Genomic DNA, 117,929 nt, shown 5'->3' with positions numbered 1-117,929 from the left:
CATTATATCCGACATTCACAATGGATCATGAATGTTTAAAAATGCTTTTTTAAAATTAATAATCAAAGACCGATATTAGATAACTTGAAGTTTATATTTTTATCTGCAATCCGTATCCTTCACGTAACTACAGCTATTCTATATTCTCTTTTAAAACTGTTATGTCCAGAGGTTAAGAACTTCGAGTTCAAGTACTCCGCGATCAATCCCACAAATCAGCACTACCATAATATAAATGAATCATGCGAGAAGTATTTGATAAAACTAGACTGAACTTGGAATCGAACTTAGGTTCAGAATATCAAATTGCTATACGCCAAATATGCTTATCAATCAGCAAAAAACATGATTAGTGCTTTGAAATAAGTAATAAATTGTTAAGAATTTCTATAAACTAAACTAAATGAGAAAAGTTGGGCATTAAAAGTGTTATTATATGCAGAAAAAACAATGATTTGATGAAAGATGTCGTTCATAGTAAAATAATGAACTATTCTTTTATAAACGCCATCTTTCATCACATTTTTTCAATGAATAATGAATAATTATACTATGAGTATCTTCTATTCTATTATGAATGTATTTCCACTTTCTGAGGCTGGGATGATAAGTTGGAGTTGGATCACAGCAACCAAAAAGAAAACTTGACCTCCCCCCCCCCCTGAATTATGTCAATGCTTGGGCTAGAAAAGGAAATTTTCACTAGCATTACAAATCTGTTATACTGGTTCAGTTTGAGTTTTTTTTAAAAATAACCATTTAATTGTTGCTCAATATTTGACATTTAATAATTAACTGGACAACTTCTCTACATATATGCATAATCTAATTGAACATAGGACAGATATAAATTTCATAAACGAAATAATAAAATTCTAGTGAGTGCTGTTTTGGTATTTGCCGTTGCCCCATTTTATGTAGATACGCTTCTGTGCACTGTAAACCAAAACATAATCACATTTTTTCAAAGATAAAGAATAATACCAACAACATTGAAAAAGTATTAAAAATTAGACCTAGAATTTGTATACTTTTGAGGAGACTAGCAGTTTTGAATGACGTCAACTGTCTCCCATCTCTGACGGATCAACGAGTCAATTTTGGAATAACTTCATCATCACCAACCAAGATCTCTTGGAAATGAAGACACACAATATCAATTTTTTCCTGAATGAAAAAACTTCGTCTGAAAAGAAATAGAATAGACAACCCAAACTCTGAAACTTCATCCCACTTTGTAAAAAGAAATTGGAAGCCCCTGCTATGTTGATGCAGGGGCTTCCTTCCTAACTTCGTGTTTGAAAATTGTATCTCTACCATTCATACGGCATGGAAAGGAAACATTAGAGAAAACAAGGACCTTTTAAAAAATATCTGAAATTTTTTATACCTTTTATGCATTAAAAAACTTAAAAAGTGCCAACTTATGGCAATCGTAAAAAAGGTTATAAGAAATTGCAATCTTCGTCTGAATTTGGATTTTTTTTTTTTTTTGCACTTAAATGTTTCTTCTCTGTAATTACTGTCTTCCGGTCTCTTTATTCTTGATTTCGGTAAAATGACATAAAGAAAAATGCAAATCAAACATTGTCAAAGGCATCGAAACCCCAAAGAGAGCGAGCGTTCTTGAATTACTCTTCACCCCCTATATTCCAAATATGCGACTGAATCAGGGCTTTATCGAACGGAGTGATTTGGGGCGAGTCTGGTTTCATAGGGTCTACAACATCACCAGCATGAGCAATAAAAAGGCCTTTGGACAGATGGAATAGTAGTAGACGTCGTTAGGCACGCTGATGCTCGTAATATCCAATTCTTCAATAAATTTTCCAATGGTTGTCTTAACTCTGGATACTTCCACAAATGCTGAAAGAAAGCACAAATTGTGCTTTTCAGCAAACCCAAATTGATGACACTGACCAAGCCTATCTTCTTGTTGGACACATTTAGTAAATTCCTATATAAGTTTGTCTCCCAAAGGATTTTTTTCTACATCCTTAGTAACAAACACTCCACTGTCACTAGTACGGCTTCATTATACAGCCGATAAATGCTCCTAAGAAATCATTGAAATTGATAACTAGATCGCAAAAGATAGCGCCAATTCCAAAAACAGTGTTGTCGTATCGCTTACGTCAAAAGCGTTTTCATCCAGATATGTAACTAAAAGAATACCTTTAAATGTCTTCAGAATATTTTTGAACTTGATGACCAAGAAGTTTATTTCTCCAATGGAAACCAAAGCTTCACCTGAACTACGGCTACTTATAAGGCTCCAATCCTATTCCATTCTTTTGGCTCCTCATTGCCAATGATGCCCTCAGCACTGACTTACAGGAAGACATCAAACGGCTTACGCTGATCTGTTAGATGTTTGATCTAAATTTTACCTGTGTGAATATTATACGTGAGCATAAGCAAGTTAAAAGAGTTCTCAAGCAGCTAGCTCAATTATAACAAATTATTGACATGTAAATGATGCCTATTTATAAGCATTTAAAAACTTGAAATGAATTTTCTGAAGAGCGGGTTTTTTCATTATTCTACTTTACGAGTATCCTAATATTTCAAAAAAAAAAAAAAATATTTCTTAATGAAATTTATAATTAGCGCTCTTTATGTATGAACTATGGATTTGATGCTGAATGCTCTAGAAATGGATTTACGACGGTTTAATGTAAATATTGTTTAAAAAATTGCAAGATTTCATAGATAATGTAGGGCAAAGGTCACATATGCACACGAGAAAACTAATCTCATTCTACTAAAAACAAAAAATTTAACTCTACCATTGAGCTCTTTTGGCACGAAAGGTCAAGCATTTTCCATAACGACTTATGCTAGAAACCTGATCAAGTTGGAAAGAAATCTCAAAATGCAATGGCTCATCTAAATGATTATCTTAATGAGGCGTTTCTCAACCTTTCAGTATTCGTGGCCCAGTTTTAAATCATAATTTTCATCGCGCCCCCCGCTTACAATAAAATGTATACAACAATAATGTATATTGAGTATTTTCGATTCTGTTTTTAAACTATTTTTAACTAAATGCCAAAACAAGAGTAAAAGCGAGCCAACGTTGGCGAGAAACCACATCTTGCATTTTGGATAAGAGTGCGGTGAACAGATAAAGTGAACGAAAGTGGAGAAAATTTAAATATTATATTCGAAATGAAAGCCAAACAAGGTGATAACGTTAAAAGAATATGAAAGTAGAAAAATTCATCAATGAAAGTTAACCTATACGGGGTGAGCTAAATTTAGAAATTGTGAATATATTTTTTCGAATAATAAAAGAAATGAAACAGAAGCATTAAAAAAAAGTGAAAAGCAAAATAAAAGTGAAAAAAAATAGCAATGTTTGTGGAAGGGAATACACACGACCGATGCCGTCTCGAGCATGTGTGGAGCAAATATTTTCTCATAGGAAGAAGGAAAATGTTCGATAACGCAAATTTCAAATCCAGCCAGTCTCATTCGAGTCGATCCTTTAATCGCTATCGAATCTATCGTGAATTTATATGTTATATATGTTTTCATGTTAACTGCAATTCACCATATTAAATATTCACGGCAGCAGATTTATGCAGGCTCATGAATACATTTTTAAGCGGAAGTAAGCAAGCATTACATGATAGTCAAGCATCAACAAGTACACAGACGAGCGTGGTTCCGAAAATAAAATGCAGGAAATATTCTCAAGAATACTTAAATTTTGGGTTTACCAGTACTGAAGTAAATGAAGAAGAAAGGCCCCTGTGTATCATTTGCTCAAAAATGTTGGCCGAAGACAGCATGAAACCTAATATACTTAAACGACATTCGGAAACGCTTCATAGTGAGTGCGTCAAAAAACCCAGCGAATTCTTCAAATTAAAATTAAAATCATATAAAAAGCAAAACTCATTTTATAAAGAAACTTTGTCTGTAAATAAAAAAAAGCTTTAATTGTATCTTACAAAGTTGATATAATTGTAGAAATCCTCTAACCATTGGTGAAAAGCGCATTTTGCCAGCAGCAATTGAGATTGTAGAAACTATGTAGATAATTTTTTGAGATAATTTTTGAAAAAAATTGCAGTCCATACCTCTTTCAAATGATACTATTGCCCGTCGAATTGGCGATATAGCTGAAGATGTACAGCGTCAACTTTTTTCGAAGTTTCGTGACGAATTGTTTTCGATGCAGCTTGACGAAGCAATTGATTGTAATAAAGATGCTCATTTAATTGCCTATGTTCGAATTTGTGATAATATGTCAGTAGTAGAACTACTTTTCTGCAGACAAATAGAACTCAAAACATCAGCGCTCGCATTATTTGTTATTTTAAATGATTTTATGAACGAGGCAAACATAGAATGGAAAAATTGCATCGGAATATGCGCCGATGGTGCTCGTTCAATGACCGGTAGATTCCAAGGTATACAAGCACTTGTAAAACAAAAATCGCCTCAGTGCAACATTGCATGATTCACAGAGAAACTTTTTCTTCGAAAGAAGTGAGTCCTGGTTTGAATATTGTGTTAACTATGGTTGTAACCGTAGTAAATTATATAAAAATGAGATCCCTGAAATCGAGAATTTTTTCCGCACTTTGTAAAGACATGGGTTCAGTACACTCAGCGTTACTATTTTATTGCGAGGCAAGATGGTCATCACTTGGGAAATTTTTGCAACGTGTTTATGAATTAAGAGAAGAAATCGCCATTTTCCTAGAAGAAGAAAACAGACAGGAGGCCGAGAATTTTCGCGATAGTTTATTTGTGATGAAATTGAGGTACTTGGTAGACATATTCGAGAAATTAAATAACTTGAATCTTCAACTCCAAGGAGCAAATACACATATGTTGGATACGAGTGATAAAGTTAATGCTTTTTGTAGAAAATTGAAAATGTGGAGCAAAAATTTAAAGCAAAAAAACGTAATAATGTTTGTAGATGCGGATGATTGTACTAAAAATTGCAAGGCTGAAGAAGAACATGTAAAAGTTGTTTTTGTAACCATTGAAAATCCTTTAGCCATGCAAAGAATTTTAAAAAAGTATTTTATGCTGACGACAAACTGATAGCAATTTACGAGTGGATTAGGGATCCTTTTCATAAGACTCCCGAAGGACTCTCAATTGATGAGGGGGGAAAAATCACGAGTGGATTTGAATTTTGGGCAGGAGTAAAGTTGATTTTTCTGAACTAAAAACAAGGGCATTTCACATTCTATTACCATTCAACACCCTACCTTTGTGAAACTGGATTTTCTGCTGTGGCTTCTTTGAAGACAAAATATAGAAACAGAACTGAGAGTGGCTATTTCTAATATTAAGCGTTCCTTCAAAAAACTTTGCTCTGCAAGACAGGCCCAAGGAAGTCACTAATAATTATTAAATTTGTTTTTAATTTAGTATGTTTCGATTAAGTAAGTTGTTTTACTTTAATAAGTTATTAAATATGTCGAAATGTATTTTGTTTTCTATGTGTATGTGTGCTTTCCTTTCAGTCAGTTAATCATTTTTTTAAAATAATATTTACTCTTGGATATTCTTGCGCCCCCCCCCCTCTAGTGTGCTCACGCCCCCCTAGGGGGGACGCGCCCCACAGGTTGAGAATCGCTGTCTTAATGGAATGTTCACCCAAATTCTGTAAGGTATAAAATGCTATTAATTCTTAACAGGTTCAGCTCGCCAAGTATCACAAGGACCTCACTGGTAGGGTTGACAAGATCCTTTACAAAAAAATCCCTAGAGAGAATCATCGTGTGTTCGAAGTTCCAGATTACTGGTTGGATTCGACCAGACAAATCTAGACAATCAACAGCTTTAAATGCCAGGCTTTTCTCTCAATTATGGGGATCTTTCAAACCACATCCAATAAGCCTATCTATTTTGAGAGACCGAAACTGTTTGGTATTATATCAAGCATCAAAGGAAAATGTTGGAATTGTGAGTACGACTATATAACACTCCAGAGGCGGCGGTATCAGGGGGGCAATTGCCCCCTGTCTACAGCCTCTTGCCCCCCCCCTCCTCGTCGGCGAGAGATTGCGAGTTTTGTCGGGAAAAGTTTTCACCACTTCAGCATGATTGTAGAGTGTTGCGCATCATCGAACATGATTATTCAAAAACCACCGTAATGTTAATATATTGTAAACTTTCAAAATATCCAAGTAATGGTTAAAGCGGTTTGACTATATTTGGCAAAATAATCGACAGGGTGCCAGGTCAATAAGAGGACGTATTTTGCAAACAATTTTTGATAAACCGACTAAGAACTGAATGCAATTGAGACCTTAAGTTCGCAGATTTTCAGGCATCTGATTCAAATATCGTTCATTCAGCTTTTAATTTGCACTACTTTTGGAAATACAACCGACAAGGTAACAAATGAATAAGATTTCGACAAGGTTATAGGCGCTTTTTGCGGACAATTTTTGTTCGCTCGACTATAAACTCCATGCGGTGATGTTGATATAAGTGTGAGACTTTCAAATATTTGATTAAAATGTCATTCAACAAGTTTGTAATTTGTCCGACAAAGTGAAAAAGATATTTGCATTCCGCTGACAATTTTTGGACTTCAGACTATGAATTGAATGCAGTGAATGTTGAGCATTATATCCACAGATTTTCAGACACCCGATTCAAATGCCTTTCATCAAACTTTTAATTTGCACTACTTTTGGCAATGTAACCGACAAGGCGACATGTGAACAATATATCACATTTTACCAAATATTTTTAATAGGTCGACTAAGGGATGTCGACGATGTTAAGTCCGCAAATTTTCAGTCATCTGATTTAAATGCCGTTCATTTAATTTATAATTTATACTATATTTAGTAGAATAATCAATAAACTGGCAAGTGAATAAGTTATCGCATTTTTTTTTTCAACTAATTTTTATTTTTCGGCTAAGATGTTATCATAGGTTATAGAGAAAAAAATTGTTTTCATCGAGTAGTCCGATTACCTGCCAGTGGAATTATAAGGGAAATTGAAGCTTTTGTATTAAACATGAATACGGCGATAGAGTTGGTTTTCCTGACTCATCATTCAAATTCAAGTTCTAAAATAAATCGTCATCTTTTTCATCTAATTGTTACTTTCTCGGCCACGAACTAGTGATTTTTTTTTAAATCTATTTCACTATGAGAATTGCCTGACAAAAATCTAGTTAATGGTTAAATTAAATTTCATAAATCACTCTTTTTTTTAGACACTCTTGTGCATATTCTTGTTAAGAAGAGTTACTTAATTGTAGCCAAATTATGTGAATTCAATATAAATTCCTGGAATAAGTAAATTGCTTAAGTATAAATTAAGTTATTTTAACAGTAAAATATCTGTTTAATGCAGTCTAATTTATCAGGCTGCAATTATTACACTAAAGAAATAAAAGCGACCGCAATTGACGTCAAAAATAAATATATGTGGTATGATAGTTTTTTAGCTACACTAAAAAAATTTATTCAATTGTGCATTAAATTTGTTAAATAAATTACGACCTAAATTCTTCAGAATTTGCATTCAGTATTATAACGATGTAATTGGGGAGCATATCTTAAAATCTTTTTCCCAATTTTTTGTCTTCGTGGCAAAGACTGTATAATTACAGGTTCTTCTAAATTTTTAATAGACTTTGGATAAGGATGTCTTGATAAAAAGATGATTAAAATAGTCATTCATAGAATATTTATATATAACATATTAACTCCTTGATATATGAATTTACTTAATTTCTTAATTAAATGGCACATCGTTTTGGGGGCAATTATTATTATTTCAATCCCTAAAATAATATAAAGGTATTTGAGGTAATTTTGGATTTTCAAGTGATTTGTGCATTTTAAATTACTCAATACTTTTATTTAATTGCTGATTTAAAATTAAAAATTTAGCAATTCTATGCGCGAGTCAGACTTGTCATTGTATATGAAGGGATTAAGAAAAATCAACACATATAACTGTGGGGGTAAAACTTACTTTTTGAGAGGCTTATGGGCTCACTTGCAAAACTTAGGGGGGGGGGGAAAGTACTTAACCGTAAGAACGCATGACTAAAAATGAAGATAGGGGAGTTCTATTCAAGATATAATCGTTTCCTAATAAAATGCATTGGTTTGTTAAGCCTAAATATACACTGAAGAATAAATAGATGAAAAATCCAATGTTTAAGTAGTCAATTTTTCACAAGAACCTTTTTCATTTCTTATTTAAAATATTTCGTTCATATATTTGAAAAACATTTTTTCCAACCTTCATAAGAAACAACATCATTGTATCTTTTCCGCATTCTAAATTGTTCATATCTGAATTAGAGTAAATTTTTGCTGAGCCCACGCACTAATTCTAAATACATCGTACGGATTCGAAATGTATCTGAATTCCTGCTCGTTGTTCCATTCCTTTTTTTAAAAAATTTAGGTAGAGGACTACGTTAAAAAAAAAAATACGAAAACATCGAATATTTTTTAATTATTATTCTGGATTTCTAAAAAAAATTTCTTTTATAAAGCTTTTTGAATTTAGTTTCAATAATCATTTCATGTTGCTTCTGTTATAAAATAAGAGTATGCATTTGTTCATTAATCGTGACATGTCATTCTGGCACAATTTGTATTTCTATATACAAAATCTAGAATGAAATAAATTAGATCTCAGAGAAATTAAATCTTAAGAGTCTCATAAAAAATACTCAAATATTGACATTTTTGATGGTCAGGGGGAAAAAAATTGAGAATATTTTTTGCAAATATCCTTATAAATTTTTAGAGTGAAAGCAAGGGTCAGCATCTGAATAAAAAAAATGTTAATAATTATTTTATTACATTTAATATTAATTAATTACATTTAATTAATTTTACATTAATTAAATGTAAAATTAATGTAATTAATTAATTATGTGTTATTTTGAAGCCAAATAAGAAAAATTGCGCTTGCCCCCCTGTCGGAGTTGCCTTGCCCAATCGTCGGCAAATCTCTGCCACTGCCTCTGTAACACTCCAGGATCTACTTGCCTAAAGATTCTCTAACTCAATTAAGTCAATACTCTGCGTTGCATTAGGATAAAATGCACTCCACAGCTAATCTTTCCTTCTTTACAGAAGGCTCCAAAATGAACTGTCAAATTATAGCAGTGATATGTATATCATTGATCACAACTTCATGAAAAAGTTTCAGACTGAGCAACCATTGCTCAATAGTCCTCCCCATCTACAAGACCCTCTTTGAAAAAAGCAAAACAAACCAGAAGTATTAGGAACATCGCAATTTTTCATTGACAGCAAGGCTATACTCAAGGCTCTCCAAACATTTCAAAGTATAAATGATATGGTAAAAGATGGTAAGATGAATATATTTCACAGCACTGAGTGAAGGGCCATATCGGAATTGTGAGGAAAGTAGCGGATGACAGAGCTGCTAGGTTTACTGTAGCTAAAAGCTAAAATAGGAGGTGGGTATACACCTTTAAACAACCATGAGCCCGTGGTTTACCCAAGTTATGAATAAAACTTGTAGAAAACTTGGGCAGGGCAGAGATCCATTACAGCACACCAAGTATTCAAAAGTCTCAGCATGGCCTTGGACAGATTTATTGGTAATAACGGAAACAATACATACATTACTTTAAAATGGATAGTATTTATCAATATAGTTCGTCCTATTGCATGGAGGGACATAATTTTATTCTTGGTACACATTTGTTTGATCCATATACTGTGGGGCGGGATGTACATATAACTGATTACCCCAGCATGGGTTAAAATGATTAAAATACTTATTTTGTAATACAAACCTATTAGGTTGGCCTAAAGGCTTCATTGGAACGATGCCAGAGGAAAATATCTCTAGTATGATTTTCATTTTTTATTGACTTCTTGGTCATTCCTGAAGCCCATGACTTCACCTCATTATTCTCATCCAATATCAATCTCCCCTGAGATGAAATTGTTCCATTTATCCAATTATTTTCTATTTTCCCTAGTTTAACCTGAAGTCCTACGGGAAGAAGCAATGAGAGGGACAGCCTCCGACAAAAAGTTTTCTTTTGTTTTAATAGAAATTAATAAACAAATAACTCCAATAAATAAATAAAATTTCCTGCCAAGACAGACCAGTGGTAGTCATGCCAAGGGAACAGAGCTTTTTAAAGAAAATTTTATTGCCATGAGTTCCAAAAAAATTCAAATTCTCACTTTTGAAAAAAAATTAATTAAAATAAGAAGTTCCACCATGATTTAAAGATACAAATTCCTTAGTGAAAAGCTTAAAGAATTCCGAGTGAATAATTACTCTCTAGGCTAAAATTTAGCATTAATTTAAATATAAATCACTAGATCCCCCCCCAATCGAGTGAAAAATACCAATATGTATCCAATAAATAATCTCACGGAAATCACAATTAACCATGGAATGTTCCCTAATACATGCGAAGGTTCAATCGCCGCAACTGCTGATGTGGCGATTATGATAATGACATTTTGCAATACGTGTTCAAGTGCCCTCTAACCGATCATCTCAGGAAGAGGATCTTCAGCCAAATGGGCATCTTCTCCTACAACTTAATTATCTTCGAAACTTTTTACTGTATTTTATATTTTACTAAGAAAACAACATTTTTCATTGGGGTTAATAAGTTCCAACCTTCCTTCCATGAAGGTCTTTCTGCCCTTCCACTTTTTCGCAAACTATGCCTCGATCAGGGACCTTCCTCCGTTAATAAGAACTTTGGAGTTAAATTGCCTCAAATTCCTCCTATTATTTTTGTTATATTTTTATATTTCGTTTTTCATTCTGTTTTGTATTTTGTATTGTGTTATGCGAGTACTATATTGTCGAGTTTTTTCTTTCTACAAAATGCAAAGTATTCTCCTTTTATGCTTCAGATGACATCATACGCCTTCTTCAAATCTTGTATATGCATTATTGTTGTTTAGCATTTTTTCTAAACTCAATAAAATGTTGTCTGAAGATGTGAGCACAGACGGCTAAGGTAAGAATGTTTAGATCTTCTAGTGGTGCCAGCACTTCTGCTATGTCATTCAGACATTTTCACTTCGTTTTTTGAGTTATACTTTGATATTTTTTTAACTGTTGATTTTTGGCAACAAAATTCCACTTCTCACCCAGTACATGTAATCCAAGGGTATCTCTGGGTTGTTTTTTTTGTAAGGTTGATTCAATTAACCTGTAAAATTAAACAAATCAATATTAACTCTTACTGAGTTTTTTATTAGCATAACGCCAGCTGTCGGTTCACAGTTCTCCAACATCAATTTTATGGCACTTGAGACCAGACTCATTTTCAATCCTTCTTCTAACGCAAATCATACGACAAAACGGATAAACAGTTGAAACACTGATCCAAAAACTTTTCAAACTTGGTGAACTATCTTGAAACTAACACCAAGTCACTTACTAGAAAAATCGTTATGAAAACTCTTGTGCAAACTTCTAATTCACCGATGCCTTTTAGATGCAGAAGAGCATCAATGCTCTTCTGCATCTAAATGCATGGGAATGCATCTTTGGCTCTTAACGAGTTTTTTTTTTTTTTTTTTTCCCTCACAAATTCGTAGTATTTTTGTTTTTAAATGCAGATTGCTTATGCTTTCGCGTGGATTTTTCTCTCTTATTGCCTTTTTTTTAATCGTATGGTTGCATTTTTTTAACTTTTGTTTTTGAAACTATAGAAGTTTACAAAATAAGAGTATTTAGCTTCAACTTCTAACTTTTTTCAAATACCTTTTTACCTTCTTCTTTTTTCATACACCTTTCATCTACCTTTGGATTTTGCAAGAAATATTTTTTACCCAATAATCCTCTTCGCGATTTCAATATGAACATTATTTTATTCTCACAGAAAAGGCCAGTCAGGAAATCTTCTAACTAGCATACCTAAGACTGTCTTTGAAAGAATCCTTTCAATCCAGATTTCTAGAAGAAGGACTCCTTTCCAGACTGTCTAACTAATCTCGAAAAGTTAGCTATTGAAATTCACTTTAATAACAACAAAATCATTATTGTTAAACTATACGCTTCCCCGGGTTTTGATATTGAACATGCAAAAACTTTGATTCTCTTCCAACTTCAGTCACTATTTTTGGAGATTTTAATTTTTATTATCCATTGTGAGATTCATCGTATAGCAATAACATCGCTAATTAGCTCCAAATTTCTTATTTTATTCTATTCAATGCTTCCAATCCAACCCATATTTTGTACAAATTCTCGTACAACTAATTCCTTACTTGACCTTACATCGCGTTCTACTTCATTTTATCATCAGATTGATTATTTCGTTCCCGATTCCATTTTATATATATATATATATTATCACAATCTGCTCCCTCTTGAGACAGACCGCAAAAATCATTAAAACGATTAACTAGAACTCCATCATAAAATACCAACAGATTCCCCCCCCCCGCCCAACAATCTGTAAGCAACATATTTCAAAGCGAAAAATCTTTGAAGAGTTGAAACAAAACACAATTATTTGCCAGATAACAGCTACACACCTGGTAAAACATCGCCTGCTACAATTTCCAGATGTTGAAGAAAAAATTTAGAATCAAGGCATTTCGAAGAATTTCTGCTTGAGATTGGATAAAGTATTAAAAATGTACAACAATACTCTGTTTTAACATAAAAAAGCCCAAATTACCGGAAGGAAATGGGTAATATTATTTGGAGACATAATAATCTATATGTTTCGAATATTATTTACATAATAACCATTGCGTTTCGAATCCTCAGCAACTGAATTATCACTTTGTGATTTTTTTTCTCCTGTATTACAATTCACGACTCCATTCCTTTGCGTTTTAATGACGACAGAAGTACTTATCTAAATATTCCGATCCATCTCAGGAAGTACCAAAAGGGAGCCAGAAAACGAAAAATACTTTCCAGGTGTGGATTGTATCCTTGTGAACTGGCTCAAAAGAATTAAGCGCCTATAGTTTTTTAAGTTATCTGATAATTTCCAAGAAATGCTTTCGACAACTAATATCCCTGTGCAAAGGAAACTTTCCGTTATAAATCTGATCCCTAGACCAAATAAAGACAAATCCAAGATTAACTCATGTGAGCTGACTGCCCTCAATTCTATCTGCTCTGTTTGTATCTATAAAACATTTACTCTAATATATAGTTTCATACTCATCAACTTGTAATTAATGGAATACATGTCGCTATAACAGATGCTCATTAATAGAAAAGTTTTTTTATTGGAACCAATGTAAGTACTAAAAGTGCTTACGATTCTGTATACATTGATGGCGTTATTTTGATACCACAAGGAATCTTTCCAAATTCATACATCAATTTTTATTAAACAGGTTTTTACAAGTTCTTTAGTGAAACAATTTTTCGAAGCAAAAGTCATTCAGAAAGAGTTATTCCATGGAAATTCTTTATCGTTTATTATATTTGCTATCTTTATATTTGATTTCTATGAGATTTGAACGACAGAAAAAAATATATCATTTTCGCAGACAACATTCTTATTTATTATTCTCATAACTCAACATACAATGAAAAAAAAAAAAAAATTGCAGATTACAGTTGAGAATGTTTGCGAATGGCGAACCTATGGAAAGCTATCTATCTTACCTGAGAAATGTTCTATAGCCAACTTGCACAAAAGAAGACTGCTTTCATGTTTCTTAAATTGGCGACCCCTTTCCTTAGAAGGATTCTTTTCTAAAACCAGGATGATGTCATCATCAAGAATGTTTTAACAAAAGACATTTCGAAAAAATTAATGCCCTGAAAAAGGAGCCTATAAAACGTAAGGCTTAGAATAAAAGACCTGTTTAGCATCACTAACAACAGAAGGTGAAAGATAACCGAGTTTTGCTTCCGAAAATCCTCACTTTTCACTAACATTGTTTGGTTATTAGGGGTAAAGCCGATGTACAAACTAGAAAATAGTATCAAGTGACAAAATAACTGCAACTGCTATAAATATCAAGTCGTTTGTCATAAAACTTATAAAACCCATTCTGCTGATAAACTGTTTAAATTATATGAAAATAAAAGCTTTTAAATTCATGAATAGTCGACAAAGCAGGTAAATTATCAACTTGCTTTGGTTTTATTATAAGTGGTTCAAAGTTACATCTTGTATTAATTATTCAATGACTTATACCTAGTAATAAAATTAAAAATCTGCCTATTTTTTTATTCTGAGTTTTTTTCAAAATCCTAGTAACAGTTATGCAAATATATCATTTTAAAACTGAATTCAATTGAATTCTTTAGCATAAAGACAAAAAAATCATTGCTTTGAAGTCAATTGTAAACATGAAAGTCAATAAATATTATTTCAAAGCCAAATTCGATTTAAGTTTTTAACATAAGTAAATAAAAATCATTACCGAACTTCTCATAATAGTAAACGTGAAACATTCTCTTACTGCTTGATGAAAGGAATTTTTATAAAACCTATATGATTTGTAAACCTGTATGGCTATAATAAATATGTTACCTCAAATATCTCCTTAGCAGAATAAACATATTAAAGGTTATATTTTCAAAAAGTATAGAACAGTTTTCAAAAGTGACATTTTTAGCTGAAAAATCGGGATGAATAAAAATGTCTCCAAACTGTTCTCATATTCTGTTTATGTCAAATCTTTTAATTATTCTACTGTGTACTTTTCTCTTTAGCTGTTTTCTTATTACTATCTATGGTCATTTTAAATGGTCTTATAATTTCTTATCAAATATTAAACTTTTAAAATAATGATTCTTTCTGAGGTTATTTCCCAAAATTTTCACAAAGAACCTGAATTTGGCATTGTACACTCAATGAAGGGCAAATATAATACTATTAAAACCTATGATTATTGGTTCTCCAGAGTAACTATTAAATATATTCCATTCAGATGAAAAAGTTTACTCCTCATAAAACACTCAGCCACTTCATCATTGTTAGCTACTCCTTTTGTAGATTAATTATTCCCCATAGCATGAAAGCATACAGTACAATTATAAAATTAATCATTTCAAAATTGCTACTCATTTTTCCTAAAGATATCCTTCAATAACCAGTATATGTAAGAAATAGCTGTTGCACTTGCAAGTTCCTTATTTGACAGTTAATCAAATTTAACATTGGTTAGCCATATATCCACTTTCATGATCTTTTCACTTTAAAATTTGATATTTAAACATGCAGTTTCTCACTTATTCTTTGAATTACTTGATTTTTGTTTAAAACACATTTTTTTTCACATATTGATTTTGATTAATAGCTGTTTATTAAATCTTATCAGATTTGTCTCGTAATTATTACTTGGCAAATGAGGTAAGATTAGCTTGCGATTTCACTCCAAGCATGATAAAATTGGGCCATCCATCCAAAAATATCAGAAAAATCTACTATTTCTTGGTACAAGAAATAGTAACAAATGACTCTTGAAGTTGCAATATAGAATTGACAAGGTTAAAATTCTTTTTAAAAAAACAACAACAAAAAACTTTGGTGAACAGTTATTGTTCTTAAATCAAGTCATAAATTAAATGAAGATTTGAATTGCATTTACTCTGAAGTTGAAACAAAACAAAAATCAATTATTTGAGAATCAATATTCAAAAGTTGTTAGTAACTGAAATAAGTTACAAGACAAATAACTGTAGTTAGTCATATCATCTACATAAATTAGAATTATAAAAATAAATTACTTACATTTTATGAATCAACTTGGAAATAGATATTTAGAAAAATTAAATTATTGAATTTGAGGAAACAATGAAAAATTTAAAATAATAAGAATATTAATTTAAGACGAAAAGAACATGAATTTATATTTTATTATAAGGTCCATAATTACTGTTTTTTTCACTCATAGCATGTTGTTAATATAATGGTAAAAGAAAATGAATCAAAAATACTTCAACCTCTTTATTCCAAAGCACAAATTCTTACTGTAAGTTCAGTGCAAAGGTCTAATTTGAAATTTTCCAGAAAAAAAATGTAAAAAATGAATATAAAGGACATCTTGGTTCATTTAATGAAGAAATTTGTATGGATGTTTTCTATTTTAATGTTTTGAAGTCCAAAGATTTTCTGATTTTTGCCATGTGAAAGTACAGGAATTATTGTAAAATTAATTCTTGTATTTTCAATAGCAATGCAGCTACAGAAATTGAATTTAGTTTAACAAGGATATAATTGTTGAAATTCTGAAAGAAGATTCTTTAATCAATCTAATTATTGCCATAAATGCTGCTATAGCCATATGATGTCATTATGTTTTATAGAGATATCTTAAATATTTCAATCTCAAGAGATTTGCTACTGTAGGAAATTTAATGCACTTAAGGAATTATGAAGCTTCAAAAAAGCAGAAAGAAATACAGAAAAAAGAAAAGAACCTAAAAATTCAAAACAGCTTTGCAAATTAAATTGTTGCAAAAGAGAAAAAAGAAACTGATGACTGAAAAATCTGCAGAACTTACAGGTTGATGTTCAGATACATAAATTGATTTTTTTTTAAATTAATGCTTTCATTAAGCAATCATTAAATGGTTTGTATCATGATAGCAAGAATGGTATTTTATATTTGTTATCACCTAGTTCTTAATGTTGTGCGTCTTTAAATAAGAGAGCTTGAGGAAGTAATTAATGTCTTTTTTCCTTTAACATGTGAATTTCTCTTGCTAAATTCTAGGCAATGATTAAACATATGAAGGTGTGTTCTCCGGCACATGCTCCAGAATTGTTGTTCTTAGCTTTTGTCGGGTTAACAATAATCAAAATTCACGAATGCCACAAAAAATTAAAGATATTTTTTTTCTATATATAAATATAAACATCATTCAATATACTATTATTTTATGTTGAGTTTTTGCTTACTTCCCTTTGTTTTTTTTAACTGATAAAACTTAGAAGAGTAATGTTATTCTGCCACAACTAGTGCATGAGTGTTATTCACATGTTTCCTCTTACTCTACATGCACATACAGGGAATTTAACTTTCCTGATTTGAATGGCAACCTGGCTTGATCAAGTCCCATGATATCATCACTTACTAACCATTTTATCTATTTTCTAGTTTTCCTGCTCTGTAATTTCACTTTCTTTTTCATAATATAAATTATTCAGATATTAAATAATGTTATTCATTAATATTTTGTTATTCATTAATCATCATAAATCATATAATAGCAATAAAATGCTATTTATATGATTATTTCCTACAAATTATGTGCTGCCATTCTCATTCAGTGGAGGGGGGAAAAAAAGATATTTATGAGTGTGAAACTTAATTATGGAATCAAAGCAAAATTGTGCAAAAATAAAACTTATGCCATTAAATATATAATTTTATAAGTATGTTTTAGGTTTAAAATTGTTTTCGTTTCATAAGTTGTCCATCCTAAACTTTTTTGTGTTAATTTTTTTAATGAAAAGTGAAGAGTATGTCTTGTTTTTAATTTAAATAAAAAAGCATCATGAATGATAATTTAAATTAATAATCATCATAAATGTTCATTTAAACTAATGATCATCATGAAAAAAATTGTACATAATTATTTAAATTGTACTACAATTACATTTTCTTTACTAGATGGCTTCCTAAGATGACTAGATACAATGAAAAGAAATCTCTTTCTTCAGTCGAAGCAAACTTTTATCCAGATCCTGTATAAATATCTTTGCCATGGCTACTGCTCACTTTTTGAGAAAGTGTATGCAAAACCTAAATAATGGACATAATCATGGGACTAAAGAAAGTCATTAGCAATCAATATGTGGAAGCAGTTAGTACTGGTACAAAAATCAAAAGCACAACTTTTGTGAGTAAGAAACCTTTTATGTACAATAACTGCAACAGCTAACATTTTCATATGGATATGAAAGAAACCTTGCATACTTGTAATATTTGCAGTAAGGAGTTTTCTGAAATGTGTATTTTAAATGAACATCTCTGTTCTCATACAAATGAAAAACCACATTCTTGTAATGTATGTGGTGAAGAATTTCCTTCCAAAAATACTCTGCAGACACATCTTCTGACTCATAAAAATGAAAGACCTCATTTTTGTGATGTGTGTGGTAAAGACTTTTCACGAAAAATTGATTTAAATGTTCATTACCGTTCACATACAAATGAAAAGCCTTATTCGTGTGATTTATGCAATAAAAAATTTGCTTTGAAAAATATTTTAAAGCAACATTATCGAACTCATACAAATGAAAAACCATATTCTTGTGATGTATGTGGTAAAGTATTTTCTGCCAAAAATAATCTTAATACCCATTATTTAACTCATTCAAATGTTAAGCCCTATTCTTGTGAAATGTGCAGTAAACAATTTTCTAGGAAAAGTTATTTAAAAGAGCATTATGGAACTCATACAAATGAAAAACCTTATTCGTGTGATATATGTAATAAAAACTTTTTACGCAAATATGAGTTAAAAAGACATTACTTTGTTCATGAAACTGAGAAGAATTATTCCTGCGATGTATGCAGTAAAAAATTTTCTGGGAAAATTAGCTTAAGACAACATTATCGAACTCATGCAAATGAAAATCTTTATTCATGTGATGTCTGTGGTCAAGGATTTTATCACAAAGGTAATTTCAAGAAACATCTTCTGTCTCATTCATATTCATATGAAAAACCCTTTTCTTGTGAAATATGCAATAAAAAGTTTTCTCAGAAAAGTCGTTTAAATGAACATTTTCTAATTCATTCAAATGAAAAACCTTATTATTGTGATGTATGCAATAAAGGTTTTTTGGACAAAGGTAATTTAAAAAAACATCAGCGTACTCATACAAATGAAAAGCCATATTCTTGTGCTGTTTGCAATAAACAATTTTCTCAGAAAAGTCACTTAAGGCAGCATTGCCGAATTCATACTAAGGAAAAACCTTATTCTTGTGATATATGTAGTAAGGAATATGCACAGAAAGCTAATTTAACTATACATTATCGCTCTCATACTAATGAAAGGCCTTTTACTTGTGATGAATGTGGAAAAGGATTTTCTTCGAAACGTTATTTAAATAAACATCTTCGTACACACTCAAAGGGAAAAGATGAATCTAGTGATATATGTGAAAACAATTTTTCTATAAAGGTGACTTAAATGGACATTTTAATGTTCATATGAAGAAAAAAGATCCTTTGGGGGAAATATGAAGCAATAATTTTTTCATCTAAAAATATTAAAATTGCAATCTGTAAGCCAAGCAGCTAATGCTCCTATTATCTCCAGGCTGAGGAAAAGGCTGAGTTGTGTAAAATACTATTTATTATTTCTCTTTAAGATAGCTAACATGCATTATTTCATCCCTATGCTCATGCTGATAGTCCTTAAAGTTTAAGTAATAGCAATGACATCATATTAAAATTCCTGATTAGATAAAGTTGTTATAGATTTAAAATTTATTAATTCACTAGTGAAGGATAATTTTAATGTATTTTATGTTGAATTGTTGATCAGTTTAAATTTCTTTGATTCTACAAGTAACTACTTCAATTCTCCTACTCCAAATTATGATGTGGAGATGTTAAGGTTAAGATCATGTTAAGATTGCTCTTCATAAATCACACATTTTTGAAAGTGGCTTTATTAAGTTTACAATCATGAAGTTTTCAATTCAACTTCTTGATAATATCAAATTAGTGATGCAATTGATTCAGAAAGACAAAAATAATTGCTTTATTCTTTGAAATTATTTGAGAATGAAAAATATTGTAGTATCCATTGCTCTTTTATCTGTTACTGTTCATGAAAAAGGTTTCTTTTGGTTAAGATTTAGGTTTCTTTTGTATGTTTATTTGCTTTATTGGTTGGTTTCATTTATGTTTTAAATCTTATGACATTTGAAGGAAAAAAGAAAGACAAGAAAAAATTGAATTCTGAGCTACGGAAGTATTTTTGTTATACAGTTATTATTTTTGTTCTTGTACTAAATATAAATTATTTGTTAGCTTTCCAATCTGCAATATTTCTTTTATCATATTTTTTTAGTACATCAGTTCTGGAATTGAATTTTATGCATCTTACTATATTCAGAATAACCTAAAGCAGCAATAATTTACAAAAGCAATATTTTGTTGAATTTTTAATATGCTATTGTGAAAGCTGAGTGTATTTTCTATAGTTGTGTTCTTATATATGAATATTATGTAATTGCCTTAAAAATTGAATTTTGTACCCCAGTTTCTTACTAAATTGTAAAATTTCAATCTGCTTTTCATCTAAAACTGTAATCTACTTTATAGACTTTTAAGTAGTAGTCATATAATTTACAAGAAAGTGAAAAAAGTGAATTACACATTTAATTTTTTTAAAAACTTTAAAATAACAGCAAATTTATTTTTTATCATTTTTTTTATAACATTAAGTTTTTAAGATTTTAAATTCTGCTTTTGTAGAAAATTTCATATTAAGAGTATGAAAGAAATTACTGTTTATAAAGAATCATATAGTTTAAAATTTAGTAAATCAGTGATACTATCTGAATCTGAAATTTAAATAAAAAAACATATTTGATTATATGAAAAAGCAATTGTATTATTTGAATTCTAAGATGGATTGTTATGAATGTAATAACAAGTGAAATATTGCTTATTTGTATCGAAAATAGAATGAGGTTTTTTTATTAACTGGTAGCAAAAGTGTAGAACATTTTACTGCACCAGATTCAAAATTAATAAATAAATCTTCAAGACTGCTTTTTTCTGAATTAGTTTTGAACAGTCAGTTATGCAGTAATAAATTATGCATTAAAAATATCATTTTATCTTTTCTGATATCTTCATGAAATGAAAATATATCTTCTTTTTTTTTATCAATAAAACAATATTTTATGCCAATTATGTACAATTCTAAATGATGAATTGTCATTGAAAAGACCACTGCTGATATGTTAAGAAATTGCACATGCAGACTTAAAACAATAAAGTGGTAGTTTGAAATGAGTGACATGCATTTGGTTAGTAATCAATGTATGAAAGAAAAATCTCATGTGATATTCATAAACGTATCGAAAATACAACTCTCATAAAATCAAACGTTTCATATGCGATATCTGTGACATGGAATTTCCTCACAGATGCTTTCTAAAATAGTGTGAAAATGTCATTTCATATGTGTCATGTATTTCAGGATATGAAAGAAAAACCTCATATTTGTGTTAAAGAATTTTCTGAAATAAGTATTTTAAATCAGCACTATCACTCTCATAACAGATATATATACAATAAGTATGCATATTTGTATGAAATATGTATATTGTAAGGAATAAAAAAAATATCTAGAAAATTGGAATTTTTTGTTTTCAAATTGAATTTTTTGAATATTTTAGTTTTTATGAAATAAAAAATTGGATTTTTGTGATGCAAATAATGAAGAATTTCCATGCAATGATACTTTAAAAATGCATTTTTTAATTTATACAAATGAAAGATCATATTCTTGCTATGTATGTAGTAAAGAGTTATCATACAAGTGTGTTTTAAATAAATATTGCTGTTCTCATGCAAATGAAATGCACTATTTCTGTGCTATGATAAATATATATTCAGAAATCACGGCTTCATAAGCATTATCGGACTCATAATACAGAAGACTAATTTATGGTAAAAAATTTTTCAACATTGTTATTTAAAGAGATGCTTTCCTGCTCATGCAAATGACAAAATTAAATCTAGTAATGAATGCTAAAAATAAAAAAATAAAAAAAAAATTATCACAAAATTCACTTTTTTATGCTCATTTAAAAGTTCCACTGTTTCTTTTGTAAAAGAAATATAAAAATCGTTTGCAAACAATTTCTGGCAAGATTAGTAAATAATGATCTTGAATTTTGTTTGAATATCGGCAAGATTTGAAATTGATGTATCAACTTTGGTCCTGATATATCGCATAATGCATTTAACAAATCAGTGCATAGATGATCAGCTGTTTAAGATTGCAAGAGGAACAATTGAGTGTTTTTATCAGCAGCTAATGGTCATTTTGGAAGGGAAACTCTTTGTTGTTTTCTTAATGTAGTGACTCTACAAGTTAGAACAGAATTCTTGTCGAAAAATAACATGCCCATTTTTTTTTTTTTTTTTTTTAATATTTAAACTTTTGTTGTGTTTTAAAAGTATAATCTAGAATGTGAGAAGATATTTTTCAAAGTGGATAAAAGATTTGAACTATTGTTGGAAAAGGTGAATCACAATTTTTTTTTTTTTTTACTTTCATAAAAACAAAACAATGTTATTTTAAAAACATTTTATAGCCTAAAGCGAAAGTTTTATTTATTGTATCATTTTACTGTTGCATTTTATAATAATATTTCAACTATAATTTTCCTGATGACTATGTGAGTTGCAATAAAAGAGAATGGGACCCTTTAAATTTCATAAGGTTGTCATATATTGAAGTTCTGAAGAAATTTCAACACTTTATTAAATAAAATGTAATATTGCAATGCAGTTCCTGCTATTTAATTTTAAAATGGCATTTTTAAATTGTAAAAAAAATGTTTAAATTCATTATATTTATTATTCAGAATAAAGAATATATTTTTTTAACCAGTGTTCTATGTTTATTATGCTTTGGTTATGATATTTGATTATTAAATAATTTTAAAGGTTTTAATCATTAAAAGTAAATTTATTAGAAATCAAATTTATGAATCATACTTTTACTACAGCGTTCTTAAAAGTATTAGGATGTCCCATAAGTTTCTTTCCCTTTTTGATATGATTTAAATGCTCAATATTTGTTGTTTAAGATGGATTTATTGCATTATGAATGAACGCTTCTGCATTATTACTGATGTTGATCCTTCAGGAAGCTTCATTATTCCCTCTTTCCAAAATTATTGAGACTTGTAAAATATTCCCTGAAATGCGATTTTGTTTCTCTTATTTTAATCCTTTGAGGCATAGCGGCTTCCTTTGAATCCACCTAGCCTTTTATTTTTTCTAACTCGAGCATGTCGCTACAATTTGCCTCAAATGAAGCCACACCCTAACTTGTATACAAATGTTCGAAAAAAAAATAATAAATTGCCTTTTTCATTTCCTATTGTGTATTTGATTTAATTTCATCGTTTTCCACCTGAAATTTTGTAGTTTTATGCCTCGAATGATTAACCGCTTATCAAGGAGAGTTTTTAAATGACAGAACTAGTAATATTCAAATGAACCAAGAGCTGAAAGGTTGGAGAAATGCGCTAAAACATCCCAATGAAAATGTTAAGCAGCGTTCTAACAATGCCAACTAGGGATGACGAATATTTTACGAGCGGTTATTACGTAACCAATATCATAAAGTCACAAATACCAGTGATCAATCACGACCTTCGTAAGTCGTCATCGACCTTTTACGAAGGTCGTAGATCAATGCTTTTAAAAGAGGGGTGTGATTCAAATCCTTGATACTGTGGTGGTAACATTATAAGCCAGTTAACAATTTCCGGAGAAGAGTGTACACTTTTGTCTAGTGGCTTTGTTACTCGGCTATGAACCCTAATGTTGCGAGTTCGAACCTCAACCTGCACAATACGATCTTACTGGTTATATTTCGATTACAGATTTTGGATCATGATAGAAAGTAACAATCGATACGATCTGTTCAATGGAAGCTCTCGAACAAAACAAATCTGTGAATGGGTTGAAAAGTGAACGGACCGGTTATTCTAGGAATTATCGTATCATTGAATTGCATATCACTGAAATTTATCGGAATGGTGACTTTACTGGAAAGTGTGAAGTCGCCGCTCCACTTCATGAGAGTGATCTTGACTTTCCGATATTCGCATTTGATGATGCACTATTCCATACAAATCATTTTTAATTGCTTGTGATATGACTTTGCATATACTCTGTTTACTGCTGGCGCCATCCATTGGTAGAATATAGAACTAAAGTAAACCTTTTAAAGAAATGACATATATATTTAATTCAAATTTTTCAGAAAATTGTTTACTCCAATAAAGAAATTAAATAAATAGTTTTGAAAAAAATCAAATTTAAGAAGTCAGCTGAAATAGATAAATTAATTCAATCACCCGTTACTTAAATTAGTAAATTAAATATTAATTACAGTTAATAAATTTTATATTTAATACTAAGTAATAATTTTGAACTAATAATATGATTGAAATAACAGATATTTGGAACAAATGTTTAAAAATAACAATAGCAAAATTATTTGTTATTCAAAAAATCATGGATTATGCATCTCTAATGCCAACTATTGCGTAAAATGGAAGGTCACACTTTGCTCAGAAACATCACGTGATCCCAATGGGACAAGGCAAATGGTAGTCTCGATGAGACAACTATTTGCCATTGTCCCACTGTTATACACCCTAACGTACATTTTTCGCTTTTAGTGAACATTTGTGAAAATATTTCGGATATATCAATGAATGCATTAAAGGACATCTGTTTATTTTCGGAATTTCGATTTGACATATCATCTTTTTCTGTATTCTTTTTAGGTACAAAGTTTTTCAACATCAATGATGCCTCTTTTGAACTTGCAGGCAGTCATGTATGTTTTCCTCTTTTTTTATGACTAAATGCCTCTTTTACCATATTACTTAGGCTTATTTTTAAAAAGCGAGCAGTATGCAATAAATGGATTTTGCGGAACTCCTCCAACCCATTCAGCAAAATCATGTTTGATTTTTTTTATCCGACCGATTCAAATTAAATAACGATTTTGAGCAGTTCATTGTTTTAAAATTTTTTAATCTACTTTGAATAAGCTTGCAGTTTCACAAATATTAAACAAACTCTTCAATAAATTTAAGTACGGTAGACTAAACGCCACCGCGCTGCTTCAGCGATTGAATGTTCCCGCCAGAAAAATGTGTTTTGTGCTTTCACGCAGTTACAGAAGTCTCGCGCATGCTCATTGGCTGCAATACGGGAAACTTATGGAAAAAAAGCTGTCTCGCAAATCGAAACTGGGCTGATCTATAAAGGAAAAAAGAGGAGAGAGTAGAAATGGGGCGAGGTTCCTCATTACAGGATCACGAATAGTATTGTTTCGTTTTTGGAAGCCTATGTCTGTAAAATTTTATTTTTGCAATCTTTAGAGATCGACATCTTTTAGATGGGAAAAAAATAATTAACTTAAAATTCCTTGTATTTTTTTCGAGTTTTATGAAATTTTTCAAAATTCCCTGTTTTTTCTGTCGATTTTCCCTGTGTTTTCTCAGTGGGGTGGCAACCCTGTAAATTAAATTATCTAAGAATTTTTCATTTACGATGCAATAGATGTATTAAAAACTAAAGATACCTCCCCCCATCCATTCTCTTTGAAATCTCTAATAATCCGAGTTTTCAGCTGGTACATAAACTGTTTGATGTTTTATTTTTAAAAAACAGAGTGGTACACATAAAATCACTCCAACTTTACCCACAGGAACCAATAATTTTTTAAAATCATAATCACCAGAATTTTCTCAAAGAATTACTTTCTTGTCTTTACAACATTGATTATAATAATCATAATGATTCTCTAGTACAGAATTTGCTAATCGTTTTCATTTGAAAAAAGAATTTGAATCAAAATTCTAAAGAGAAAACGAATTTAAATTTTGTAATTTTTTTTCCCAAGAAGTCTATTTGTTTCTGCTTTCATAATTTTGCCATTTCACTAAGTCTATGAATCGGCTTGAAATATATCATCACCGAACAAATTATATCGGAAACATTTTGCTACTTTAGTTCGACCTCTTATCCTGTCTCATAGATTAGTTTAAAATCAAAGTTAGTTCAATACTTAATCAAGTATTTTCACAGAAAATTCTTGTGTAAAAATATACATGTAAACATGTATTTTATCATAGTATCTAAACTATTAGCAGAGTTATTCACTACTTAAATCAGTGATTAAGAACTACTAAGTAAACATGTTCCTGCATTTAAAAATTGAAAATTATTTCCGAGCATATATGCCATTTCCTTTCATGTTCCTGACGTTTTCTATTTTTGAGCCTGGAGATACTATGTGGTTTTAGTTTTTGAAGTGAAAAAATAGAGAATAAAAATTTTTATTGAAGAACATATTTCTAAATTCGATTTCCTACGAATTTATTTCAATTTAAATAAAAATTATTCTTTTCTATAAAAATAATTCTATTGCATGGAAACAATTTTATTATAGAGTATCAAAATCACAGCAAAGAAGAAGGAAACATAGTACACAGTTTAAAATGCATATTTCTTATTCAAATAATAAATGTTATGAACTTATGAGATTTATTTTTTTATCAATTAACAGAAACAGCATTAAAAAGCTGTGATTTATATAATAAAGCAATAAAAGTCGTTCGAAATCTTAATCGAATTATTGCGAAATCTAAATACTTTCATTCTCTATTTGAAACTGTTATAATTTTCAACATTTTCATATTTAAATTATTAGTATATTACGCAATAGCAAAATGATACATTAAATAAAACGTACATTTTCGATTATAAAATCTTTTCAAAGTGACTTAAATCTCTTTTAACAAAAGCACCAAAAACGTTCTTTTTGTCGAGAAATGATGGTTTGGGTTTATTTATTTTTTCGCACATTTTAATCGCATAAAGTGTGTAATTTTATTTCCGATTCTCAGAATGTTATTTTTATAACTAAGAATTCTGAAGAGCTAAATTCGTTTTCGGTACACGCAAATTTAATCACAGTTATTTGCTATATCAAAATTAGGCATCTGCTTTTCTTTTATAAAGTGTGTATACATACTAGCAGAACTAACAACTGAAAAATTTTGAACTTAATTTTTGTCTTCGTGTGTTGCTTTCATCTAAGTAAAATATAAATGCTAAAAAATTTTTGTACTTAAATATCTTTTTTTTTTCCCCATTGATGAAAATATATATTTATCACCTACTTGATTTTTTTTTTTTTTTTGCATTCTTTAAAAAAAAAATAAATAAATAAATAAATAAAAAGAACGAAGATTTAAATAATCTGTGTGTGTGTATTCAAAAGAGAGAATAGGTGTGTAACTCATCCTTGTTATTCAAGTTTTCTTGTTTAACTTCATATTTCATTTCAGTAATTGCGGATAAAAATGGCTTTCCTATCTAAGGGAAGAAAAATATCCAAAATCACACCACCTCGCTGAGACGGTCTTCGGTGGTGTAAAGGGGAGAATGTAGCAGTTGCATGAATCCATCTTCTCTTTTGGATAATAGATGGCGATGCCTGATTAGGTACAAATCCCATAGTGTATTGCGAATATAAAAAAATGAGATGATATGCTGTTCCGTTAAGGTGCGCGCTTTAATGTCTAGTCTTTTGTGTGAAATGAGATTATTAAAGAAATGTTCCTGAGAACATGGATTCTCTTGCTTCCACTGCACAGGTCATAATGATTTTCATTCCACTATTATAGTCCTTTCAAACAATAAAAGATCTATTTAATTTTATTCCGTTTCTTTCTTTCATTAAAAAAAAAAAAAAAACCAGAAAATCCTTTTTCGTACTTTGAACATAATGAGCATTCAGAAGCAAGTGCAATTTGGACAAAGTTTTCAATGTACTTGAATACATTTTTTTTAATGAGAAGATTCAAATCTTCACCCGAAATGTTCACTATAAAATTTTGTTATTAAAGAAGCAAATGTGTCTAGTAAATTGTAATTTTAAAGATGCTTTTTAAAGTGTCACAAATATAAAAATACTATAATCGAAATCTGGAATACATCTAAATGCAGAAATAACACATTAACAGAAAATGTTAAAGATCTCATAATGCAATCATGACTTAATAACCAAAATTTATATTCTAAATATTTTTTCTATGAGAAATCTATTCATGACATCTAAAAACAGTGTTGCCATAGGAAATTATAAAGTCTGCACAACTTTAATTATGTAGATAATCCCTTGCAAACATTTCAGGCACAAAATATTTTAGTTTCTATACATGACTGACAGCAAAATAAAGTTAGGTGGAATTTTTTTTAACACATAGATGTATTCTTCTTGTATCCCTTTCGAAACAATTTAACAGACAAACGATCTCAACCGATTCTTTTAAAGTAATAAATAACAAAAGTGTTTATAGAACGAACAAAGGCCATAAGTAGTCACTTCAACAACCACCCATCATCTTCATAATCAATATATATCATTTACTCTGTTGAATGAAATGGCAGCCTTGCCAGATGGGGATTTAAAATGAATTTTAGTACTTATAGAAGAAATTTAGATCAGAAAATTCATATATCTATATTTCATAAAAGGAATATTCCCTTTGTGTGACTAAGAAAATGTTTTTTTTTTTTTTTTTTTTTTTTAAATCAAAGAACCTTATGAGAAAAATCTTTTTACCATTCACTGACAGATGTAAATTCTCTATTTGTATGAGCATAACCTTTTTTTTTTTTTTTTTTACCACATGCACTAAAGGAATAAGTTTTTCATATGATTCAGATTAAGAATGCCTGTCTAAATTACATTCCCCAAAAAATAAGTTACTACAAACATCAAAACAATCTTGATTTTTATTTGTATGATTCTGGTAATAATGTTTTAAAACACTTAAAAAATTTTTCCCTACATACATCACAAAAATAGAGTTTATCATTTGTATGAGAAAGGCCATTTTTATTTAAATTATACTCCCAGGAAATTTTTATTATATATATCACAGATAATGCCTTTTTAGTTAAATGAGTTCAATAATGCTGACTTAGATAATTTTCTAAGAAATATTTTTCCATGTAGATTACAGAATATGGCTTTTCATAAATATGACCGTCGTAATTAGGGTTGCGTATATTTGTTGTGACTCCGATTATTGCAATGTATTAGAAAAATAATTTTATTTACAATTTAACTAAAGAAATTAAACATTTGATTTTTACTACGAGTTTCACCAAGGCAGTGTGCGCGAGAACGTTCCGAAGAGACAATAGTTTTTTAGCAATACCCGGATGATGAGTGGAGCGGCAATTACGTCTCACACAGCCTCCAGAGAGCCTGAAGTTTACAGATATCTGATATTATTTATGATAGGTATATATGATTTATGATAGACATTCACCACATGATTATAACAATGTACATAATACTGCCAACCAGAGAAAGATTTTAATCACATATCTCATAAATATATAATTTTTCTTTTATATTTATTTGATAATAATTGTTTAAATATGATTTCTGGAAATGTATTTTATTGCAGACATCTCAGAAATATAACTTTTCATTTGAATATGAACAGTAATATCTATTTAAAACACATCTCTACTGATTTTTAATATTTATTTTAAGAAACTCTTTATTGCAAATATTAGAAAAATCATTTTTTTTTACATCTATATGAAAATATTAAAATAAAAGGCATTTTTGAAGTAATTCCATGCAATATAATTTGTACATGGAAAATTTGTTTTTATAGGAGTTGTATTTTTGACTTTTGCATCATTATTATTTACTTTTACACATTAAGTATTGTTACGAAATTTCCGGGTTCGTTTGGATAGTGGGAGTTATATGGTGTGGAGAACGCTCAATCAGCAGGCGGCAGTAGAAAATAAAACAGCGGCGTTTATTTACACGAAGACACACAGGACAGCACAAAGACGACAACTATATACAGCAAAAAAGACGATTATCTTCAGCCGAGACGTGCAACATACAACCAGACTCTACTGCAGACAGTAGCGCACAGCTTAGTTCAGCACTTGCTTCACTCCGTCGCTGCTCTGCTAATTTCTGGAAGGCCAGTTCTTTACCGTCGATTCCGACTACTCTTCGACTCTACTGGTTCGCGACCCCCCGGCAGCTGCGGCTGCTTCCTTTTATAGGTCTCAGGAGGCGGGGTTAGAAGCCTCTCAACCAATCAGGAACGTTCGAGGCGTAACTCGGTTCCTACTGAACGGTCTCGATGTTAATCTATTTTGGCGCCAAAGTCGCCAAGTCTGCCGCCAAGCTCTGGGACCTCCTATGGAACCAACTATGCTGGGAAACAGCATCACAGGTTCGTAACAGTATTAGACAATTATATTTCATTCATTTGAATATGCACCTCCACCATTTATATCCATTATGCTTCATTTCTTAAAAATTGATGAAATAGCACTTGATATATTTTTTTTTAAATTGTGTAACATGATTTTTTTTTTTTTTTTTTTGTACAATTTTCAGATAGCTGATTTTGCTTAAAAAGTTCTAATGTAAATAAGAGTTTTAAGTTGAATGAAAAATAGTGCTTTAACAACATATAAAATATTAAGACAAATAACACTGAATAAAAGTGCATTTTATGAAAAATCTTACAATATAATTGGAAACGGTCTTTCTCATTTTTTTAGGAATCTCATGATATGTACATGCACGTAAAAGCAAAATTACTCAACATAAGTGCCACTTTTACATTAATATAATAAAAATACAATAAAATATTCCATTTCAAAAATGTTGCTTTTTATGTTAATCTTAACATAGTAAAATATGTTTAAAATTGAATTGTAAAATTAAAGCATTAAAAAATGCAACATAAAAATAATTACAGACTGAAAAGCTAAAACACACAAAATAACATTTAGAACAAGTACAGAAGTAACAATTGTATTAGAAATATATTTATCACACTTTAAAGTTTTTTAGATATATTCCTTAATGGAGGACTATTTATTGCAATTATTCTGAAAATATTTGTGCAGGTCTTCACTGATCATGGTTCTAGAATCCTTCCATTTAAAGGACTGTGTAATTATCTCTCTCTACCTAAATATAAATATATCTTCAGAAATTTTTCATCCACACTTTATATAAATAAATATATATATAAAGTGTGTGAGGGTGTATATAATAAACCAACATGTAAACTTATTAACATGATTATTTGAATTTTAACCTTCCTGATATCAATGACCCCCTTTTAAGGGGGTCATTGATATCAGGGAGGTGATGATGAATGATGTATTTATAGTTCTATTTGAAAAATGTTGCAGCATAAAAAAGTGTGGAAATGTCTACAAAGCAGCACGTTGTGAATCTGACTGCAGTAGTTTTACAGGAGAAAATTATTGCTGCACAATATTGCACAAAAAAGTTATTTTCCCTTTGTATAAGTGCAAAAATGCCAATTTAAATACCCTCTTGGAAAATTGTTTTCAACATATATCACTCGATTCAATTTTTTCATCTGAATGAATATGAATATGTTTATTTAAGGAGCGTCGTAATGAAAACTTTTTATCACATACATTACAGGAATAGGGTTTTAACTTTGCATGAGAGCGATAATGATTAGTTAATATAGATTTGCGTGAGAATCCCTTACTACATATATCACAAAAAAAGGGTTTTTCTTTTGTATGAGTTTGACAATGCTGTCTAAAATTACTTTTCTGTGAAAATTGTTTATTGCAAACATCACATGAATAGGGCTTTTCATTTGTATGATAACGGTAATGCTTTTTTAAATCACACTTGCGAAAAAAGTCTTTACTACATACATCACAAGAATAAGGTTTTTCATTTAAATGAATTCGAAGATGCATACTTAAATGACCTTTCTCAGAAAACTGTTTACTACATATTTCACAAGAATAAGGCTTTTCATTTGTATGAGATTTTAAATGCCTGTTAAAATTACTTTTGTGAGGAAATCCTTTACCACATACATCACATGAATAAAGAATTTTGAATGAATGGATTCGATAATGGTGCCTGAATCTAGTTTTCCCAGAATATGATTTATTGCAGATATCACAGGTATAGGTAGTTTCATCTGTATGAGAACGGAAGTGCAAATTTAAATCGTTTTTGCATGAAAAGTCTCGACCACATACATCACAAGAGAAAAGTTTTTCAATATTATGAGTCAGATTATGAGTTTTAAAAGTATCACTGCAAGGAAATTCTTTACCACACATATTACATGAATATGGCCTTTCACTTGCATGAGACTGTTTCAAATCCATTTGCAAATATTGGCTTAAAACACTTTTTGAGGAAATTCCATATCTCAGAAATTGCAAGTGAAAGGTTACTTATTTACAAGAGTTCCTTTTTGGACTTTGTCAGTACCAACTGCTTTCCTTTATTTATCACAAAACAACTGCATGCCTTAGTGATATATTTCTATCATTTATGTTCTGCATATTTTCTTTCTCACGAAAAAAAAAAAAAAAAAAAACAGTAGTTGTTACAATGATAACTGTCTACCTAGCCTTTTGCAGATTCAACATACTTTCTCATTTCAAGAAACAGATCTCCTTTTGTTGCTTCCTTTCATCCTAGGAAGACAATCCAGTAAAGAAAATGCAATTAGTATTGTTAGTAGATTTGAAAGTACTTTTATTTTAAAGAACACTCAATATATCAAACAATTTCAAATAAATAAGAATTTCAATTACGTGTGTAAAATTACTTACACATAAGATGAAAAATGCACCATATGTAATCGATTACACATACTCTAAACATAACTTTTTTCATTTTTAAATTTATTCTATAAGAGAAAACAATTATGTGCTAAATTGATGTTGATGCATTTGGACAAAGCCTTAGTTTTATTATTATTATTATTTAATGAAAAAATATACTTTTTATTTGATAGATGTAAGTAAGTTAAACTGTAATTAAGCAACTATAAAATTTCATTTTGAAAAATTCTGAAATACAGTTTCTGTATCCTCTACATTCATTTATAAAATTGATGCAAATGCTGTTAAACAGAGCAATGAATATATACAGTAATAATGTTAAAATACATATAAATGTAGGGATGATATATTTGTTTATAAAAATAATTTGATATTAAAGTATTTTATTATAACTTTTATTTATTGCCAATTACCATTATATCCTATTTACTATATAAAAGGCATTGGATATGTAATTTTAAGAATTGCAAATCTGTAAGTTAAAATAGAATTAGAATGCATATAACTAATCCTGCTATCTAATAAGATAAATAAAAAGTTTGTAGAAGTGAGTATTAAAAACATTTTTTTCATTATCAAAATTATACAATATGTCTAGAATTTCTATGTAATTACAAAACAAAACAATGAAAAAAAATCCCAATTTCTTTTCGAAAAATATATATTTTTATTTTAATTATATACAGACAGAAGAAGGAACTATAAATATTGTTCTGAAATATATGATCTAAATAATTCTCAAGTGCAGCGTCATTTATTATCATAGGAACAAATGTAATTTTCCAATTATACAAGATATCCATTTTAATTCTGGTTCAACTGTTATTTTCTAAATTGTAAGAGAAAGTCAGATATTTCCCATTAGGAAAGAAAAAAAAAAAAAAAAGAAAGGAAAACTTTAAATGATATGAAGAATTATGCTTTATATTGTTTGAGGCCAGAAAAATTATGTAGTTTAAACTTATTCTTACAAGACCAAATTAATGAGTAATGAAGTTTTGAAATCATTATTTTAGACAATTTAAGATTATTTCACTTGCTGTCTTGAAGATTAGCAAATTAATTTCTATTGATTTGCAAAATTACTGAAATTGAGTGTAAATCATGGCCTCAAAACAATTTTCCAATTTATGAGAATCAAGTATACCTTTTCATTTATGAGAATCAAATGTATATTCACCTTACTATTTATTTGAGGTGTTAAAGACTTTTGAATATGAATTTTCAGATAGCAAATTTTCTTTTGTTTCAACCTGAGAGTACATGCAATTTAAATCTTCATTTAACTTGTTTAGTCCATACATTTATTGTTGGCATACATCTTATTGGTGGACAAACATAATATAATACATAAATTATTTTTAATTTCAGATTTAAGGGTAATTTGAAAAACATACGAGAAAGCCAATACTTTTAGGAACAAGCTGGATTCCAAAAGGGAACAAAAACTGAAAAAGAAGCTGATAATTTGCTTTTTATCTATCAATAGTTTTACACTCATTATATAACATGTTGTTCTATATCTCAAAAAGTGCAATCAAGAGATTTACAAGAAGTTAATTTACATGTAACATGTTCTCAATTATATTATTATCAGCAGAGTTTGAACACCATTATTATTGACTTTGTAATAAAGTTCTAATTAGAATTCAATTTTGGAATAAGGGATGGAGTCATCATTTTTTAATGCTGTGTCTACTCTTTTATTTCAAAATTTTGTATCAAACTATAGAAAAGGAATATTGGTTAGATAGTTTGTTTGTTTTGTAATTCAGGTGGAAAAAGGGAAATTGGATATGATTATTGATTCCATGAAGTAGAAATAATTATTCTAAAGTACAGTTACAATGCATTACAATTATAAAGTTCTGGATCCGGAATTTATCTAATACCACCAGACCAGAATCTGTGCTGTAACTGAATCTAAACTAATTTCAATGGGAGAATTATTTTAAATTTAAATAAATTAGATAAATAATTATATGACTATTTATTCTAATAATGGTATATAAGATTTATTTAGATGATAGCAATTATGAGGGATATGATGAAGAATATTTTACAATAAAAAAGTATTGAAAGGATATTCAGCATGTAAAATTTCAAGTGACAATTATTCAAGAAAGACAAATTTATTGGTTTTTGAAAAAAACATACATGATAATGAAGAATACATTTGTTTAAATAATACAAGATTCTCTCAAAATGAAAATAATGTATACAAGTACAGTCCTGAAGGAAAGTCATTTTTAATCAACAACTATCAAACAGATATTTAAAACAAAATTAGAAGTACCAAGTACTTGTTTTACAGAGTAATTTTTGAATGAAAGTACTAGGAGAAATTAATAGAAATTTCAAATGATAAATTTTTAATCTGTACGGTAACTAACTACCCTTGAAGTGGACAATAAATAATGCAAAAAAAGAATGAAATCCAAAAAAGAAAATTTTTGCTTTTGTAGAATGATTATTGAAAAAACATTAAATAATAGTATTAATGCACATGCCAGTCATCTGAAAATACATTCAAGCTAAATAATTGATATATAAAATTAACTTTACATTTTAGTCTTACTTCCACTATTTCTCAAGAGCTAACTGAAAGCATAAAATACTTTTAAAACAGGATTCCCCCCCCTCCACAATTTCTGATTCATAGAAAAGTACTTATTTTAACAGTTTTTTACGCAAAGCTGAATATTTCAAAAGATAATTAAAATATCGATCTGACAATGTAACCATGTATTCCTTTTTGTGTAACATAAAATTAAGTAGAATTTTTTAAAAAAATGCTCACATTCAAAATAAAATAAGCATTTTTTTTCAAATTTGAAGGGTTTTTTTTTTTTTTTTTTTTTTTTTTGCTCCAGACCTAAGTTGTCTGAACCTCATTTTACAGATCTTTTTAAATATCTATAAGTTTGTTCATTTTTCTACTCCAATTAATGGTTTTTTATATAGATATCAATCCCCTTCCCTTCGTCTTAAGTGACATAGCAAAAGCAAACTTACAAACCAATTGAACAACTGAAGCCTATAAAATTAATGTTAGGTACTTTTCTTCATATTAACGCTAATCAAGACAAATCAAAGTGGACTACAATATCTTATAAGATTTTCATAAAAAAATCAAGGTGAGAATGAATCAAATCAATCAATCATTAAAAGGTGAGAGAATCAAGCAGAATTTTTTTATAGTTACACTATTATTTACAGAATTTTGCTAAGGATTTTTACTGACACAATATCAAAAATTTAAATTGAATTCTGTTTAGAAACAAAAAAAAATCGAGTCTTGTTATTTTTATGTATCATTTTTATAACTATTTTAGTATTTTAAAACAATCAGAGAAGAAAAAAGCAGGCAGAGGATTGATTTTACTACTCTGGATAAGAATCATAAAAGATTAAACTAACACAAGATGTAGCAACACCACATAAATTAAAAGCAAGATGGGATAATTTACTTGCATAAATTCCATGTTTCTCTTATCTTCTGCTTCAAACTATAAAGTAATGCATAACAAATTATTTGATTTGAGACTAAATTCAATACTCTAATGACAATTCATTAAATATGAACGGAAGGAAGGAATGGAGATTTGCTTTCCGGCTTAAGCTCTTGTACGAGTTCTTAGCTTGTGCCGGGTTAACAAAATCAAAACACGAAATTAAATATGACAATGCAACCGGAAGTATCAAAAGTAAATATATAACTTTCCATCGCCAAATGTCACGATTATATCAGAAGAGTTTGAGAGCAAAAAGATCTGATATTAACATTACATTTCACTGTCAGCTAAGAGAGCTACTAGAAAGAGCGGTACTCCCTGCACGCCCAAAATGTTATTAGCCAATCAGCATTCAGAATCAAACTTTCACTAGTAGGATTGAGAAAGAAACATTTCTTATTGTTATGCTTAATAGCATTCAAAAAGCTGTTTCTAATAAGTAGTATCTTCGGATTCTTCTCCAATCTCTGAAATTTTTAAATATTCATTGAATGTACTCTTTTGACTTTAGTGGATAATGGCCTTTGCTGCCAAAAATATCCTTCTCATACCATTTCAGTCAATCAATCAAATTTGTTTAATAGAAACTTTTTGGTAGATTAGTTTTTCGAAATAAAATAATTCTTTTTTCATTTACCAATTATTGATTCTTAATTCCATTAGTTACTTTAGATCTCTGCCTAACGGCCCTTTAATCTTTTAATTTAAATCTTATTATATTCGAAAATTTATTATTGATCAATTCCATAAGTAAATCATAAAAGTGTCGAAAGATTTTCGGGCAATAAAAATAAATAATTTTAGAATGTTTTATACTCAACATTTAATTTTACTGCAAATTAATCGCACATGAATACATCATTTTAGCGAATGTTTTAATTTGAATACTTTTTTAATTCGATTTTATATTAAAAATCTATTTTGCATTTATTCTACAAAAATGAAAAAAAGAAAGATGTAACATTTCTTCCAATTAAAGTTGATAACTCTTTTTTTGTGTGTGTGTGTGAAGCAGTTTATATTAATATTATAAATGATCAGTTAATATATTCATTCAAATCTTTAAAACTGAAAATTGTGTGGTGTGACTTGACTAGTGGAATTATCTTTCAGTAGCAATAAATTAAACAGTGATAATAATAATTACCTTATTTAAATAATAGTTTTGAAATTATATATTGACATATTTAGTTCTTAAATTATTTTTCTATAATATTTAAAAGTTTTTTAAGCTAACGTTTCAAAAAATAGTTTTAATATCAATATTAACACCGGTTTAATAACTGAATAGAGTTGCTAGGACAAAATGCTAATTTATTGCTTAATATTCTATAGAAACTAGTTCACAATGTCAAAATTTTACCTTAATTTTTTTTTTTTTTTTTGTCAGGAAAAAAAGTTAAAATCCCAGAAATGACTCCCAGAGGGCTTAAAAATTAACCGGGCGAGGCCTTCTAAATTTAATTTGCAATTCTTAACATACTTGGGGAACATAACATACAGGGTGAGGACGGCCTGAAACACTTCCTAGCCAGTTTTTCATCTGGTTGCTCCATTATATCCTATATACAAGCAAATATATATAAATTTTGTCTAATATTTGAAAGGTATTCTAAAAGTATAAAGTAATTTTATTTTTAATGTATTAGATTTTTGAGTTAAACAGTTCTGTATACTTACCACTATTAAAAAAACAGTGCATTCAGTTTTCAAAAAATTGGGATTAGCATAAAAAAATATTAGTCACAAGTAAAACAAATGATTTTTACCTTCTTTCCACTTACTATCATGTTTTACCGTTAGGGATTTCAGCTTTTAAAGTATAGAATGCATAATTTTCATAAATTTATGAATGGCATTTATCAAACAATTGATCTGTTTATTTTCATCAAATAAACTATCTGAGAAAAAATTTATATAACAATATATGCTGCTTTAAACATTTATATTGGTATATAATACTATCAATGTTTGTGACTTTCTTAAAAGTTTGTAAAAATCCCCTGAAGATAAATTTGTTACTTATATCTTTAACATGTTACTTTAAAGCTGAATAGGGAAAACAAGCATGAAAATAAATTTAAAATAATAATTATTTATTTTTAGCAATATAAGTTAAACATAAATTTAAGACAAGAATATATGAATTGAAAAGTTCAGCTTTCATTTTAATAATTTTATTATTTTTAAAATATGGAGAATATGGTCAGTATATAAATTGAATGTGAAAGTTATGAAGTCGGAATTTTTTTTAAAAAAAAGCAATGTAGGAAAACTTTTAAGTTTTGACATGAGTCAACAAATGTCAGTTTGATTATGAATGCTGATTGACTAATAACAGTTTGGGTGTGTAAAGTGCGCCACTCCATCTAGCCGCTAATGTCAGTTAAGCTTTCGTTTCGTTTAATTTTTTCAAAGATTGACCTTAACATTTAACTTTTATGTTTTTAATTAATATTGAGCATTTCCAAAATTCTTGTGTCGATTTATTAATTATGATTTCTAAAAAATGAGAACTAATAAAATAAAATGCTTTTTATCTTCTGGTATCAAATTTCACTTTATTATTAAGTTTCGAATATTATGATTTTAGCACAATCAACAATTAACATTGTGGAAACTCTAGGTGCTAATTGGCGTAACTTCTCTGAGATGGTCGATGGAGTAGTTTAAAATCGCACGACACTGATATTCAAGATAGTAGTATTCAAATGTTCATAATTCATTCCATTTTCTTCACTGGACGTTTTTTTTTTTTTTAAATGCAGAACTAATCGCCTTCAGCGACCATCTGAATTGTTGGTTATATTTAATTTTCTTTAAATCATGTAGATATAACTTCATGTACACGGCTCCCCTAAATTATCATACATTAACTGTCTGATATAAATTGTGTGTTTATTGAGTACATGAATTTTTTCAATAGAGATTTGGTGCTCTTAAAAATACAGATATCTGATTCATTTATCTTCTAAATTTTGCTGCATAATAACGATTTTTTTATAAGTCTCATAAACTATATAAATATTAATCAGAAACATTGTTCTTTAGCTTACAACAATGAAAAAAAAATAATCCCATATTCAGATAGTTGATGAAGCAATGAAAACGGTTTGAACTTCAGGGAAGCAATGTAAACTATACTTGGAAATCACGCAAATAAATAAATAAAAATTGAAAAATTTGCATGACTATTAAATTGGTATCACGAAAGAAAGTTTGAAACGGTATTTACTTTCTTGCTATAGTATTTTCGGAAGTTATCCTGGAAAAATGCCAAAATTCAGCTAAATTTTTTATTATTTTAAACTTTTAATTAAAAATTTTAAAAATCTTTCAAGAGTTCACATTTTCGAACTCACAATTATACATGTGCCAAACATACATTTTGTATGTATATTTGTATATACAAAAATATACAAATTATATATTGTTACGAATCTGTAATGTTGCTTCCCAACATGAATAGTTCCATCGTAAGAAAGACCGTCTTAAGAGAAACTCTATTGGATGCGGATCGGATGCCAGATCAGTGAGCCTCAGGCTTGGCGACGACTTTGGAAACAAAATAGATAATACTGGAATAGAATAGAGCTAATAGGAACCAATATATGCCTGACTGTTCCAGAACCTTCTCTACCCAGCTCAGGGAACTATAAAAAGGCGGCAGTTTAAGTCGTGCATTGAATCGCGGAAAGAGGTAACAGCGGCGAATAGTTGAATCAGTTCAGCGAAGAGCAAGTGTTGTGTGAAGCTGAAGCAATTGCTGAATTGAGCTTTGTGCTGAATTCTGGTGTTTATTGTAGAAGCAGCATCGAGCCGTGTGAGGTGTAGCCAGTCGTGTAGTAGTTGGATATAGCTAATGCGAGGATACAGTGGAGAATCGCAGGCGTTTGAGGAGACAGTAGAGTGAAGCTACGAAGATTCCCACCTCTTGCTAAATTCTGTCCGGCCACTTTGTGCGTTGTGGCTGTTATTACTACATGTGGGCTACTTTTTGTTTTAGTGTACTGCTGTGCGTTACCTGTGTTGGTCTCGGCTGTATATTTGTTGTCTGCGTATTCTTGGCTTCGTATTTCATAAAAGTCGTCGTTCGTTATTGAGGCCTTCTGATTGTTTTCACACCATACACTCATTACAAGCGAGCCCGGTGAATTTACGGACTTAGTGGAATTGAAGTTTCATAACAATATCATACACACATTAAGTAATTAATTAGAAATAGGGGAAAGAAATTATGCGACAAAAAGTTAACATGATGTCTTATTATCTAGCTCATATTATTTAGATGATTCCTGATACTACTCGTGCCTGATATCATGTAATTTTCAAATACAATTAAATAATGTAATTTCTTCTCCTTGACGAATCTTCAGCGACTGTCCGTGAAAAAAAAAATCTTTTCTCCAATTTCGTTTAGTGTCTACGGGAACGATAGCTCTAAGGTCTGGATTGACTTTAGTATTTTTTTGCAAATGCAACAATTCTTACCAAGCATTGATAACTACAAGATAGTATTCAAACGGTTCAGAAATACATTTTAATCTCAGATACGGCTCGTGGACAAGAAAGTTAATCCTCGAAATATATTGTGGTGAAAGCTTATAAGCCAGTAAACAGGTACGCTACCCGAGCAATTGCTTTTGTATCGTGGTCATGTTACTGGGCTGCAAACCACATAGTCCCAGGTTCTATCCTAACTCATACCAATCCGCCACAATATGTTTCTTTTGTTAACCAGAAGGTATAAAATGTCTCTTTTAATTCCACTCAGAATTTTCTGTCAACATGTCCCCTTCGTAAATGAGTAAAAAAACTTATACTTAATTATCGAGACAAAATTATCTTTTGATTGATTAATGCCAAAAGAGTTCATTCAATAGATGTTAAAAACTTCAGTGATTGGAGAAGGATCCAAAGATACTGTTTATTAAAAACAGCTTTTTGAATAAGCGCTTTGAATGAAGAACAATATTAAGTTTTGCAAAAAGATTTGCGTATTGGGAACAAAATAAGATGATATGTTCAATATTAGTTTCATGATTACAAACTTTGCAATGAGGGTAATTGTGCGGAGCAAATCTATTCAACAGAGCTGGAGCTATTCAATCATCCTGGTTAAAAGATGTGCAGTTATGATATCTTCTTTTCTATTTTTGAGCCATGAATTAAGGGAAAACATGTTGGGAACATCGTCAATAGATTCTTGACATTTGTTATTTTTAAAAATGTAATTTGTTTTATGTAGTGAGGTTTCCGGATAGTAAGAAATTAATTTTTCTGTAGCAATCCACTCCAGCAATGGGTGCGACTCTGTGAACGTTTTTGACGGGTATCTTTTGATTATCTTATCAAACATGCCATCAACAAAACTCTGAAAGACAAATTTAATCTCGGTGGCTTAATTTCTCATGAAAGTAAGCTAGTGGGCGATTAAGCAGAAGCTACTACTACTCTACATTTTTCATTTGCATACGTTTTTTTTTTTTTTTAATGGCTTTGAAGCATTATTACAAAGAAAGTATTTTCCAAGTACATTACAAAAATATATTTGTTTAGTCACCCCAGATTTTGAGAAAATCCTTTATTATATACATCTCCAGAAAAATGTTTCTCATTTTAATGAGATTGATAATACTGACTCAAAATACTTATTTTAGAAAATTTTACAGTAAATATTACAAAATTCAAATTTTCTTTTGGATTCTTACAAAAATAATAATATAAAAGGTTTATCAGAGGAAATACCATGAAAAAATATTGTACATGAAAAGTGTGTTCTATGAGTTGCATTTTTGACATTTGCATCAATATTTACTGCTTACACATATTGAATACTAACCAATCCTATTTTATTCATCTTAGCGTAAATCTCCATTCTCCAAGTTTTCAATACTTCAATTCGTAAAATATCGAAAGTCGCCATTTCTTTTTTATATTAAAACTTAAAACTATAATAATTAAATTTTGTCTAAAAAAGAATTTTAGTATGATACTGCCACTTGAAATCAAAACTTCAAACACTATGATCTTATGAAATTGCTTTTGAAATAATTCTTGGATCTAGAAATAAAAAACACAACGCTAGCTATTTAAGGATTAAAACAGAAATAATTTAAAATGTGTTTAATCCTTCAGCTTTGGAAACAAGTGAACACTTCTATCTTTTAATACATGGAAAGTTATCATAAATTGAAACTTATACAATTCTCAATTTTTTTCTTCAGGCCAAGATAGTATAACCATTAGTTGGTTTACAAAGCAGTTCATAGCAAATTAGGGTTGAAATACTTTTGGATACTGCAGCATAATATTTCACAAAACAAATATATTTTCTTCGTAGGAACACAAAAATGTTAATTTAAATCCCTTTTCGGGAACATTCTTTCAACATATATCACTGGATTCAATTTTTTTATTCGCATGAATACGAAAATGTTTATTTAAAGAACGTCGAGAAGTAAAACCTTTGCCACACACATCACAAGAATAGGGTTTTTCATTTGTATGAAAGCGGTAATGAATAGTTAATTCAGATTTTCGAGAAAATTTTTTACTACATTCATCACATGAAAAAGGTTTTTCTTTGGTATGTGTTTGACAATGCTGTCTCAAGTGACTTTTCTGTGAAAATTGTTTACTGCATACATCACAGGAATAGGGCCTTTCATTTGTATGAATACTTGAATGTTTTTTTAAGTCACATTTGCGCAAAAAATCTTTACTACATGTATCACACGAATAAGGTTTTTCATTTGAATGAATTCTGCGATGCTCATTTAAATGACCTTTCTCAGAAAATTGTTTACTACATATTTCACAAGAATAAGGTTTTTCATTTGTATGAGTTCGAAGATGCCTATTTAAACAACCTTTCTGAGGGAAGCTTTTACCGCATACATCACACGAATAAAGATTTTCATTTGTATGAGTTCGGTAATGCTGTGTTAAGTGACATTTTTGAGAAAATTGTTTATTGCATACATCACAGGAATAGGGCCTTTCATTTGTATGAATATAATAATGTCTTTTTAATTCATATTTGCGCAAAAAGTTTTTATTACATACATCACAAGAATAAGGTTTTTCATTTGTATGAGTTCCATAATGTTCTTTTAAGTAACTTTTCCTAGAAAATTGTTTACTGCACATTTCACAAGAATAGGGCTTAACATTTGAATGAGTTAGATAATGCGTATTAAGATTGCCTTTGTCAGAAAATGCTTTATTACATACATCACAAGAATATGGCTTTTCTTTTGTATGAGTTCGATAGTGCTGCTTTAAAATATTTTTCAGAGCAAATTTTTTATTGCACATATCACAGGTAAATGGTTTTTCATTAGTGTGTGAACGGTAATGAACAGTTAAATCAATTTTGCGTGAAAAGTCTTTACCACATACATCACAACAGTAAGGTCTTTCATTTTTATGGGTCAGAGAGTGCATCTTCAAAGCATGATTGCAAAGAAATTCTTTACCGCATTTATTACAAGAACATGATTTTTCATTTGTGTGAGAATAATGATGTTCATTCAAAGTACAAATTTCTGAAAATTCTTTACTGCAAATATTACAAACATGCAAGGACTTTTTTGCATCCATATGAAAATGTTGACTTAAAATAACATCGTTTTGTGGAGATTCCATACCACAAATATTTGTATGTGAAATCTTATTGAAGAAACAGATTGCCTTTTGCATCACTAGCAATTGCTTTTATACATTCATCACTCCAACTGTATGCTTTTCATCAAGTAATATATCTCCATTATTTACATTTTGCATGCTTTTTTCTTCTAAAACAATGATCAGCAGCTGTTTCAATGATAATTGTGCACTTAGACTTTTACATAATCAGCATAAAGTTCATTTTCATTTGAAGAAACAGATTTCCTTTCATTGCACCCAGCCATTATAAGGAGACAATCTAGTAAAGAAAATGAAACTTTAGTATTATTAGTAGATATGAAATAATTTTTATCACGAGGAACACTGAGTATATTAATAAATTTTAGCTAAAATAGAGATTTTCATCGTGTGTAAAATTACTGTAGAAAAAAAATTGAAACATGAACCATCTGTAATCTATTACACATACTCTAAACAGAATTATTTATTTTTTTTTAAACTTGATTTGATAAGATAATAAAAGAAAGGTAATATGTGTTACATTGTATATTGAAACGTTTTGGCATAGCCTTAGTTTTTTTGTTTTTTTAAATCTTATACTATTAACTTATATTATTAACTTAGTAAAAAAAAAAAAATACACTCTTGAATTGATAGAGGTAAGTTTCAAGTAATAAACTGCAAACTTTCATTTCGAAAATTCTGAATTACATTTTCTGTATCCTTTATAAAAACTAATGCAAAATTTTGTATCCTCATTGATAAAAATGAATGTAAATGCAGTTAAACAGTACAATAAATAAATATAGGAATAAGATTAAAATACATACATACACACACACACATATATAGGAATGATATATTTCTTTAAGAGAATAATTTCATATTACAATATTTTAATATAATTTTCATTTACTGCCAATTTTTGTTGCATCCTGTTTATTGTATAAAAGGCATTGGATGTGTAATTTTAAGAATTGAAAATATGTAAGTTAAAAGCAACTATATAGTCACATCATAAAGTCTACTAAGATAGTAAGATGAAGAAAAATTCGTAAAAGTATGCAATGGATCCATTTTGCTTCTCATCAAAATTATAAGAAATGCTGATAATTTCCATGTAATTATTAAAGGAAACAAACAATAAGAAGTTCCAATATTTTGTCAAAAAGTATTCTTTAGATATACACAAGGGAAGTACATATGCATTATACATGGAGATGTATAAATATTGTTCAGAACTTCAGAATCTAAATAACTCCCACATGCAACAATATTTATTACCATATGAACAAATATAGCATTCCTATTATACAGGATGTTCATTTTAATTCCAGATTAACACTTAATATCTAAATAGAAAAAAAAAATCATATACTTCAAATCAGTAGATCAGAAGGGGGAAAAAAAACTTAAATAATGTAAAAAATTATGTTTTGTTTCAATAATAATGAAAAAATTATGCAGTTTTCACTTATAAGACCAATATTAATTAACCAAATTTTGACTATCTTTATTTTAGATTATCTCAACAACCACCTTGAAGAAGCCAAATAATTTCACCAAACCAGACACTATTGGACAAAATTATTTAAATTCCTATTTCACTTATAAGACCAATCAAACTAACGAAATTTTGATTATCTTCATTTTAGATGACCTCAACAGCCACCTTGAAGAAGATCGTGACCACTGAGAGATAAGGCCTGCTGCCTGTTGTAAATGAGTCATCACGGGCGGGTGGATGCTCCGAGGAGGACGGAGATTAACATAAAGCGTAACTTGCGATGTATAGCGTTATGCTTCCTCGACAATTTTCATCAATTCTCTAAATTATCAAATAATTGCATAGATACTAATTAAAAAAAATATTACTTTGTATTTAAAAAATTGATATTTAAATAATTACAATCGCGGTTTGAGAATTTCCGATATTGAATATCACAATTTCTTGACAATTTTCGTTATTAAAAACACATTCACCGAATTATTAAATAGGTGCATAATAATTGCTAGTTTACGAATTATTTATTAAACGTAAACATAAAATAGATGTTTACATTAAATTTTCTTTAAAATGGAAAATTTTTAGTTCTCAGGAATTTTATTTTTTAAAAAAGGAAGCTAATTAATAGTAAAAGATTTACATGTAGAAAATAAAAATTGCTGTAAACAAAAAATTTGATTAGTAACAAAATGAGATTATTCATTCATTTTTTTATGCTCTATATAAATATTGGATTTAAAATTTTTTACTAGAAATATTTATTTAAAAAAAATATAGCAAATCTATGAGCTGTACTTGTATAAAGAAATAACATATTGAAGTTAATAAATATGAATGAATTAAGAAATTATAAAATATGAACCAGATGAAGACACATATTAGCAAACGTTTATTTATTTCAACATAACAGCAAGGAAAAAAAATACAATTATTCAGAACTTGTACATATACAAAATAGAAATTCTACTAAAATGTGATTAATAAACAATAATTATTTTCATGTAATATATAAAAAATACAATTATTTAGAACACATATATACAAAATAGAAATATCACTTCAACTATGATTTCTAACAAAATAAAAATGACAATTAAAATTGTAATATTCTTAAGCTGCACAGGTTATAATTTTAACTAATCTTTAACAATATAAATACATTTAATTTATCAGTTACATTCAATTAAATTTTTAAAAATAATTTTCACTTTATTCCTTCAAAACAAATTTTTTTCCCCTTCTATACTTATATTTTAACAGGTACTTTTCCTCTTTCCAACTGATCATTTTTTTTTTTTTTTTTTTTTTTTTTGCTAGATTCTTTTTTATCCATGGAAGAATTTTTAGAAAAAGTTCCTAGATTTCTTTTATACTTAGAAGCAGTTTTATTATTAGATTTACTTTTCACTTTATCATTTTTTCCTTTACAAATAATTATTTAATAAGCTGTTAGTTGCTGACCTCAGAATTACACCAAGTAAGGATAATATGTCATGCCCATTTGTACAAACATCTGAAGAAAGAAACATATCTTTAGATATTAAAATATTTTCCACAAGATTAATGATCAAATTTCGTTGATTAGGAAATTCAGTAAATTTATTCTCATATTTTTCACTAATTAATTTTTGAACAACTATATATGTATGGGTAACAGAATTAAAAACTGTTTTAATAGGATATAATAACCCACCCTTATATTTTACATCTATTAGTTTAAAACTAGGAGGAATGGAATTTGCATCCATTATTAATTTTTGGCGACAATGTAAACACTTAGCTTTTTTAAAAGCACCATGAGAACAACAACCAGCTAAATATGCTATTATGGGCAAGGTGTCTTCTATTTTATCTATGTCAGATTCTTCGACCGATATATCACAGAAAATTAAATTTATGGGTTCTTTTCCATCATCATTATTCTCATCGTTGTCATCAAATATGTTAACTGTTATAGTACCTTTATAATGAGAGGCAATTTTTAATTCGTGGGATAATCTTAGTTTACTTCCAGTCTTGTATGATAGATTCAATAATATTAATTTTGACATTCAGTGAATTTGATCATCTATCACAGGGATTCTTTTCATAATAATCAAGAATATCAAATATTTGATTTATATTATTAACTTTAATTGGTAATAGAAATTGCTCGTGTTTCAAAATCCTTTCTCCCATAAATGATGCATTTAAAAATAGATCATTGTTAATGCTTACAGCAAATGTTATGGTAGGAATGCCATCATTAACAGATAGGTGGATGAATAACATATTTTCATTCTTTTCAATAATAGTCCAAAAGGAAGAAAAGGTATGGTCTTTAATACAGTTTTTTAATTCATTAAAATCAGTAAATGCAGTCTTACTGTCATAGTTCTGTTTAGAATTTAAGCTTTCAATTATGGAACGTTCAATTTGGGCTTGTTCTAATCGTTGCCTCTTTTTTGAAGGACTCTCTCGAATTGAGGATGTTGATGATGATAAATATGTTGGGCAGCCAGGAAAAATACTTGGCACAGCATTTTCTTTTAGCCTGGGCTTCTTCAGAGGAGCAGAAAATGTTTCGCCAGTACTTTCTTTGTAGATAGTAGTTCTGTAAAGCACTTCACCATCTTTAAAATGTCTTTCACATACCTGAAAGAAAAAAATCCAGAAAAAAATTTGCTATCATGAAGAATAACTTTTTATATTTATAAACCTACAAATCAAGAGGAAATTTTTTTTAAGTTCTAAAAATGTTTTAAACTACTGCTTAAAAATCAGTTATTTTCATGCTTTATTTTTTTAAAAATAAATCTGAGTGGCCTATATTTTACCTTACCAAAATAGTAAAGCTAGGAATGAACTAAAATTAATGCTAATTTTTAATTACTCAGAATGATATTAATTTTTTTTCAAAAATTAATACTTTAGCTTACACAAATTATAATATTTTACACCTAAAAATAATTGAAACTATTTCAAAATATTAAAACATATTAATTATCAATGCTAATTTTTGCTAACCTTAGAATTCTTTGTAATGGTAGAACTTTTTCTTGGAATTGCACTCAGCCATTTCTTTCTTAAGGCCTCATCAGTGGGATATCCAAAAACAGCGACTTTATTTTCTTCATTATAATTTCCACGGCAAGCTTGAACTGAGCATTTATATGGCATCTTTATTTTTTTTTAAAAAAGAAAAGGTAAAGTTTATTTACCAAAAAATAAATGATTTTATTAAAATAAAAGTTCAAATAAAGTAATATAAATTTCTTTGTTTATAGATATTCATAGTGATACTAATTTACATTGTAACTTTAAAAATAAAACTCACTGTCATGATTAAAAGTACTTAAGAGATAATGGATGCACCTTTATAAATTGTATGTAACTAAATAGTAAATAAAAGATAAGCTTGAGATTAATTGATGAAAACATTTAATAAATAGCTTATTTAAACAAAATTTTTATACCAAAATTATGAATAAGAATCGAATAAGAACCAGTAATTAAATAAACAAATGATAATCTAAAAATCGATTCGATTTTTGACATAAAGAAATAGAGAATTTGTATAAATAGATTACAGCATTTTATTCTTATATCATTAAGTTCATTTTTAATCAACGCTATATCATTGAGAGAACAAATAATACTGAAAAAGTAAATCGTAATTATAATTTGTTGTTAAAACAGAAGTGATGAACAAGTAGGCTTAACAGTAATAGATTCGATAACACTTTAAGTTTATATTGAGAATTACAAAAGAAATACAATTACCTTCAATAATTTGTATCCTAAACTTGCTTTTGCATCTCATCCATTTCAATATAACACCATCTTGGATTAAGAAATAAATAGAAAAAAAAATGAAGGCTTATAAATGCCAGCCGTCGTTCCCTTCCGGCAGAAATCGTGCAGCGACGATTGTTAACCGGCTTCTTGATCGCCTAGCCGTGATGACTCATGCAGGAGCGAGTAGTAGAGCCAGCAGGCCTTATCTCTCGGAGGTCACATCAAGATAGGCCAAATAGTTTCCCCAAACCAGCCACTGTTGGGCTAAATTATTGAAATTTATAACTCAATCAATCTTGGTCTAAAAAATGTTTTTAATTTTTTTTATTATTATTAAATATAAATGTACCAAGAATATTTTACTAAATAAGGAAGGATAGGACCAGAGAACAACATGAAAATTTAGATTTCTTAATTTTTTTCTCCATTGCTTTTTCTTTAACTCAAGCAAAATTAAGCATAATTTTTTACTTCATTTATAGCTAGTTTCTAATTGGAAGTATATCATTAGCAGTTTCAAAAATATCTACTAGATCATGATTAGAGTGGACATACAGCACAAGTAATGCAATTTTAATTAATGTGACCATTATTTTATGAATGGCATACTTTATAATTCTTCTTCTTTATAATTATACTTTCTTCCATAATTTATTTTTAGCATTTATATTGCAGAGAGTTTTATGCTATCTATAAAATAAACAAGAAAAATGTTGGTAGCTTTTAAAATATTTCAAAGATTTTAAACTTCTTAATAAAAAATCTGAACATAACTTGAATATAATTTTACATATGACATTGCTATTCAAGTTGGCCATGTGTTTGTAATAATGGATAATATAAAGTCTTAAGAAAGAAATAGAAAAATAAGAATAAATATAAAATAACAATTTTAAATTTAATTATTTAAAAAAACATGGAAATAATTTATCTACAATCTAAAATAATAATGAAAAATTAATTAATTAGTTGCCAAATCAATAAAACTAGCAAAATCAATCCAATTTTGAAACTGAAGGCTCAGTCAAATATCATACTTCATCTCTCAAAATGGAAAAGAAGCTAAACTGCAAATGGTAGTGTATGAACTTTCACTGATGGTATTGAAGTCATGAGCATTCAAAGGTAACAAAAATCTTCAAATTATTTGTCAAAATTTTGTTCCTACAGAAATTACGATGAAATAGTGTTTCTTCAATTTCTTTCTAAAATGGAGTTGAACAACTATTGATGATACATCTATAGGTCATAAGCTCTCTTTAGAAATAAAAATTATTGAAATCTGTTTAGTGGTTGGGACTAAGCAATTCAATGATGGAAAAATATTAAGTTTCAAAAAACAAAACTAAAGAATTTACAAAACTATATTATTGTTGTCAACTAAATCAACTTATGAGATTATCATTATCTTCAGCTTAAGAGCAATAAACAGGACACATGCCAAAAGATAGTAAGGCAGCTCACTAAACACATGCCTTAATTACATGCTTGTATCTGTTGTCATACCAATCGATAGCTTAGTGATTAAGTTATGAATGCATATAAGAAGCAGAAATAACTACATGAATGTACAACATAATTACGAACATTATGTAGTGGATTTGCCTTATAGACAATATATCAGGGGTGTATTTTGGGTTTGATACAAAACTGGAGGAGCTCAAGCTAACTTTGATGACATAACAAGGAGCCAACAGCTTTCATATAAAACAAAAATTGTAAAAATCAGAACTGCAGTGACTGGACCCTGATTCCCTTTTTATTAATAAATATATAGATTCATCCACTTATAGATTTATTCACTATAATTATTTTCATCATTTGTTTTATAACTCTGCAACAAATTTATTATTTTCTAAATTACTAGAAGTAATACAGAAAAAGAAACTTACATTTAGCATATAAAAGTGCTATGAATTTTACAATATAATAAAATTTGTCTAACAACAAAAAACAAGCCATTCTTTCACTTGAAGCAGATTAGAGAAAGAAAGGGTACAATCTAAGAGAATTTATATAAGATTATATTAATTCATAGGTTTTCCATGCTATAATATTAAACACAATTACAATATGTATATATATATATATATATATATATATATATATATATATATATATATATATGGAAATCATATTTGTTTAAGAAAGAATAAGTAGACTGAGAGTTCCTTGAAGTATTTTCAATTTTTTCATGATTACTGAATACGCTTTTTAAAAAATTTTATATTAAAATCATGACAAATGGGTGACTTAGTTAAAAAAAAAAAAAGAACATAGAAAGCAGGAAAAATAGGGCAAAGAAAGCTACAGGAAATTTTGCTTCGAAAAGAGATCTTGCTTTAAACACATTAAGTCAATATATATATATAAGCATTATTTTATGTGAAGGAGGATGCAGTTTTGAAGACAGTGAAAAGACTTTCGATTTTGTGACGTCGTTTTATTTCATTTTGGGGAAGCAGGCATATGCACAAGTGATGAGCACACACACAACACAGAATGACACAGACAGGAATGAGGAAAGAACTCTTGGACATTTTATCCCTGGTTTTGTATAACCTGTGATTTTGATAGGGAAAATATTTTTTCTCAGTGCTAATATATTATTAAGATTTCAATAGGGATTTTTGCTACATACGTCAAAGAGGCAGGGGAAACACAGGAATCTTTTAAAAAAAGAATTTGTCTCGTCAGCGGTATTTTGTCCCTTCACTCGGAGTGTAGGAATGTTGGGCTTTTAGCCAATTCAGCAATTTAACAAACTTTCTCTTGAATTAATTAAGTAGAGAAAGTGAAATTGGATTACAAAATAAGAGAATATTTTTAGAATGAAGTTATTATGGGCTAAATTAAGATAGAATCTTGGAAATTAAGAGTTTAAAATATCATCATCATCATCAACACACACACACACAAATATATATAATTTTTAAAAAAAATTAATTTATTAAAAATGGAATAAGACTTTGAAATTATGATAAATCAAAATAAGATTATAGTACAAAACTAATTTTTACATAATTTTGATTTTTATTCATTAAAAGAAAAACCCTTTCAACTACTAAAATTTTCAGAATTTTGTAATTCATTAAAAAAACATTTTTTTGCATAATTTTTAACAATATATTTCATTATTAAATAGAAATAAAAAATATGAAAAAACATTACTATAAAAAACTATATGCAATATTATTAAGGTGACCATTTTTTTCTTTTAACCTGAAACCAGGACAACATGAATTTTGACCAGCCACGCCCAAATTTTATAAATTTTTATCAAAAATTCACCCAACAGCCAACCTGTATACCTAAGTAAATAAAAAACTTTTAGATATCAAAAAATGTTGCGTTTATTTAAACACAAGAAATGTGAAAACTAAAATATGATTTTACAATATAAAAATAAAACATAACATAACATGATAAGCCATACCTAATATAATAACATAATAAAACATAAGAAGTTATTTAATTTAGTTTTTTTTTTTTTTTTTTTTTTTTTTTTAATATTTTTCTGAGGAACGAATAGCTTTTAACAAATTTTTGAATTTCCTGTATATTTTCATAGAATTCCATACAGGTTGCATTTAAATTATTTTTGACAATCAACAAGGATTTCAAAGTTTCCACTTTCAATTGGGTTTTCTTGCTAGTCCAGATGTTGTTTAATTCTAATAAAGAAAAATCCTGTTCGGTCGGTGCATTAGTTCCTGGCATACAGAGGCAATACTCTACCAATTTGCCAATATTATTGGGCACATCATTTTCTTTAAAGGCTTTAAAAATTTCAATCCACCTATCTCGTGGCGGTCCTGCTCATGCGACACTTGACGATATCACATGGAATTATCAGGGTTGCCAGTTCTAATTTTATTATTTTTATTTTATTACTTTTTTTGTTTTAATGTTTTCTAATCTAAAACCAGTACTTTTCGTGTACTGGTTTTGTTTAATGATTAACCAGGACTTATGCCCTGAAAACCAGTACTGTACTGGTAAAATCAGTATGAATGGTCACCTTAAATATTACAGAGATATGCTTTATAGATTATGCTTTAAATAGCCCTTTGATGTCGCCCAGCTGATAAAGATTCATGCTTACAATAAATATTAGTGATGTAAAATGATTAAAATAACATGATTCTGATATTTGTCATAATGTTTTGTTTAAAAATAGCTTATAGAGGAAATCATGAACATAAAATTATGAATAAGATTTGAAATTGAAACTATTTTAAACTAAACACAATATTACTGAGAAACCAGCTAGTTTCTACTGATGGCATAGCATGAAAAATTTGACCCTTTTTTATCAAAATTAAAAAATAAAATTGCTTTTTCTTTAGCATTTGAATCAAGCTGCCTAGCTCCCCCCGATTGTCTCTCCAGGCCTAATTATTGTAACTTTAAAGGTTGATGATATGAAATATTCCATTAGCTTTACATGCCTCAAATAAATAGCTATTTCTTTTTGAGGGAAAATTTCCATTTAGAATCTATAAAAATGATACTTATATATGAGTCATGCCAATGATTAATTTCTATGAAAATGAAATGTAGCAGATGCTAATATGCTCTTTTGTTATTAAAATTTAACGATTTTCACCAATGGCATGAGGTTAGTAAACAAATACCATAAAAATAAATCATGTTTTAGTAACTGTTTCTTTCTAAATTGAACCATCCCTTGTAAACATGGGTATAGTTTTTCTCCCAAATATTTATGGATCAGAAGGATTTAAATTCATCTTTCTTTATTTAAAGAAACATGCTTTAAGATTAAAATTTTTTTAAAACCTCAAAATACTTTATACCATTTTAAAAATAAAAATTCTTTTTGATCATTCCAATTTAACTGCTTGCAATTTTTTCTTAAATTTTTATAAAGTTGTGAAAATATATTTATGTATAATTTGGACCAATATTTTCATTACTGTGATAAAATTAAACGTGTGTATTTGTTCTGCAAATATTCATACTCTATTAACATAACAAAATTTATACATTGCATACTTCATGCAAAAAAAAAAAAAAAAAAAACTATTTCATTTTATGGACCCTAATTTCAAACCAAATTTTTATGTTAATATCTCAATATATATATATCATTGGCACACAGTTAAAAGTCATCAAAATCTAAAAATGAGCTTATGTGTTCACGTTTTTTTTTTTTTTAATGCTATTCCAGTAACAGCAATGAAGTTACACTGAGTATGATTTTAGTAGTTAAAGGTGACAGAATGAGTACGGTCACCTTTAACTTCATTTCATTTCATATTATTTCATAGTTATCTAAATTTAATCATCTTTACTAAGACAATTGGTTATGTAATAATAATTATAATAGGAAAATAGGGCAAAATGTGTAATGAGATTTTAAAGATTTTATAAAAAAAAAAAGAGTAAAGAAAAAAAAAAAGAACTAAGGTTGAATTTAAAGCAGTAAATGTTTAAAAATTTTTAAATGATATTTGATCTTCAGAATGTTTTGCAAATCCTATTCTCTAATGATTCAAAATGCAATAAAGCAAAAAGATTAATGTATAGAAGCCGACTGTATAAATGTCTGTTTTACAATAGATACTCTTTATCTTAATCTGAAGGTGAAGCAGCGAGTATGATAATTCTCTTCATTATATATTCCAAATATCATATTATTTCAATGTAATTTTTTTAATTTCATTTTCATTTCATATTGATTTTAAACTAAATAAGGTTCAAGCATAAACTATTTATAATTGCTGTTAAATTGCATCTTTCATTCATTCACACTTTTGCCTGTTGATAGAAATAAAAGAGACCAAGTCACATTGTGTTCAAAATTAACTTGTAATCACAAGTCAAAACCTCATGCGAAAAAAATTGTTAATAAAAATCAAGAGTAAAGATTGCAAATAAAAAGAAAATGTTGTTATATAAAGAAAATTAACTATGTTTTTTTTTAATAAGTGTTAACTTTCAATTACATTTTCTTAGAAACTGGATTTATTATTATTATTATTGGGCCACTTTTCATTATATTATCAAGGATATGCTGAGAATAAGATTACTATAATTAATCCTTATTAAATTTGTGGTTCCTAATCTTAAACAAATATTTTTTTTAATTTTTCTTATACCTAATAATTTTTTTTACCTCTAAACAATTTGACCTATAAAAAATATTTTTTATACAAGTGTATAATTTAGGTGTATCAGATGTATATCTTCAGTTACACATTTTATTATTTATTTGAGCAGTTAGTAGCTTTTCAATATTGATTTTTCAGAGAGAATTTTTTTTTTTTTCAACTTTAGAGTATGTACAATTTAATTCTTCATTAAACCTGCTATATAAATATTAAAAAAGAATTAAAATATATACCAATTAAAGTCATTAAATTAGAAAGTTGTGATATTTTTTTATAAAACAGTTATTTCTTTGGCCTTTATTTATTTTATTGGAGAATTAATACAAAATATAAATTATTTTTAATTTTAGAGTTATTCACAATTTGTGAAAACAAGTGATAAAATCAATACTTTTAGGAACAAGTTGGTTTCCAAAAGGGGCCAATAACTAAAAAAGAAGCCAATAATTTATTTTTTTATCTATAAATAGTTTTATACACATTAAATCCTATATTGTTCTATACCTCAATAAGTATGATGAAGAGATTTACAAGAAGTTAATTTACATGCAACATGTTTTCAGTTATAATATTATCTGTAGAATTTGGACACTATTATTTTACTTTGGATTTGGAATAATAGACGGAGTTATGATTTTTTATTCTGTGCCTCCTCTGTTATTTCAGAATTTTGAATCCATCTATAGTAGAGGAATATTGAATAGATTGTTCTTTTTGTTACTTGAAAAATAAACGTAAAAATCAGATATGATTTTTCCCCATTTTTAAATTTAGCTAAGGATTCCATGAAGTAATGACAATTATTTAAAAATATAATGCATTACTTGAAGCTCTGAATGCTGTTACCCAGATGTAGATGATATCAAATGCACTATCTGGCCAAAAGTATCCAGACACCCAGTGGCATGGACTTAAGAGCGTACTGAGGCACATATTAATATGAATGATGTTGGCATCGATGACAGCCTGCACATGTCTGGGAAGACTTTCCACCATTTTTTGATTGATGGCTATAGGAATTGACTTCCAGGCATCCATCAGAGTTGAAGTGAGTGCTTGCAGTGAGGATGGTCGATTAGGTTGGCTACATAATCTGCACTATAATTCGTCCCAAAGGTGTTCAATGGAATTTAGATTGGGGCTCTGAGAAGGCCAGTCCAGTTTTTGAATACCCATTTTGTCAAACCACGTCTGTGCAAGCCTCAATGTGTGAATGGAGCAGTTATCCTGCTGGAAGAGAAATGGGCCTTCCCTAAAATATTGCCATAGAGTTGGGAGAGAAGCATTGTCCAGAAGGTCCACATACATCTCAGAGTTCATGCTTCCAACCACAGGAACTAACATACCCAGGCCAAACCACAAGAAACACCCCCACACCATTATGCTTCCACCACCAAACTTAACAATTGGTACAATGCAGTCACTAAAGAAACATTCGTCAAGCATCTGCCTGACCCAGATTCATCACTCCAAAGAACAGCTTTCCTTTTTCCACAGTCCAATGATGGTGAACTCTGCACCATTGCAATCAATGCTTCGCATTTTGTGGAGTGATGCTCGGCTTGTGTGCAGCTGCACGTGCTTGGAATCCCAAGTTTTTTAACTCTCGACAAATAGTGCTATTACCTAATTCCAATGGGAAAACTATTTTAAAACTAGATGAATTAGATATGCAATTACATGATGATTTATTCAATCAATGAAATGTATGATGATTTATTCAATCGATGAAATATAAGATGAGTTATTCAGACGATAGCAATTATGATAGATGTAATGAAGAATATTTTACAACAAAAGAATATTGAAAGGTAATTTAACAAACAAGATTCTACATGAAAAATATTTAAAACACAGCAGAAAGTTACATCAATTCTTGAAAACACATACATGATGATGAAAAATACATTTGTTTATACAAGATTCTCTCAAAATGAAAATAAAGTGAGCTAGAATAATAGTATAATCCCAAAGAAAAGATATCTTAAATCAAATAATTACTGAAAGTTATTTGGAACAAATTCAGAAAGTAAAACACAGTGGTTCTTTTACAACAAAAATGAAGAAAACAGAAAGTAATTCAAAGTTCAAGAAATAACAATTGAAAAATTATAACTTACAAAAAGTGAATCATAAGTGCTATGGACATGCAACTAATCAATATTGATTTTAATCAGTCATCTATATAAGAAAATGTAAGTGCAGACTTTCAATTACAATACATGCAGAAATAATATATCAACTTGCACATCTACTGTTTCTGATAGAGTTTTGGAAGGATAGTACTAAGACAAATCACAAGGAATTTCAAATAATTAATTTTTAATCGCTATTATAATCTGCCTTCAAGTGGACATATCTTATTATAAAAAGAATGAAACTTGATAAAGAAATTTTTTATTTTCATTGACTAATCATTAAAAAACCTTAAACACTATTATTTGAGATCATATATGCCATCTAAAAATGCATTAATGTTAAATAACATAAAAATAATTCAATTTTTATTCCAATTGTTTACAAATGGACCATCACATAAAGTAAAATTTTAAAACTGATTTTTTTTCCCCCACTCTAAACAATTTCTGACATATAATAAAATACTTGTATGCATTTTTAAACAATTCAACTTTTTCAATAAAAATGATATTTTAAAAGATAATACAAATATTAATCTGAAAATTTAAATATGCATTTCCTTTCGTGCATAATTAAGAAATTTTAAAAATTCTACTGACATTGTAAAAAAATTGTATTTTTCTAAATTTACAGGATATTTTTAAAATTTACTCCTGACCTAACTAAGCTTTCACAATATCTGATCTCATCATATAAATCTTTTAATATCTATAAGTTTTTATTTAAATTTTTCCTCTCAGATTTTATTATTTAGAGATGATTTTTAAACTTTTTATTTAGGCATGGAAAACTGATGTTTCTACCTCCCCCATCTGGTAACACAATGGATAAAAAAACTTAAAAGCCTGTTTTGGACAGGCAACTGAACAACAACACATAAAATTACTGTTATTCTGTACAGTAAATTTATGTCCTCATATTAAAACACTTTATAACAATTTGACTGGACTACAATGTATTATAAGATTTTCATAAAAATCCTTTTATCAAAAGACGAGAAAATGTTGTAATAACTTTGTTATAGTTGCATAATTATTTGTAAAGACTGGCGCAATAATTTTTATTGACTTTTAAAGTTTGCCAAAGATTTAAATTGAACTATCTTTAGAAATAAAAAAAATCGAGTCTAGTTATTTTTAATGTAGAGTTTATTTAAATATTTCATGACTTTAAAACAACCCAGAGAAGAAAATTTTGTCATTCAGGAAAGTGTCATAAAATGATTAAATTAATACAATATGTAACACAAGACACCACATAAAATAAAAGCAAGATGGGATAATTTACCTTCTTGTTGGCTATTGATTGATTTAAATATGAAATTTTTATTTTCAGACAATGAATTGTCTTAGTTAAATTGATATCATTAATTTGTAGAACGTATAAGAGATTTAACCATTTTATTAGCTACTCATCAAGAGTTGCAGTTACTTTGTCTCTTGCACTGTTTTCTCAAGTTTGCGTTTCGACATCGGTTTTACCTCTAATGAACCACTAATGCTTCAAAATTTTGAAATTCAAAGATTGCAGCTTAAAGTAGGGATGACGAATATTTTACGAGCGGTTATTATGAAACCAATATCAAAAAGTCACAAATACCAGTGATCAATACTTATCAAAGAGGGGTGTGATTCAAATCCTTGATACGATCTTACTAGTGATATTTCGATTACAGGTTTTGGATCACGATAGAAAGTAACAATCGATACGATATCACTGAAATTTACCGGAGCGGTGACTTCACTGGAAAGTAACAATCGATACGATCTGTCCATTGGAAGCTCTCGAACGAAACAGAAAAGGAGAAATCTGTGAATAGATTGAAAAGTGAACGGACCGGTTATTGGAATTATCGTATCATTGAATTGCATATCACTGAAATTCATCGGAGCAGTGACTTCACTGGAAAGTGTGAAATCGCTGCTCCACTTCATGAGAGTAACCTTGATTTTCCGATATTCGCATTTGATGATGCACTATTCCATACAAGTCATTTTTAATTGCTTGTGACATGACTTCGCTATTTACTTATGGTGCCATCTATTGGTAGAATATAGAACTAAAGTAAACAATTTAAAGAAATAACATATATATTAAATTCAATTTTTTCAGAAAATGGTTTACTCCAATAAAGAAATTAAATAAATAGTTTTGAAAAAAAAATCAAATTCAAGAATTAAGATGAAATAGATAAATTAATTCAATCACACGTTACTTAAATTAGTAAATTAAGTATTAATTATAATTAATAAATTATATATTTAATATTAAGTAATAATTTTTAATTAATAATATGATTAAAATAACAGATATTTGGAACAAATATTTAAAAATAACAATAGCAAACAAACAACAACAATAACAAAATTATTTGTTATTCGAAAAATCGTGAATTATGCATCTCTAATTGTCGAACGCGAATATCGGAAAGTGAAGGTCACTCCCATGAAATGGAGCTGTGACTTCATACTTTCCAGTGAAGTCACCGCTCCAATAAATTTCAGTGATATGCAATTCAGTGATATGATAATTCCAAGAATAACTGGTCCGATCACTTTTCAACCCATTCACAGATTTCTCCTTTTCTCTTTATTCGCGATAAGGGGATGAGACCCTCAGGACACAAGAGAAGAATGTTTTGCATTTCTGGGATTTCCTTTCCACTCCCTGGAAAGTCGGGGATCAGCTGATATCCTTTTTTTCTTTCTTTCAGAGATGTCTGCTCAACCCACTTTAGTTTTGATATCATAATGTCAATACGGGGAGTTGTTCATTTGCGGTTTTAGATTGAAGGGAATCCGTGACTCATTTTATTCCTTTTCCACTTACAACATATTTGCCTATTGCCGACTTTAAGATTTTACATTAATATCGTACATAAAATTGAAATCGACTGACTCCTTCGATGTCTTTTTGGTATATTCTCTTAAGAATGATCGATCGTGTATAAATTTTTAAGCATCATGAATAATATATATATATATATATATATATATATATATATATATATATATATATATATATATATATATATATATATATATATATATATATATATATATATATATATATATATATATATATATATATATATATTCAATACATTTTTCAGTATTTCAAGGTAAAAATATCAATACTGAGGAAACTTGAAATTCTTTTTACTTGAATTTGCAATTGTAGTTTCTGATAATTCTAACGAAGCATGGGCAGTGTTTATCATGAGGTTTCATGGTACATTAAACTGAAAATGATTAATGTTATATTAATAAAGTGAAATGAAAATTTCTTTTTTTAAGTTGATTATTTTCCACGCATTATACAAAAAAGAGGTCCTATATTCTTTTTTGTTAAATATATTTTGAAGAAAAATGTTATCGTGTAAATATTTCTCAATCAAAATACATGTTTTTTAGAGATGCATAATCCACGATTTTTTAAATAACAAATAATATTGCTATTGTTATTTTTAAATATGCGTTCCAAATATCTGTTATTTCAATCACATTATTAATTAAAAATTATTACTTAATATTAAATATAAAATTTATTAATTGTAATTAATACTTAATTTACTAATTTAATTAACGTGTCATTGAATTAATTTATCTGTTTCAGCTTACTTCTTAAATTTTATTTTTTTCTCAAAACTATTTATTTAATTTATTTATTAGAGTGAACCATTTTCTGGAAAAGATGAGCTAAAAATATATGTCATTTCTTTAAAATGTTTACTTTAGTCCTATATTCTACCAATAGATGGCGCCAGCAGTAAACAGAGTACATGTAATCAAAGTCAATCATGTCACGAGCAATTAAAAATGATCTATATGGAATAGTGCATCATCAAATACGAATATCGGTCACTCCCGTAAAGTGGATCGGTGACTTCCCACTTTCCAGTGAAGCCTCGCACTTTCCGGTGAATCACGGCTCCAATAAATTTCAGTGATATGCAATTCAATGATACGATACGATAATTCCAATAACCGGTCCGTTCACTTTTCAATCCAATCACAGATTTCTTTCGAGAGCTTCCATTTGACAGATCGTATCGATTGCTACTTTGCAGTGAAGTCACCGTTCCGGCAAATTTCAGTGATATCGTATCGATTGTTACTTTCTATCGTAATCCAAAACCTGTAATCGAAATATCCTTAGTAAGATCGTAACAAGGATTTGAATCACACCCCTCTTTGAAAAGCATTGATCACTTGTATTTGTGACTTTTTGATATTGGTTACGTAATAACCGCTCTGAAAATATTCGTCATCCCTAATGTTTTTATGGATGTGATTTCATAGATCTTTGTAAATGAAACCATTCATTTCTTCTATACAATTAGAAAGAATCATTAGATGAATGGTTTATTCTAAGCATAACTTATTTTATTTTCCTTTCATAGGGAGTTTTTTTTTTTAAATTCTTTAAAAAGTATTTTGAAAAAATATAAACTTTTTTTTCCCGGAAATGTTTGTTTTAAATCTAATTTTTAAGGATGGATGACGTAATATATTTATGCATTGCTCTGAAATACGATTCTTTTAAAATTGAATTTCTCCACTTCGTACATAGTTTACTACTTTTAAGTGTCACAAATTGAGCAAAGATATTGCTTTCCCCTTCTGCAGATTTTCCGTCCATTAGGAATGCTATTAATTCCCAGCCATCCGAAGGCAATGTCAATGTTGATTAAAGTGTCGAATTTTCGCTATGTGAAAAGAATAGATCCTTTTTTTTTTTTTTTTTTTTTTCGATTTCTGAGAAAAATTAAAATTGCCTTGTAATTTCGAAACGCAGCAAATCTGAGTGGTAATTGATAATCGTGTTTCATATAACACTGCATAAAACTAATGTAAAAAAAATATTTAAAACTTTTGCTTTGATAAAGTTCTAATTCTTAATAATTAAATATATATATATATAAGAATATGCATTTTTAAGAATAAGTAGAACTGATTTGATTTCAAAGTATCGAAAAAATAGTATTTTTCGAATATTTTATGCCCATTATTGAATTAAAATCTTAATTATTTACTATGCATTTTTATTATACCACATTTCTTCATGGTATTCACTAAAATGTTGTTTCTATGTTGGTAAATACTATGTTTGCTTCTCGTAATCTACAGAAAAATAAAATTTTTACTGTGTAAAAACTTTTTCTTCATTGATAATCTTATTCTACTACACTATTCTTCAAGTTTACCGTAGGAGGGCTTAGGCTTTGAACTTTTTTCACAATTTTTCTAGGGGTTAAATTTCCTGCTGCATTGCCAATTATATGAATGTATATATTCTTTTTGTGTTGCATAAAAATAAAGAAGACACTAATTTGATTTTACAATAAAATAATAACTAAATAAAAATCTCATACGATGCACAGCTGCATTAAAATTCAAATTATAACAAATGGTATTATATAATGGAATGGCTCCATTAAATTAATAATATGATTGAATAATTTTAAATAATAATATGATTGAAATAACAGATATTTGGAACAAATATTTAAAAATAACAATAGCAAAATTATTTATTATTCAAAAAATCGTGGATTATGCATCTCTAGTATTGATCACTGGTATTTGTGACTTTATGATATTGGTTAATATCATAAAGTCATAATAACCGCTTGTAATATATTCGTCATCCCTAGAAGCGGAAGATAAAAAAATATTCAAATCTTTTTATCCCCCACTTCAAGCTGTAAAGTAATGGTCAGTAACATAAATAATGATTTGTGACTAAATTGACACCTTTAATGATATTTATTGACAATTTACTAAATATGACAATGCCATGTAATATCGGATGTGTCGATTTCCATTACCTGATGCCGTATTTATAAGACAATGAGAACACCATGTTTTCTTTCATAAAAATGTACGAGAGTATATTGAAGGAGTCGAAAGCAAAAATATGTACTGTTGTCAGCGTTGCATTTTGCTGTTAAACTTCGTTTCGTTTAATTTCTTTAATTTCTGATACTTGAATGTATGTAATATGTTGATAAACATTTAATCTTTTTGTTTTTAATCAAAACAGAGTATTTCCAAATTTCACTAATTCGATTTAATGAATATTATTTCTGAAAAATTAGAATTATTTACTAAAACTGATATTTAGAGCCGTTTAAAAGCGCCTTGCAGACAACGCCTACAATTTCAGAAGGTTATGTTATTCTATGGAGGAAAATATCCAGAGCTTTATTCATTCACTCACGGGTTCTTTTTTTCTTCTTTTTTTTTATGCAATCAAGTGCAATTGATAGAAGAAATAAATATACGGCTTCTAACCTGGATTTTTTTTTTCTCATTTTTCAAAAAGAATTTTTAAATATACTTGACACTTAAAATGTCAATTAATTTTATAGATATTAACATCAAATATTCTTTTATGAAGTAGGAAAATTGGTCGAATTGTAATAACTTCAATTTTGGCATTCAAACAATTTTTTTTAAAAAGATTTCTACTCTTGGTAAAATAAAAATAGAATGATCGGAACTTACACTGTTTTTTCCGATGCATATTTGAATTTTTTCGTAAAATTATAAAAGCTATATTTTGGTTATATAATTTTAAAAAATCTTCATTGTTTCTTATGGCCCTTTTATTCTGCTCATTTTGATGAGGAATACTCAATAATCTGTCTCTCTATCCTCTGACTGATTGTGAAAGTTATTAGTCTGGTTTTCACTACATGGTAAAATCTCTCCCATAGCGCGTGAATTTCTTATTACTATTATTCTATAGTACTACCGTTGTGGCCATTTGAACTCTCACAATCCTTATACATTTCTACGAGTGCTACCGAATCGGGACGAAACAAACTTGTTCCACTCAATTTATGTAAATTCTATGTGTATTTGCATATAATTCCTTTTTCCTTTTTCACCTTTTTCAAATATTGAGGCAAGAATTTCGATAATTATTTTATTACAATGAATGAAATTTTCTAAACACAAGATTGAAAAAAATAAAAAATATATCCGAAGCATTTAATGAAAATTTCAAGGAATGTTGTTTTATATTATAGCTAATATGTAAATAAATGATCTTACTTTTGATTTCAATATTACAAATTTATTATTTCGTATAATCAGAGAGCTATTCGTGTAAACAAAGAAGTATCAAAGATTGTCAGGAGATTTCTGATATTATTTAATCTTCTTGTTCAAATTTGGTATAATAATTTCTCAAAATGTTCTGCAGTTCCTGAATTAGGGAATAAGTAATCTATTTCGTTAGAAATCCCGAGTATCCAATTCGTGACTATTCGGCCTAATTTCCTTTTATCGTAATTAATGAAAAAGAAAAGGCGCTGCATTGGCAACATTTCCACGATATTGGAAGCGGACATCTGCTTCAATACTCGTACGTGTCGTGTACTAAATACAAGTTGTGAGAGGAAAAGAGCAGCACTTTTTTCGTTGTTCATTGCTTCGTCAGTGTATAACGGACCTCAATTATTGCCGCTGTTCCTGCTTATAACTGCATAGTACATTTAGTATTCATAAATTGTTCTTGGGTGTGCTTAATGCTTTTTTAAACCTGAAGATTACAGAATTTATGTTAAAATATGAACAGTTTATATCCTTTAATGGAAAATAAATGTGAACAGTTTATTCTCTAATAAACTGCTGAAACATGCGGCGCAGTATATAAATTTACCAGTACAGAGCCTTCTATTTTAACTCGACACGTTACCAGCAACTGGGACAAATCCGTACGGGTCATAAACGTCCAAAAAATCATGCGTAGCTCTTTGTAAACGTCCAATAAATCATGCGTAGCTCTTTGTAAACGTCCAATAAATCATGCGTAGCTCTTTGGGTAGGGAGTGATTAGTATCCTAAAATTGCTAAAAACATATTATCTGTTGTCAAAAGTATTTGGAGGGAAAATATATTGGTACTTTAACTAAATTTTGATGCTTAAACAAAAGGGAAAATTTTATTTCTGTTTCAGTGTGTATATGCTGCCTCTGTACAAACCAGACAGTCTGACTTATGTCTATCAAATTTGGCAGATATATACTTTGGAGGGTAGAAAAGTGATTCTCGGAGCGATTTTCAAAAAATTATCTTTTTAATGATACCAAATTTTTTACCGTATAATTTTTCTTTTTATATTTAATAAATTTTTTTGAAATATTTTAAACGTATTTTGCAACAATATATTTCATTGCTGAAAAGAAACTGAAAACCGATAGTACGAATATTTCACCTTGTCTTTTGTCTTGTTGTTACGAATATTTCATCTTTTTTTTTTTTTCTTAGATAGTCAGACTTTTTTCATAGCAAAATGTCTGCAACATGCATATTGTTTTCACGGGGAAAAAAAATTACTTAAGAATGTCCGAATCAATGGGCACATCCAAGCGTGCCCATAAAGCTATTTTTAATAAATATAATTAAATCCTCAAGAGATTTGAATCTACAATACAGGAGCTGTAATGTCAACAGCCCAAACAGATTATTTTAAAAATTCTAATCAAGGGAAAAGAAGGACAGGATTATTAATTAGGCAAAATTGGGAATTGTCAAGGAGTCCCTCAGCTCTTGATAATTTTTAGCAGTTATAAAAAGTTATTTAGTTTGTACTTTCATTTAATGACAGAGCCCATGCAATCAAATTTATTCAAGTCGAAATCATGTATTCATTAAATTAACTTCGAAACTTTATTCTAGTAATATTAATAATTACAATTCACAAATCCTATGCTATTTGCATTGCTATTGCTATATGCATTATGCTATTTTATAATTCTAAAAAAGTTGGAGCTTTTCAGTTTAAAAAGAAAGGTTCCCTTCTTTTGCAATATTATTTAGAGTGTATTAAAGAAAGTTGTCTTTTGTTTTTTAATAGTTTGCTTAAAGTTAATTTTATATTTTAACTATGCATTTTTTTATACGTGAAAAATTGAAATGGACTTTTTAGAAAGGGAATTGTAATTGCAGTTTTTCAAAATTTACTACTTAAAACTTTTTTATAAAAATTAAATCAAAATCGATAAAAAATTTGGAGGAAAAAAGGGGCTTCGAGATTTGCATTTCTCAAGATCCCTAGAAGGTTTCAAACGGCTTTGAGTTCTTTCGAAATTGGAAATAATTACATTGCTTGAAGTATGGGATGAAAAACATTGTTAATCAGTAAAAATCTGCAATTAAAAGTATAAATGAGTATAGAAATATGATGTTGAAGAGTGTATTAGCAGAACTTCATTCATCACGATAGTTAATGGCTTATTTTACATATAAGAATGATTTTTAAAAAAATTAAATTTGCTGACGAATATATACTACATATATTAATGTAAAAATCATTTTTTTAAATTCTGTTTTATTTTTCAGCAGTAGATTTGGGTTATGGTTTAATAAATAGTGCAACTAGAAGAAAATTAAATTTGAATTCAGCTAACATCTCCTACAAATTTTCGCAGATACAAATGATCAGTTAGCAAAATATTAATATACTTCTGTTTTAGTAAGTTGTTCATTTTATGCTCTGTGTACTTACAATATTTTATATACAAAATGAAAAGTTATATAATGAACAAAAAATTTATCTTTATTAGAGTACAGATTTTTAAAAAAAATGCAACAACACTGAAATTAAATCTACGATGATAAGCAGAAAAGTTTACATTTGTAATGACGCTTCTACTCTGGAAACTGATTTTTTTTTTTTTAAACTGATGTAACGTAGAAACTTAACATCCGTAGTTGGAGGTTTTTCGTACTACTTACGGTATTTTAAGAATTGTTTTTGTAACTTTTCCCTCCTTACAAATCATTCCAATTCCACTAACCTCATTTAATTGTACTTTAAACTCGAGAAACAACTAAAATGCCCATTTTTAAATAACATATATTTTACTGTTCGAACTTATTGAATGAAACAAACGAATCAAGAAGAAATAAAGCAAAAACTATGGAAACCCAAACTCTTTCGCTTAAAGCAAATCGTTATATTTATGTAAAGTAATGCATTTATATCTGAAATCTAGAAGAAATTATTATTGTTTCGAAGTGGATACAGTATTTATATGAGAAGAAATATCATTCGTCATTGATTGGTATCATACATTTAAAAAAATTAATTGAAAAGCAATTAATCTTTCATAAAAAAAACTAAGTGGAAATTATTTACATAGTATTAAAACGCATGAAACTGTATTAATGAACGTATCATTAAGTATTCGATAATGCGTTAAATATCATGTTAACTTTCGTCAAATCTGACACTTTTAGATAACGTTTAAAATGTTGCAACCTCTTCTAGACCTGATCCTTATCATTGATCAGTTAATCAGTAACTGTTTATCAATGGTCTTGTTTACAACCGCCTTGTAAACAAGACCATTGATTAACAGTTTTATGATTGGTAAAAAAAAAGTCTACTGTCAAATAAGTTATAATGAGATAAAAGTCATACAAAACCATTTATCTCAAGTCACGTAGAATGTGAACGCGGGTCAGTGAATCACAGGAAAAGTGGTTGTATGTTTCACTGGGCCGCGTTCACATTCTACGTGACTTGAGATAAATGGAGGGTTTAGTATTCAATAAGAAGTGAGAAAATACGTATTATAACAGTAAGTTTTGGTATAATAACTTTGACTTTTGGTATTGGTTTGAAAAAAAAAGCAGTTCATAGAATTCCGGCTTTTTTGTTATCCGGCCTGTCCTTCTGCCACATTAGACCGGATACTCGAGGGTATACTGTATTTAATAGTTATTTTAATGCTTCATAATGCGAACAAATTTTTATTTATTAATCCAATCCCAATATTTAAAGAGTGGATACAGATAAGGTGCATTTTGTACTGCAGGAACTAGGTAATATATTTATTAAGCTATCGGCAAAATTTCAAGAAAATCATTTGATAAACCTTAAAAATACTATTCAAAAAAATATTTTAGAGTTTTTCAGAAAAATTCATCACGAAAGTTAACAAATCATAAACTACCCTAATGAGTACGTAAAATCATTTAATTTTAGAGTCACGTTCATATCGAAGTGAAATGACTCTTCGATGAACGTTTCTTTTAAGGAAGGAAGGTGAGGGGCAACATTTAATGGTGTTTTCTTGTCAAGCTTAGGATCACCAAAAGAAGAGAATATTATTTCAGGTCATATGAAGGAACATGTGTTGTTGAACCAAAGAAAATGGAAAACCTCAAAGGTGACTAGAATCAGGTCATATGATCCTAAGTTCGGAGACAAAAAGAAAAGGCGGGCTTGTTGCTGAAAGAAGGCTCAGAAAGTACAAGGAGGGCGAATTTAATGATAATAAGATGCTGCACCGAAAATCTGTTTTATTCGGTTTAAAATTGTATTTTATTTTGAGAAAAATCAAATATATTAGCTACTAGTAGATTAAAAAAAAAGGGGGGGGGACTAAATTTTGTATACTGATTTATTGTACAAAATACGAAAAATAAATAATAGGCAATCTGTTGTATGTATTATAAACAAAAGTACAACTTGAATTTTAATTAATTTATTTTTGTGATTGGAAATAAAAGAAAAAAAAAGTGTGCTAATGCAGTGCAGAGTGATGCTTTTTGGCATAGCATTGATTTTTCTTAAAGAAATTTAATTAATAATCAATAAAAATAACAGATTTTTGATTTGATGTAGGTAAGTTGTAACTAAGCCATTACTAATTTTTAGTTTTCCAATTAAAAAAATGCATTTAAGTTTTAGTATCATTTATAAAATGCAGAGCAATAGCAATTGTGAAAAAATAAATAAACCAGCGAGATTGGTCTCCCTAAAACTTTCTCGCATATCTCTAATAAAGATGAATTTGTGTTTTAGATGCGTTTTCCCACAATCGGTTGAAATCAAAATTTGAAAGAGAACAACAATTGCAGTCACAAAAACAAACATCAAATTTAATATTTTTAAGTCATTGCGTTTTTTAGCTTTCGCGTTTACAAGCTTTGGCAGAAGTACAAGTGCAGACCGATTGACATTCAATCCCTTGTTGGATTTTATTTAAATTTTAATAGATGTCTGCAATATAAATGTCAATTCTGTGTATATCTGGCTCTCTTCCTTTTGTAATTATCGTGTTCACTTACATTCGAACAGACGTCCTATGAATAGATTTTGCTAGAAATCTAAAAATTCGGCATAAAGATAAAATTTTTTCCATTAAGTTCAAAATGAATTAAAGTGAGTTATCTTTGTTGTTTATCATTTTCCAACAGCGCGTTTTTCGAACTACAAAAGGTCATAAGCGTGGAGATCCGTTACATTCTCGTGTTCAGATTTTTTTTTCTGTGGATCGTGTTACAATACTTTCTCTATACTTCTTATACCAGAAAATAATAAAAAAAAGTTAGAATGCGTACAAATATTGGGATATTATTTTCTTTTATATATTACAAGAATAGCATAGTACAATATTTCCTATATAGTTTTCATTTTTCATGAATTATTATTCCATAGCATTTTATGTACAGGGAAACAAAAGCTGTTCATTTAATCTTTAAAAAAAATGAAAATCCATGAAAATCGCTAAATTTGTGAGTTTAAAAGCAATTGTATATATTTATCACTGAATTATTTAAATAGGCAAAAAAGCATGAAGAATTCTAAGAACATGGACTTTTCCTTTGTTTCTTAATATAAGCAAACTATATATGCTAAAAAAATCAACATAATTTTTAATGAAAATAATAAAAAAATGCTCAATTTTTTTGATAAATAAAACAAAAATATCCTTCAATTAAAAACGTTGTGAAATGCACAAAATATTGTTTTTTGAGTTATGAAATCTAAATAACGTTTAAATGGAGTACATCTCATTACTGTCGTTAAATATAATTTTAGTATTATGCACGGTGCCAACTTTAATTCTGGCCTGACAACTCATTTATAAACCGTCATTGACTCTTATATTTTTAATTTTAAAAAATGCTTTAAATTATAAATATATTTATATTTTATGCTTGAATACTGCTGAGAAAATTATGAGCGTTCTGTCAGTTATAAACAGAAAACTATTCCTGGAATACTAATATTTTAAACAGGAAAAAAAAAAAAAAAGATTTTATATTTCTTAATACTAAAATGGAACTATTTTATGAATATCCCTATTTCAAGAGAGTTCAGTCTCCACGTCGAAGGTCCACCAGTCAATGCACGGCATTTCTTTGAGACAATCATAGATTGAAATTTGATAAAATAGTGAAATTCATATCTCGTTTAATTTTGGGTTTTAAAAGGGAGGAACTGTCTTTTTTTCCTTGTTTAAAACACTGATTTGTTAAGGAAGTATTATTAAATATGACTAACCGGAGGTCCCAATAAAAATTTAGACTTCATAACTTTTTTAAGTAAAACATTTATTAATCAAAAAACAAAATTAAAAAAAAATCGAACTTGAGTTTTTTGATGAATTTGCATATTTCAAAACTTCCAGAGTTTGAAGAATACATTTTTGGGAATATGTTTTTCAATCTGCGTTTATGTTTGCAATTATGTTTTTATGTTTATCAATATCAATCAGGATATATAATAATGATAAAAAAAAAATTGAGTTAGATTGATTGAACGTGGTATGTGGCCTTAACACTAAATCTGTAAAAATTTGTATGAAATCATTTTATAAAATACATATTTGTCTGAGATTAAGGGGATAAACTTTTCAAAAATATTCTTAAGAACTGATTATAATTAAAAAAAAAAAAAAAAAAAAAAAGGAGAAGCAATTCCTCGAATATCAACTACGAGAATCATCATCAATATTTCTACAGAGAAATGTGTTTTTCAAGGATGCATTTTAGGACCGATTATAGTTTAAAAACGAGAAAGAGAAATTCCTCGAATATCCTGTTTGAGAATCAACATTAATATCTCTAGAGAATTTTTTTTTTTTCTAGAGATGCATTTTAGGACTAATAAAACGAGAAGAAGCAATTCCTAGAATATTCACTAAGGGAATCATCATTAATATTTCTACAGAGGAACTCGTTTTTAAGGGATGCATTTTAGAACCGATTATAGTTAAAAAATGAGAAGGAGCAATTCCAAGAATATCAACTACGATAATCATGAATAATATCTCTACAGAGAAATCTGTTTTTCAGGGATGCATTTTAGAACTGATTGTAATTAAAAAAAAAAAAAAAAAAAAAAAAAGAGAGAAGGAGCAATTCCTAGAATCTCATCTACGAGATCATCGTTAATATCTCTACAGAGAAATCTGTTTTTCAAGGATGCATTTTAGAACCGATTATAGTTTAAAAACGAGAAGGAGCAATTCCTAGAACATCCACTATGAATCATCATTAATATTTCTACAGAGAAATGTGTTTTTCAAGGATGCATTTTAGGACCGATTATAGTTAAAAAACGAGAAGGAACAATTCCTCGAATATCGTCTTTGAGAATCATCATTAATATCTCTAGAGAATTTTTTTTTCTCCAGAAATGCATTTTAGGACTAATAAAACGAGAAGAAGCAATTCCTAGAATATTTACTAAGGGAATCATCATTAATATTTCTACAGAGATACTCGTTTTTAAGGGATGCATTTTAGGACCGATTATAGTTAAAAAATGAGAAGGAGCAATTCCTAGAATATCAACTACGATAATCATGAATAATATCTCTACAGAGAAATCTGTTTTTCAGGAATGCATTTTAGGACTGATTGTAATTAAAAAAAAGAGAAGGAGCAATTCCTAGAATCTCATCTACGAGAATCATCGTTATTATCTCTACAGAGAAATCTGTTTTTCAAGGATGCATTTTAGAACCGATTATAGTTTAAAAACGAGAAGGAGCAATTCCTAGAACATCCACTATGAATCATCATTAATATTTCTACAGATAAATCTGTTTTTAAGGGATGCATTTTAGGACCCATTATAATTAAAAAACGCGAAGGAACAATTTCTCGAATATCGTCTTTGAGAATCATCATTAATATCTCTAGAGATTTTTTTTTCTCCAGAAATACATTTTAGGACTAATAAAACGAGAAGAAGCAATTCCTAGAATATTCACTAAGGGAATCATCATTAATATTTCTACAGAGAAACTCGTTTTTAAAGGATGCATTTTAGGACCGATTATAGTTAAAAAATAAGAAGGAGCAATTCCTAGAATATCAACTACGAGAATCATGAATAATATCTCTACAGAGAAATCTGTTTTTATGGGTTGCATTTTAGGACTGATTGTAATTAAAAAAAGAGAAGGAGCAATTCCTAGAATCTCATCATCCTAGAATCATCATTAATAATTGTTTTTAAGGGATGCATTTTAGGACTGATTATAATTAAAAAACGAGGTGTTATAATTCGAGTATCTCCTTCGATAATCACCATCAATATCATTGTTGATACAATTCTCAAATTACACCCCAACAACCACATAGATCAAAACGTATGTGGATGATTAGCGACAAGAGGTTATGGAACATACAGGATCTACACAAGTAATCTACAAATAACTAATCATCCGGATAAATGCAGAAAATTAAAAATCTTAATGCATTTTATTAGTATGGAATTTACACACACAAGAAAAAAGCACTTTCCAATGAATTTACTAAATTATTGTATATTTCACAAAAGGGATAATTTTCCATTTCTATGAACACGAAAGTATTTATTCAAATCAACTTTATGCAGAAGTTTATACCAGCATGCTTCGCCAGATGAAATTTTTTTCTTTGCGTGAGTAGGAAAATGTTTATTTAAATATGAGAAAATCCTTTGCCACATATATCACAGGAGTAGGGCATTTTACTTCTATGAAACCGATAATGCTCATTTAACTTTACTTTTTGAGAGAATACTTTGCCACATGCATAACAATAATAAGGTTTTTTATTGACATGAATTCAATAATACCTACTTAACGTGATTTTCAGGAAAAATAGTTTCAAAAATAAGGCTTTTCATTCGTATGAGATCAAAAATGAGGAACCAAACTATTTATGTGAAAAAAATGCTTTACCACATATATTACAAGAATAATGTTTATTTTTTTCTTTGTATAAGTTCGATGATGCTCTTTTAAATGACTTTTCTGAGAAAATTGTTTTCAGCATTTATCAAAAGAAAAACTCAATTGTATGAGAAAGGCAATCAATTGTATGAGTCAATTAGTATGGTAATAAATTGTATGAGAAAGTCAATGCTTATTTAAGATATTTCTGAGAAAATTCTTTACTATGTACATCACAAGAACAGTTTATCATTTGTATGAGAAAGGCAATGTTTGTTTAAAGCACCTTTATAAGAAAATTTTTCACTACATACATCACAAGAATAAGGTTTTTCTTTTGTATGAATACGATAATGATATCTCAAACCATTTGTCTGAGAAAATGCTTTACCACATATACTGCATGAATAAGGTTTTTCTTTGGTATGAGTTCGATAATGTTGATCTAAATGATATTTCTGAGAAAACTGTTTACCACATACGTCACAAGAAAAGGGTTTATTATTTGTATGAGAACGGTAATGCTTCTTTAAAACACACTTCAGAGAAAACGTTTTACTACATAGATCACAAGAATAAGGTTTTTCATTTGAATGAATACGATAATGTGGATTTAAAGAACTTTTTCGAGAAAAAGATTTCAAGCATATTTCGCAAGAATAGGGCTTCTCATTTGAATGCGATCGAAAATGACAATCCAAACTACTTTTGAGAGAATATACTTTACCACATATAGCACATGTATACGTCTTTTCATTTTTATGAGTCCGATAATGCTCCTTTAAATGACTTTTCTCAGTAAACTGTTTATTGCATACATTACAAGAATAGTTTTTTTCATTTATATGAGAACGGTAATGCTTTTTTAAAGCACATTTCTGAGAAAACTCTTTACGACATACGTCACAAGAATAAAGTTTTTCATTTGTATGAATACGATAATGAATACCTAAACTATTTTCGTGAAAAAATTCTTTACCACATATATTACAAGAATAAAGATTTTCTTTTGTATGAGTTCGATAATGCCTATTTAAATTATTTTTCTTCAAAAATTGTTTACAGCATACATCACAAGAAAAAAGCTTGACATTTCTATGAGAAAGGCAATGCTTCTTTAAAGCACTTTTCTGAGAAAACTGTTCACTACATACATTGCAAGAATAGGACTTTTCATTTATATGAGAAAGGGAATGCTTTTCAAAAGCAGATTGCACAGAAAACTCTTTACTACATACATCACAAGAATAGGGTTTTTCTTTTGTATGAATACGATAATGATATCTCAAAGCATTTGTCTGAGAAAATGCTTTACCACATATACTGCATGAATAAGGTTTTTCTTTGGTATGAGTTCGATAATGTTCATCTAAACGATATTTCTGAAAAAACTGTTTACCACATACGTAACAAGAAAAGGGTTTATTATTTGTATGAGAATTGTAATGCTTCTTAAAAGTACATTTCAGAGAAAACTTTTTACTACATACGTCACAAGAATAAGGTTTTTCATTTGTATGAAAACGATAATGTTGACGTAAATAACTTTTTCGAGAAAACGGTTTCCCGCATATTTCGCAAGAATAGGGCTTCTCATTTGAATGAGATCGAAAATGACAATCCAAACTACTTTTGAGAGAATATACTTTACCACACACAGCACATGTATACGGCTTTTCATTTGTATGAGTCCGATAGTGTTCATTTAAATGACCTTCCTCATTAAACCGTTTATTGCATACATCACAAGAATAGAGTTTTTCATTTGTATGAGTCCGGTAATGTTCATTTAAATGACCTTCTTCATTAAACCGTTTATTGCATACATCACAAGAATAGAGTTTTTCATTTGTATGAGTCCGATAATGTTCATTTAAATGAACTTCCTCAATAAATTGTTCATTGCATACATCGCAAGAATATGGCTTTTCATTTGATTGAGAATTGTAAGGTGTATTTAAAACAAATTTGTGCGGTAACTCCTTACTACTGACATCACAAGAACATTCACTTGTATGAGTTAAAGAATGTGTCTTTAAAGTTTCACTGCTGGAAAATTCTCTTCCACATACATTACAACAACACCGTTTTTCATTTGTTTCAGAGCAAAAACGTTCATCGAAATCAGATTCTCGAGAAAATCGCTCACTGCATATGTCACAGGAATATCCTTTTTCTTCTGTATGCGAAAATTCTCTATAGCAAATACTGCACGTATGAAGTTTTTCTTTCGCGTCTGTTCTAAAATGCTGACTTAAAGCCTTTTTCTCAGAAAATTCCATACCTAAAGTATTGCAAATGAAATGTTTCTTAGTTGCTGGAGTCATACATTGATTTTCATATCATTACTAAATTGCTTTCATAAAGTGATCACTAAAGAATTATATATCATTCATATTCGTCTTGATATATAAGTTCATTCATTACGTTCGGCATAATTTTTTGGCCCAAGAAAATGAGTAGTAGCTGGTTCAACAAGAGGTATCCACTTTGAATTACGTCAGGAACAGCATAAAATTCTGTTTTATTTAAAGAAATATTTCTTTTTGTAGCATCCAGTCATCCTCAGGCGTCATCTGGTAAAGAAAATATAATTTTAGTAACATTTATATTAATAAAATTATTTATTATGCGGAAGATGAATAATTTAAATTAAAAAATGAAACGATGTTTTTATTTTTCATAAATGATATTTGTTACGAAGAAGCTTAGAAGGGACAATGTTATTACATGATAACAATTACCAATCTAAACTGAGATACATATAATTAATGTATTCAGTGATGCCAGTATAATTAAATGCTACACAATTTTCGCTCTGATGCTCACTATTAAATATAAGATAAATGTAATAATGAAAAACGTAGATAATATTTTCATTCCCTGAGAATGGCAATGCATAGCTTTAAAAAAAAAATCTGTAAAATGGCATTATTATACTGTGAAAAATTTTAGAGATTGATTAGTGAAAAACTGATTATAATTAAGAAGTGTTATTTGCAAATTAAGAAAAGTGAATATTCTTATTTTCAGATATCGTATTTTGGAATACAATGTTATTTTGTAAATACTTATGGATAAATTAACATTTTAAAATTCTCTAACTGTGAATAAAATATTAGTTGCAAATAAGGCAGCTGCAAATAAACTGCCATTGCCAAACTTTGCAGTCTTTGAACTTTAAAGGGGGGGAGACATAGTTACAATTTTATTTCGAAGCTGATATTTTTTTATATATAGCAAATCCAATTTTGCTAATTTAGGTATTCGTTTAATGTGAAGCTTCATTTAGTTCTCACAATTTTCTAAAATGAGTAACTACGTTAAAAAGTCCTTTTTTTTTTTTTTTTTTTTTTTTTTTTTGCTAAAATGTGAATTTTTAAAATTTAATATTTGATCCGGCTTTATTATAAAACTATTTGAATTTTGTTCCCAAGTCCATTTTTTGGTTACCCTAATTTTTATATTTCCTACATGCCGTTTTAATACTATTTTACATTTTTAATTGCTGTTTTTTTTACAATCTAATTTTTAATAAAATTCTCTTAGGAAAAACCACATAAATTAAAATTAAATGCATATTTTTGTTTAAATTTGATATATAATTTCTTAAGAAGTTCTGCTGTTCCTGGATTAGAGAATAACTAATCATTGATTTAGAAATATTTTATATTTGTTTTAATGCTTCACAATGCGAAAAAAAAAAATGTTAATTATGATTCGAATCCCAGTATTTAAAGTGTAGTTAGAAATAAGGCTTATTCAGGAACTAAATAATATATTTCTTAAGCTATCTGTAAAATTTTAAGAAAATAATTTGATAAACCTTTAAACTAAAAGATTTTTGATTTACCCTGAATATCAGACGGACAAGCCAACTGGCTGTTGCAGGCAGCTAATATTATAAGCGATCTGTTCGATTAGCTTATATATTAACTTTCCGTTTCAAATCAACACTAAGGCTATTTTGGGACGGACCTTGTAATTTTGAACCGCGGTTAAATGACGAGGACGACACCTGAGCTGGCACCCTCTCTCAAAACTTGCACATCACACCAGCGGGAGGACGTTTGGTCGCAACAGATCCGCTTACACAACGGTTCTACAATGGAATCGAAACTCTCCGGTTCCGAAACCGAGACTTTACCACCAGGCCACCGCGGCCCATAACGAGCTGCTCGCTAAAGGTGACAAGAAAAATATAATTCTTCACATCAATTATAATATTTTTAAGTTTCGAAGTATACGTTAATCTCTAACAGTTTAGAAATGAGCCATTAGAACATGATTCATCACGACTATTTTAAAGTAGTCGTCCTGCATAATATAAATTATTTTTTTCCAGCTCAACTTTTCAAATATATATTTTGCAACTTTGCTTTTGATTGCAAGAGAGAAATTCATTTCCATTGCAACCAAAATAAATTTTAATGAAAATTTATCTATATTTTCTTTTAAATAATAATGTAAATGTTTCAATTAATTAATTAATTTGAGATAATGGAGTTAGTTACATCAGAAGATTTGGGCAGGGATAATTTTTAGAAATTATATATAGATATGATTCCCATTCTTTGAAATTGAGAACTATGATAGTCATAAACTAGTTTCACAATATGTAGGACAAATTTTAAATAATTATAAAATTTAACATATAACAATAAATCTAAAGTTTTTAAATGGAAGTGAAATAAAATGAGTAATAATTGAACAGTTATGAAATTTAACATAATTATAATGATTGCAACATGATTTCTTGAATAGTAGTGATCATGAGATCAGTATTAAATGATTATCACTAGATAATCAAAAATCTATTTGATCAAAAATCCATTTGATTGAATCCTGATCGTTTGAACACACACCAATTTATTTAAAAATGAGTACTTGTAAACTCATTTATTTAAAGATTATTTTTAAAAAAAATGGCTAAAATCTAAATACTTTTGGTAGAAAAATTATTTCAAAAATAAAAAGGTTCTGCAAAATATTAATTTATTCTAAGAAAAATAGCAGTTTTGTAAAAAAAAATTTTAAGCATAAGAAATTTACTATTCCATTCCTGTTTAAGAAATTTCTAACCCTAAAAATAAATGTTAATAAAAAAACTCATCTATTGAAAGAAAAATAACAACCTGCAAGACCTAACAAGTGAACCCACATCAGTGTTAATGTTTTAATAATAAAATAGATTTTTTCATAGTGATCATATAAGCCATTTTTTAAAAAGTTATGGATTATATATTAGTATTTTTATAACTGTAATATAAAAATGCACTTAATTTTTTTTACTTAAAAAAATTAAATAATAAAATACCCCCCCCCAAAAAAAAAAAAACCCTGAAAATGTCCAATATATAAGATAGAAATGATCAAAAGAAAGTTAATAGACCATCTCATACATACCCAGATTAACAGATCAAAATATATATCATATCTTTAAATTAAAAATTTAAGTTTCTCATTTCCTGTCCATGTAATGTTTAACTAAACAAAACAAGCAAAATTAATATTCATATATAATTCTGATGTATAATACCTACTGTAAAATATGAGCAAACTTAATATCACTTCAGCTTTCAAAAGATCTGGCAAATTTCATCTTTACATAAAAAAGAATAGATTAATCTCAACTAATAATGGAAGTGAATATATGTTTATGTTTATGTTTATGTTGGACCTAGAATTACCAAATTTTACTTAAATATATGTTTATGGGGAAGGGGGAGAGGTGAGAATAAGTATCTTGGAATGATTTTGTTTCCAAAATTTTAATCAACTAGAAATAAAAAGAGATTTGAGCATTTTATCAGTGAGAAATTATAAAAACATCATAAAAAGTTTTAACCATCTTAAAATCAATATATATACTTTTTAAATGATACCAATTTAACTGTCATATATTTTTTTCTTAATTTTTACAAATTTCTGAAGACATTTTTGTGTATCATTTACATCATAATTTTCATTACTCAAATAGTTTTTTTTTTCTACAAGTATTTGCATTGTAGTAATACATGTTCAAGTAATACATATTATACTTACTACATTCTTCAAGTTCAGAGAAAAAAGATAACTATTTCCTTCATTCTTTGGAAATTATTATAAAATAATTTTTTTACTTTTATTTTAACTTCATATTATACATATCACTGACTCACTGCTAAAAATGATCAAGTCAAAATATAAGAAAAAAGGTTTAAATGTGCTCGAGTTGGAAAATACTATCTTTATAACAGTGACCCAGAAATAAGTTCCTACAGTCAACAGTAATTAAATGAATTAAATCATTTTCATTCAACAACAGGCAGCATATGTCAGATTTGATATTAAATAAGATGATCTAAATCTAAGCACTTTGATTAATGTTTCATTTTCAAAATATTTTGCAATTTCACTAAGGATTTAGAAGAAAGATTAACACATACAAATTGACTGATCAATAAACAATGGGTATTATTTTTTCTAATCTGAATTATATTGCTAAAAGAGGAATTGTAAGCTTAAATCTAAGCTTCTTCAGTAACTATTGATGTTATATTATTTTAATGAAATTTATTGGGCTTTTATATTTGTTTAATTTTTTATTTTGTGAAGTGAGATAAAATTAAATAAGATTCACAACATAAAATATTCTAACTACTTACCATGGAAGTACATTCTTTGTTAGAAACAAAATTTTATATCCCTTTTTGCAATAATATTAATAAAAATAGATCAGATCATTTTGTATTTTAAGTTCATTGATGATCTTGTCGTAACATGTTTCTATCACATAAAAAAATTGTTATCAGACATCAAAAGTAAATGCTGCAAACAATATAAAAATATTGTAATGCGAAGAAAATAAGCTATGATTTTTCTTATTACATAAACTTTAAAATTGCATTTTCTTACAAAAAGCACTGCTCCTTTTAACAGTGTGCCTTTTGTTCTTTTATGTAACTCTGTAAGTTAAAAATTATTTTAACCCCTTAAAAAAAAAAAAAATGGAAATTTGTGCTTTTATCTTCAGTGAATAAATGCTATTTTAGTTTTAAGACTTTTTTATTACATCCAATTTATGTGTCTCTATTTTAAGGCTTGTGAAATATTTATTTTTTTATGTAAGATAGTAATAGCAAGACAGATTTTTTTTTTTTTTTTTGGGTCCTGTAGTTTATCCAATGGCCGAAATACTTTATTTTGATTTTCAAAAAACATATAAAAAATCTTAGTATTTAAATCTTTATTTAGAGTAATTTTTTTGTCATAAGTATAGAAAAGTAATAAAATAAATACTCTAAAAATTATTAAGTTAGAAACTTGTGGCAATTGAAAAGTCTTTTTATTCACTTTAAAGTTGTCTGGAAAAAAAATCAGATGGGAGAAGTTTATTTGCTTATATGAAATGATTGCTATCACATTTGCATATTTCTTTGACAATAGCTTGATTGGTAATAAAATTAATTAAATGTTCAAGCAAGATCCATGGAAGGATTTGATTTTCTGGAGCTTTCCTTGAATATTTAACTGCCAGTTCATTTTCTGAGATGCCTTAAGAAGCTGACATGATTAGAAAAAAATTAATAATAAAGATATCACATCTATTATGAAGAGAGATAAAACATGAATCTTATTGCAATAAAGAATTTGAGATCCATCTTAGTAAATCTATGATAATTTTAAAGGCAAATTTCCATAATTATTGAATTTAGTCTTACTTTAAGTTAAAAATCCTTGACACAAACACTTTCATCTACTTCTAATTGTTGAATTAATAATTTTTATTAAGAAAAATGAGTACCCTATAGATACCTGTAATGCACATGGAACTTTTTTATTTTATTTTTTTGGATTTAAATCAAATTGATGTGTTGGAAGTTACTTCCTATTAAAGAAGTTAATCATAGTACATTTCGGAGAAAAAAATTAAAAGGTGTCATGTCTTAAATTACTTCTGAATTTGTAGGAAAGCTATTTAAAATTTTAAATTAAGATGTTGAATATTCGAATATAAAGCAAATAAGAATGTATCATAGTTGAAGAAATATTTACAAAAATATCATACATATAAATTGCAAATAAAAGATACATTATTTTGTTGCAATACTCTGAGAGCAGTAAGAAAAAAGCAGCCTATGAGAAGCATTTTTATTTGAAGGTAAAATAACATTTTATGGAAGCTATGAACACAACTGACTCAAATGCAGATGATATCAAAAATAAGTAATTTGAGTGACTGAGTTGTGATTAAGTAGCAGCTTATGGCTGTACGTAGGCTGATTTAAAAAATGTTATTTCCTAAACAAACAAATTCCTAAAAAATAATAACTCTATAGGTTGTATTAGGACTAAAATATCTATAGATATTGAATTATAAAAATCATTTATTATATAAAGATAATACTAATTATTAATAATATAGTGCAACATTAATCATTCATTTAATTTTATAAGTTGTATGCATTTGAAATTTATTACTTTCTTATAGTATATTACAGTAATTGAATCCTATTGATAAATAAGAAAATCATTAATAATTATGATTAAATTTTCAAAAATTTTACTGTTTTTATCATTATTTAATACTTGTGATTAATTGCATGCCAGCAATTAAACACACAAAAAAATGGCAAATATGTCTTAATTGTTGTAGACAGCTATTAATTACTATAAATATTATGTTAAGTCATATAAAAAATCTTACCATGTTTACCACTGATATACAATTAAGCCTAAAGTTCACCTATAGCATGCAGTTACTGCAAAGGCACAATTTTTTCATATACATATTAATAACAAGGTTACATTCACTTCGTTATTGCAGATTTTAATTAAACCAAGTGTTTGCTTAAATAACATGCTTACGAATATAAATACTTTACAGTCAAAAGTTGTTATAAATAAAAAAATAAATAAAAATACACATTTTCCCCAACTTTTAAAAAAATTAATTTAAAATAAATTGTTAGTATGTTGTTAAGTTAAAAATGAAATATGAAACTTAATTGGTCAGCTTATACATAAATTTTGAACTTTCACCAACTTGGATACATAAAATTCTGATGATTCTGGAACATTGATAATCATAGGTTTGATATTTTTTGAAAAAGAGAAAATTATTTTTGATTGAGTATAGAATGTAAAATTTATATCTATTGATGAAAATTCTGTGAATATTTGTTGATACTAGAGAGCATTATTTATTTTAGTATTTAGTAGAAGTTCAAAATTTCAAATGATATTACATGATAATAAGATTACATGGCACTAAGCCAAGTCCATGGACTTGGAACCGTTGTATCCCCTTATTCAGTTACAAGTTTTTACAAGTTATAAAAATTTTCAGTTACAAGTTTTGAACTTTTAAAAATTGTTCCTTTTCCATTCTTATCTAAAATTTTGCTTCTAAGGTTATGTTAATGTGGCAATAAAAGTAAATGATTCATATTAGAAAATATTTTATCATTTTTTTTAATAAAAAACCTTTAATCAAAAGGTAGGTGAATGTTGTCAATTACGGCTGTTAATATATGCAAAATTTAGCAGTGATTTTTATTAATTATGCGATTATAAAACAATAAAAATGTGATCAGGACTTTTCAATGATGTGCCTCCATTATTTTAGGATTTTGAAACAGTCTGGAATAGGGAAAGATCAGAGAGAGATTTTTATTGCTGAAAATAAGTGCTATAAAACAAATTAATGCAAAAAGTTATGTTTTTAATCATTATTTGATAGGTTTATTATCTTCTTGAGATATTTACAGTATGGTAAGTAGTTGTAATACTCAAGAAAATAATAAAATAAAAAGGACGAAAGTGCAAGAATAAAAGATTACCTGTAGTGTCAACAACAGATGGAGTTAAATATTGATATTTTCAGACAATTCAAATCGCCTCAGTTGAATACATATTATTAATTTCACGGTAATTTTTTTATTATGCTAATACCCACGCGATAATTTTATACTTGGAATTCCGTATCAGAACAACTGCATTTACTTTTGTCTTTGTAATCGATCGAGATCAATCATCCAGACATTCCGCTCATGCTCATATTGGAAGTTGAAATTTCTCCTGGCTTTTCACACCTTGGAAAAGACGAAGGCGTTATTGGTGGATGCGGGGGTGGAGCTGGGGAACAGCTCATTCTCCCTCAAGTTTCAATCGATTATGGTGAAAAGAGAAAAGGAGCTTCAGCAGCAGGGTTGCCGCTGAGAAAAATATTTTCGTCAAGATAATCGTGGAGGTCGCGAGATAATGAATGATACACGAGGCAATAGCTATTGGCCGAATAGAAACAAGAATTTTTGTATGTACGCTACAAACTTTGCGCTTCTTTTTTTTTTTTTTTTTTTTTTTTTGTTCGCTTGCAAACTTAGTCTCCATGGGATAATGGTGCTTGGGGAAAGCTAGATTTAATGTAACTATAGCGATGTTGGTTCATTGCGGACATGGCACGCGGTAAAGGGCTAATTATTTTTTTGCGACAAATAATTTGTGTGTTTTTTTTTTATTTTGTACCAGAAAGTTGCAAAAAAATAAGAAAATTTTAAAAATATTACTATCTGATATAATATACATACATACATTTATAATATTTTCATATGATTTATAAAATAGATTTATTTAAAAACAGTCTATCATTTTTTATACGCTATTACATATTTAATATTTTACTGGTAAATTTATAATTATTACTCATTTATGAAATCTATTATTAAGTTAAGATGAAATTTTGCTAGAATTTACCGGTTTATTACTTACACTCTCGGTCATTCTCTTTTACACAAAACACACTCACAAATGCTAATCTATTAACCGAATATAACTTATTCCTTAAGAATGTAAGTTAATTCAGCAGAACAGAAATTAAAAAATTTTCAGTTTTATAACAGCACCAGCTCGATCCTGTGTAATTTGCAATGTATCAATTCAAATCTTGTGATAAATTGATTACATATGAGAATATTTTATATACAATCTGAAACTGTATATAAAAACAATCTGTTTATCTAAAAACTCGTTTGTTTATGCTCTTTGATTAAAGATGGATTCCTGCAATTAATGAAGGACTTTTGTAAAATTAATCATCAAATTTTGCGAAGCGTATATAAAATACCTGCGATTGAACATTTTACTGTTGGTGAGGCATGGAACTTTGGAAAGAAAGTGCCAGTTCATATTTCATATTTAACATATGAAATATGAACTATTTCAATAATAATGCTTAAATTTACGCAATCCGTTTCAAAATAGCTGTAATTCAAAACTGAAGTAAAAATAAAACTAGCCAAGCATTAGAGATTTTGTAATTGCTGTGTTATATGAATTCCTGTATTGTCAGATATAATTTGTGTTGAAATATAAAGGCGGTTGCGGAAATTTTCTGATTATGTGTGGGAGTAAGGAGGTGGATAGCCAGTCATTTGCCACAGGGGAGCAATCATTTCTCCAATTTATCATCAAAATAACAATAATTATTTTCATATTTAAATAAAGGTAATTAAGAATTTAATAGCTAATTTAATTATAATTATTTGCAGTTAATATTTATAGCGGGGCAATAAGAATCATACAGCCAATAATAGAATAGAATAAAGAAGCAACAGCGTAATAATACTTTAAAATTTTTGTGGGGAAAAAAAAAAAGAAGAAGAAACACACACACACACGACAGAATATCCCAGTCACAGACATTCAATAAAATATCTAATGTACCGATTTCACTAATTTTTATCTCATACGAATGCTCATGACTTCTAAATACGTTATCAAGAATTGTCTGATCGTTCATTTTCAAGGGCTTATTGTAATGTAAAATTTAGACAGTATCTCCGCCCTCAAGAACTGGACAGATTTCTCCATTTTTCACCATTAATTAATTTTGCCATTTTAAAAGCATAGCTAAGCAATCAAAATGCGCTATCATTACTCAATAGTTATAATATAAAACATTATTTACATTTTTTATATAATATGTATTTGATCAAAATTGGTCAACTTGGCTACATTAATATTAATGAGTTCGTTAAAGGCGGCTAGAATAAATAAGATTAATTTAATTATATAAAACAACTTCAATGAGCTACATTTTATTACAAAAAAAGTAATACAATAATATAAGTAAAAACTACGCAATAATGACAGAGCATTCTGATAGGGTAGTATTTTCGCAAATGGCGAAAATTGGTCAAATGAGCGCTAAAAATTGGCAAAATCTGACGAGTTATTGAGGTTAAGGATTGTGGCAAATCTTTATTTTGCGATATCTTTCGAAATAGAGAAGAAAGAAGTAAACGACCGTTGATCACGTACTGAGGGATTATAAGTATTCCTGTGAAGCAAACATTTTCGAAATTAGAAAAACGGTTACAACTGGTAACACTATCGTGAGTTTTCCCCATAGACAATGTACCATCAGATAGTTGAAATACCATTAATTTATCATCAAATAGTTGTAATACCATTAGTGCACTATCTGATAGTTGTAATACCATTAATGTACCACCAGATAATTAAATTTCTTTCAAAAATGGACAGCGAAGGAAGGCAAGCAACAATTGATGACATATCTAGAAGACATAAGATTTCACATGAAACAAATAGCGGAAATGGTCTCCCCGAAACTTTCTCGCACACTTTCCAGTACCTTGCTTATCTTTGGTGTGAATCTAGCATTTTTACTGAATCTATCGTGTGAATATGTATTTTGAACGCTTTTTTACCAACTGTTGACGCCAAAATCTGGTACGGTACTGAAGTTATAATTACAAGGTAACATAATAAATTTTATCGATTTAAGTTATTGAGTTTGTATGTGTATGAAAGTACAGAAAGACAGACACATGGTCAGCCATTTTAAAGATCTGGTTTAAAATCTGCATTTTAGATACTAAATCTGTGTATCAAATTCTAGCTCTTTGCGTTTTAGAATTATCGGGCTCACTTGTACTAGAGTAACCAGACAGACTTCCTGCAAATGGATTATGTTGCAAATCTGAGATAGAAATCTACGAATTTAGTCGAAAGTTTATATGCCAAATTTCATCAGTCTAGATCAAGGCATTTTTGAATCATTGTTTTTACGGACAGTCATAAAGAAAAAAAAATGCGTTTTTCGAACTCTGAATGTGAAAACTCTTGTAAATAAAGAGTTGGAATTTTTTTTAACGATTACGAACTTCCTCTATATTTCGTATACGAAAAAGGCAAAATTGTTGAAATTGGAACAGTGGTTGGTTTTCTAATAAAAATGCATATTAGTTGAAATAAATTCAAGTTAATGAACCTTTTCAACGTACCATTATTTTGGCATTTATTGGCGATTCAGAAAATGTGTATAGTTCCTTCACTAGACCAGTTTACCATACACAAAATTTTATTTTCAACATTGAACAAACATTTTCTAAAAATGGATTTTAAAAACTTACATTCATTTATAAGATCAGTGAATAAATTTTCGGATCATACGAGTATTATATTTTTATAAAATTTATTTATTTAAGATTTATTTAGTTAAATTTGTATAAAAAAGAGAGTTTGGATATTGCTTTAAAATGATATAATGTCAAACTGCCAACTGGTAAAAAGAACACATCTCTGTAATAAAACTTATGAAGATTATGTTGAAGGAGATTTAAGAAAAATAATAATTTTTTTTTTTTTGACTCAGCAATGTTTACAAATTATGGAAACTAATAAAACAATTTTATATACTAATCTGGAATAATAAATTATACATAAAGCACTGCAATAGTAAACAGAGCATTGTATTCAAAAGAGCCATTACAAATTTTATTTTCAAAAAGTGAACTTAACAAGTATAGTTATAAAATGAGCTATTAAAAATTTAATAAATTCACATAATTAAAAAACGAAAATATATTCCATACAACCAATGGGATTGGTTACCCCAAAATTTTCTTGCATACCCTCTAATACACTTATTATTCTAATGAAAGTCTTGCATGGCAATGCCGTGCAATAATTACGAAATATTAATCTTTCCCGTGAATTGCGATTTTTATTAAATCTATCATGCCATCCCTTGGCGAATTATTTGGCGATTAATCCTCAATAAGGTTCAAATAAGGTTATTAGAATCCGAAAATCAAATTTGTGTTTAGGCCCGTTTTTTGCTATCGATTGAAACAAAAATTTGACAGAAAATCTGTACTTGTAGTCACAAAATCCCATATCAGATTTGATATATTTAAGTTAATTTGATATATTTTGCTTTATGGCATTTACATATTTCTGAAGGTAGTGACATACAGATAGATGGTCAACAATTTGTTGGTTTTAACTCAAAATCTGATAGATGTCTAAACTATAGATTTTAAAGCAGTGTACTGAATTTTACCGATCTAGTTCGCTTCATTTTGTAGTTATTGTGTTAACTTGTATTCGAACAGCCAGACAGACTTCCTCTGCAGGGAGTTTGCTCAAAATTTGATAGAAACCTACAGATTTGTTGTAAATGCTGTATACCAAATTTCATCCAGATAGCTCAAAATGTTTTTGTGATCTTTGTCACAGTCAGACAGATGGACATTTTCCAAAAATATATTTTTCGATCTAGGGAAAGTCGAAAACGTGAAGATTTGTCAAAATCTCGAGCTCGAACTTTTTTTTTTTAACAATTATAAAACTCTCCCTATACTTCGTATACGAGAAAGGAAAAAAGAGAGCGCAAATAATAATAATAATAACAAGAAATAATAAATAAAATCCTTTAGGTTTTTTTTTCTCTCTCTTTTTTGTATTTTTGTTACTTTCCGTAGTTGAATCTGCAAAAAAATTTTTTAAAAAAATGTAAGCAATTCACGTAATAACGAGTTTAAAAATTTATTTAAAATGCATCATGGAAATAAAATTATCCCTAAAAAGCTAATTGTTTGTATTTTGAAGCAGCATAAAATTCGTTTGAATGCTATGATGCACTCCGAAATTGCAAATAATAATAATAATTTGATTGTTACTTAAAAAATTTTTTGAGAAAGCGATCAACCACTTCTCAAGAAATAACTATGGCTTAAATTAGACAGGTATAGTCCCAATGATTTACCCATCATAGTACTTTGAATGACTTTTTCATCTTCGTTTTAATGCTATGTTGCACTCCGAAATTGCAAATAATTTTATTACAATAAGTTTAATAATTGCAATAAGTTTATATAAAACTAACTGTGACATTCATGGAATCAGCTTTTCCTTTCAATCAGAAAGTATACTTGTTTTTTGCCAATGAAATTCATTCTCTAGATATCTGATAAATTATTAAGTTCCCTTAAACATAAAATTTATTTTGATATTTAAAATTAAATTATAGTAAAATATACCAATTGCTTTTACACTTAATAAGGTTAGAGACAGAAAGAGAGAGAGCAGTTTTATTGAATGTTATGATGCATCATTAGCTTTAAGAGTTGTCACAATTTACAGTTGCTATAGGAAAATGAATTCAAAATAAAAAAAAAAATAAGAAGAAACAGCAAACATAACTACATTATAGAATTAAAAAAATTCTGTCAAACAGTTTAAAATAATTCCAAAAAATATATCATCAAATTTTAATAAATTAATTAATTTTTCAAAAAAAATTAAAAAATTAAATCTTATGGTTTAAAGGATAATAGACAACCATTATATTGATATTCAATATTAATTTCAACATAACTGAAGAAATTTTATTTGAGGAAGAAATAATAGATTTCAATTCAAAATATTAAGCAAATAATAAGCATGCTTTCAGAATATATATTTTATTATGAATAAGGAATTTAAAAGCTTTCAATTCATTGACCTGTTATATATATCAAAAAATGAAAATATTAAAAAAAAAAGGCTGAATTATTAAAACAATTAGGAACAAAAATTTTTATATATTAATTTATATAAAGCAAAGCAAATATTGTTGCTATTAAGATATGAATATCATGCATTGATTAAGAATATTTGAATCAAAAATGAAAATTTCAAACCACAATTTGAAACATACATTTAATTATCATGTAAGATGATATGAATAACTATCAAATTACTATTGATATTGACTTGACTGAGTACTTGATATATCAAAGTACTATTAGATTGACATTTCAACAGGCAACTTTTAAAATTTTGTACTAATATTTGTTATTTAGAATTGCTCTCTAAACAGAAAGCAAATTCATAAAAATAGTAATATCCATAAAAACCCAATAATATTGTTTCACAGTCTTACCTCTGAAATTAGCATAATTAATATATATATATATAAAGTAACAAAATTTTGCTTGTCTTTGTACTAAGATATATTTTAGCAAGTTAAAAGTAACTATTTTATGGCATAAAGTTTTAATCTATATTCGGAAGCTTATATATAACTAATAAAATTATTTATTACTAAAAAATCTGAAGAGCGTTTTTACTAATTTATGTTACAACCTAGTACCAAAGATTTATGATTAATTCTTGTTAGTTTGTTTGTTGCACTACATTCATCCATGTGCTTTGATTGATTGATTGGTAACATCTGTCATCAAAGTAAGGAAGTTAAAGCGGCTTGATAGAGGAAGGCAAATAATGATAGTTTGAATGGCACCAAATAACTGTTTCTGAGAAAAAAAAATGTGCAAACACATGCTCTGGTACAATATAGTAATGTATGCTGTCTTTCGACCATTTTTTCCTCCGTATTCAGCTCCACGAACACTTTACGATCAAATTTTTCCCATAAACTAAATTCCCTTGCCTATTGTAATTGGGTTTGTGACAGATTCCATGTCAAAATTTGACACTTTCGAGTAATTGTTAAGATTTAATTTTTAAGATTCAAATCAATAATTTTTTTTTATTTAATTAATTATTTTTTTAAAATTTCGTGGATTAAATTTTTAAAGATTTAGCTTAATGTTTAAAGATATTTATAACCATTTAATGAGTTTTATCAACAATTTTAGTTCTTTCTATAATAGTTGACAATTAAAGATGTTAAGTTTTTCGTATACAAAACGCAAAACCCGTCCACTATACAACTCAACTTTTTAAATGTTTTTGTTTCGTGTTGTGTTTGTAAATTTTAGACGCGCTATCTTTTGTTAAATTGTCCTAGCAAGGAAATCTTTTTATAAAACGAAAATGTTTAAAAACAGTTTGAATGTTTTTAAATTCCAGAAAAACTATTTTTGTAATGAGATGGTATGAATTTTATTTTTTAAAAATATCCCGTACATTTAGGACAAAAGTGCCTTTTGTAAGTTGGGATTTTTCTATTGCTATTCACTTGTATCCGAATTCATATCTCTATTTAATTGTATTGAGAAGTAATGTGAGCTATTCAAACTGTTATCTATCTGATGCTACATTATTTGTGTGGGCAATTGTTTGCTCTACTTCCTTTTTATGAAATGGATAAATGAATTACTTCTTTTATCTCTTATTCTTTCCACTAATATCACTCATATTTATTTTGTTTAGAATTGTATTTTATGTATTACTTAAGGAATCTAAATATTTTTAGCTGAGAACGTAAGAATTACATTTTTAAAATTCTTAACCTTTATATACAAATTTTGTCCTGGTGGGTATTCACAGGAGTATAATGCAAGACATTGGTTACAAAATTGGCTGAACTTTCTGTATTCATCTGCTATATGAACAGTTATTTCTATCAGAAATAAATGATTGAATAAAAAATTAATTCTTTTTTGATTAGTGCTCTTTAAAATAAATTATGCCATGTTTCCATTAGTGGACAGCAGACAAATCTATCAGAATTCAGCAGTTACTCACCAAATACCAAAGAATAGTAGTGTTAACAGAATATGGCTAATATTTGAATTCGGTGGCGATTACGAGGATGCTAACACAAAAGTATTTTATGACAGAAATTAATCGATGGCATATTTGCTTGTATTTTAAGCATTGTTTGTAAAATTAAAATAGCAGTTTAAAATTATTATGTATAAATTTTTCTACTGTGAAATGTGAAATTAATAAAAGGAAAAAATATAAACAGTGTTATAAACATGTATTAAGATATTCATAATATTTTGTGGCTGTAATTCTAGACTTTAACATGTTATTTTATTATAAAATTTGATATAATCTAAGCTCAAAATTATTATATTTCTTTTAAATTCCAATAATTCAGCTTTTAACCATTATCAGTTGAAGGAATTTTTGTATTGTAATTGATGACAAGCTCATTTTAAAATATACTGTAGGAAATTTAAATAGTTTGAAAAAATTATAAAACATGCTTAGGATTTAAAAAATATATATGCATTTTTGGCAACAAATGTAAATATGTAATATTTGTTTGCAAAATTAAGTTATACAATATTTTTCAGAATTAAGCTATACATAAAACATGGTACTCAGGTCACTTTCCTCGTTTTAGACTTTGTTTGCAGATTTTTTTACCAAGCATAGTGAATGAATGTATTAATACAGAATTTCCTTTTTTTTGTGTGTGTTGTGTTGTGTTTATGTTAATGATTTATAAATATTTGATGGGTCATGATTCTTATTCTTGATGATTTCATAATTAAGACAGACCTGTCAAATTTTCATTACCTAAAAAAAATTAGATTGATAAATATCAATGGGTGAGAAATTTCAGTTTCAACACAAAATGCCTGTTATATTAATATACTCTGCAATAAAATACACTAAACAAATAGAATAATTTCACCAGGTTTTTTTTTTTTTTTCATAATGTTTTGTTATGATTTTCATTCAGGCAATATTTTATACCAATATGCATACTTTTTATATCAACATATATACTTAAAGAATGCTCTACTGGCATGAATAGAATGGTATTTTTTATATTTTTTCCCCTTTAATCCTTCAGATACCTATATTTTGTGGCAACTTATATTAATTCACCATACTGATGCTGTAACTTAAAGTTCTACATTGTGTGTGATGATTTCTTAATAACTTAAATTAATTTCCTTTTATCATATAATTTTCACATTATATCATTGTTTTATTATTAAATTAGCAGTTATTAGGGGAGTTTCAGGCTATATAAGATTATTAAGTACATAGCAGTCAATAGCGCCAAATTGTAACTTTTTTAAGACACAAAAGCATTAACTCTTTTCTTCAATTTCTTATATTGGTTTGATGAATTTTAATAGGTTTGATTAGAATATTTTTATTTTTTTTTCTGAAATGAAAAACTGGTACCCAATTTTCTTTTTTTACTGCTTTCTAACTTAATATTTACTTTAATAATGAATTTTAATCAAGAAATTATTAGTTTTTAATTAATTTTTCTTAAAATTTAAAAGAAATTTTCTCTATTTTTGCAAAACATTATTAAAATAGAGAAAATTGCCCTTAATTTTAAAGATAAAGGACAATATGAATTAAACATTGAAAAAAAAGTTTAAACTTGAAATAAATAAACAATTAGGGATGCAGGTGTTGTTATTTGTTGGTATTAATAAAAACTACAAAAGATGACATTTACTTTTTGGATTTCATTTTGAATGAAATTTTTTTTTTTTTAATGCTTGTGTGATCTACCAAAAAACATTTAAAAGCACATGATAATTGGACAAACAAATTCCCATTTGTAGATTTTGTTCAATACATGATACAGATGTACAACTTTGGTGTTAAGACCTTATTCTGAATTTTGTTCTTTTAATTGGTGTTATTCTTAAATTGTCATATTTGTATGCACATGGGAAAATAAACATAATTTGCCTTTTTTCTGTGGAAATAGGGGGAGGGGGAGGAAAATCAAAAGCTTAAAAAAAAAAAAAAAAAATGCAGATTTTTAAAATTTTGTTTTGGAACATTTTAACAATTACAATTTTTTCTCTCATGAATTTGAGGTATGAAAAGGATTCATTTGTGGTATATATCTTCTATAAATGTTCTACGATACTGTGAATACACTTACTGATATTCTTTAAAAAGTTATATTCATTTAAATATCTGTCATTCTATTCCTAGTAGATGCCATGTACATTAGATTTGCTGTATTTAATATTCTTTAAGAATTTGTGATCCTTAAAAACATTTTTTTTTTCAAATTGTTTTCTAACTTTAGATAAAGTATTAAAAATCTGAATTAATATGGCTAAAATTTCAGTATATGTTTCTAAAATATAAAAAAAATAAGCTATTTAATATAAAATTTAGTACATATTAATTAACAGTGAAAGAGCTCAAACTCACTAAATGTAACACCAAAATTAAATTTGCATTGCTTTTTTTAAGCTGTTTTGTTTCATTGGTTTTGCCAACAAATTGCCAATATTTCAATAAGTATGTAACATTTGATTCATTTTTTGATACCACATAGTAAAGACTGAAATTTGCTTGATCAAATGATTTTGAAAAGAAGACTATAGGATTGTTATCACAGTAATGAGGAAGTATGCTACTAGAAAATTTAAAATGCTCTCAAAATTTGAGTGAACAAAGTTTATGTTTGTTCGTTTAAAGATTTTTTCAGTGTTTTTATTTCTTTTTTTTAGAAATGATACAGTTAAAAAGTTGACCTTTTTTCTGAAAATTGCCTGATGTAAAAATGATGGCACACAAAATATAACAGTTAATGTAATATAGCAAAATAATAATAATAATAAAAAGATAAAAAAGACATATCAAATCTGAAAATTATCATTCTACATTTTTGAATTAAAACTTCAAATCTCTTTTGATTTCTAAATTTGGGAGTTTAAAGACTGGTCAAAGGATAAAAATTTGTCAGAAAAAGAAAGTATCATTATTTTGGTTATATAAGGAGGAGAAAACATGTGAAACAAAACTGCACATAAATTTTGTCTTTTTTTTAAAAAAAATAATTATATGTTTTGTGAATATAAATAAATGAAAATTGCTGATGCTGAATGTTTAGCATACCTCCTTACTATTCCCTCCTTTAAATGCTTGAATTTACAGTCCCTGATTATTATCATTATTTAAAATAGTATTTATGATTTTTTTCTCACATAAATTCGAGGCAGTTGGTTTTCCCACTGCTAACATGCATATTTAGTTTTTCTGTGTTATGTTGACTTTTCGGAAATATATGTAGAATGAATAATGGTAAAAAAATTTTACGGGTTCTTATTTTCATAATTCATATTTGCTAAAAAAAATTTCACTAATCAGCATTAAATTTGTGAAAAAATCTTGTTATTTTGTTTCGTACATGCATCATTAAAGAACTATTGAAAATTTTGATGAATTTCTATGTTTTAAACATTTCTAAATCAAATCTTATGTATATATAACATTATATATGTCTTTTTCTCTGCATGTATGTTAACATCTTAACTCAAAAGATACCATAAATTAAATGAGTCTAACCTGATTCATTGTCTTTACACTAAGATCTTTTTAAAATTTTGGCCAAATCTATCAGCAGGAAGATAATACTTTTCTTAAATTTTTTATTTTTACTAGGCAAAGTAATTAAACATACAATGAGCCATATCTACAAAAAAATTACCTTATATATTGCCATTTATTTTATGTTTTAAATTTCATTGATTTATAATCATCTAGAAAGATATAGTATTCATGTCGAAATAGGGTTTTTACTATTTTCAATCATTAGGTTTGTTATTAGCTTTCATAATATTGCTGGTTTTTATATAGCTGGTTATCTCTTTAAAACTATACAAGGTTACAATATTATACATTGAATTTTTTACAAAATTATTGCATTTTTAACAAAATATTTATAATATATTGCAGTTATTTCTCAATTTCATAAAACCTTAACGAATATTGGTTGATTTATTAACTTAACATTAAAAAACAGAATGAGAATTCATGAATAAATTGCTATCAATGGAGCAAAGTACTTATGTCATTAAAAAAAAAGTTGGGATACCATTACCTAAACAACTGTACTTAATTAATATAAATACAGATCTGATTTCAAGTTTTTATTCTTTTGTACATTTTAATTTTAACTTGCCTTGTTTTATGTTTGTAAAATTCTTAGATTGTATTCGAATTTTCCTGATATTTTAGAATACTGAATTTTTGTACTTTTCTGTGTTTCTAATGATAAAGCGATTTGTAAAATATTTGGCAGAATTTAATTATAAGTTAATCAGCTGATTTAATCAAATTTTGATCCCATATCAACATGTATCATGTGGCCGTGAATTCATTAGAAAAATCGGTTGTAAGTTCCATAATATTTATAATAATAAATTATGAAATGTATAAAATTTGGGTAATAAAAAACAAAAATAATAATTTTAAAAGAAAACTTGTGTATTAAAACATTTGAATGTAATTTTTTAATCACAATTTTGAATATTAAAACAAAATTGTAAAAGCAATAGTATTAAGTGACTAAGCCACAATGAATATAAAAAAATAACTTAAGATTAATTAAGAATTAAAATATATTATAAATGTGATTTAAATTCCAGTTGCTTTAAATATTTTCATCAGAGCCTCATGTCTTTTACGATTTTGTTTTGATGTTAATATTTGTGATTAAAAATGCTCTTTTTAATTCAAAATCCTTTTTTTAATCATTCCTTTCTTTTATAAACGTTACTTTGGCTTTTGTGCTTTACGATCACACTGCTTTCATTTTTCCAAAATTCGATTATCATAACTGTAGCTTTTTCTCTCTTTTGTATAAAAAATAGCAATACTGATTCATGAAGCTTACCACAAAAATAAAATGGAGCGCTTAAAATATGATAGAAAACCTCTCTTCCCGCCCGTACATTCTCATTATATCGATTATGATCCTTTTTCAACTAGAGCATAATGGCACAGGAAATAATATTTTAATCACATCATCGCTTGTTTACATTCGTTGCTATGCAACCACTATGTATTCAGAAGCGGTGCAACCGATTTCTATTGTACTTCATTGCTTGTAAAAGGAAATGGCATATAAAAGGAATAGATTCGGTTCTGATGTATCTATGGTTTTGAAAAATGACGAATGAATAGACTAATTCATCGATTAACCGAATTTCAAATTGGAAATGTAAGGAATTAGAAATATTATTAAAAGTTATTTTTCATAAAGAAGAACTGTTTATGTGAGAACAAAAATTAACCACTACCCATGTTTAGATATTACCGAAAAATAAATTAAAAAATTGGTACTACTTTCTTCTCTACTTGCACATAAAGGTGTCATTTATAATGTATGATTAAAACTGATTTTCTCTGCGTATTGCACAATAAACATTTTGGATTGGGACGAATAAAAATTAAATCCTTTAATAGCTTCCAATATTGTATTCTCCACGGACGATATATCGATGTTATTTTTACTTTCTTACTAGCCGCCTTTGGCGACCAGCCGGTTCGCCAATCTTAATGTTCGTTAAAATTTTAATAATTAAATATTTTATGCAATTCCTACTTTAATAGCTTCTTCATCAAAATATTTTAAAACTTCACATTTTGATAGTCATATAATTCTCTCATAATATTATAAAGGCCTTCTGTCATAACGTAATATGTATCTCTCTAAGTTTCTGTTAGTTCCCGTAGAATTTATACTATAAATTAAAGCGGAAAGGATTAATCTGCAATTAATATAATAATATTTTTTACTGAAACAAAGTATTTTTTTGTAATATGATTACTGAAAACAGTCACTGAGAGTTTAAACTTTATGGGCACTAAAGAATATCTTTCCTAATTTATGTAATATTTCAAGAATTTGAAACAAAATATTCTCAGATTCATTATGACCAGAACGATTCATTAACAATGTTTCATTTTAAATGCATCAAACACTAAGAAAATAAAACGAATCGTTTAAAATAATCGGTTGAAAACAGGTTAAAAAAAAACTAAAAAAACGATGTACTTAAAACTATAAGCGTATACAAAAAATATATAACTAACATAAATACAATTTAATTACAAAAACATGCAACTAACCTAAAAATAATTTAAATCATCCGTTGATAATGGGCGTCATGTCAACAATCAGAACACAATGCGCATGCGTGAATTTTCTTCTCCAGTTACGGTAACGCAAATGCGTGAGTTTTTCTACGCCAGTTGGGGTAACGCTATGCAGATTAGAAATTTTTAATTTCCTTTATTCTGTTTTATTTTAATTCAAAAGTACTTCAGAATGAATCTGAAAGATCGATTCATTAACAATGTTTAATTTTAGATGCATCAAACATTAAAAAAATAAATAGAATCGTTTCAAATAATCGGCCGAAAGATCTTAAGCCTAGCCTCATGACTGTTGGGGGAGAAAAAAAACTGAAGCCGTACTCATTTGGCGGTGGGGGAAATGAAAAGATTTTTTTGGCGGGAAAGTTAGTTTTTAATTAATAATTAAAATTCTAATTAAAAATTCAAAAAAAAGGCTATGCTATCTTTTAAGTTAGATCAAACTGCACACGGTGTGCAAATTTGATTAAAATCGGTTAAGTAGTTTAGGAGTCCATTGCGGATAAACAACGTGACACGTAATTTTTTTTTAAAGATATACGAAGTATATAAAAGAAAAGTATATTAATCCTCAAAATCTCAATTTTGACATATCGTTCCGTTTCAGTCCTCCCTTATACGAAAAAATATTTTTGAAATTATATCTGTCTGCCTGAATACGTTGAAGGATGTGGTCTTTAAATCAAATTTGTAGATTTCTGTGAAATTTTAAACGAAATCCATTCTGAGGAAGTCTGTCTGGTTGCCTAGTTACAAATGAAAACGGCAACTTAGAGAACCTAAATATCTTGATGAATGAAATTTGTCATGCAGATGAAACATCTAAGGTGTTGATCTGTATATCAAATTTGGGACTAAATCGATCAAAGGATTGACGCCTGTCTGTTTTTTCGCATTTGTATAAACGCCATGACTTAAAAATGCATCAACAGACAAATGAAATTTGATATATAGTTTTAGCATCGAAAATGAAAACAGATTTTAAACCAAGTTTGCCCAATGGTTGAATGTCTGTCAGTCTGTACTTTTGCATGTGTGTAAACGCAATAACTCGAAAATGCAACGACACAATCTGATCACATTTTTGGTATCTGATTTATAGAATTTTTTAAAATTTTCAACCAAATCCATCAAAGGGTCGCCTATTTGTCGTTCTATACATTCTGATGCATGCAAATACATTATTCAAAATTACAACTACTTAGAGAAATAAAATTTGGTATAACTTATAACAAAATTGTAGTTTTGTTTCAATTTCATTCAATCGGCCATAATACATTCTGCCCCTTCCCCATTGTACCTACGAAACACAAAACGCTCATGTCTGTTAACAGATTTTACTGATATTCCTTATTTTTATGCAGGAGAAGAAAGAGTAACAACTTTATTAGAGAATGTGCGATAAACTTAAAGCAGACTGTTTCCACGTCTTAACTTAAAGGATTTCATTTCTTCATTTCGTTTTTTTTTTTTTTTTTTTTATTCTACGATAATTTTGAAGTTGCTATCCAAAGAAAGCAGTTTTTGCATCGTCAGAATTTAAAAATTATCTCTTTAATAATACCAGTTTGTTCGTTATTTATTATTATTATTTTGCATTAAAAAAATTTTTTTTTACAGTCTGTGCAATATTGATTCAATCGTATCCATTGTAATTACAATTGTACCATTATCATTTAATAGAATCAGTTGGAAATTCAGATATTTTGAGGCTTTAGGCTATGCACATGATGTGGTCTCTCTTTTAATAAATGGCCTAGTTTCACATTTCAAGGTACTTTTAATGTTACTGTTTTGTTTTAAGTTAATTTTTTTTTATTAACTTTATGAAAACGCTTTTTTTTTTATTTATCTATTATTTATTGATATACCCGTTTCTCCGAATTAAAATATTTCATGGATAATATTTTTAATGTGAAAAAAAACAGTTTTATACAATTTATTTATTAATTTTTACACAATTCTTTTGTTACACTACATTACCTTTTACATCATTTGATTGACTGCCTTTTGGCCTTGGTTCCTTGTAATTGCCTGAAGAAGGAAAGTATATCGGTTCTTTCTGCTTGAACTTTTAGACCACATTAAATGACTACTTCAATCAATAAAAGAAACTCCCAAAAGTTACGAAACAGTTATTTAAAAAATAGTGGTAAAATTGGAGAAAGCCTTATTGTTATGTATTACAAAATTTTTGCTTTATGTTTTAAAAGAATTGAATAAAAAATCGCTCATAAAAGAATTTATCACTGAAAGGGCAAAATGTTGAATTTGAAGCGGGCATTAAAATATTTTTTGTAAGATAATTTGTTCCAAAGTTACTACAGGAAAACGGCAAAATATTTGTTAATTACTAATTAATTGAATATTTAATTACATTTTGCTCTTTAAAAATTGACAATATTCTTTCTCTTTATTGAAAGAATAATTGTATAAAGTTTGATTGAAATCGGTCCTGTCATTCGGGGGGGGGGGATGTAGAACATAATGCGTACACATAGTAGCCACAATGACTTTTATTTATATTAAGATGACTTCAGACTGCCTGGCATCCACATTTGTACACAGTATTATTGAAGTAGATGTTCAGTGTTTTTATTCTTTTAACCAACGGGGATACTCTCCCCCAAACTTTCTCGCATACTCTCTCAAAAAGGTGTCATCCATGAGAACGCCGTACATTTTATTGGGGTACAATAGTTACGAAATATGAATTTTTGACGTGAATTTAGCATTTTGGCTGAATCTTTCGTGTCATTCTTTGCGAGGCTTTTTGACGATTAATCCCTGCATGCAATTAAAAGTATCCGAAAATCGAGTTAAAAATTTTTTAGTTTTAAACGCGTTCTGCCCAACCGATTGAAGCCAACGTTTGACACAAAGCTACACTTGTATAGTTCGTCAACGGATTCTGAAACGATCATATTTCGACGACTCCATCTCATTAAGGGGTGAGACGCGGAACGATGAGTGCATTTCCGGTATTCCCTTTGACTTTGGAGTTCGCCTATTAGATACTAGTAAATGTAAATATCTCCTTTCATACCTATTTTGAAAAATGAAACCCATCCTAACGCATGCGCAAAAACGCGGAGGGTTTTTCAATCCGCTGGTGAACTATAATCATAAAATACCATATATAATTTGATATATTTAAGTCAATGCACTTTTGAGTTACGGGCATTACGTTTTTCTGAAAGTACAGAGGGTGAATCTGTCTTTGAATTTAGCTCAAAATTTGAAAAATGTTTAGACTATAGATGTTGATTCTGTGTATTGAATTTTATCTAACTCTCTTCGTTTTGTAGTTATCGTCTTAAATTATATTCGAACAGCCAGACAAACTTCTGAGAAGTGTTTGCTCAAAATCTGATTCAAATCTACAAATTTGGTATACAGACCGTATACCAGTCTAGATCAAAGCGTTTTTGAGTTATCTTTGTTACAGACGGACGGACATTTTCTGAAAATGTGTTTTTCGAACCCAGGAAGGTCTAAAATGTGGAGATTCATCAAAATCTGAAGTTCATTTTTTAATTATTTATTTATTTTTTTTTTTTTTTTTTACGATGAATGAAAAAAATGAAATCTACGATCGCAAATTTCAAGTTATCCTGTGAGAACATTATTATTTTTTAAATCATTATTTGTCTTAATTAATTTAAGTCATTAACCAGTTTAAACCGGTTTATGAGAGCTCCAAAACATTTTTGCCAGCCAAGAAAAAAAATCGAAAATGAAAATTGCATTTATGCTTTATTCATTGCCCACACGATATCGAGCTTCAATATTCATTGCCTACGCGATTTCGAGCTTCAAAACCCCCTAACCAAAACATCATCATGTTCTCACATGATAAAACACATAAGAATGTGACCAATTATATTTAATAAAGTATTAATATTATTCTAATGTTTTATAATTCATAGATTTAGTAGTTTTTACAAAGTTATTTTTTTGTTGACTAGGAAATTGAATTGCTGTTATCCCCTCTCAGCTTACGGCCCTAGACAGCTGCCTAATTGGTAGAATGGATAGTTTTTACAAACCTTTATTTGACGACTAAGAAAATAAAGTTCATTAATTGCTGTTAATTCCTATTGTTGTCCCCTCTCAGCTTAGCGGCTGTAGGCAACTGCCTAGTTTTCGCAGTCGGAAAATCCGCTACTCCATAAAACCATTATAAAGTGCTTCGTTTATTTGATTGAAAATAATGGTTATACATCTTTTTTTTTCACTGATTTCAAATAGTAAAAGAATTTTGTTATCGATATTATAACTTCAAAATTATTCACAATTGATTTATGAATAGAATAGAAATTGTCTGCTGTTTATTCAAACGACGTTGAAAAAGAAAGCGAATAATTTTTTTCCACCTTCTTTTTAAGACAAAATGGATTCTGTTGAAAAATTTCAAAATTATTTGGTTCGTTCAAAGTGATGAGGTGTTCAACGAACGTAATTCGTTTGAAAATATTCACAGACAATTAGCATATGAAACGATGTAAAGATAATTTTAATTAATGCACATAATTTGTATAAAATATATATATCATTAGGCAAGAAATGTTTAATTTATCTCAATTTCATGATAAATATTTAATTTTTTTTAAAAAGTATGTAGTAATATACTAGCAGTATCTTAAAACCAGCTTGAATTATCACCCCAAAACATTCTCGCGTACACTAATAAAAAAGTGTTGTCTTAGGGAACGCCTTGTATCGCATGACGTACAGTAATTACGAAATATGAGCCTTTGGCGTGTAGTATTTAAATTTTTACTGAATCTATCATGCCATCCTTGGCGAGTTATTTGGCAATGAATCCCTGGCATGCTGTTAATAGTATCCGAAAATCAACCAGCTCAAACAAAAACTTGAGACAAAACTACACTTATAGGCACAAAATCTCATACCAAATTTGATACCTTTAAGTCATTGTGTCTTTGAGTTATCGCATTTACATGTGTTTCTAAAAGTACAGATCAGCAAATGGTTAATCCCTTGTTCGATTTGGCTCAGAATTTGAAAAGTGTCTAGATTATAGATGTTAATTCTTTGTATCGAATTTTATCTAACTTTCTTCGTTTTGTATTTATCGTATTAAATTCATACAGCCGGACAGACAGACTTTCTCTGAACAGATTTTGCTCCCATTTGATAGAAATCTACAATTTTGGTATGAAGACCGTATACCAAATTTCAAACGTCTAGCTCAAAGCGCTTTTGTGTTGTCTTTATCCAGACAGACGGACATTTTCTAAAAGTGTGTTTTTCGAACTCAGAGAGATCTGAAACGTGCAGATTCATCAAAATCTCTAGTTCTAATTTTTTTTTTTATGATTACTCTACTTTTTCTGTACTACGTATACGGGAAAGTAAAAACTAAAATTATTTTAAATGAATTTACATTAGTAGTGTTTAATTGATAATAATCAGAGTTGTGGATGAAAATCACAACTATATATTTTTTCATTCATATGCTATTTTACTTCAGTTCCTTTAGTGCATGCAATATAGTGGTGCTTTATTGTAGCATAATTTTTTGAAAATGAGTATGTATACATTAAGTATTTTTATTTGATATCTTATATATATATGAGATATATTTACACTGGCCGCTTTTGGCGACCAGCTTGTACATCGAAATTATTTTTTTAGGCAGTGAAACGATAATATGGAACGTCTACTGCAAATGAATGGTATGCATTTTTTTAAAAAATGCATTCTATAAAATAAAAGTGGAAACGAAAATCCTACGTCGGAGGTTATGTTCAAAAGTAAAGTAAATTTTTAATATTAACTTTGAGAAATGCACACGATTGAGTAATTTGATGGATGAATTTGAATTTCATCATAAGATTATTTCAGATTAAAAACAAAATAAATTTTTTTAAAAATTAAATGTAAAGTAAAGAATTGTACGGAAATGAAATTGATAAAATTAAAATGTAATTTTTTGAATTTTAAGATTATGCAAAAACCATTTTTGGGAAATAATTGTTTTAGAATATATTAACATCAATTTTCATAGACAACGATTAACCATCTAGCGACTGTTAAACGTATTTTCGAGCTCTTTTTTTTTTTTTTTTTTTTTTTTTTGTCGTTTGTCTAATATCTTGACTTCTTTTACATATCTCTTTCTTTTTATGGTATGGTAAGTCCACACCGGACAAATTCTAATAATATTTTTCAGTTTTATTAATTAGTTAAGCGAAGTGTTAAATTCAGTGTAGGTGTAAAAATATACAATAAATGCAGTTCGAAACTTGTATAGGACGCTTTGTTTTCATTTGACTGTTGCTATTCGACGAGTACGAAGAATGATTTTTGTACTACGTACGTTAACGTGATATATATATATATATATATATATATATATATATATATATATATATAATATATATATATATATATATATATATATATGTAATGATATTTTAACTCTAATTTCAATTTAATTAATTTTCATAATAACTTCATCTTAATTTAGCCCATAGTTAACTTGATTCTAAAATATTCTCTTATTTCGTGATCCATTTCCACTGTCTCTACTTAATTAATTCAAGAGAAGCTTTGTTGAATCAGCTAAAATCTAACTTTCCCACACCGCGCGTGAAGAAATAATATACCGCTGATCAGGCAAATTCTTTTTTAAAATCTCCCTGTGTTTCCCCTACCTTCTCCGCGCCTGTAATGAAAATCCCTATCGAAATCTCATAATACATTAGCACTGTGAAGAAAGGTTTTCCCTATCAAAATCATAGGTTATACAAGACCAGGGATAAAATGTCCAAGAGCTCTTCCCTCATTCCTTTCTGTGTGCTCGTCGCTTGTACATATGCTTGCTTCTTCAAAATGAAATAAAGCGACGTCACGAAATTAAAAGTATCTTCATTGTCTTCAAACTGCATCATGCTTCACAACAAATAATATTACATATTAAAAAGTCGACAGGATTCGAAAAGTATTACATATATATATGTAAGCATAATTTTTGAAGCAGTGTCGTGGCCGAAGACAGATATGACAATTTGAATTTTTAACTTTGTTTTATTTCCGTCCCGGGAGGCATGATTTATGAACAAGCAGAAGCGACGAGCACAACACAGAACGAACGACACAACACGAAATGAGGAAAAGCTAATGAAAATTTTATCCCTGTGAATATATACTGTGAGATTTTAATAGGGATTTCCGACACGTGCCAATCACAGACAAGGGAACCATAGGGATCTTTTACTAGAATTTGTTAAGTCAGCAGTATTTTATTCCTTCACTCGGAGTGTGGGAACTTGTCAACTTTTAGCCGATTCAGCAATTTTAAAACTCGTGTCGAATAAATTAAATAGAAAAAGTGGAATGGGATCAGGAAATAAGAGACTATTTTAGAATGAAGTAAATATGGATTGAACTGAGCTAAAAATTGAGAAATTAATTAAATTTAAATTAGATTTTAAAATATAATTACACACACACACATATATATATATATAATGATGTCTCTTTATCTAATATAAATCCTAATTAATTTTCTTTTATCTTATGCCCATATTAACTTCATTCTAAAATGGTTTCTTATTTTCTGATCTAATTCTATTTTTTATTTAAATAATTAAACACGTGCTCTATAAAACTGCCCACTTCAGCTTTTTCTCACTCTCCAGGTGAAGGGATAAAAATTCTTAATATTTGCAATATTTTTTTTTTTTAAGATGCCTAAATTTTCTTTTCCTAAGACTACACGTGTCAAAAAAAATCCCTATCAATATCTAGTAAAACCAGTGAAGGAAAAAATTTTGGTCTCTTTTGCACTTGTATCCAGATGTAAACAGACGTCAATTTTATCATCTCTTCTTATGCCTCTCATGATAAAATGTATCAAAGCTTTAAAATTTCAAAAGTTTATTCTTCATGCCACGTATCTATTAAAATATGTTTATATATATATAGATAGATGTTTTGCAAAACTATTCTTCAAGTCCGATACTAAGATAAAATTAACAACTCGTATGTTGAAAGCTATTGAGACGCATATTTTAGAAAAGCTCACAATATTTAAAATAGCAAAATGATAAGACTTCACATAATTAAACAATTTGTGTAGGTTTGATGTTACAAGAGTTTAACTTTACTCCAAACAACTCGACCCAAAATTACATGAAGTCGGAAACGCACTTACCTGGCACGGACGATAATCCTGCACGTGTCTTCCTTTACCACCACTCGTGCCCTGTCTGCTGCTGTACACGTGTCCCACTGGATGCCGGGCCATGGGAACCGAGGGGGGCCGTTCTTTCTAACACCATTGTCGTCCCTTTTCCTTTTGTTCCGTGGGCCATTCTTTTCGAACGATTCCCACGAAAAAGTTTTCGAAACAGGCAGTAGCTCGTGTTAGGGTTATCGTTCGATTCGAGGGGGGGGGGGGTTGAATTGGAAAGTGATCTCGATTCTGTCGCCAAACTTTGTTTAGGTTACCTGTTTCTATATGTTTGTAATGTCGAAAACGAGTTAATTGTGCTGTTGTCCAATGTCTACTTAAATCCATTTTCGGATGTGCTCTGAAACAGTTTTCAACCAGGCTACTTAAATTTATTTTCATTCGCTTTCTGTATGAATGGAAAAATAAATGTAGAAATAACGAATTGATTACTAAGTAAAAAAAAAAAAAAAAAAAAATCTTAAAGAATGTTTGAACATATTTTATGGAGTTCCTTCTTGTCAAGAATAATTTTTAGCAACAACAACAACAACAGTGAAAGAAGTCATGCGGATGAATGTTGTTTTTTAAATATTGGATTTTAACCAAAAAAAAAAAAGTTTGAATTTCATCGGAGCAATGAAAAGTATTGTTGAAAATTATAGCAAATGATATTTTTAAAAATTGTCAAAATTCAGAGCAAAATTTTATGAGATTTAAATTGGCATCACTAAAAAGACATTTTTTTTTTTTTTTTTTTTTGTTTTTTTACAAATTTTAAAAATAAAACACTTTTATGCCATAATATTTCTGGTGTTATCTCTGAATAATTTCAATGTCTCGCAGAATTCATTATTTGCTAAAATTATAATTAAAAAATTGCTTCGAGTTTCATATTGCCACTCTCTGAAGTATGTCTATTCCAAATTCGATAACTTTGGACTAAACAATGTGTTCTGTTGAAAACCAATTCGTCCATTCTCCTTTATTTTTAATGAATATGATACGTCCTTATTTTTTTTAAAAGGTAAATAATATTTTATTATTGTTCTTCTTTCATAAATATAGGCTAGCCAAAACCCAGTGCCTAATTTCATAAAGCTTTCAAATAGTTTGAAAGAGCCAGGCGTTCGTTCCATGCTCGTTGCTATTAGTAGCTGAACATTACCTGTTACTGTTTGTCTACCTCAAGAATAGCTCCCGCCAATATGTCTACGATAGTCTGTTGCCGTGGAAACAAGACCTGCTCTATTTTCAATAGGGGATTTAAAAAGAAAGGCATCCATTTTGGCTTACTGATCGCCTTGATGACGTATTGGCGATTTTTTTTAATTGATTTATAAAGAATGAAAAAAAATTGTTTAATATATTAATTATATAATAATATTTAAACTTTTAGACATAAAAATGAAATATTAATAAATATGCAATAAAGATGAAAATTATTACAATAAAAAAGTAATTATTTAACTTTTTAATAATTGTTTAATATTTTCATAACTATTAATAATTATCAAGGACTTTAGATTATTAATAAAATGACAGAACTTCGTTGATTATAAACTTTCAGCATGTATTTTCCAACAATTTCTAAGGCAAAACACTTTTAAAAATAAAATACCGTCTATATTTCGAAAATAATGTTCATTCAAGCATTTCAAAATCCTCTAAATCACTCTCACAAGTTTCAGTTTCTTCTGAATCAGAATCATCATTGGTATCAATTTGAAATGACAGTTCGTCCACTAAATCTTCTAACAGTCCATCTTTCTCCCAATAATTATTTTCAAGCTTTTCTACGTGTTTGCAATGCGCTGCCCATTCTGCCGAAGTAACTTCAGTGATAGCTGTTTGAAGAAGAGATTTCAGATTGTTCAAACTTAAATCGCCAGTAACATTTCGTTCCTTTATTATTCTTTTTACAGAGGACCACACAAATTCGATTGCGTTCAAATCGCAATGATAAGGGGGTAGTCGGATAACTTCATGTCCTTCTTTCTCTATTAAATTATCAATTTCATAGACAATTTTCTTTGGACGATTACTGTCTATAAGAGAGAACAATTCCGCTTTTCGAATTTTTTGATCGCAGGGTAATTCCGTTGTTTTTCAACCAGTCTATCATAACTTTTTTTGTAGAATACTTCGTTGGAGTGGGGTTTTCGACAGTCGTATTATACGATGCATTATCCATGCATACGACACTGTTTGGTTGCAAATTTGGAAGAAGTTTTTCCAACACCCATTTTTTAAAGTTTTCATAGTTCATTTGCCCGTGAAGTCGCCGCTTTTTGTTGATGCTTTATATACTAGTAAAGCACCCATAAGGAAACCCGTTGATGACCCAGCATGAACAACTATAAGTCTATTTTTCGAATTAACATTTGCTGTAGCTCCCAAAACTGTATCATCTTGCCAGCATTTCTTAAATGTCAAATTGCTGTCTACCCAAGTTTCATCAATATAGACAATCGGTCGTCCAGCTTTCCTGTGACATCTCATTTCTCTCAAATATCTGTGTCTCCAAAAAACAATATCTGGTCTTTCCATGAGTACTTTTCTATTATTCACACACTTCTTCCATCGGAAATTCATTGAATGTAAGACTTTGCACAATGTGTCTTTTTGCCACGAAAATCCAATTTTTTCTTTCAACACGGGTAGTAATTTTCTGAGGGATGGTACTTTCCTTTCTTTTATGTAAAAGTCTTGAATTGTTTGCCGTATAACACACTTGTCAAAGTCGTCTATTTCACAGTTTCGCTCACTAGGTCTTTTACGGTATTTACCGGGTGATTTTAAAACTGTCGATGAGCCCGATGATGAAACTTCCTTTCTTTTTTTTTTTTTTTTTATTGTAGCTTCAGAAATTCCAGTTGCTTGAGAAGCCCTTTTCAGAGCTTGTGGGAGTGAAATTAACGCAGATTTCGATGAAGCTTCATTGGAACAAAATTCCGCAACATTATATACAATTTTACGTGCCTGCGATTTCAAAATTTCAGCCTTCCTTAACTTCAAGACCATCTTGCAGGTTTAGAAAAATAGCAAAATCAATTAAACCAGTAAGGAACAAATAATTTTAAAAGCAAAAGCAAAATAAACACAAGGATAAGATAACGAGTGCAACTCTTTTAAATCCGAGAAGACGAATGACGTGATGTAACCTTTAATTCCGCCAATTCCCTATACGCTTAATCCCCATTAGAAATGAACTAGTCTTGTTACTACAGCGACCGCCACTAGATAGACTTCTTGGCGGGAGCTATTCTTGTGATAGACAGACAGTACGTCCTCTGACCTTCCTGGAAACTGGAACCGTATCTCTCTGTCAGTGACATTTATCTTTGTCGGACCAGCTTTCCCATCGTTCTTGCTTTCCCATACGATTGTAGCATCTGTTCTCTAAGAATTATTTTGCTATTTTCTTTTATTCAAATGCCTTTTATTTTATTAGTCATTCGGCACAGGAAGCAAGTATTTTATTGTTTTGATTTATTCAAATCTCGTTTATTTTATTAGTCATGCTACGCGGGAAGTAGTCATTTTTTAAAAATGTTTTTGGGGTTATTTTATCTACAAAATGAGTGAAGTTTGTTATTATTTCCATTGTGCACACACTTCATCTTTAATCCACTAATGCGCAGGATGTTTTTTTTTTTTTTTTTTTTTCGTTTGCAACATTTTACATTTGTTTATTATTACGTGCTTCCTCGGATTTCCGAAGATATTTGATTTTATTATTTTTAACCTGCATATATGTGCGAAACTTTTTCACATCTAATGCCCTCTTCTTCTTTCCCAAAAGTTTTTTTCTCTTTTATTTGATTTTTGAAATTAAATGTTCAAAGAAATGCATATGCTACCAATAACATTTGAAATCTGGTATTCTATAAACTATTTAGGCGTTTTTAAGCAAAGTATCGAATGATTAACCAGTTAAATATGGATTTTTTTTTTTTTTCCCAAGTCCCTTAAATCTCACCTTTTTAAAAAGTCAAGTGATGATGCATATCAAGTAGAATGTATTATAAATAGTTGCATTGTAAATTTTGCAAAAAAAAAAAAAAATCATAATAAAGCGAATTAAATTTTATTTTTATTTGATAAAAAATTATGCGTTGACGGCGCCAAAATGAAAGTGTAGATTGACTTGCTTGCACGTCGGGCATACTGAAGTGATTAACATTTCACTTATTTCCTTTGCATTCTATGGAATGCTTAATAAAATTGGATGCAATTTCTAATGTATCTGCGTCTTGGTGTGTATGTATGTTGGCCATACCGTTTGATATAGAGCTGCCAAACTTGGCATATACATAATTTTTAGGCTAAAAATGTGCATCTCTCAATGTTTATTATTTATTTTTTAATTTAATTTTAGTTATTTCAAAGTTGATCGAAATTTTGGTGCTTTTATAGCGATAACTCCCAAATATGTAGCACAAAAATAATTTTTACACCATTTTAAAATTCAAAAAATTATCCTTTCAATAATAGCAATTTTTATGTTGTATAATTTTTTTTTATTTTTAATTATTTGTTTTTTAAAATATGTTATGCATATTCAACGTATTTTATTACTGAAATAAAACACTAAAAGTTTTCTTTATTTTTACTAATATTTTATTCATGCCGAGGAAGTTTCAGAATAAAGTTTTCTTAGTAATTACCTTTCTAATGATATCAATTCCATTTCCTACAATTCCTTTTCCTTATTTATAATAAAATTTTTTATTGAATTTGATAAATTATCTAAACTAAAATTTTTAAATATTATTATGGAAGTTAAACTCATCTATCAAAACAATCAATCGCATGCATGCTTTTGGCAGTCATTAACTCTGTAATAAGATTTTCACTTCCATTTTTATTTAGTAAAATGTACACTTTCTTAATTTGCTGTAAACTAATGCAATTGAATTCGTGCTTTTCAATTGTATCAAAAAAAAAAAAAAAAGTGAAAATTTTTTTCTTTCAAAATGCATTCTGCATTAATCATTAAACGGCTTAAAAATCAATAACCTGGATGAACAAACTGGTCACTAAAGGCAATTAATTGTATTTAAAAAAATTTATTATATTCAATCAAAATTAATTATCAAATGTATCAGCTTATTAGATACTGTTAGAAGTTTATAATTAAAATTCTTAACTGCTTTCGTTTATCAAAATTTCATGTATTGCGTTAAAATATAGCTATAATTTGGTATGCATTGTTAATGTTGGGACAAAAGTAATAACATCATAAAACCGATGTTATGTTTATTTATTTTTTGCTAAATTTAATCTTTTGGCGAAACTTTCGCCAAACGACACACCATAAACCTGAATCTAAAAAGGGTGAATTTGTCGCCAAGTGATTTTCCCCATTGTCCGGAACGGCTGGCTGGCATGCGTGAGAACGGAATATCGCAACACGTGCCCCGCGCGCTTCTGCGACAGATGCAGCGCGTGCGTGGGATTCTGTCGAGTGAGAACTTTCTCAGAGAAGTGTGTTCCCCCCATTGTTGCATACCCCTCTCTAAACTGTTTATGGCCCCTTTTCCCCATTTGCCACCCCTCTTGTATGCTTCTCACCTGTATTCCGGAAAAAGATGTGTTTGGATTAAAATATTCGTTAACATATATGTTCAATGCTTTAAAAGAAATTTTTAATGAATTTTTTTAATGAAGAATGCTAATATTGTCAAAAAGAATTGCATCAGTTTTATTTATTTTTATTGTAATATAATCTATTCAAGTTGTTATTATTAATTTTCATTGGAATGCAGACTCATTTTTCTATGATTAAGAATACATTTACATTCTTTTTGAGATATACGATTTTTGAAGGTTTTAATTTTTTTTCATTTACTATAGAAGGTTTGCCCCCTGCTGGTTTTTGTTACCCAACCCCAATGCTGTCCACTACTTTTTCCGACGTTCGTCATTTTCATTCAGCAAGTTTTTAATTCGTTCAACGTTTGAACTAGCCATTCGTTTAACGTTTGAAACTTAATCTTTCCATGATGGCATATTTCCTTTCAAAACTCAAAACTCCACAATGAGAACTCTTTCCTCATATCTCCAATATCTAAATATTGATTCAATTTTTTCACATTTTGCCGCCCATGTAGCAACTTAGCAATCAACTCTTATCAATTTTGCAGATTCTCACTTGATCCTTCTTCGCATCTTTTCTTCATCTGATATCGCTGGACGCCCCATTACTATTTAAAAAAACAATGCAAGGTTAACACTGTATTGATTAGGTATTCAGACGACAGCTAACCGAGAGACGAAAAATTTATGTTGCTCGAAAAAAGTTAACAAACCGGAAAGCTATTCATCATTATCGCCACAAACGGTGTGTCTAAAAGTAGAATTAAAAAATAATATTGTTTTAAACTGAACTGCTGTTAATTTGGTGTTAAATAAAGCTTTTCTATACCTTTTTTTTTGTGTGTGTGTGTGTCACCATTTCAACCGTCAAATGGGATATAAATGTTTACTACGATGCTTTAATAATTTTCATTAAATATTACAAATAATAGTGACAAAACAAATCTAAATATTCATAGATTAGGGGATTCGTTATCTACCAATCAGAAAGCGAATAAAACGTTTACATATTTTTTTTTTTATATATAATAGAGATATCACCCATTACATAATCTACTACTACAAAAAAAAAAAAAAAAAAAAAAAAAAAAAACGAAAATTTACATTTGTTATTACATTCTGTACTTTCGCTATAAGAGCCTAATCAGATTGAAATTATAGAGGATGCTCCGAGTATACGTATACACATACATGTCATCTTAATTTATTCATGCAGTCGAAGATAGTTTTCAATTCAAGTGAACAGCAAGCGTAAAATAGATGCATCGTATAAACTTTTGAATCAATGAATGAAAATTTTCTAAATTATGCATTTTAATTCTGTCTGTTCTGTTTTTATCAAATAAAACGGAACTTTAAATATTTCCATTTAGTGTAACCTGTTCAGTAAAAGTATTCAAATGTGTAATATCTTTTGTCTCTTATAAAACAGCGGAAAATTTTATGGAATTCTGGTGCAAATATTTATCAGCTAAATATTTTACTTACTGTTATTAATTTTTATTTTTGAGTTCGTTTGCCATCTTTCATTCCTCTTTAACTTTCCCATTCATTTTTAGAAAAACTGATTTGTTTTAATGAATCTTACTTCAAATACAATCCCACTCTATATAATTTTCTTTATTGCTTTATTTAAATAAGGGATGAAACATAATAGAAGAGACATTTTCTCTTTATTGCTGATATTATAATTTAAAATTACTTCCGATTCATGTGGTTGCATTTATTCATTTTCAAAATTAAATTCGATACAATTAATTTCGCTTCTATGAAGTGCAAAATAAAACAAAAAAAGTCGTAACATTATATATTAATTTCAGTAATGGAGGGGGGGACCCTAGAGGGCGTGGTCTTTCAAAAACTTTCTTGCATACTCTAATAAAGTTATCCCCTTTCACCCGCATAAAATTGTGGACTTTGGGTTGGGCCTCGAACGTCTTGCTTGACATTGCCGAACTATAGTAACGAAATATCGATCTTTAGCGTGAATTTAACATTTCCTCTGGATGTGTGTGACGGTAATTGATATCTGACATTTAACAATAGATATCGGAAAAGCGATTTTGTATTTTAGAAGCGTTATTTCCAACCGATTCGAACCAAAATTTGAAATCGAATAACAGCTGTAGTCACTAAATCGCATACCAAATTTCATATATTAAAATAATTACTTCTTTGAGTTATAGTGTCTACATGCTTCTGAAAGTTATAAACCGACAGACTGGTTACCCTTTGTCGAATTTGGTTCCAAATTTAACTGGTATCTACAATTTAGATGTTAAATCTATATACCAAATTTTATTTATCTAGCTCTCATCGTTTTGCAGTTATCGTGTTAGCTTATATTTAAACAGGTTGACAGACAGACTTCCTCTGGATGGATTTTGCTCAAAATTTGATAGAAATCTACACATATATTGTAAAGACCTTATACCATATTTCATCTGTCTAGCTCAAAGCGTTTTTGAATTATCTTTGTCAGAGACAGACAGATAGGCAAGCATAATGTCAAAGCTGTGTTTTTCGTTTGTATATTTCATATACGAGAAAATTTGAAGTTTTCAAATTTAGAAAATATTAAAAATGAAGTAAGGATATAGTAAATGGAATTAAGAATTATTTTCTGTCAATGATAATCTTTAAAATAATGCATAACTTTCTTTTTATATTAAGAAATAAAAAAATATTTCATTTCAATATCGTATTTTATCAAAAACAGAATAGTTTGTAATGAATGAACAACTATTCTTAAAATGTCAATTGTTCATTTTCGTTCCAGAAATCGTTATTATAAAAATTAAAGCTCCATCCAAGCACTACAAATTGTGATGCATTTCTCAAATTTAATAGTTAAATCTTTAGACTTATTTCCTCGAGTCGTTACGAAATAATTTTTTTAAAGCTACGAATTTTAAATAAGTAGCTATTTATTTTCATAATTTAAGTATATCCCCTATTTAATGCCAAAATATATTTTTTAATTTCGATATTTGTCTTCTTTTTAAGATGCGAGGAATAATTCCAAAATTATCGTTTGGAATCGTTCGTTCATGGATCGTTGCCCTTGAAAATAAATTTTATACATCATCTTCGTTTTCCCACGTTTTTTTTTAATGCAATTATTGATTCTAATGAATCTAAAACTATTATTATTCTGTATTAGCACATGATGTAATGCACAATTAAAATGTTTTATTTAGAAAACAACCCTACTTTTTTTCCCCTGCTACACGAACTAACCTTTCTGCCCCATCTTCTCAGGTGTGGGGTATTGTAATTGAACCCCTGCATATGGTGAGAGACTGAACTTACACCCGCCGTGGATGCAAAAAAAAAAGGTACTGGGAAGTTGAAAAGAACGTGGGAAAAGTTAGAATCCCCGCCTCTTTCCCACAGTTTGCAACCACCATGCCAGCCGTTCCTCCCTCCCCCCTCATTCCATTCACATCCCCTTCTCTGCTATTCATTGTTTTTTTTTTTTTTTTCTAACGGGCGATGTTTTGAGTTCAGGGTTTCTATAATTGGCAAACTATCTTCCTGTGGAAATGAATTGTTTGTATTGTTCCTATGGTAACTTGGCGACTGTCGATTCGGCAGTGTGCTTTTTTTGGCGTTTTGGAGGAGAAATCTCATCTAACAACCTTTTTATACATACTTCTGAAAGTTTATAACCTTGGTCATTCGCTTTTGCGCTAACGCACTGCAACGGTTTGTTGATAAAACTTAATATTGGACATTGTTTTGTACATCTTCATGCTTGTTGATTCGTGGATATTTATATACTAACAATTACTTTCATTTTTAAGGTAACTACTGTGGTTTTTTCTATTTTCTTAAAAGTTTTAAATTAATCATAAACTTAAGATTGTAAAATGAAATAATTATTAATCGTAAATTTACTTACAAAAAATTTATTTTATTTAGTTATTGGAAAATATTTATATACTCTTCCTATATATTTATCTCTCTATTTTTTTCAGATTCCTATTTAATGAATTGCTAGGCATTTATCTTCTCATCAATTATGGCTTCTGTCATTTGTGGACTTCTGACTCTTCTCGTCACTTTCATCATCCATGTTTCTTCTGCTCCTACTTGCACTGGAAAATCTTCTTGTGGTGGGCAGTCCCAGGTGTCCAGCTATCCAGGACACTGGCCATCCAACTATTGCAAAGTGAACAATGTTGTATTTAGCACTGGAGATCGTGTCTTACGTGTGGATGGTGATATTCAAGAGTTAGACAAGTGCCATAAAGTTCGTGATGTATGGAAATTTGAATCATCCAGTACAGGACAGCAAGTGAATAACATTGTTTGTGATCAAGTCTTCACTCGGGGACATTTTTTCACTACTTACTATTTCCATGGAAGTAATTATTTCCATCTCCATTATGATACCATGTTGCCTTTGTTTGTTGCCCTGCATCAAGATATAAATAAGTTATCCAGTGGAATGAAAGATGTGACTTTGCTGCCTGGAATTGAAGTTAACAGAGGAGAGGTAAGAATAAGTTTTGTTGTGATTTACTTATAATTTTTGCTGTGCTATAATTCCTTGACTTAGATTGATTAGTTGTTTTATAAACATTCTTAATATTGTGTCTTTGTTTCTAGGGCATTGATTGGGATACTGATGCTTTTGATGACCAGAATTCTTACTGGATGCAAATGCTCCAAATGCTTTCAAAACCTCATAGATTGTTACCTCTAGATCGTAAATTAGCGGGAATCAACAAAACAATTTGCTTTCAAGAAGCTTATTTTGGGGTAAGTATCTTTTCTATTATTTAAAAGGTTTTATAATGATATAATTCTTAATAGTAAACATTTTCTTAACAATGTTTAAAATCTAAACTATGCAATGTGAATATTTAATAAATTTTCTTTTTTCTCTCTTCTAGACTCCAAAGGTGGATTTTAGCAGCCCTGACTTATTGCAATCATATGCTGATTTTGCCAAAAAAACATTTGGAATAAAACCAATTAAGAGTACAGATAAGACCGGAAAGCCCAAAATTGGTCTCATTCATAGGTATGTATAAATTATTAAACATTTTACTTTTTTGGTAATTGCAATTGTTGTTAAATTTAGTATTATATTTTCTTAATCTGAAATTTTTAAAATTATTTACATGTTAAATATATATGCTTAATTTATAGTTCATACTGATTTCCAAGTTTTAATACTTTAATCTTGATCCACACTCTTTGGAAAATTGCTATGTTGAAGTCCTTTAATATTATTAATTCTTATTTTATGAAGTTATTGAGAATGTCAGAAATTTCAGAATAGTTTTCTTATCAGAATATATTTTTACTTTATAGAGAAGGACGAAGGAAAATTCTTAATGAAGATGAACTTATTAAGAGCATTGCTTCAGTTGCTAGTGTTGATGTTCTTGATTTCTCCCAAATGTCTGTTAAAGAACAGGTAAGCAGTTTTAATGACTTAATGAATAATTTTCAAAATTTATGTGTTGCAATTAAATGAAATAATTTATGAGATTATTTAAATGATCATTTTGATTTCTGATGCTTCTATTTGTGTATGATATTGGATTCTAAATGCCTTTATTTTTTTTAAAAATAGATTCAAAAAGTGCAGCAATACAATGTGCTGATTGGTATGAATGGTGCTGGATTAGTGAATGCTTTATACTTGCCAAAAACCAGTGTAGCTGTACAACTGGTGCCATACAAAGTAAGTCCCATCAGTTTATGTTTTGAAGCAATTGTAATTTTTGATCTAGCAGATTTTTTTATATTTATGTTATTTAAAGTTCATATAAATGAAAATATTTAAATAGCAAGATATAAATGAAGAAATTTTTAAATTATAATTTGTGATTAATTATTCTAAGACTAATGAATACTTTTTTTTTTTTCAGGCTCAACTAAATGTTGAAGAATTTGCCAATCTTTTGAAAACTCGAGGCCCTTACCTAGAATGGCACAATAACCATCCAGAACTTGATCGCCGAATTCCAGAAGATATTTTTCGAAATGGAGCTGATACTATTGTTGATGCGAATGAATTTGTCCAAATTGTAAACAGAGCTCTTCAGATGTACAAGGAAAGTTCAAAAAGTTAAACCACAGTTTTTTCAGCTTTCATTTAAAAAAAAAAAAAATTGTGATAGATTATTTCTTGGTGAGACAGACACATTGTATTTTAATCCAGCAAGAATTATGTTCATGTAGCTTGTACCAAGATATTTATATATTGACATAATGTTGATCTTGAACTATTTTGCCAGAATTTATTTTGGTTATTGTTAGTTAATGTTTCTTCTGAAAGAAAAAGATTTTTTTAACAGCATGTTAGAAAAGATTTCATAGATTAAAAAAAATTTCTTTTTATAATACATATTATATAAAAGAAAACATTTTATTATAAATGTTTTATGAAATAATTATGGAGTACAAAATGGGTTGTTAATTAATATAAATTTTCACTTTCGATGTATCAATGATATTATTGATTGTTTCTCTTTTCTAATATTCTGTTGAAGCTTATTAGCATTTAAAACTTTGCCTTTGTTAAAAACAAAGGTTTATTAAGTGTTATGAATCTCATTTGTCATTAGATTATTTTTACTTCAGTGTTTAATGTTTAAATGAAAAAAATCATTATTCGTTTGTTATAAATGTGACATCTTAAAATCTCAGCTTTTAAGAAGTTAAATTGAAAAAATTTAATGTTTGAAATTTGTGATTATATATATTTAATCCTGTAAATAACACTCCATCGAGTGTTCTTAAGTTGTAGCAAATATAAATATTCATTGTTTTGCATGCTGTGTCATTTTCTGCCACAAGAAATGCATATGAATGAAATATTTTAATTTAAATATTCATATCATAAAATGTTTTGATTCTTAGATAATGGCATTCATTTTTATAGCCATACAGGAGAATTGAGTACATAGTGGCAAATAGCACCTAGTTGTAACTTTGTTAAGATAATAAATCACCATATGCATTTATTTTTTTAAATTAAAAAAAAAAGCTGTTATTTTAGTCACTTTGACGAGTTTTACTAGGTTTGGTTGTCATTTCTGTCTTGATGAGTCTTGTACTCAATTCTCCTATCTTATCCATTTTTTAGTTTTATAATGTTATTTTAGTATGCTAGAAAT

At 28.6% G+C, this 117,929-nt stretch overlaps 5 protein-coding genes across 10 annotated transcripts; 2 read left to right on the top strand and 3 right to left on the bottom strand.

Moving 5' to 3' along the window:
- The first annotated feature begins 13,989 nt into the window (after nt 1–13,989).
- LOC129988732 (RB-associated KRAB zinc finger protein-like) lies at nt 13,990–19,646 on the top strand. Its single transcript, XM_056097001.1, has 2 exons — nt 13,990–14,071; nt 17,577–19,646. Exon 2 carries the CDS (start codon nt 17,857–17,859, stop codon nt 19,105–19,107), a length of 1,251 nt encoding a protein of 416 aa, XP_055952976.1. The 5' UTR covers nt 13,990–14,071; nt 17,577–17,856; the 3' UTR covers nt 19,108–19,646.
- Nucleotides 19,647–42,025: 22,379 nt separating this feature from the next.
- LOC129988142 (zinc finger protein OZF-like) lies at nt 42,026–58,524 on the bottom strand. 3 transcript variants are annotated; one of them, XM_056096289.1, is made up of 5 exons: nt 58,391–58,524; nt 48,816–49,094; nt 48,060–48,212; nt 47,420–47,687; nt 42,026–43,844 (listed from the first exon to the last, which is right to left on the bottom strand). In XM_056096289.1, the coding sequence occupies exon 5, from the start codon at nt 43,616–43,618 to the stop codon at nt 42,302–42,304; it is 1,317 nt and encodes a 438-aa protein (XP_055952264.1). In that variant the 5' UTR covers nt 43,619–43,844; nt 47,420–47,687; nt 48,060–48,212; nt 48,816–49,094; nt 58,391–58,524; the 3' UTR covers nt 42,026–42,301. The 3 variants fall into 3 exon arrangements, with proteins under 3 accessions (XP_055952264.1, XP_055952265.1, XP_055952266.1); XM_056096290.1 differs by lacking the exons at nt 47,420–47,687; nt 48,060–48,212; XM_056096291.1 differs by lacking the exons at nt 47,420–47,687; nt 48,060–48,212; nt 48,816–49,094.
- LOC129988144 (uncharacterized) lies at nt 46,045–47,413 on the bottom strand. Its single transcript, XM_056096292.1, has one exon. It carries the CDS (start codon nt 47,102–47,104, stop codon nt 46,478–46,480), a length of 627 nt encoding a protein of 208 aa, XP_055952267.1. The 5' UTR covers nt 47,105–47,413; the 3' UTR covers nt 46,045–46,477.
- A 14,157-nt stretch (nt 58,525–72,681) lies between the features above and the next one.
- Nucleotides 72,682–83,304, bottom strand: LOC129989449 (zinc finger protein 883-like). 2 transcript variants are annotated; one of them, XM_056097992.1, is made up of 2 exons: nt 82,904–83,304; nt 72,682–75,655 (listed from the first exon to the last, which is right to left on the bottom strand). In XM_056097992.1, exon 2 carries the CDS (start codon nt 75,404–75,406, stop codon nt 73,313–73,315), a length of 2,094 nt encoding a protein of 697 aa, XP_055953967.1. In that variant the 5' UTR covers nt 75,407–75,655; nt 82,904–83,304; the 3' UTR covers nt 72,682–73,312. The 2 variants fall into 2 exon arrangements, with proteins under 2 accessions (XP_055953967.1, XP_055953968.1); XM_056097993.1 differs by having other exon boundaries at nt 83,067–83,304.
- A 6,813-nt stretch (nt 83,305–90,117) lies between these two features.
- Nucleotides 90,118–117,240, top strand: LOC129989324 (protein O-linked-mannose beta-1,4-N-acetylglucosaminyltransferase 2-like). 3 transcript variants are annotated; one of them, XM_056097778.1, is made up of 7 exons: nt 90,118–90,303; nt 114,771–115,291; nt 115,405–115,557; nt 115,692–115,822; nt 116,116–116,221; nt 116,381–116,491; nt 116,679–117,240. In XM_056097778.1, exons 2-7 carry the CDS (start codon nt 114,815–114,817, stop codon nt 116,880–116,882), a joined length of 1,182 nt encoding a protein of 393 aa, XP_055953753.1. In that variant the 5' UTR covers nt 90,118–90,303; nt 114,771–114,814; the 3' UTR covers nt 116,883–117,240. The 3 variants fall into 3 exon arrangements, with proteins under 3 accessions (XP_055953753.1, XP_055953756.1, XP_055953755.1); XM_056097781.1 differs by having other exon boundaries at nt 90,122–90,248; XM_056097780.1 differs by lacking the exon at nt 90,118–90,303 and adding an exon at nt 114,354–114,596.
- Nucleotides 117,241–117,929: the final 689 nt, after the last annotated feature.

The sequence above is a fragment of the Argiope bruennichi genome, chromosome 10, assembly GCF_947563725.1.
Source record: "Argiope bruennichi chromosome 10, qqArgBrue1.1, whole genome shotgun sequence".
In the NCBI taxonomy this organism is placed as follows: domain Eukaryota; kingdom Metazoa; phylum Arthropoda; class Arachnida; order Araneae; family Araneidae; genus Argiope; species Argiope bruennichi.
This window is presented reverse-complemented; position numbering and strand designations above follow the sequence as displayed.

Excerpts from the sequence above, each read along its gene's own strand:
- LOC129988142 (XM_056096289.1), bottom strand. The coding sequence starts at position 43,618 with ATGCAAAAGGCAATCTGTTTCTTCAATAAGATTTCACATACAAATATT.
- LOC129989449 (XM_056097992.1), bottom strand. The coding sequence starts at position 75,406 with ATGACTCCAGCAACTAAGAAACATTTCATTTGCAATACTTTAGGTATG.
- LOC129988144 (XM_056096292.1), bottom strand. The coding sequence starts at position 47,104 with ATGTCAAAATTAATATTATTGAATCTATCATACAAGACTGGAAGTAAA.
- LOC129988732 (XM_056097001.1), top strand. The coding sequence starts at position 17,857 with ATGGATATGAAAGAAACCTTGCATACTTGTAATATTTGCAGTAAGGAG.
- LOC129989324 (XM_056097778.1), top strand. The coding sequence starts at position 114,815 with ATGGCTTCTGTCATTTGTGGACTTCTGACTCTTCTCGTCACTTTCATC. Across the intron at positions 115,558-115,691 it reads TTCAAGAAGCTTATTTTGGG|ACTCCAAAGGTGGATTTTAG; the intron begins GTAAGTATCTTT and ends TCTCTCTTCTAG. Across the intron at positions 116,492-116,678 it reads TACAACTGGTGCCATACAAA|GCTCAACTAAATGTTGAAGA; the intron begins GTAAGTCCCATC and ends TTTTTTTTTCAG.